Raw genomic sequence first — 144,179 nt, 5'->3', positions numbered from 1 at the left:
AGAGAGGATTCTGATTAGCTTACAGTCTAACTGAGGGATCTCCAAACTTGGCAACTATAAGACTTGTGTACTTCAACTCCCAAAATCCCCACTAGCATTATTGGCTGAGGAATTCTGGGAGTTGAAGTCCACAAGTCCTAAAAGGACCAAGTTTGAGGACTCCTGTCATAGAAGCTCATGACAGCCGTGAGCTGAAGGCTTAGCTCAGAGGTATATGCCACAGAATTGCAGAATCAAGAACTGGTAGACACCCTAAAGGTCATCTAGTCCAACCCCGTGCTCGGTTTAGGATACGCTAAAGCATTTGGTCAGATGGATCTCCAGCCTGGGTTTGAAGACCTCTGATGAAGTGGAACACACCCCTTCAGAAATCAACCTTTTCCACCGCTTAAACAACATTTACCATTAGAAAATTCCTCCTAATAGCTTACCTGGATTTAATTTCCTGTAGTTTCAACTCACTGAATTGGGACCCATTTTCAGCGTGAGGGAGAACCCCTTAGCTTTTTATAAAAGTGTGTTTGAAGAATGATTAAGTAGCACCTTTTAAAGGCCTTGTTAGTTTTCATTCATCTTTTCTGCTTCTGGTGTGAATCAGTTATACCTGCAAAGCTAATAAATCTCATTGAATCAACTCAATTCCCGGTGACAAAACAGACCACAAAATGCAAGTACTTTATGTTTAAATCATTTACACCACCCTTCAGTCCCAACGTTCTTCTACATTAAATTATTATATTCCAAAAGGGGCTGCTATATTCCACTCCTGATAAAAGGATCGTTTTTCCTCCTTATTTGGATGATCCAGATTTTTAAACGAAGCTTCTTTGAGGGCACTTTAAATCCATAAGATTTTAAAGTGACATATGTAGGGATCAATAAGAGTCAATACTTTAGAAAGGATTTCAGGCCAGGTAGTCCTTGATTTACAACGATTTGTTTAGTGACCGTTCAAAATCGCAACGGCACTGGAAAAAGTGAATTATGTGACCTGTTTTCACACTTACAGCCATTGCAGAATCCCCACTGTTATGTACTGAGCTTAAACTAGGAACAGGTGCAAGGAAACCATTAGCAGACCATGTGGCCTGCTAGCCACATTTACTGTCTGGATAATCATTAGTATGCATTTAAGCGGGAGAATACGTTGCATTCATTGGCTGACAGCGCCCTAAGCTGAATGTATAAAAAGGGGTGGAGCCACTTTGTTCTGAGTTCTGTTTAGCTCAGTGGTTCTCAACCTGTGGGTTGGGACCCCATTTGGGGTCGAACGACCATTTCACGGGGGTCGCCAAACAACGCAGTCCGCCATTTTTTTCCCCTTTTCCTTAGCTGTGCTACTCCCTTTTATTCTATTGGCTTTTGAAAGCCAATAGAATAGACTCTCTTGAATAGAGTCTAATTCTATTGGCTTTCAAAAGCCAATAGGAATTGTCCAGGCTGTCTCTGCCCTGCTGAGCCCGCCAAAAGTCCCATTCTGCAAACGGTGCTGCACCAGTTGAGTAGTCCTCGACTTACGACCGGTTGGAGGTTGCGGCATTAAAAAGGTTGAGAACCACTGGTTTAGCTGCAAATAAAGAAGTACCTGTTTGTGAGTCCTGCCTCTTCAATGCCTACCAAGGCAAGAAACAGAACACCCACGCTTGACAACTGACTCCAGGGATCGTGTGAATCCCCTTTTGTGACCTTTTGACAAGCAAAGTCCATGGGGAAGCCGGATTCACTTAACAACTGTGTGACTAGCAGCGATTCGCTTAACAGCTATGGCAAGAAAGATGGTATAATGGAGCAAAACTCACTTAACAACTGCCTCACTTAGCAATAGAAATTTTCGGCTCAATTGTGGTCATAAGTCAAGGACTACCTCTCCGTTTATTGTTTTAATCCAGGTGGGGCAGCCCTTTTTTCCTGCAATTTCTCTCTCTAGTGAAATGCTGGCCTTTTTTTCATTCTTTCATTCTTTTTCCAAGCATTGCAATGATATTGGTTAATATTAATATTAATAATAATAATAACAACAACAATAATAATATTGGTACTACCTTGGCAAAGGCAAGCAAGGGTAGTACCAATAGTAATAGGCGCCTTGGGTGCAATCCCAAAACAACTGGAGCACCACTTGAACACCATTAGCATTGACAAATTCGCTATTAGTCAATTGCAAAAGGCGGCCTTACTAGGAACAGCTTCCATCCTGCGACGATATCTGTAACACTGTCAAACATCCACATCTGCCTATCCCAGGTCCTGGGTAAGGACTCAATAGGTAGACAAAAATGTCAAATCCAGTCTGAACATCTGGCTGACTGTGCAATGATCCTTAACAACAACAACAACAACAACAACAATAATAGAGTTGGAAGGGACCTTGGAGGTCTTGTAGTCCAACACCCTGTTCAGGCAGGAAATCCTATACCATTTCGGACAAATGGCTGTCCAGTCTCTTCTTAAAAACTTCCAGTGTTGGAGCATTCACAACTTCTTGAGACAGGTTGTTCCACTGATTAATTGTTCCAACTATCAGGAAATTTCTCCTTAGTTCTAGGTTGCTTCTCTCCTTGATTAGTTTCCATCCATTGCTTCTTCTTCTGCCTTTAGATGCTTTGGAAAATAGCTTGACTCTCTCTTCTTTGTGGCAGCCCCTGAGATATTGGAAGACTGCTATCATGTCCCCCCTCATCCTTCTCTTTATTAAACTAGATATACCCAATTCCAGCAATTGTTCCTTATATGTTTTAGCCCCCAGTTCCCTGATCATCTTTGTTGCTCTTCTCTGCACTCTTTCCAGAGTCTCAACATCTTTTTTACATCGTGGTGACCAAAACTGGATGCAGTATTCCAAATGTGGCCTTTCCAAGGCATTGTAAAGTTGTATTAACACTTCACATGATCTTGGCAGCTTTTATGTCAGTTTAGCCAAGGATCAGTGCCAACTGCCAAGATTTTGGTCTGAGTGGCCTTCAGAGGAAGAGAAGGACCTTAATACTGTTTTTTGCAATCTGCATTTTATCTATTGGCAGAAGCCTCAAGCCTTTTTCACATACCATCAGATAAGCCAATGTAGGAGTTCTGCATTTAAATGTCTTTATTTAAATAATACCTAACCCATCCCTCAAGGTGCATAACTCCCCTTTCGAGCTGAAATGGCACTTTGCAATAAAGTGCATACCACAATTATAGCAGGACCGTATATTAAAGTTAGGTACAACAGGACGGGACAGTATATTAAACAGGACAGTATGTTAAAGTTAGTGAAAAGCAGTAGATATTTTTCAAGACCAAATGGCTGTAATTTGAGGACTACCTCTATAGGCAGTCCTCGACTTACAACAGTTCATTTAGTGACCGTTGAAAAACAGCATATTATTATGAGGTTAAAGTTTAGAGGGAGTTAAGGGTTAAGTATGAATTTGATTATTGTATAATTTTTTTGTTTTAAAAGTTATAGATTGTGTTTGTTTAGTTTACAATAACCCTGTATTCTGCTCCGGGAAGTGGGGGGGGGGTAGGGGGGTGGGGATGGATGGGATTAGGTGGGTTAGATAAATAGAAATGTTAATGTATAAAATAGGTAGAGGAATTTAGAGAGAGATGCCACTCGGGTATCTCCCCTGAACTGTATCCGAAGAGGGATGAGAGGGGAGGAGGAAGGGATGGAAGGAAGTAGGATGGGAGGAAGGGATGAGGGGAGAGAGGTGAAGAGAGGAGAGAGGGAGGAGGGAAGTAAGGAAGGAAGGTAGAGAGGGCAGATACAGTTGGGGGGGGGAGAGATGGACGAGCGACACTTAAGGTTTTATGTATGAATTTATTTCAAAGGTATTTTTTTATAATGTATTGAATGTATCAAATGTATTGAAAAATGAAAAATAAAATAATTTTAAAAAACAGCACTGAAAAAAGGTGACTTATGATCGTTTTTCACACTTACAACCATTGCAGGCGTCTGATCAAAATTCAGACGCCTGACAACCGACTCATGGTTATGATGTCCGGGGGTCATGTGAACCTCCTTTTATGACCTTCTGACAAGCAAAGCCAATGGGGAAGCAGGATTCACTTAACAACTACTGCAAGGAAGGTCCTAAAACGGGACTAAAACCCGAGAACCAGCCTAGATTGGGAAATAAATAATTCCCACCCTAGATTGGGAAATAAATATTGTTTGGAACGGAGAGAATTTCTTGGAAGACTGGTGAAAAAAAACCTGGACGGTACAATAGATTTTCCCTCTCTGCATTCCAGTTCTTCAACCTTGCAGATCACGTACCTGGCTAAACATTTCCATTTTGAATGAGTTTTAACTCTGCTGCCTCTTGCTGGCAAATTGTCTCTGCAGCAATGCAGCCCTACTTTGAAAACCAAGTAATATACTGTATGTGCCACATACAAATTGTGTTTGAAAGGCAGTGATGTGTGTTGATGGGGTGGTCCTTGTATTCTAGCCGACAAAGTCCCATTCATCATCTTCAGGCTGGTGTTTTCGGCTTCGTGCTTCTAGGAGCAATGTGTGATTGTAGCTGTTTCTTCCTTTTAACATACACACACAGATTTTAATGCTTATTACGCTGGAATTCACCAGGACGGAGTTATGCTTTGAGAGCAAAACCGATCGGAAAATCTTTGCTAGAATAATACAGTTGTGCAAGGTTTCACTGGTGTGGTTTGGCTTTTAAGGGGCACCCAAATATTCATGCATTGTGTTTCACAAGCAATGGCACCCTCATTTGATCATGCTTTCAATCCACACGTGACACCCATGCAAATTCTGCCATGGACTGCCATCAGCTAAAGCAGGGGTCTTCAACCTTGGCCCTTTTATGACTTGTGGACTTCAACTCCCAGAATTCCTCAGCCAGCGTGCCTAGCTGAGAAATTCTGGGAGTTGAAGTCCACAAGTTATAAAAGGGCCAAGTTTGAAGACCCCTGAGCTAAAGAATCCAGAAGTCATGGCTGAAGAGGTTGTGAGGACAAAAATGGAAAATTTGCAGCTCTAGAGATAAGCTCGGATCGAATGGATGACAGGTAGTCGTCAATTTATAACCACAATGGGGGACCACAACTTCCATTGCTAGATGAGTTGTGGCTAATTGTATGAGTTTTCTTGCCACGGCTATTGTGTGAATCAGTGTTGTGAAGTGAATCACACGGTTCTTTAGCCAACCCAGTTTCCCCACTGACTTTATTTGTGAGAAGCCAGCTGGGAAGGTCGCAAACAGTGATCATGTGACACTGCAAACATCATAAATGCATGCTAAGTAGCCGAGTGCCTAAATTTTGATCACATTTTGATCACAGGACCGTGGGGATGCTTCAACGGTTATAAATGCAAGGACTTGGCCATAAATCACTTTTTCAGGGCTGTTGTAAATTCAAACAGGCTGCTAAATAAAAGGTTGTAAATTGAAGACCCGTTATACTGTCAAGAATTCCTTGGAGAAAAAGTGGATTTTTTCTGCACAAAGTCTGTAAAGGGTTCCTGCATACTGCTCCCTATTAAGAGTTAAGTAAACCGTGCTTTAATCTCTGGGATTGAGGGCAACTACCCTAATTTAGAATAAATTTCTGGCTTGGTGAACTTAAGGTGTTGCTTCTAAACCATGGTTTATGATTTAATAGAGGGGTGTCCAACCATGGCAACTTTAAGACTTGTGGACTTCAACTCGCAGAATTCCCCAGCCAGCCATGCTGGCTGAGGAATTCTGGGAGTTGAAGTCCACAGGTCTTAAAGCTGCTAAGGTTTGGCTAACACTGATTTAGTACGTTGTGGGAGTGGGTTATGTTTAATAAGCAAAGTATGGTTTCTATGAATCCAGCTGAGGGACTTATTTCTACATAAAACATGCCCATCAAACTCCTTGATGCACACTCAGCTGGAAATACGTTTTAATTAAATGAGTAGAGTTCTAGAATGCCTGCATTTGAGATCCAGTTAATGTGTAACTTCTTTCTAAATGTTTACTCATGGGAATCTTCCATTTCCTCACCTCTCTCTCCGACTGCCTTACATTTTCCAAGTTTCCTGCTATTTAGGAATAATTGAAGAAAAATATGCAAATCCTCTCCTTGCAATCCCAAAGCTGCTTTTTCAGGAGGCAACTGGACTTTCTTGGTTTTCTTTGAAGATATTTCACTTCTCATCCAAGACAGCTGGTCATTTGCATTCTTTTAGAGCAGTGGTTCTCAACCCTTTTAATGCCGCGACCCCAACCGGTCGTAAGTCGAGGACTACCCAACCAGTTGTAAGTCGAGGACTACCCAACCGGTCGTAAGTCGAGGACTTTCCCTACCCGTGAGCGCCGCGCATCCGTGGTGCTGCCCCCTGCACCAGCCAAGGCGTAGCTGGCAAGGGGCAGCGACGGCGCAGGGCGACCACCGGCTGGGCCACCAGCTGGTCCAGCCCAAGGGAGATAAGGCACCCGCCGGGCCCCACGCACGCCAGCAACCCTTCCTGCGCCAGCCGGCCTCCCATCTCCCAACCCTGGCCCTCTTTTACTTTCATTTTTAGTAGTTGCTCAGCAGGGAGGAGTGGAAACTTCCAGACAGCTCGCCTTCGCTGCAGACAACTTGCAGCACCGTTTGCAGAATGGGACTTTTGGCGGGCTCAGCAGGGCAGAGACAGCCTGGACAATTCCTATTGGCTTTTGAAAGCCAATAGAATTAGACTCTATTCAAGAGAGTCTATTCTATTGGCTTTCAAAAGCCAATAGAATAAAAGGGAGTAGCACAGCTAAGGAAAAGGGGGAAAAAGTGGCGGACTGCGTTGTTTGGCAGCCCCTGTGAAATGGTCGTTCGACCCCAAATGGGGTCCCGACCCACAGGTTGAGTACCACTGCCTTAGAGAGTCCTTGAGGCTGCTTGGAGGTTTACCTGTGACCTCTCTAAAAGAATGCAAATGACCAGCTGTCTGCAAGGAGTATAAATCCTTCCATTCCCCACCATCCAGTCAGAGCTGAAGAAGCTTCTTGGATGAGAAGCGAAATGTCTTCAAAGAAAAACAAGGAAATCCACTTGCCTCTTGAAAAAAGCATCTTTGGGATAACTATGACCTGGATGACTGAGAATCTCCATAGACACCATCTCCTTGCAACTTAAAATGGTACAGAAAGGACAGTTTTATAAATTTCTTTCCCCAAACACATTTGAGGAAGACACAAAGAGATCTCAGAACCACTGAACTATATTTTTCAACGATCCTGGAGCACTGGAGAACTACCAGAGGACTGGAAAAGAGCTGATGTAGTTCCCATCCTCAAAAAAGGAAAAAAAAATGGATCCAGGAAATTACAGACCTATCAGCCTGACCTCAATACCTGGGAAGATTCTGGAAAAGATAATCAAACAACAAATCAGCAAACACCTAGAGGCAAACAAAGTCATTACTAAAAGCCAACATGGGTTTGTCAAAAACAGATCATGCCAGACAAATCTTATTGCATTCTTTGACCAAGTGACAACATTAGTGGACCAGAGGACCAGAGGAATGCTGTGGATATAATTTACTTGGACTTCAGTAAGGCATTTGATAAGGTAGATCACAACCTACTACTTGATAAGATAGAAAAATGCGGGTTAGACAGCATCACCACCAGATGGATTCGTAGCTGGCTGACCGGCCGTACTCAGCATGTGGTCCTCAGTGGAACCACATCTACATGGAGGGAAGTGTGTAGTGGGGTGTCCCAGGGCTCTGTTCTGGGCCCAGTGCTCTTCAACATCTTCATCAATGATTTGGACGAAGAGATAGATGGGGAACTCATCAAATTTGCAGACGACACCAAGCTGGCAGAAATAGCCAATACTCCAGAAGACAGGCTTAAGATACAGGAGGATCTGGACAGACTTGAACACTGGGCACTATCTAACAAAATGAAATTCAATGCTGAAAAAAGTAAGGTTGTACATTTAGGCAAGAAAAACCAAATGCACACAGGTATAGTAAAGGTGGTACCTTGCTCAATATAATAACTGTGAGAGGGATCTCAGAGTCCTAGTGGACAATCACTTATATATGAACCAGCAGTGTGTGGAAGCTGCCAAAAAAGCCAACACAGTGCTAGGCTGCATTAACAGAGGGATAGAATCAAGATCACACAAAGTGTTAGTACTGCTTTATAATGCCTTGGTAAGGCCACACTTGGAATACTGCATCCAGTTTTGGTCACCACGATGTAAAAAAGATGCTGAGACTCTAGAAAGAGTGCAGAGAAGAGCAACAAAGATGATCAGGGGACTGGAGGCTAAAACATATAAGAAATGGTTGCTGGAATTGGGTATGTCTAGTTTAACGAAGAGAAGGACGAGGGGGGACATGATAGCAGCGTTCCAATATCTCAGGGGCTGCCCCAAAGAAGAGGGAGTCAAGCTATTCTCCAAAGCAGCTGAAAGCAGGACAAGAAGCAACGGATGGAAACTCATCAAGGAGAGAAGCAACCTAAAACTAAGGAGAAACTTCCTGACAGTGAGAACAACTAACCAGTGGAACAACCTGCCTCCAGAAGCGGTGAATGCTCCAACACTGGAAGTTTTTAAGAAGAGACTGGACAGCCATTTGTCTGAAATGGTATAGGGTTTCCTGCCTGAGCAGGCGATTGGACTAGATGACCTCCAAGGTTCCTTCCAATATCATCATCATCATCATCATCATCATCAACTCCTGATAACGAAAGTCAATGAGGAAGCCAGATTCACTTAACAGCCACGTTACTAATTTAACAACTGCAGTGATTCACATAACAACTGTGACAAGAAAGGTTGTAAAATTTACTTAACCAATGTCTCGCTTAGCAACGGACACTTTGGGCTCCCTTGTGGTCGTAAGTCGAGGACTTAGTAACCATGTTCCTAACTTAACCGTTGCAGTGATTCACTTAACCATTCTGGCAAGAGAGGTCGTAAAAGGGGGCAAAACTCATTTAACAACTGTCTTGCTTAGCACTGGAAATCTTGGTGTCAATTTCCTGACAGTGAGAACAATTAACCAGTGGAACTATTTGCCACCAGAAGTTGTGAATGCTCCAACACTGGAAGTTATTAAGAAGAGATTGGACAGCTGTTTGTCTGAAATGGTATAGGTCAGGGTTTCTTACCTGAGCAGGGGGTTGGACTAGATGACCTCCAAGGTCCGGTCCAACTCTGTTGTTATTGTTGTTATTACGTCGCTAAACCCATAATGAGAACACACAGCTTTAAGAAGAGATACTAGTCAGTCCTCTGTCTGAAATGGCATAGGTTCTCCTGCTTGAGCAGGGGGTTGGACTAGAAGACCTCCAAGGTCCCTTCCAGCTCTGTTTTTTTTATTTTTTTATTTTTTTTAATTAAAAAAGTTTTTATTTTCCATTTATTCATACAAAATACAATTAAATTCCTAACCATTGGTACCGCCTGCCCATTCCCCCCAGGCTGCGTCCACCCTCTCTAATCCTTCGCCACTTCCCTCCTCTTTCTCTCCTCCCCTCCTACTCTCTTCCCCTCCCCTTCTCCTCTAACCATCCTACTTCCTCCCTACTCCTTCCTCCCCTCTCATCCCTCTCACACACATGAAAGCAGCATAGGGGAAATGCCCAAGCGTTTACCATGTCTATATTATCATTACCCACCCACTCACCCACCCACCCACCCTCAACCCTCCCCCCCTCGCTTCCCAGAGCAGAATACAGGGTTTTTATTAAGAAAGTTAACAATAATGAAAAAGAAAAAAGAAAAAAAAAAGAAAATAAAAGAGAAAAAAAAACATCATACTTAACCTTTAGCTCCCCTTAAATTAAGTCATATGAACAAATCTCTACAACAGTTACTATAAAATTTACTCATAAAATAAATGAAACTTATAAATGAAAAGTTTCTTATAAATGAAAAGTTTCAGCTCTGTTATTCTATTCTACTTTAATTGTGGTCGGAAGCAGAGGACTACCTGTAAAACTGAAAAGGTGTGGGTTTTGCTTTTGTTTTTTTAATTTCCCGGAAGGCAAGGCACCAACCTTCTCTCTTTGAACTCTGCCCAGCCTCGCCCACAGTTTGACCTCACTTTGGGAACATCTGTAAAAACAGGTCAGGGAGATTGAATTTTAAAAAAAAAAGAAGAAGAAAAAAAAGTTTCTCTTCTCGGGGAAGTCGGAGCGGAGGCGGAGCCGAGCGCGGGAGGGGCGGGGCGCCGAGGTGGGAAAGTGGGCGGAGCCACGGAGAGCAGGTGAAACCTACGCCGGGCAGGAGTTGGCTCAGAAGGCGCTGCAGGCGCTGGGCTGGGCGGCTGGTTTCTGTTTTGGGACGGGGCGGGGCGGGGGCGGCCAGCCCGCGTGTCCGGCGGCGGCGCCCGGGGCGGGCGGGCTGGCTCGGAGGAGGCGAGCCGGCGGAGGGGAGCCATGGCGCGGGAGCTGAGCCAAGCCGAGGTGCTGGACTTCCTCTGCCAGGCCGGGGGGCGGGTGGCCAACGCCGCCTTGCTGGGCCACTTCAAGCGCTTCTTGCGCGACCCGCAGGCGCCCCCTGCCCAGCTCCAGCACCGCCGCCACCTCTTCAAAGGCTTCGTCAACTCCGTGGCCACCGTCAGCCAGGACGGGCCCGGCGCCGCCACCACCTACGTGGTGCTCAGGAAGCGCTACCGGGACCTGGTCGGGGAGGAGCCGCGACCGACGCCCCACGACGGTCCGTTCGCTGAGCCGCCGCCGCCACCGCAGGATCGACCCGGCCGATCGCCGCCGCCGCTCCAGCAGGCCAGGTGGGAGCGCGCGGGGAAGTCTTGGGGAGCCGCTTCTCCCCGGAAAATTCCCGGGCCGGATGGCAGCGGCCGACTCTCGGATGGCCAACTGGCGGCGGGCCGCCGGGCCGCCAGGTGCCCGTCCGGCACACCTGGAGCCGGATCGCGGCCTCCGCTGCCCGCCAGCCCCGCCCTGGGCTGCCTGGGCAGAGAGAAGAAGCGTCACCGGCCGCCCCTCGCGGAGCCCGCCGCCCCGGACCCGCCGCCACTCCTGCAGGAAAGGGCGCAGCCGTCCAACGGCCTCGGTTTACCCGTCGGAGAAATGGGCGCGCTTCCGAGTGCTGGCAGTGCCCAGCAAAGGATTCGGGATTGGATCGTTACTCATCATTCGGCTGCCGCCGAGCCTTCCCCTCCCCTCACAGAAGAGGGGGAAGCCTGGCGGGTCAGAGCTGGGTCTCGAAGCTCAGAGCTGAGCGCCTGCCGCCCGTGGGGGTCCCTGGATTTCGGTCCGAGGTCTGAGTCCTCTGAGGGATGGCGGGAGCCCCCTGTGCCTGTCTTCCGCAGCATCCGATGCCAGCTTTCCTTGCAGGACTTGGAGGACCATCTGGAGCAGGAGAGCTCGGCCAGTGAAGAGGGCAGCAGCAGCGCCAGCCGGGAGAGTAGCTCCCATCCAGGGGAAGGGGAAACGGGCAAGACGAACAACAGGTGCATCCAAAACTCAGCTGGGCGCCAGGGACCCGGGGGCACCCCTCACAGCAATGGCCTGGGGGAGATGCCCCTTGCCCAGGCCAGCCAAGACTCCACGAATGGCAAGTCCCCTCCGCACGCTGCTTTGCTGCACCGGATTATTGGGAGAGCTGCCACTCTGGGCAAAGCAGAAGGCAGGGATCTGTTGAAGCCAAAGCCGTGGAAGATGGACAGACCGGCATCCCCAACTCTGGATACCCCCTTAAGTCCCTGTTTGGCACCCAGACAAAGACCTGTGGCAAATGCCCTGTTTGTGGAGAGGCTGGCCCTTAACCCAGATGGGCCTGCTGAGCACAGGTCTTCCTTGGTACCCCTGGACGGTCGAGAACACAGCTGGCTGGTGAAAATAGCCACGGGGTCCTGGATGCAGGTCCGGGCACTGCTCCAGGAAGACCCTCAGCTGGTGCTCCACAGGGACTTCATCTCGGGCTTCACGGTGCTTCACTGGCTGGCTAAACACGGGAATGCCCAGGTGCTGCAGGACTTTGTCACCGGTGCACAGGAGGCAGGGATTGCACTGGATGTCAATGTCAGGTCCGGTTGTGGCTACACCCCGCTGCATATGGCAGCCATCCACAACCACCCCCTGATCATGAAGATCCTGGTGCAGAAGCTGCAGTGCCGGACGCAAGTCCGGGACAGTAGCGGCAAGAAACCTTGGCAGTATTTGAGCACCAGCGCTTCTGGAGAAATATGGCAGCTTTTGGGGGGCCCACGAGGCAGGACCATCTTCCCAACTCATCCAATCATCAGACCATCCACGGTCTCTTCTTCATCATCAGTGTCCCTAGCGAGGAAAGTGAGCCGAAAGCCCTCCTTGGCAAACTACTTGAAACCTCAACATATGAAATGGAAAGTGGGGTACAAGTGCCCCATCTTACAGGAGACTGAGGAATACAGTGATTAACAACTGCTGCTGTGGCCTTGGGCCAAGACAAAGTGGGGGTTTTGATGATCCGGCTCTCCAAAGATGTTAAGGGCTCGGGCTATTTTTGAGCTCATTAGTTATGTTTAGGGCAGTGTTTCTCAACCTTGGCCACTTGAAGAGGTATGGACTTCAACTCCCAGAATTCCTCAGCCAGCAGAGCTGGCTGGGGAATTCTGGGAGTTGAAGTCCATACCTCTTCAAGTTGCCAAGATTGAGAAACATTGGTTTAGGGAAAAACTGGAGGAAAAAAAAAATGGCACTTTATTCCTGAACATGTTTGGACATTAATTTTAACTGGGATGGGGAGAATCGCTTTACACGACCCGTGCAGAAACTTGGGTCTGGAGTCCGTCCTGCAAAATGCTCGGGGAGAATTCTCTGGGCAATCTCGAATAAGCCTTTCAGGTCTGTTGCCGAGAATCTGCACTTTAGCTTTTTTTTTTTTTTTCTTGCAAAAAGCAACTGTTGGGTGAGAAGAACAGTAGTCTCCCTGGAAGGGTGGGTGGGAGAATGAGGATCGAATTTTAAATCCATGTTGGCTTTGAAGTACTGGAAGGTCTTCATGCAAAGACCTTTGAGTTGGGTGTTTGGAGAAGTGGGGGGGGGGAAGGCAGGTTGTCCATGAAACTACAATGTCAGTATTGCCAAATGCCATGTATGGACCCAAAGAGAAGGGTGTCATTTGCACTCTTCCCTCACCAGCTGGGATGAATTCTTACCGTTTGCCTTTGGGGACATGTTAAAAAGACGGGCGGGCTGGAATGTCTTAATTAGGTGGGTTAACCTCATTGCAAAGAGTTTGAAGCCTTCAAAGAAAAATGCCCAGAGGTTAAAAGAGACAATGAGCTTCAACCCACTTGGGAGCTAAAAAGAGACCAACAGAAACTTGATTTTATTTTATGGCTTTGTAAGGCCTGTTAATAAATCTTATTGCTGCTTACACATATATTTTTGCATCTTCTTGTCTTATCTTAGAGGTACTTTCTTGTGTGGCACTGCTACTTAAAGTTAGCCTGAAATGGAGAGTTTGCATATGCTTCTAAGGATAGATGTCTATGGGGATTCTCAGTCATCCACATCATGGTTGTCCCAAAGATGCTTTTTAACAAGACAACTGGACTTTCTTGTTTTTCTCTGAAGACATTTCACTTCTTCAGCTCTGACTGGATGGCGGGGAATGGAAGGGTTTATATTCCTGGCACATGGCTGGTCATTTGCATTCTTTTAGAGAGTTGTTGAGGCCACTTGGAGGTTTATGTGTCCACAGGGTCACCTGAGTGGTGCAAATGGGTGTGGAGCCTTCCTGGAGCTGCTGAAAATCCTTCCATTCCCCACCATCCAGTCAGAGCTGAAGAAGTTTCTTGGATGAGAAGCGAAATGTCTTCAAAGAAGAAACAAGAAACTCCAGTTGCCTCATGAAAAAGCACCTTTGGGAGTCTAAGGATAGAGTAGACTCTAGAAAGAAGATCAGTAGCTGTCCCCATGGCTTCCCAGCACTGAAAGCATCCCTCTGTAGCAGGGGTCTTCAGACTTGGCCCTTTTATGACTTGTGGACTTCAACTCCCAGAATTCCTCAGCCAGACACGCTCGCTGGCTGAGGAATTCTGGGAGTTGAAGTCCACAAGTCATAAAAGGGCCAAGTTTGAAGACCCCTGCTTTATAGAATCGACATGTGGAAGGTGTGTTTGCAATGGCACCTTGTGAGTGCTGGAGAGTAGCTGCCCCACAGATTGATTGTCTCCCTGGAGAACATTTAGTGAAGCGACTGGAGCTTAACTCAAATTATAGGATTTGCAGATGAAGGTTCTGCTTTGAGCCTAGCTAGGATCTTGGCTTAGCATATGTGAATTCAGCCATTATAGTTTGCATGTAATGGTTTAGGGCAGGGGTAGGCAACCTCGGCTCTTTTATGACTCATGGACTTCAACTCCCTGGTTTTAAGGTTTAATCAGCGCTCAAGAAACCATAGTCAAGGCGATTTGTGATCTGATAGAGGATGGACCTAACAACAGTAGTACAGGTGGCCCTCAACAACAGTTTGTATAATGACCAACGGCACTGAAAAAAAGTGTTTTAAGACCATTTTTCACATGACTATTGTAACATCCCCATGGTCACATGATCAGAATTTCGACATTTGGCAACTGACTCGTATTCATGACAGTTGCAGAGTCCCGGAGCCGTGGGATCACCTTTTGCAGTGTTCTGAGAAGCAACGTTAATGGGGAAGCCAGATTCACTTAACATAGCCGTGTTAGTAATTTAACAACTGCAGTGATTTACTTCACAAACATGGCAAGGAAAGTCGTGAAATGGGGCAAAACTCACTTAACAAATGTCTCACTTAGCAACATAAATTCTGGGCTTAATTGTCGTAAGTCGAGGACTACCTGTAGTTCAATCCTGTGTGTGCCTGGCTGAGGAATTCTGGGAGCTGAAGTCCACAAGTCATAAATGGGTCAAGTTTGAAGACCCCTGGATTAGAGTTGCTTTGGTTTTCGTAGCACGCTCAGCAAAATTCAGCCACCTTACTAGGTTACGAACTGGCATGTGGTATGCCTTAACCCAGTGGTTCTCAACCTTTTTAATGCCGCGACCCCCAACCGGTCGTAAGTCAAGGACTACTCAACCAGTGGTAAGTCAAGGACTACTCAACTGGTGCAGCACCGTTTGCAGAATGGGACTTTTGGCGGGCTCAGCAGGGCAGAGACAGCCTGGAAAATTCCTATTGGCTATTGAAAGCCAATAGAATTAGACTCTATTCAAGAGAGTCTATTCTATTGGCTTTCAAAAGCCAATAGAATAAAAGGGAGTAGCACAGCTAAGGAAAAGGGGGGAAAAAATGGCAGACTGCGTTTTTTGGCGACCCCCGTGAAATGGTCGTTCGACCCCAAATGGGGTCCCAACCCACAGATTGAGAACCACTGCCTTAACCCAACTGGAATTGGTTCAAAATAATTTTTTGATTAAACAAACAATGCCTGAGGACAATGTGAAAACCTTATCATTAAAACCACCTGAAAGGGAGCATGGATGCTGGCTTAATGGAGAACAAGGAAGGGAATAAAACGACAGGTGCTCGAATCTATCCTTGTAAAAGACATCCCAAATTAATAGTGACATACTTCTTTGCAAGCAAAGACAGATCAGCTTATGAGTGCTAATTAAAAGCTTCTTGGTTCATATAATATGTTTTAAACTCAACTATTTCTTGAATGTTGTTACCATTTGCTTTCACTAGTATGTGCATATGTTTGTATCTCTTTCCTGCCCCCGCCTCCCATATTTGGGACCCCCTCCTTCACTCTTGTGGATTCAAAGCATCCAGGGATGATGGACACAACTGGAAAGAATTTTAGGAATTTTAAGATTTCAGAACTTGCCTGCAGAGATAGCATAATTCAGCCCAAGAGTTTAAAAGATTCCGTTCTTGGTGCAACTAGGAAAAAAAAAATTACAATTTCTGTGAGTTTATGGTGAAAATCTGGAAAAAGGCAGTTGCCCACCACTTCCTTAATGTTACCAATGTGACGGCATGGCCATGAATTCATCCTGAGTCAAGCTTGACCTCAAGGAGACATTTCCATTTTATATGACCATGCAGTCAGAGGAAATGCATAAATCACTGTCATGCTACACAACGCTTGTGCTGCCCCTTCCCCCAGCGCAATCAAAGGTAAACCTAACTCCGTCTGCTGCATGGCACTTTAAACGTGTTTGCTTGGGCTGCTGATTAGTTTTCCCTTACTGATGTTTACATTTCTTGCTATAGAAGCATTTTCTGATGTCAGGTTTTATTGCTTAGTTATTTGGCCGCTGCAGTTCTAATGAAAGGAGCGGAGAAGGTCAGGAGGGAGAACCGGAATTAAAACATAAACTATCTCTGGCACCTGTAATTAACTGCAATACAGGCAAGCAGGTATGTAGTTCAAGACCGTTTAATGAACCTATTAATTACCTTTCTGAGCCCAGGAACCAATGGGAGAAGAGTAATATGTCTGGAGATTATGTGAGCTTTCTGAATCTTTGGTCACGTTTGATGAGTCTGCCGGATCAGGAAGAACTGAAATCCTTGACTCCTGCCCTTGTTATCGTCCAGATAGACAACTGCAGTTCAGTTTGTGTAGGGCTGTCCTTGACAATGGCTCAGAAACTGCAGCTGATCTCTGTTAACAGAATGTGGTTGCCGGTTGAGTTTGTCAATGCAGTAGACAACATTTGATTGTTGTCTACTGCATTGTCTAATTGTCTAATTGTCTAATTGTCTAATTGCTGGTAGCCAACAACAACATGACTACAAAACAGTTGTCAGGTACTGTAGAATCTGCTCGCCCCACACAGCTACAGTGAGAGTATCACCCCAAAAGAGTATATAAACAAGGTTAAATCATGGCAACTGGACCAAAGTTTATTAAACCGAGACCTTTCGTTACTCATGCAAGTAACTTCTTTGGTCAAAATGAAATGTTTTGGTTAGGCAGAGAGTCGTTGGGATGAACTAATTCTTCCAGAGGTTTCTCCCCAAAATGAAATGCAATTTGTAAATGTAGACTCAATCGTCCATGTACAAATCTGACTCTATGCTTAACCAAAATTTTTCGTTTTGTCTAAAGAAGTTACTTGGATGAGTAACAAAACGTTTCAGTTTCATAAACTTTGATCCAGTTGCTATGCTTTTACCTTTTTACATGCTTTTGGCCTGGATGGTTGAGATTAAAAAGATTAGCCAGTATCAATAGCATTTAGGCTTGTATATCGCCCCATTGTACTTCATAGCACTTAACTGGGTGGTTTACAATGTAAGCATTATTTGCATATTGCCCCCAGCAATATGTCTTCAAAAGGAAGAGGCGTGTGTCAGGAAAATAGAGATCCTGAAACAGTGATATAAAATAAGACTTGGGAATCAAGCTTCTGTAGGCAAATTACTAACCCTAACTCCAACCTCACACCTGACTTTCTGAATCTGTGCTGCTTCCGATTCCTTGATTGACTTTTGGCATAGCATAATTAGCTCTGATTTTTTTTGGATCTTGAGATTTGTCTGCACAGAACTTTGGCTTCTGAGTAAGCTTGTTTGCTTTTCCCAAGTCCTTACATTCCTGTGCTCTAGCAGGATTTATAACTGCCATAAAGACAGATCTAAGTCTAACCTCTCGCCTTCCTTATTTCTAGTAGAGGACGGAAGCAAACTTCCAATTTCTGGAATCATCTAAGTCCATACGAACGCATAGGTCCTCTTAATAAATGAAAGCTCCAGTACTTAGAAATGTGGTCACTTGCCAAGAAAAACAAAATGGAGAAGTAGAGTGGGGCTGGAAATAGCCCAAATCAATTTCATGTTTGCCTTCTGATAAATATTTTATGACCATATATCCATCACCCTTGGTGGGAACCGTGGTGGCTCAGGGGTTAGAATGCAGTATCGTAGGCTAATTCTGCCACCTGCCAGCGGTTCGATCCTGACCAGCTTAAGGTTGATTCAGCTTTCCATCCTTCCAAGGTCAATAAAATAAGGATCCAAATGGCTGGGGGCAATATGCAAATAATGCTTACATTGTAAACCACCCAGAGAGTGTGCTGTAAAGTGCTATGGGGCAATATACTAGGCTAAATGCTATTCATATGGCTAATTTCTCTCTCTTTTTAATCTCAATCCTCTAGGCCAGGGGTAGGCAACTTTGGCTCTTTTATGACTCGTGGACTTCAACTCCCAGAATTCCTGAGCCAGCATGGCTCAGCTTGGAAACCTCTCCCTTTCTCCTCAGCATGGCTGGCTCAGGAATTCTAGGAGTTGAAGTCCATGAGTCATAAAAGAGCCAAGGTTGCCTACCTCTGACCTAGGCCTAGGCCACTTTATGACTTGTGGACTTCAACTCCCAGAATTCCTGAGCCAGTATGGTTCAGCTTGGAAACTTCTCCCTTTCCCCTCAGCATGGCTGGCTCAGGAATTCTGGGAGTTGAAGTCCACGAGTCATAAAAGAGCCGAGGTTGCCTACCCCTGCTCTAGGCCAAAAGCATGTAAAAAGGCTAAATCATGGCATCTGGACCAAAGTTTATTAAACTGAAATGTTTCGTTACTCATCCAAGTAACTTCTTCAGTCAAAATGAAAATTTTGGGGTTAAGCATAGAGTTATATTTTTACATGTATGATTGAGTCTACATTTACAAATTGCACTTCATTTTGGGGGAGAAACCCCTGGAAGAGTTAGTTCATTCCAACCATTTTCTAACTCTCTGCCTAACCAAAAATTTTCATTTTGGCTGAAGAAGTTCCGAAGTCAGTAAAATGAGGACCCAGACCAGAGGTTGGCAACTTTGGCTCTTTTATGACTCGTGGACTTCAATTCCCAGAATTCCTGAGCCAGCCATGCTGAGGGGAAAGGGAGAGTTTCCAAGCTGAGCCATGCTGGCTCAGGAATTCTGGGAGTTGAAGTCCACAAGTCATAAAAGAGCCAAGGTCGCCTACCCCTGACCCAGACTGTTGGGGGCAATATGCTAATTCTGTAAACCACTTAGAGAGGGCTGTAAAGCACTGTGAAGTGGTATGTAAGTCTAAATACTATTGCTATCTCCATGATTTCCTCTCAAACTTCCAAATTGCCTGCTCTTCGACATTCAGCACTTTTAGTGGAAACTGAACAAAATTAAGGTTCAGTGGGATGGATGAAGCCATAATGAGCCATAATGAGTCTAGTGGTTAAAGCACTAGGCTGGAAACCAAGAGACTGTGAGTGTGAGTTCTGCTTTTAGCATGAAAGCTGGCTTGGATGACTTTGGGCCAATCACCATGGCACAGTGGAACAACCTGCCTCCAGAAGCTGTGAATGCTCCAACACCGGAAGTTTTTAAGAAGAGACTGGACAGGCTTTTGTCTGAAATGGTCTAGGGTTTCCTTCCTGAGCAGGGGGTTGGACTAGATGACCCCTAAGATCCCTTCCAACTTTATTATTATTATTATTATTATTATTATTATTATTATTATTATTATTATTAACCATGAGACAGTAAGTTCTATCCCACCTCAGACATGAAAGCTGGCTGGCTGAGTTTGGACCAATCACCACGAGACGGTGAGTTCTGGTCCCACTTTAGGCATGAAAGCTGGCTGGCTGAATTTGGACCAATCACCACAAAGACGGTGAGTTCTATTCCCACCTCAGGCATGAAAGCTGGCTGGCTGAGTTTGGGCCAATCACCACATGACAGGGATTTCTGATCCCACCTTAGGGATGAAAGCTGGGTGGCCGAGTTTGGACCAATCACCAAGAGACTGAGTTCTAGTCTCACCTGAGGCCTGGAAGATGATTGGGTGAGTTGGGAACAGTCGCTCTCTATCATCCCAGCCCACCTCACAGGGTTGTTGTGAGGAAAATAGGAGGAGGAAAGAGTATTAGGTATGTTGCCTTGATTTATAAAAATAATAATGGCAGGATATAAATAAAGTTTTGCAAAGGATAACTGTAGCTTAAAGGTTGGAATGGATGCTCAAGCTCTTGGTGACCACCTTTTTGCCCGGCTGAGCTGGTCTCCCTGCTTATCCATCCTTTCAAAAGTTGTTTATAAGTGGATTGGAAACTCAAGGGAGCGATGACTTTGCCACTGAACTTTGTCAACACTTTAGTCAATAAACTTGCTATGTGATACTTAATTCCTCTCTCACCACAGGAAAAAGGATGAGGATAAACATACACTAACCTGAACTTAGCAGAGGAAGGGTGGAAACAAACAATTGACATACTTAGATGAGTAAAGCATAAACCTACACTTAATTTGCATGTTAAACATTTCAGATTGACTTTTGCACCTTTTCGGACTGAGATAAAGAGCTGGGAAACAGGTAATCCTTGACTTACCACCACAACTGAGCCCAAAGTATCTGTTGCTAAACAAGACATTAAGTAAGATTTGGTTCATTTTACAACCTTTCTTGCCGCAGTTGTTATGTGAATCACTGCAGCTGTTAAATTAGTAACATGGTGGTTAAGTGAATTTAGGGCTGATTCCAGATAATTTACAAATATGATAAATGCCAGCAATCAGCCCTAAAATGTAGAATGTGAAATCCATCTTTCCCAGCAGATAAATATAATGCTTGTAATGGAAGCTTGTGGGATACCCTTGCTAAAAAAAAAAATATTCTGTTATTCTGTTCTGTTCCTTTTGATATTTCACCTGACGATGGCCATCCTGAATTGTAAAGGAGTTTAGTATCTGGAACCAGGTCTGGCTGGTATTTTATTTAACAGTGCAATTTGCCCTGTTCGATACTCTTAAAAGATATCCAGGTTGCCAAACACAGGAAAACAGGCTGGATGATTTTGTACCCTTTGGAGGGAAATACAAATAGATGCCTTTCATCCAGCAGCACATATTCCTATCTGGATGACATCTCTTCCTCCAACCAGACCATCTGCTTTCAGATAGTGCTGAATGCATAATTAATTCAGCTCCCCCCCCCTTTTACTAAGAGGACAAATCTGGGACTGTTGAACTAGAAAGAAGGATTTGGTTTCCTGGTTTCTCAAAATAAAAATAAAAATAAAAAAAAATAGCCTGGTGTGCATTTGACTGATAGAACTAAGGTGTGATGTGTACCTATGTAGCTCTGGTTTTCATATCTGAAAAAAAAAATACAGGTAGTACTCAAATTAGGACCACAATTGAGCCCAACATTTATGTTGCTAACATAAAACATTGGTTTAAGTGAGTGTTGCCCCATTTCGCAACCTTTCTTGCCACAGTTGTTAAGTGAATCACTCCAGTGATTAAGTTAGTGACACGGTCGTTAAGTGAATCTGGCTCCCCCATTGACTTTGCTTGTTAGAAGGTCACAAAAGGTGTGTCAACGCTGATAACATCAGATGTTTTTGCTTTGACAACAGATGGAGATGCAACCATTTTCTTCTTATGTTTAACTCTTAGAGTTAGAGTTAGAGCTAGAGTAGATGATGCTGGGGGGAGGAATGTGCATGAGAGTTCAGCTAGACATAACAATACTGGACCTAGTGTGTGAACCAAGGTTATTGAAATAAGAGATGATAAGAATTGGTGGGCTGGAGAACTGGAGGGGAAGCCTGCACTTCAAACTAATTGGAGAATATGATTTATGACTGTTAATTGGGGGAGGGAATTGTGCTTTGATACTATGTGCTCAGGGGAGGGGAACTTAGTTTTTGGCTTTGATTATGTTAATGCCAATGCTATGCTCCTCAAATAAAGATTCTTTAACTCTTTGAAGAGTTTTATCTGTGGAACCATGACAAGGGACACTGCAACGGTCATAAATAGGGACCAGTCGCCAAGTATCTGAATTTTGATCACGTGACCATGGGGATGTGTGAAAAATGATCATAAGTCATTTTTTTTCAGGGCTGTTGTAACTTTGAACCGTTGCTAAACAAACTGTTGTAAGTTGAGGGCTACCTGTGCTGAGAAGATACTTTGAGATGGGAAGAACTCTGGACACAAGTAATTTTTTGACACATAATTCTCCATCAAGATCTACAGATGACTCCCCGCACTATTTAAACTTGACGTGCTTTGCTAAATTTCCTGAGAGTTAGAATAATTAATCAGTGGAACAACTTGCCTCCAGAAGTTGTGAATGCTCCAACACAGGAAGTTTTAAGAAGAGATTGGACAACCATTTGCCTGAAATGGTATAGGGTTTCCTGCCTGAGCAGGGGGTTGGACTAGATGACCTCCAAGGTCCCTTCCAACTTCTTCTTCTTCTTCTTCTTCTTCTTCTTCTTCTTCTTCTTCTTCTTCTTCTTCTTCTTCTTCTTCTTCTTCTTCTTCTTCTTTTCTTCTTCTTCTTCTTTGCACTACGAGCAACATTTGAGATGTTAACCATTGAGCCAGGTGGCAGTTGCTAATATATACTCAGACACGTTCAAGAACATTCTGTAAGCATTTGCAATCTGCTTTATGATGCAAAAATTCCAAAGGGGCTTAAAAACATTTTAAAAACAGCAGTATTTAAAAGAAGATTAGCTCCTATAAAATATATCCAAGGCTGTCTGGAGGGGGGGAATGCATCACAGGGCTATAAGAATGCAAGGAAGGCCACAAACAATCTTTCTACAACTTGTACTCTACATAAAACTATATTTCCTGCTTTTTAAAATCTGATATATTTGGGGATAGTGCCTCTTAATTTTTTTTAACGGTGCATTGAATTTGTAGATTATCTTTTGACTTTATTGATACAGGCAATTGTAAAGAAATGGTGTGGAAACATTAATCCAGGAAGGATCTAATAATAGATCGTGTAAAGGTGAATAAGATACAAGCTGCTACCTTTTCTTGGTGTATTTGTAAGCATTTTGCAAATATATGTGTGTAGTATCAAAGGCCAAGAGATAAGCATGCAATTTGCAAAGAAATGGAGGGGAAAGGTTGAAAAAGTCAGATCTCCATCTGAGAAATGGCTGCAACTAGCAAGCTTTTTATTTGAGAGAAAAAGAAGTGAAAAAAAAGAACTGAACTCAATTGATCAAAGTTATGGAGGATTTGAAAGCAAGGCTACAATCTTAGCATCCTTACTGGAGAGTAATTCCTGTTAATCTAGGGTTTTCTCCTGAGTAAATACAGATAGTCCTTGACTTATGACTACAATTGAGCCCAAATTTCTGTTGCTAAGTGAGACATTTGTTAAGTGAAGTTTGCCCCATTTTACAACCTTTCCTTCCACAATTGTTAAGTGAATCCCTGCAGTTGTTAAGCTGGTAACACGGCTGTTAAGTGAATCTGGCTTCCCCATTAACTTTGCTTGTCAGAAGGTCGCACAAGGGGATCACATGATCCCCCAGACACACTGCAACCGTTATAAGTATGAGTCAATTGGCAAGTGTCTGAATTTTGAATTTTGATCATGGGATCAAATTTGGGATGCTGCAATGGTCATAAATGTGAAAAAAAAATCACTTTTTTTTCAGTGCTGTTGTAACTTTGAATGGTCACTAAATGAACTGTTGTAAGTCCAGGACTATCTGTATGCTTTGAAGTAACATTGTTTGCCTCTGCCAACTTTTCAACAGCTGGAAAGAAGAAGAAAAAAGGAGGGTGAATTTTATTCTTTGTTTTAGTTGGTTTACATCAAGGAGGGCCATTTTGCCTGGTAGCCTTCTGAGGTAATTCACATAAGAAACACTCCAGAAATACTAGCTTTAACTTCATTATAAGGTTACATTAACAGAATTTTAATTTCATGACCAAACTAGGTAACAACATCAGTGCTAGTTATTTTTTATTTCTCCTGCATGTTTTACATTTTGCATAGCAGATTCAGGCTTTACAACATCTCGTACTATTTTAGTGTTGCTGTGACCACATTAGTGTCTATTATATTAACTTTATGCTCTAATATAATAAAAAAGCCACTTCTCTTTTGAGATTCTGCTGTTTCCCCTGACAGAATCTTCCATTTCTTCCTTAAATGGGTGTGTGCTAGCCTCTTATTCACTGAATTTTGTTCCCTTTCAATGCAACCTGGTACCAAATTGACACTTCACACTAAGCCGAATATCCCATTATTTGCACAAACATAGCTGCACTCAATTCAGGTGGAAAGATCTGGCTAAATGTAACAGTGACAATGCAAGGAAGTGTGATGTGTAGATTGACATAAAGCACTAGGGAAATAGTATGCTGTTATACAGGTAGTCCTCTATTTAGTGATGTTTCGCCAAGTTACAACGGCATTGAAATAAGTGACTTGTGACTGTTTTTCACACGACTGTTTCAGCATCCCCATGGTCACGTGATCAAAATTTGGACTCAAAATTGCCTCACTTAGAAATGTTGGGCTCAATTGTGATCGTAAATTGAGAACTAGCCCCTTCATACGTGTATGCACATTTTATGCTGGTGACTTTTGCTCCGTTTTCTCCCGCTTTTTTCCTCTTACCTCCATCTGCTTGTTCCAAGTGCGCCATCTGCTGACTGCAAGAAGTTATCAATTTATACTAACCACCCAGAGCAATTCATCAGAATATTCTCTTGATTCTGCAGATACACTGTGCCTAAACTTCAAATCTGTCCTCACTGTTAGGAAGTTTCTCCTTAATTCCAGGTCGCTTCTCTCCTTGATTAGTTACCATTCGTCGTTTCTTGACTTGTCTTCTGGTGCTTTGGAAAATAGGTGGACCCCCTCCTCTTTGTGGCAACCCCTCAAATACTGGAATACTGCTATCACGTCCCCCTTAGTCCTTCTTTTCTCTAGATTGTTGTTGTTGTCAGTTGCGAAGTCGTGTCCGATCCATCGCGACCCCATGGACATCATTCCTCCAGGCCTTCCTGTCCTCTGCCATCTTCTGGAGTCCATTTAAGCTCACGCCTACTGCTTCAGTGACTCCATCCAGCCACCTCATTCTCTGTCGTCCCCTTCTTCTATTGCCCTCCATCTTTCCCAGCATTAGGTCCTTCTCCAGTGAGTCCTTCCTTCTCATTAGGTGGCCAAAGTACTTGAGTTTCAACTTCAGGATCTGGCCTTCTAAAGAGCAATCAGGGTTGATCTCTTCTAGGACTGACCGGTTTGATCGCCTTGCACTCCAGGGGACTCGCAGGAGTCTTCTCCAGCACCCTAGTTCTCTAGATTAGACATACCCAAATCCTGCAACCGTTCTTTATATGCTTCAGTCTCCAGGCCTTTCATCATTGTTAATTGCTCTTTTTTGCTCTTTTTCCAAAGACTAACTTTAACTGGATTACAGCAAACTGTTAGTGCTTTTGTTCCCATCTACTTTGCCTAGTTTTTTTGTGGTCTGATTATATGTGTAGACTTTGGCTGGGTTGCATGTGGGAATGATGGTGATGGTGATGAGGATGAGCATGTTATCCATTCAGTCATGTCCGACTCTTGGTGATTCTACGGGCCAGGTGTCCCCCATCTTCCAGTTTTGTACTGCTTCTCTGAGTTTTTCTATGCTGGTGTCAGCTTTGGCAGGAGTAGGCAACCTTGGCTCTTTTATGACTCGTGGACCTCAACTCCCAGAATTCCTGAGCCAGCATGGCTCAGCTTGGAAACTCTCCCTTTCCCCTCAGAATGGCTGTCTCAGGAATTCTGGGAGTTGAAGTCCACGGGTCATAAAGCAGCCTAGGCCTAGGCCAGAGGTAGGCAACCTTGGCTCTTTTATGGCTCGTGGACTTCAACTCCCAGAATTCCTGAGCCAACATGGCTCAGCTTGGAAACCTCTCCCTTTCCCCTCAGCATGGCTGGCTCAGGAATTCTGGGAGTTGAAGTCCACCAATCATAAAAGAGCCAAGGTTGCCTACTCCTGGCTTGGACGGTGTCCAGCCACCCTGTTCTTTGATGGCCTGGTTTCTTTTTACTGCTAACTCTTGCCAACAGACAGGTAGTTCTCAACTTACGACCACAATTGAGGCCGAAATTTTTGATACGGAGACATTTCTGAGACCCTGGTTAATTGAGCTTTGATCCATTTTGCGGCCTTCCCTGCAAAAGACATTAAGGGAAACACTGTGGTTGTTAAGTTACTCACATGGTTGTTAAGTGAACCTGGCTTCCCCCATTGACTTTGCTTCTTAGAAGGTCGAAAAAGGGGATCACATGACCCAGGGGACACCGCAACCATCGTAAACATGAGTCAGTGGCCAAAGCGTCTGAATTTTGATCACGTGACCATGGGGATGCCGCAATGGTCGTAAGCATGAAAAACAGTTGTAAGTCACTTTTTTCAGTATCGTTGTAACTTCGGTCACTAAATGAACTGTGGGTAAGTCAAGGACTTCCTGGGATTGCTTTCTCCAGTGAATCCCCCCACATGACAAGGTCAAAGGGAAAGGCAGTTTCGTGAGGTTGCTGATTTCAGGAAATATCTTTCCAGATGGACAAAGGATCAACAAATAAATAATTTATCCCTGGGAAAGGCATGAGGGAGAAATTAGATCAGTGTTTCCCAAACTTGACAATTTTAAGGCATGAGGACTTCAACTCCCAGAATTCCACAGCCAGCAACGCTGGCTGTGGAATTCTGGGAGTTGAAGTCCACATGCCTTAAAATTGTCAAGTTTGGGAAACACTGGATTATACCATAGTTTATATCTCTAGGAGTATGTGCCCAAGCAATCCGCACGATTTATTAGGGAATTAACTAAATTGGGAGAATTACAAATTCTCAGAAGGCTTGGAGAAGTTGCTCAGATGTTCTTGCTTGTATGCCTGCGATGAGTAAGCAGCTATTCCTGCAAACATTCCTGTTATATTGGGGTTTGAGAATTTTACAATAAATATCCACTGTGTTACATTGACTTTCGGATAGTGAAATGATGCATTTGATTTATGCTTTTCGTTGAGTTTCAGAAATTTTATGCATGTAAATTAGGAGGAGGAGGAGGAGGAAAAAAAGGAAGAGGCAGTGGCTATATTTTTGCTTTATAAGATAAATGGCAGCTTTTCTAAGAGATATAAATGAAATTGATCTGTGTCCTGTAACTGTGAAGCTTGTGGCTTGGCTAAAACAGAGTTACATTAAAAAATATATATTTTTCAAACAAAAATAGCCTTCCAGCTTTTCTTTTCTGCTTTGATCAAACACGGGAGAATATATTACGTGTGTTCTCTTTTTTATTATTTGCTTTTATAGGAAACAAATCTTGTCCGTTCAAAGTCTTGACTCTGAAAAAAAACATGATGTCAAAGGTGGGGAGAAGAATCTAGGATGAATATTTGTTTTAATTAATGCTACACTGACGGCAACTGGAGAAAAATTGATTTAGCCCAGTCTTTGCTATCTACCTCTGTTTTAAGAGGAATATATGATTCATGCTGTCTGCACCGGTTACAGATGGATTCAAGCTTCCAAGGTGTAGTGTGAAAACTGCTCTGGCATTTATTTAGACTGGAGGGAAATGTATCCCAATACAGCCTTTGAATATTAGGGATATAGTAATTTCATCTTTGGTCATCTTAATAATTAAAATATGTGTCTCCTCCATCTTTGGTTGAATTTGTAACCTGTTTCCAGTCTGGATTGTTTAATAAAATATTCCAAAGCAGAAAAATGGACACAGAAAGATACAAAAATATCCATCAGGGAGTACTCAAAGATTTGTGTTATTTAATTGGTTGATAGATCCTGTGGCCTACAGTTGTAGTATCAGTAGTCTTCTTCTTCTTCTTCTTCTTCTTCTTCTTCTTCTTCTTCTTCTTCTTCTTCTTCTTCTTCTTCTTCTTCTTCTTCTTCTTCTTCTTCTTCTTCTTCTTCTTCTTCTTCTTCTTCTCCTTCTCCTTCTCCTTCTCCCTTCTCCTTCTCCCTTCTTCCTTCTTCTTCCTTCTTCTTCCTTCTTCTCCTCCTCCTCCTCCTTTTCCTCTTCCCCTTCTCCTTCTCCTTCTTCTTCCTCCTCCCCCTCCCTTCCCCTTCCTTCTTTTCTCCTCCCCCTCCCCTCCTCCTCTCTCTGCTAAATTTATACGCATACCATTTCTGAAACTCTTACGATTATGTCCCTCCAGCATTAATACCAACATTAAGAATAACAGTTTCTGTCAGCTTCCAAAATCTAGTCCAGGGAACAATAAAGAAATCCATTTAATGAATGCTCGCCAAGGGGCCGCTAATATTCACTGCCCCACCCTCTCAAAAACCCCACACCATTAGATACGGGCGCAGCAGCTGCTTTAGTTCATCACTCTCAGCTTCCCACCTCATCACCTGCTTCCATTTCTGGTTATCTGACCGTACGGTTCATTCATTCTTTTTGTCAGGTGATGCTCTTTCCCTCCGCTATTTAAAGCACAACGGGAACTTGATTTAAGTCACAGAGCTGAGATTGGACTTAAGTACTGTACCAAGTTGTGGCTGGACAAGGCGGCATCATGAATAAATGTGTAAGTCTTGTTTTTGAACCAAAATTCCCAGCACAAGCTTGCAAGATGTAGATTGTTTTCTTGGAGAGGAATTGGTTGGTTGTTGATTGACAGCCACACGTGTGGTTTTTGCCTCTTTCTGGGTGTTGTTGCTTATTTGCGCTGAGAGGGACAGACACCTTAAATCATTTGCAGCAAAAAGTGACCGAGTTAGATTTTAAAAATTGCCTCCTTTATTTTGGCATTGGGTTTGGGGATCAGAGTCCCACTTCCTTAAGATGTTTTGATGCTTCTCTTAATTGTTTCTGCTGTGTTTTTTTTTTTGTATAAAAACCTCATACTTTGTGCTTATTAATTAGACCGCCTTCTATTATTAATATAGAGTTTTATCAATACGCAAGCTATTTTTCAACCCAAAAACATCTTGCGCACATTTATATGGGAATAAATGGATGCTTAATATGTGCAGATTTATTTTTGTGGGTCCGCATTCTAGCCGAAGATCGAAGTTAATTATTTTAAAGGTTTTTCTACAAACTTTGGCTTGGAAACAGAATGTTTCTAATCTCATCCTTTAACCTGGATTATATGGATGGCGCTATTTATTTAAATATTCACCATATTTATCAGCCATTCTGGGCTCTAGTCCCGAACATTGGCACCATCCAAGTTCTCCAGCCACCCTGATTCAGTTTGATGAAAGAGAATGTGCTTCCAAAAATTTCCTGAGAAATTGTCCTGCGTGGCGTGAAGGATTTGCATTTCTTTTGTTATGCAGGGATCAAGGGGGGGTACAGTTGGGGGTGAATGAATGCCATATTCTTCATTATATAGCATTCTTCCCCCCCCCCCAACTTTTGGCTTTCCAGATTTTCATTCAATTCAATTTCATTCATTCAGTTACAAAGAAAGAGAGATGCCTCTGATGCCACTTCCTTGCCTGGTGGTATCTCATTCCTGGGAAATTGTTGGAGAAATCTTTTCCTTCCTTGCAAAAAAAAAAATAAAAAAATCAGCAAGATTGTCCACCCAGTTTCTCTGTCTCCAAATCCAGTGAAGAACATGGAGGCCCCCCAAAAGTGGAGCTTTATCAGAGTGTGGTGGTGGTGGTGCCTGAAGGAGTAGAGATAAGATCCCTATCCCTGTGTTGCCTGCCCTCTTGGTTTTTAGCTTCTTATTTAATCCTCTTCATTTTAATGGCTTTTGCGATATCTTGTTTCCCTTTTTTGTCATTTTTATAAGCTGTCCAGCATCACTGCAACATATGAGATGGGCAGCCTATGATGATGATGATGATGATGATGATAACAAGCACCTGCAACATAACACCCCAGACTTAACAATTGTCGATAAGAAAGACAAAAAAGTCTGGATAGTGGACGTGGCAGTGCCTGGAGACAGCAGAATAGAAGAGAAAGAACTGGAGAAGATAACAAAATACAAAGACCTACAAATAGAAATAGAAAGACTGTGGCAAAAGCAAGCAAGGGGAGTACCAATAGTCATAGGCTCCTTGGGCGCAATCCCAAAACAACTGGAGCACCACTTGAACACCATTGGCATTGACAAATTTGCTATTAGTCAATTGCAAAAGGCGGCCTTATTAGGAACTGCTTCCATTCTGCGACGATACCTGTAATACCATCAAACATCCACATGTGCCTATCCCAGGTCCTGGGTAAGGACTCGATAGGTAGACAAAATGCCAAATCCAGTCTGAACATCTGGCTGACTGTGCGATGATCCATAATAATAATAATAATAATAATAATAATAATAATAATAATAATGATAATGATGATGATGATGATGATGATGATGATGTTGGAAGGGACCTTGGAGATCATCAAGTCCAACCCCCCTGCTCAGGCAGGAACCCTACACCATTTCAGACAAACAGCTGTCCAGTCTCTTCTTAAAAACTTCCAGTGTTGGAGCATTCACCGCTTCTGGAGGCAGGTTGTTCCACTGGTTAATTGTTCTAACTGTCAGGAAGTTTCTCCTTAGTTCTAAGTTGCTTCTCTCCTTGATCAGTTTCCATCCGTTGCTTCTTGTCTATAATAAACATCCACAGAACACCCAGACTTAACAAGTGTCGAAAAGAACAACAAAAAAGTCTGGATAGTGTGTGTGGCAGTACCTGGAGATAGCAGAACAGAAGAGAAAGAACTGGAGAAGACAACAGAATACAAAGGCCTGAAAATAGATATAGAACCACTGTCCCAAAAGAAATAGCAATAGCACTTAGACTTATAGAACCGCTTCACAGTGCTTTACAGCCCTCTCTAAGCGATTTACAGAATCAGCATATTGCCCCCCAACAATCTGGGTCCTCATTTTACTGACCTCGGAAGGATGGAAGGCTGAGTCAACCTTGAACTGGTCAGCATCGAACTGCCGAATCCCTGGCAGTCAGCAGAAGTAGCCTGCAGTTCTGCATTCTAACCACTGCGCCATCACAGCTCAGAAAGCCAAGACGGTACAAATAGTCATCGGTGCCTTGGGTGCCATCTTAAAGCAACTGAAGCACCCACTTGAACACCATCGACATCGATGAATCAGGGCAGCTTTACTCAGGGCAGCTGACATCCTGCGGTGATACTTTTAACACCATCAAACATCAACAAATCCCTTCAGTGGGGTGTGTGTGTGAGATTTAATACCAGCAAGGTTTTCATCCACATATTGTCAGGTGCAAGGAATCAGAATGATGCTGTGAGCTGATCAGAGAAGGCTTTTTTTTATTGCTACTCACCTCTTTACAAGAATCTCACCAGATTAACTTCACTCTCTTGAGAAAAACCAGATAAACTATCCAAGGATTTGGGGGGGGGGTTAGGTCTCCCTGGCTTCGTCTCCTGCAGGGATTCCAGGCTACACAATCTCTTAACTCTTCCCCCCCTCACTGCAGCTGCAGATTCCATTACACTTATGGACTGGCGGATAGTCCTTAATATATCTAGGAGGGAGACCCAGTCCACACAGCTTCCAGGTGTGGCTGCAAAGAGACCTCAATCCCTGTTTGCTACTTCCCTCTCTTCATCAGCCCACTGCTAAGGTAGCCAGAAGATGGCTTAAGAGTTCTTGTGCAGAAGTGGTGCTTTCCACATTAAGCCGGGATACTAGGTTCTCTGTGGACAATGTAGAGCATATGGGAAAAGGCAACTTGAGATGATGTCACAGAGTTGTACAATTCCTTGATTCCAGATCATCAATGAGTTCATTGTGGGACCACGTCTTTTGATGTTGTTATTGTTATTTTGATCACATTCCAGATTTGACTGGGAAGGAGACCAGCCTACACCTAACTTCTGCCTGTCCACTTGTCTGTCTGTCAGTCAGTTGGTCTGTCTGTCTGTCTCTCCTAAAACAAGATGGCTGATCAACCTGAAATTGTCTCTCTCTTCTAAAACAGGCCGATGGATTAGCCTAAAATTGGCTGCTACCTCAAATGAATAGAATAGAATAGAATAGAATAGAATAGAATAGAATAGAATAGAATAGAGCTGGAAGGGACCTTGGAGGTCTTCTAGTCCAGCCCCCTGCTCAAGAAGGAGAACCTACACCATCTCAGACAAGTGATTGTCTAGTCTCTTCTTAAAAATCTCCAGTGATGGAGCGCCCACGATTTCTGGTGGCAAGCTGTTCCACTGGTTGATTGTCCTCACTGTCAGGAAGTTTCTCCTTAATTCCAGGTTGCTTCTCTCCTTGATCAGCTTGAAATGAGAAATCCTGTAAACCCAAATGCTTGAATGGCTTGATGGAGGAGCCCACACCCTTATCAGTCATTTAAAAATGTCCATTCCCCTCCCCCCTTTTCCTAGGGAGTGACCGCTACACACTTTCAGCTTCGTCCTGGAGAATCGCTCATAGTGAAGGGGACAATTTTACCAGACTGCAAAGGGTAAGAGAAGGAATTGGAGCAAGGTTTCATGGAATGGCGTGTGGGGGGGGGCGGGGGAGGAAGGGCTGTTTGGCCTTCTCTTCAAGTCCCAGAAGTAAAAAGGGGTCACCATAAACATTACAGTTAAATATAATTTCAGTTAAGCGTGTTGCAGCTGAGGTGATTTATCCGGTAACCCTTTTTCCAAATGACAAATTTTTATTAACAGGCATAAACTTTTGCGAGCTGCAACTCAAAAATGTTTATTCCTGTTAATAAAATCTGGAGTTAGAGAAGGAACTATCGGTCTCCTGTTTTTTAAAAAACCCCTGTACCAGGGGTAACCTTGGCTCTTTTATGACTCGTGGACTTCAACTCCCAGAATTCCTGAGCCAGCCATGCTGAGGGGAAAGGGAGAGTTTCCAAGCTGAGCCATGCTGGCTCAGGAATTCTGGGAGTTGAAGTCCACAAGTCATAAAAGAGCCAAGATGGCCTACCCCTGCCCTAGACTAATGTTTTTCAACCTTGGCAACTTTAAAACAGGTGAACTTCAAGTCCCAGAATTCCCTAGCCAGCATATGCTGGCTGGGGAATTCTGGGAGTTGAAGTCCACACATTTTAAAGCTACCAAGGTCGAAAAGCACTGCCATGGACTAACATGTCTCTCCTAACACTTGCTGAGGATTTCCTATATTTGTTAATTAAGCATTACGGCTGCATGGGAATAAATTTTGGAGGGAATCCTGCAGCCGGTCAAACTTTAAAAGAGGAGCCAGCAGCCTTAAGGCGGTACTGTATGGCTTGCCCTCATTTTGTTTAAAAATTCCCCAGCAAATTTCCTTGCCCCTCATCAGAGAGCAGCTATGCCCACCCACCCACATGTCCTAAGAAGTTTTCCAGATGCTCTCCAGACATTCCTGGCAGGCCTCTGTCCTGTGCAGAAACTTACAGCCTATCAATCTTCTTGGTATCCCTTTTTAGCTTGGGAAGATTAGGATTTGGTATCCTTTACCAAAATAGCTTTTGGATCCCCTCTCCCTGAAACTCCCGGATGTGTGATGGATGTGTTCTGGCATGGATGTGTTCTGGCATCTCTGACGTTTGCAATTCCACCCTCAGATTCGAGATAAACCTGGGCAAAGACTGCAACAACCTGGTGCTCCACTTCAACGCACGCTTTGACTGCAAGGGGGATGTGAACACTCTGGTGTGTAACTCCAGGCGAGCTAGTGAATGGGAGGAGGAGCAGAGACCACCTGACTTCCCTTTTCATCACAGTTGTGAGACTGAGGTGAGGACTTAGTACCCGTGTTTCCCTGAAAATAAGGCCTAGCTTGATTTTTAAGCGTGCACCTAATATAAACTCTAATCCAGTGATGGCGAAACCCAGCCCCACCCCGCCCTCCACCCGCCTCCACCCCGCCTGCCCACAGGGCCACCCACCGCAGATTGCCCAGGCAGCCCAGAAGCACCATGGCAGCCACTCCTTCCACCCATGCCCCGCAGCATCATCTGCGCGCGACGGGGAGCGAGTGCAGTGTCTTGTCCCCGCTGCTCGGCTGCCATGTCCTTGGCTGCGCTGCTTGGGGGTGATTCTCCTCTGGGGGGGCTGCTGGTGAGGGGGCCACGGGGGAGGCGGGGCTGGGGTGATGGCGTGCGTGCCTACAGAGAGGGCTCTGAGTGCCACCTCTGGCACGCATGCCATAGGTTCTCCACCACTGCTCTAACCCCCCAAAATAAGCCCTAGTTTTGGGGCGAGGCGCATGCATAAAAATCAAGCTAGGGCAGGGATGAAGGGGTGGACCCGCCCTATGCGACCTGCACCCACTTACCTTAGGCCCGCTGCAATGAGGTCTCCTATGCCGCAGCATCTGTCCCGCTGCAGCCCGGGTTCTTCTGTAGCCGCTTGCAGCCGCATGGCACATGGCACATTATGTTGCTGCTGCCGTTCATGGCAGGAGGCCGTGGGGCTCATCATCCAATCGCGCCGCTCGTAGCCGAAGTTGGTTGCACCAGTTGTGCTGCTGCCGCCGCACACAGCACAAGGCTGGTTGTGGTGTGATCAGCACGATAAGGTTCGCGCTGCAAGTGGTGGCAGCAGTGTGTTTGACATGATCAGTGTAACAAGCCATGTGGCCTCCTGCCGTGAGTGGCGGCAGTGGCATGATGTGCCACGTGGCATGCAGCTGCAAGTGGCTGCAGAACGTAGGCAGCAGTGCAATAGGTGCTGGGGCGTGGGAAGCCTGGCTGCGGCAGTCCTAAGGTAAGCGGGTAAGACATCTCCCGAAAATAAGACCTGGTGCCTCTTTTGGAGGAAAAAAAAATATAAGACTGGGTCTTATTTTCAGGGGAAAACAGTAGCAGGACATCAGATGCAAAGGGGGGGGGGGCAGGGGGTCACTAGAGCAGCAGCTGTCTGTGATGCACACCAGGGAGGAACTGTGTAACTACAACTCCCAAAGTCCCCTAGCTACTGTGGCCATTGCTAAGAATTCTGGGAACTAATTCCATACTTCTACAGGCACTAGGTTGGTGAGGGTGAGCTTCATGCCTTTATTGGAGACTGCCTATAAAAGAGATTTTTAGATAATTGTCCCAATTATCTTTCTATTTTATCATAAAAATAATCTAGGCAGTACTGTTTAAGATCTTATACTTCTTTACATACAAATATCTAGGCAAAGGAGTATGTAAATATGTAAAGAGGGAGCAATTACTGTACAGTCTTCTTTAAAACTCAACTCCAATCAGGCTATAATTCAGTGTAACTTAAGAGTTGTGGACTTCAATTAAAGTTGAAGTCCACACGTTTTTACAGTGCCAAGGTTGAGAAACACTGCTGTAACTATTAGTCCATACTGAGGAAGCATCTGTGAATCACTTGATTCATCAACATTACACTATCTCTAAGAAAATGTGTCTCATAATCCATATTTCAGGATAGAACTTTAGAACAGGGATCCCCAACCTGTGGGCCACAGCCTATTGGCCACCAGGCTCCCTGAATGGCTGGTCTGTGCGCACACATGCACCCACGTGCACAGCCCCACTCGTCGCCAGAGTCGCCGCAGATGTTTATGGCCCCGCTTGCGTGAGCGTTGTCGCAGGTGTTAGTGACCCTATTCTCACAAGTGTCATCGCGGGTGTTTGTGGCCCCACTCGTGCATGCATCGCCGCACTGTTGCGGGCATTTGCAGCCCCACTCACGCAAGCATGTGAGCATTTGCAGCCCCACTTGTGCAAGCGTTGCCGTCCCACTCACGCGAGCAACAGGTGCTTGTGCATGCATATTTTACTCTTCTCACAGAAAGCATCCCTTCTTTCCTCCTTCACCCGGCTCCATGCAGTCAACTGTGATTTTGGGGAACCCTGATTTAGAAGGAACTTTCTTTAAGTGCACTATGTAAGCAGTGGTGGGATTCAAATATGTGAATAACAGGTTCTCTGTGTGGATGCTGCTTCCAGAAGTCCATTCTGGGGCTGCGCAACAAAAATTAGCTACCGGTTCTGCTGAACTGGTGCGAACCGGCTGAATCCCACCACTGCATGTAAGATCTACTCTAATCTAATGTGATTCCTTCGTAGTGCAAAACCTGGCTGTGATAAGCCATGGCTGTGATAAGCACCAAAGCGACTTTGATAGGCACAATTAGTCTTGATTTTCCTTTGTTTCGATGTCTTCCAGATCACCTTCAGTTTGACAGAGCATGATATCCGCATCAAAATGGAAGGGAGTGAAGAAATTGTCTTCCCCAACCGGATGGGCCTTAATCTCATTGATTATCTTGAGGTGGAAGGAGACTTCAGAATCAAGTCTGTGACATTTCCCTGAGGATAGATTGTCTCCCCTGTGGTCTCGTTCTGTAGTCAAATAGAATCGGTTGTTCCCAAACATGTTGACACGATGTTCTGGAATTTGTGCATTCCTTTCACCTTTGTTTTTGTCAAAGCAGGCACATGGACTCCTTGAATTTTCGCCATCTTTCTTGCCGATCTCTCCTCACGATCCGTTTCTTGGCTGTGCTGTGTTGTGACTGAGCTCATTTTCCAAGAAATAAAGACCTATTAAAGATACAGTTGTGGTTCGTTTTGTGGAAAATCAGGCTTTCCTCTACATCAGAAGTCCCCAACCTTTGGGGCATCAGGGACCGCTTCTGTGGAGAGAGGTTTTTCTGTGGACCGGAGGGTGCGTGGTTTTGTGTGCTCTCTGCATCTTGCAGATGGGACTTTGCTTGTTTGTGTGGACCGGTTGCTGGGATGCTGTGGACCGGTACTAGTACATGGCCCGGGGATTGGGGATCCCTGCTCTACATGTTGCCTGTTGCAGGTAGAATCTGGGTCTTCTAAAGCGTCACAACACTTTGGAGATCTTTGCTAAACTTAAATTAAAAAAAAACAATCACAACATGTTTCATGAGATCAATAGAACTGCTGAGATAGATTATGTACAGACAGTCCTCAACTTACAACAGTTTGTTTAATGACCGTTTGAAGTTACAACAGCACTGAAAAAAGTGACTTATGACCATTTTTCACACTTACAATCATTGCAGCATCCCCATGGTCACGTGATCAAAAGTCAGACGCTTGGCAACTGACTTATATTTATGACGGTTGCAGTGTACCGGGGTCATGTGATCCCCTTTTGCGACCTTCTGATAAGCAAAGTTAATGGAAAAGCCAGATTCACATAATAACTGCGTTATTAACTTAAGAACTGCAGTGATTCACTTAACAACGGTGGCAAGAAAGGACGTACAATGGGGCAAAACTCACTAAACGAACATCTCAGCCACAGAAATTTGGGGGCTCGGCTGTGGTTGTAAGTCGAGAACTATCTATAGTTGCACCATTTATGGTATGAGAGGACAATGCCCCATATTTCTAAAACAGTCTTATTATCGAATCTGCCAACATATATAGTAATAATAATAATAATAATAATAATAATAATAATAATAATAATAAAGTTGGAAGGGACCTTGGAGGTCATCTAGTCCAACCCCCTGCCTAGGCTGTGCAGTCTCTTCTTAAAAACTTCCAGTGTTGCAGCATTCACCACTTCTGGAGGCAGGTTGTTCCACTGGTTAATTGTTCTCACTGTTAGGAAGTTTCTCCTTAGTTCCAGGTTGCTTCTCTCTTTGGTTAGTGTCCATCCGTTGCTTCTTGTCCTGCCTTCAGGCGCTTTGGAGAATAGCTTGACTCCCTCTTCTTTGGGGCAGCCCCTGAGATATTGGAACACTGCTATCATGTCCCCCCCCCAGTCCTTCTCTTCCTTAAACTAGACGTACCCAATTCCAGCAACCGTTCCTTATATGTTTTAGCCTCCAGTCCCCTGATCATCTTTGTTGCTCTTCTCTGTGCTCTTTCTAGAATCTCAACATCTTTTTTACAGCGCGGTGACCAAAACTGGATGCAATATTCCAAGTGTGGCCTTACCAAGGCATTGTAAAGTGGTATTAATACTTCACATGATCTTGATTCTATCCCTCTGTTAATGTAGCCTAGCACTACGTTGGCTTTTTTGGCAGCTGCAGCTCATATTTAAGTGATATATTTCTGAAATATCTTTTCTCAGTAGGGAAGGCCTCATAACTGATGGCATTACTAATCAGTAGGCACTCAGGCAGCTCAGCCATCAACTGGCTCATAGAGGTAGACAATAGCTATAACACAATAACATAAAAAGCTCTATGTCGTGAAAGTCAGCTACACAGTGGAACGGTGGAAGTGCAACAAGGCAGTCTAACAACTGTTCCTTTTACTCACCCTGCCTTCTGGAACTGGCATGTGTGCCAAATGCTTGGCTGGTTGAGAGGATGGGGGTGGGCAAACGAAAGAGGTCTGCAGCTGTCCAAGTGCTCAAACAGGGAAATGGCCTTAGCCACAAAAGCATTTGCTGCCTCTTGGCTGAATCCACTCAGTGGAAACAGCTGGGATCTTTCTTCCGCCACTCCAGTAATCCCAACATACTTTCACACTGAGAACAGGGACAAAAATCCATCCTCCTGCATTTGCTTCTGTGCTGCAATGGCTGTGCCCTGCCAGTGAGATGTAATTCTGGCTTTTCAGGTAACTGATCTGAGGTAGAAGTGGGCTGTAAAGTCAGGCTATGTGGAAATACTTGGTACAGGAGTAAATCTGCCCCCCAGAACTTACAACATTCCAGCAGACACTGAATTTTAAATATTGAATATTTCAATACAATGTTAGAAGGGTTAGACTTGGTGGCTAATATTACAGAGTTCCTAGTTATTGCTTTGTCTTTTGTGGCAATTCTCTAGAACAGTGGTGGGATTCAAATAGGTGAAGAACCGGTTCTCTGTGTGGATGCCACTACTGGAAGTCCATTCTGGATCTGGGCAACAAAAAATTAGCTACCGGTTCTGCCGAAGCGGTGCGAACTGGCTGAATCCCACCACTGCTCTAGAAGCATCTATTTTAGGGATATTTAGGGATCCAGTGGTTAAGGCACCAAGCTAGAAACCAGGAGACTGTGAGTTCTAGTCCTGCCTTAAGTATGAAAGCCGGCTGGGTGACTTTTAACCCTTTACCAGGAGACGGTGAGTTCTAGTCCCACCTCAGGCATGGAAACCAGCTGGGTGGCTTTGGGCCAGTCATTCTTTTTCAGCTGTTCTCCTCACAAGTTTGTTGTGGGGAAAATAGGAGGGAGGGAGGTGTGTTGGATTTGTTTGCAGCCTTGAATTATTTGTAAAGATGGGATATGCATAAATAATATGCAATATGCATTTTGCATCAGTTAATTTAAAATTTGTGTATTGTAGTCCATCTAGAGCAGGGTTAGGCAACTTTCAACTCCCAGAATTCCTGAGCCAGCATGGCTCAGCTTGGAAACCTCTCCCTTTCCCCTCAGCATGGCTGGCTCAGGAATTCTGGGAGTTGAACTCCACGACTCATAAAGCAGTCTAGGCCTAGGCCAGAGGTAGGCAACCTTGGCTCTTTTATGACTCATGGACTTCAACTCCCAGAATTCCTGAGCCAGCATACCCCTGAGCTTTCTACAGTGAAATATGGTTGATAATAACAGGTGGATTTTCTTAAAGTAGCTTCGTCTTGCTATAAGCTTTCCTTACATGTTTTAGCCTCCAGTCCCCTGATCATCTTTGTTGCTCTTCTCTGCATTCTTTCTAGAGCCTCAATATCTTTTTTACATCGCGGTGACCAAAACTGGATGCAGTGTCCCAAGTGTGGCCTTACCAAGGCCTTGTAAAGTGGTATTAACACTTGACCTGATCTTGATTCTATTCCTCCATTAATGTAGCCTAGGACTGTGTTGGCTCTTTTGGCAGTTGCTGCACACGGTTGGCTCATATTCAAGTGTTTGCCCACTAGGACTCCAAGATCCCTCTCGCAGTTGCTACTGTTGAACCAGGTACCACTTATTCTATATACCTGTACATCACTGCAGTGTCCATTCCGGAAGTGAATCTTGCATGAAACGAATATAAGTTACACTTGCACCATGAACAATTGAAGAGAACATTTAATCTTTAATGGTTTCCAAGAAGACATTACCATTCCATTGCCAATGGTCATTCCTAACATAACTCTGCCCACCCCAACAATCATGCCAATGAACAGCACAACCCTCCCAAACAATCACATTCTTCCTTTAGCCAGGCAAACAATCCATGTACAAGACTAAAACTGTATTTCACACTCCTCCCTCCCATAGCACTCCATCCAGTGAGATCAACAGGCACAATTTTTAAAGGGTGGCTCAAGCTTAACATTTGCCGATTGTTCGTCAACAGTCGTTCTTGCCCACTGGCCTTGGACTATCCCAAATCATCTCTGGCGGACAATTTCAGAAACAGTTATAAATAGGATAAGGCATTGGTGTTATTCCTGCACCATTTTGAGTCCCCCTATGTTGCCTAAGGGTGTGGTTGTCGAGTCCCCCCCCCCTTCCTCCTTACCAGGAAATTGGACGGGTGGAAAAATACAGGAGAAAGGTGGAAGTCACTTGGAACAATCCATAAGTGAGGCACAATAATGTCACAGCACCCTCATGTGAAAGCAGGCAAATGGGGTGATGGTATCCTTTTTGATGGGCTAGTCCAGGGGTAGGCAACCTTGGCTCTTTTATGACTCGTGGACTTCAACTCCCAGAATTCCTGAGCCAGCCATGCTGAGGAAAAAGGGAGAGGTTTCCAAGCTGAGCCATGCTGGCTCAGGAATTCTGGGAGTTGAAGTCCACGAGTCATAAAAGAGCCAAGGTTACCTACCTCTGGGATAGTCGCAATTGCATGGGAGATACAGGTAGCCCTTGACTTACAACCTACTGACCATCCGAAGTGACAACAGCACCGAAAAGAGTGACTTACAACCGGTCTCCCCAGTTACAACCAAACACAGCAATCCCCAGGATCGTGCGGTCAACATTTGAACATTCAGCAACCAGCCTATATTTACGATGGTTGCTGTGTCCTGGGGCCTTGCGATTGCCTTTTGCAACCAGCTGGCTTCCAACACGTAAAGTCACAGATGCATTTAACAACCACAATTCACTTAACAACGGTAAGAATAACTGTGGCCAAAGGTTCGTAAAATAGGACACAACTCATTTAACGACTGCCTTGCTTGGCAAATCTGATTCCTTTGCTACAGAACAATGGCCCTCACTCAAGTTTGTGCACAAACGTATTTAAAAAAAAAGAGAGACACCATCATTCCAGAACAGATGTTCTGTACCAACAAGGGAGATTAATGGTAATGAAGACACAGAAATTTCATGCAAGCTTATTTTAGACTGTCACATGCATCACCCGGGGGATAATTCTGAACTAGCAGCAAACATCTCAGTTGAAATGGGTTTATGGAGGCTCTGAAATTTGAAGGCTTTCAACCTTGCAAGGATAAGGGGGGTTCATGGTTTCATAATGAACAACTTTCAATGCCTGCGGAAATGTTTTGTGTAAAAGCGGTTGATTTTCCTCTTTGGAAAGAGTTGATTTCTGAGAAGCCTAGAGAGTTCACAAAAACGTGGTGATTTGTAGCATGGAGAGCTTTTACAAAATAATATGAGTTTCCTTGGGTATATGGTGCCATTCACCTTGTTGCCCATGAACGTCAGTGAGTTGAATATTAAATTGCTTTAAGGACTATGGCTCTATTTTTTTTTCCAAGTGAGGTGTATGCCAAAGGCTGACTCAGACTCTAATTAAGATCTAAGACACAGTTCCTCAAATTTTGGAAAACCACAATCTCCTAAAGCAGTGGTTCTTTTTAATGCCGGACCCCCCAATCGGTCGTAAGTCGAGGACTACTCAACTGGTGCAGCACCGTTTGCAGAATGGGACTTTTGGCGGGCTCAGCAGAGCAGAGACAGCCTGGACAATTCCTATTGGCTTTTGAAAGCCAATAGAATTAGACTCTATTCAAGAGAGTCTATTCTATTGGCTTTCAAAAGCCAATAGAATAAAAGGGAGTAGCACAGCTAAGGAAAAGGGGAAAAAAATGGCGGACTGCGTTGTTTGGCAACCCCCATGAAATGGTCGTTTGACCCCAAATGGGATCCCGACCCACAGGTTGAGAACCACTGTCCTAAAGTGAATGGACTTGGTGCGACCTCCCACACATAAACCAAGCACGTTCCTCAAAATGTCATGCTCAACTACTATGCCTGAGGTAACATTTTAAAAGGCTTGGCCTCCCTTTAAAGTTGGTGAAGACACATCCCACCTCCGATGGGTCCCAACTCATGTCCTGCTACCTTAGGACTCAGGAAAATTGGAGTTTAGCAACTAAACCAGGGGTCTTCAAACTTGGCCCTTTTATGACTTGTGGACTTCAACTCTCAGAATTCCTCAGCCAGCATGCCTGGCTGAGGAATTCTGGGAGTTGAAGTCCACAAGTCATAAAAGGGCCAAGTTTGAAGAAGCCTGAAGTAAACCTTCAGTCCAGCTGCTGTTCCAGAAGAAATGCAGAAATACAGTTTTCCAGGGTAAGCTCTAGGACAGGGGTGTCCAATCTTGGCAACTTTTAAGATCTGTGGACTTCAACTTCCAGAATTCCCCAGCCACCTATGCTGGCTACAGAATTCTGGGAATTGAAGTCCAAAAGTCTCAAAGTTGCCAAGGTTGGACACCCATGCTTTAGGATGGATAGTTTTCTGTTAGGCTACCTGTCTTATTGCATCTCCTCAGGTGTGAAGATACCAAAAGCCCAACCTACATTTCTCAATGGTTTCTCAATGCTGTGAGGGGCAGTTTTTCTCTTTTCTCCAAAACATGACTGTTCCCTCACCAAATACCATTCTCAAGACACGATGGCACAATAATGCTGGTGAATTTGGGGGAAACCAAAGCTCCTAGCTTTAAGAACAGGGGTATCCAAACTTTGCCTCTTTAAACGGACTTCAACTCCCAGAATTCAGCAGCCAACATGGCTGGCTGAGGAATTCTGGGAGTTGAAGTCCATAAGTCTTAAAAGTTGTCCAGTTTGGAGACCCTTGTTTTAGAAGACTTCTCTAACCTCCATGCCTCCGAACTTCAACTCCCAGAATTCCCCAGCCAGCATAACCCTTGCTAAAAATTCTGGAAATTGAACTTCACACATCTGAAAGGTGCCTCAGGCAGTGCAATCTGCTCAACTCCAATGTTCTCCCATAGCTTCATGGGTGCTATTTTATTTAATGAAACCAGCCAGAGCCTTTGTGGTTTCCAAGGAACACAACCCACCTCATAAGGGACAACTGGCTAAGCTACAAAAATGTGCAGAGTGTTATTTTAAGCTATGCTCAGGATAAGATCTTCCTTCTTCCTCTACAAAAGCACCTTTCTTCACAAATCATTCTGATCCCATAAAAGTTGTTAAGTATCTGTTCCTCAGCAAGGTATAAAGATGCTGAGACTGTGTGGTTGCTAAAAATGAGCCATCAAAGCTCTCAATTTATCTCCTTCTGCAGGAAAACTTGTAAACTTAGCAGAAGTTCAGTGAGGGATTTTACCAGCCAAGAGCTAAACGTGGCTAGAGTGAACCTGAGTAAATTCCTAAATCAAGATTAGACATCCAATCCAAGCCATGTGTCACGTTGTTTAAATGACACTTCTCAGCCTTGAGAACTTTAATGCTTTGGACTTCAACTTCCAGAATTCCTCAGCCACTATGCTGGCTGAGGAATTCTGGGAGCTGAAGTCCACACCCCTTAAAGTTCTCAAGGTAGGGAAGCACTTGTTTAAATGATGCAAATTACACAATTTGGGCCATGCCCTACTACAGACACCCATGCTGCCTATGTGGTGGATTTATTTATTCCCGGCGTCTCCGAACTTGGTAACTTTAAGACTTGTGGACATGCTGGCTGAAGAATTCTGGGAGTTGAAGTCCACAAGTCTGCCAAGTTTGGAGAGCCCTAGTTTATTCCTTGGTCGTAGCTAATTTGCAATTGTTCAGTCTTGCCTGATAGTGATAAAATAGAACTAAGAATTATCTATCATAGGTCCATGTCCAACAACTGGCTGAGAATTCAGAATTGCGGGGAAAAGGCTAATCCTGTGAAGGACTGATTGGGTTACACAGTGCTAAACTATAATCCTGGTTGGCTTGATTTTGGCTTAATGGATCTGTTAACCTAGCCCCTGATTTGTAAACCAGGTTTTGAGCTTTGGTTTGTAGCATGAGCTTAGCCAGTTGTGGCTTGCATTACAAAGAATGATTGAATAAGCAAGGCATTTCATGATTGATGAATCAGATGACCGATGAAGCAATGGAATAACCTTTCATAAAATGGTTAAGAGCAGCCACATCAAACCTGGACATGAAGTGGACATGAAGCTAGTACCAAATGGAAGCATTTTATCACTTGAGTTGTGCGGTCCAATTTTTTAAAAAGAAGCTGACAGGTGCGAATCTAGTTTCTCCCTCTTCAGTTGCAGCTTTTGGTGAGCTACAGGTATAAAATAAAATCAGACCTTTTGGCCACCATGATAGGGATGGAGGACACGTGCATAACATCCCTATACACTAGAGAACTTACCAATTATGGGTGTGTGTGTAGGGACATGCCAATGACGTCAGATGTATCATGTCATCATGCCAAAGAAGCACAGTCTGTGTCATCACTAATGACATAATTATAGTTTCTACTGAACGCCTGCATTTCCATTGGTATCTCTGCACTGATAACAAAGTATTTGTATTTCAAGGTTGAACTGTAGGGTCCTTGGTGCTCTCTGAGCTTGGCTGTTTTCCTGCAGACATTTCATTACCCAACTAGGTAACATCATCAGTGCTAGAAAGAGTCTCTGTTTATATACAGATATATAACACTGTTGGTACCAACATTGATAGGGGAAGCCACTGCATATAAACTGAGAGCACACCCCATTCTTTACCAGCACTGATGATGTTACCTAGCTGGGTAATGAGACGTCTAGAGGAAAACAGCCAAGCACAGAGAGCATCAAAGACCCCACAGTGATATCTCTGTATTTAGCCAAATGTTGAACTTGCATATCTTTAGCAACCATAACATGATTCTTTTGAGTCAACAGGCTTCATTAAAAACAAAAAAAGGGAAATACATCAACCAGGCTCACACATTATAGTATTCCTTAATGTAATGTTATTGGCTTAGGTAAGTATTGCATAAATTTAACCCCTGTGGTTTATAAACCATAGCTGATAACACTGTTATGCATGGACCATGTCGTTATGGTTTAGCAAACCACCCAGAGTTAAATAAACCATAGTTTAATGCAGTGTGCAAACCTAAACAAGGGGATCTGTTTTTTTTGTTTTTTAAGAAAAAAATGAGAGACTAACTGCTTTATAACATTGAGACTCTTCTTACACAGGCGTTACAAAAATAAAAATATCCAGAATGAACGCTCTTAAAATATATTCCATTTTTTTTTTAAGTAATTTTACTTTAGTGAAACTACACATTCTGAAACAGGGACAGGGCTCCTGTTTCCTGCTCATAGACCTCTTTTTCTTTCTTATCCCTACCTTTCCCTTGCTATTTTAAAAGTTTTTCCTTCAGCTGGCCATTTTTGAGGCCTAGAGGACCTAAAAGGGCAAGCAGAAGGAATAAGTAAGTTGAGGTTGGGTGAAGAAGAGGTAAACCTTGGCTAACCCTCTGCAGATCATTTACTAGGAATATCTGATTTATCATCATCTTCATCACATTTGTATTACAGTCATAGCCCAGCGTAAAGCTTTAAGAAACAGGTGCTGCTTTAGAGATTATCACTTACATTCTTGCCCCTTGAATTCATCTATAGTGGGAGTCTCCAGACTTGCAGTTTTAAGCCTTTTGGACTTCATCTCCCAGAATTCCTCAGGCATCATGGCTGGCTGGGGAATTATGGGAAATGAAACCCCACAAGTCTTAAAGTTCCCAAGTTTGGAGACATCCCCCCCCCCGATCTAATGCAAAGGTTTCCCAACTTCGGCAACTTTCAGAAGCATGGACTTCAGCCCGTGTTGGCTGAGGAATTCTGGGAGTTGAAGTCCACGCGTCTTAAAAGTCACCAAGGTTGGGAAGCCTGGATCTAAAGCAAGGTAGAGTTGTGTAAAGCAGGGGTTCTCAACCTTGGCAACTTTAAGACTTGTGGACTTCAACTCCCAGTATTCCTCAGCCAGCTTTGCTGGCTGAGGAATTCTGGGAGTTGAAGTCCACAAGTCTTAAAGTTGCCAAGGTTGAGAACCCCTGGTGTAGAGTGACAGCTTCGAGTGCATACACAATATAGAAATAGGAAACGACTTCCCTGCTGTAATAAGTTAGGAAGAAATCCTTAGGATCGAACAAAGAAGGAAAAAAACCCTTTTTTGATTGAAACAAGAGGCTGTGTTGTGTGACGTGTCAGTTCAGTCCGCCTTGTGCTACGTTATCTTAGTTCTGGATCGCTTTTACAGAAAGTCCAAGCCAAAGAGGTTAGCAAAAACGAAGAACCACAGTGTTTAGAAACAACCAAGAATTTTGTTTGTTCTTTTTTTAAAAAAAAAATAAAAAAATCTATAAATAAAGATTGGGGGGGGAACACCTCGAAAAAAACTCTCCGACCCTTTGCAGGCGGCGTGTGTTCCAACTTTTATTGTTTTCAAACAGTCCCGCAGGAAAATATAGGAAGAAGCTTCTGTGTCGTGCTGACTCCTGAGTTGTATTGTTCGCGCAAGTGCTGTGTTGGGTTGGGTCTCACATCGCAGTCTTGGAAGACAGTATTTTCCTGTGCAAAAACATTCTCGAGTCCCTTCAGCAGAGGTTCAAATGGAGAGGTCCTCCCGCCCCACCCATCGCCTGCCTGGTGCATTGTGGGTAGAGAGACGTTCTATGCCTACGCATCTCGCTCATCAACCTGGCGGGATCCTGCTGAGCATAAAAAAAGAAAAAGAAAAATTGGGCAGAGAGGTCTCCCCTGCGTACAACGCTTGCAGAAGAGCACGAATCGACCTGCAATACCTGGAAAGGCAGGCAATTCTCATGGATTTGTAAGCGTGCAACTCCTTAAAATGGGGGATTTCCCCATCCCATAAAACTGAGAACTTCCTACTTCCTGCCTTCTGCCAATGTGAATCTGGATTTGCGTCCCGTTTTCGAGTCGACAAGCACAAATTTAACTCACTGCATGTCGATATTTGCGTGCGCGAGGAATCCCTGACTCGGAGCTTGGCGCCTTTTTCGGTTGTGTCCTTTAGCATCATCCACACAGCCGCTCCAAACTATGGTGTGCTGCCATTAGGTTGTTTGTCTCTCCCCTTTTGTGTGTGGGGGGGAAAAGATGCTTCTTTTTGTTGTGGTTGTTGTTGTTGTTAAGCACATACACACACACACACAAACCCCAAAATGAAAACCCTACCCCAGCCTCCCCGCATCGTTGTAGTAGAATCAAACAACCAGTTCGTTTATGTACAAAAATCTTTACAGAATTCTGTCTCGTAGCTTTTAAAAAATATAAATATTGTTCAAGACACAGCAGAGAACTCAGCAATGTTTTAATTAAGGCTTCATTATTGTAGATCCTTCATCATTTAATTTGGAGCTCCCTTAATGGGCACGACTTGAACTCAGAACGGTTGGAAGTGAATGTCCTCCCCAGGACACAAGGCATTCCTTCCTGGGTTACTTTGAGCCACTAGAACAGAGTCCTCCCTCATGTGCTCCAGACAGTTTTGCTGTGATTGCAGATAGAAGGGGTGGGGGGGAAATGTAAGTGTCTACGGAGCTTCTCAATCATCCAGATCCAAAGGTGTTTTTTCAAAAGGCCACTGCACTTTGTTTTTCCTTAAAAGACGTTTCACTTCTAAACCAAGAAGTCAACTTCGGAACTGAAGAAGCTTCTTGGATCAGAAGCGAAACAGCTTTTAAGGAAAAACAAAGTCCGGTGGCCTTTTGAAAAAGCCCTTTGGGGGGGGGGGAAGAAATAAAAACAATACATAAAGCCTTCATGGCTGTTTGAGTTCCCTAGGTTAATTAGAAAAAGAAAAATGAATCCCCCTTCAATTTCAAAAGTTAAAACTCTGTGTCTGATTAAATAAATGCAAGACGTTTTTTGTTTGTTTAAATGTGAGCTTCGACTGGAGAAGGTCAGAGGAAAGACGGGGTAGATCTGTTCTCAGAGTTGATCCCCGGGGTGGCTGGAGGTTCTGTGGCTGTTTTGCTGTCGAGGAAGTATCCTGTGGGGAGGCTGTCTAAGAGGCACTTGAGTTGTTCCTGCCCGAGTTTGATCTTGTCATCCAGTTCCCGCTGTTCTATAAGCAGCCCCGATTTCATCTTGACAAAATGTTGGTAGTCCTGGAGCTGTTCTTCGGAGAGGTAACTGCACAGGATGTCCAAGACCACACGTTCTCGGCGGTCCAGGTTCTCCTTCAGCTCACGGGCATCTTCGTGCTGGCCTGCTAACATCTTCCGCTTTTCGTTCAGAGAAGCCTGGGAGAGAAAAATGGAGGGGGCGGGAGGAAAGAGACAAATGAAAGGTTTATCACTGCGGCTCTGGTATGATGTGGATTCCTGTGGTAACCTGAAATTTCTAGAACGAAAGCTCTATGCACAGGCATATAATAATAATAATAATAACAACAACAACAACAACAACAACCCCCAGTGAGGCACTACCTTGACGTGGTTGTGGGGCTTGTGTACTCTGAGGAAGATGAGAGCTATGCCAGAGATTCTACCATACTGGACAGGTCTCATCAGAGGAGTCAGACAAAGAGTGTCTCTCCCATAAAAAATATGGTGAGACGTAAACTGCAGAATGCCATACCGGCTCGGACGTTGCCCGGGTTAACAAGGTCCGCGCTAGATATTGGAGTTCCTGGATATCTGAAGCTGAAGAACAAGAAGACCAAAGAATACCTAAACAAAAAATACCACTTAGAAACAAGGAAGATCAAGGAAGCACTGGAAATAATAAAACAACAAATAACAGCTATAGCCAGGAAAATCAGTAGATATGAAGCTCGAATTGCAAACTATAGGCAGAACCTCCAATTTCAATCCAATCAGAAATGTTTCTACCAATCCATCAATGGAGAAACTGCAAGAAATCAGTCAGTACCTGACAAGGAAGAAACAGTGCAGTTCTGGAAGCAGATATGGGATAACCCAAAGAAATACAACAAGGGTGCGGCTTGGTTAAAAGAGTGGATGCAAATAAAACAGAAGTTGAAATGAAAGAACTAGTAATAACAACAAAAATGGTAGAAAAAAGAGCAAAGAAAATCAAAAATTGGTCAGCACCAGATGAAGATGAACTGCATGGGTTTTGGTTGAAACATCTAACTGTTATACACCCACTCATTTCCAAGCAGTTCAACAATATACTACAAGGAGGAGAAATTGAAAAGTGGCTAACAACTGGGAAAACCTACCTAATAATAAAAAATCCAGCAAAAGGGGCAACACCAAGCAATTACAGGCCAATTACCTGTTTACCAACAACTTTCAATTTACTAACTGGTGTGGTAGCTGATGCAGTACAACAGCATCTAGTTGAAAACAATCTCTTTCCACCTGAGCAGAAAGGAAACCGCCCCAATAGCAGAGGAACAAAAGATCAACTCCTAATAGACAAAATGATCTTGGAAAACTGCAAGAGAAGGAAGACCAACCTGAATGTGGCATGGATTGACTACAAAAAGGCATTTGACTCTCTGCCACATGATTGGATAATCAAGTGCCTAGAAATAACAGGAGTCAGTAGAAAAATCAGAAAATTTGTACAAAGATCGATGGCACAATGGAAGACACAGTTGCAAATCAATGGTGAGAAGCTGGGAGAGGTTAATATCAAGAGAGGAACATTTCAAGGAGATTCATTATCACCATTACTATTTGTTATTGCACTGTTTCCTCTGTCAACAATACTGAATAACTCAGGACATGGCTATCAAACATCAAAAACATCTGCCAGACTATCCCACCTCCTTTATATGGATGATCTGAAGCTGTATGGAAAAAACATCATCTGAAATAGAATCGCTGCTCAACACTGTCCGTATATATAGCCAAGATATTGTAATGGAGTTTGGCTTGGACAAATGTGCCACACTTACTATCAAACAAGGAAAAATAATGAAAACTGAAGGAATCAAGATGCCCAACGAAAATAACATTAAGAGTCTGGATGAGGAAGAGTACTACAAATACTTGGGTATCCTTCAAGCTGACAACATCAAGCACACTGAAGTCAAAAAAAGATTAGAGGTGAATACATCAAGAGAGTGAAGAAGATCTTAAAATCCAAACTCAATGGAGGAAATACCATAAAGGCAATCAACACCTGGGCAATCCCAGTCATTAGGTACACAGCTGTAATAGTGGACTGGACTCAAGCAGAACTAAAAGCAATGGATAGGCAGACCAGAAAAATAATGACAATGAATCATGCCCTTCATCCACGCAGTGACATTGATAGACTTTATCTACCAAGGCAAATAGGTGGGCGTGGAATGCTACAAGTACACCAGATGGTTGAAGAAAAAAAAATGGCTTTGGAAGAATATCTGAAAAACAATGATGAAGATGCACTGAAATTAGTATATCAGGAAGGATTACTAACTACTGGAGAGACCAAACTGGCCTACAAGAAAGACCAAATGAAGAACAGAATAGAGGCATGGGAAGACAAAGCACTACATGGCCAATACGTGAAAAAAATAGCTGGGAAAGCAGATAATAATAAAACCTGGCAATGGCTAAGAGTAGGAAAATTGAAGAAAGAGACCGAGGGACTAATTCTGGCTGCACAAGACCAAGCCTTAAGGACAAATGCATACAAAGTCAAAATTGAGAAGATAGCAAAAGACAGTAAGTGCCGCCTAAGCAAAGAAGCTGAAGAAACAGTGGACCACTTGGTAAGCTGTTGCAAGAAGATTGCACAGACTGATTACAAGCAGCGGCATGACAAAGTAGCAACAATGGTGCAGTGGAAGATCTGCAAAAAATATCATTTGCCTGTAAGCAAAAACTGGTGTGATCATAAAATAGAGAAAGTCATAGAAAATGATAAAATTAAACTGCTCTGGGACTTCAGAATTCAAACAGACAAGCACCTGCAACATAACACCCCAGACTTAACAATTATCGATAAGAAAGACAAAAAAAGTCTGGATAGTGGACATGGCAGTGCCTGGAGACAGCAGAATAGACGAGAAAGAACTGGAGAAGATAACAAAATACAAAGACCTACACATAGAAATAGAAAGACTGTGGCAAAAGCAAGCAAGGGTAGTACCAATAGTAATAGGCTCCTTGGGTGCAATCCCAAAACAACTGGAGCACCACTTGAACACCATTGGCATTGACAAATTCGCTATTAGTCAATTGCAAAAAGCGGCCTTACTAGGAACTGCTTCCATCCTGCGACGATATCTGTAATACCATAAAACATCCACATCTGCCTATCCCAGGTCCTGGGTAAGGACTCGATAGGTAGACAAAATGCCAAATCCAGTCTGAACATCTGGCTGACTGTGCGATGATCCATAATAATAATAACATCTGGCTACCTGTGCGATGATCCATAATAATAATAATAATAATAATAATAATAATAATAATAATAATAATAATAATAAAAAATACAAAGACCTATAAATAGAAAGAGAAAGACTGTGGCAAAGGCAAGCAAGGGCAGTACCAAGAGTAATAGGCGCCTTGGGTGCAATCCCAAAACAACTGGAGCACCACTTGAACACCATCATCGGCATTGACAAATTCGCTATTAGTCAATTGCAAAAGGCAGCCTTACTAGGAACAGCTTCCATCCTGCGACGATATCTGTAATACCATCAAACATCCACATCTGCCTACCCCATTGGTTTGAAAGAGGGGTAAAAGAGGTCATTTATGTCAGAGGTCCCCCAACCTTTTGGGCACCAGGGACCAATTCCGTGGAGAGAGATTTTTCCACGGTCCGGAGGGGGCGTGGTTTTGTGTGTTGCCTGCATCTCACGGATGGGGCTTTCCTTGTTTGTGCGGACCGGTTGCTGGCATGTCATGGCCCGGTACTGGTCCACAGACCGGAGGTTGGGGACCCCTGGGCTAGACTACAGAAGAAGGAGAGATGAATTTCCTCATAAGGCATCAGGAATGAGATGCTTGAACCTCTATAGTGCCTGCCACCAATTGTAAATGTTTCATCGTGTCATTCTCCTCCCATAATTTCAGTGAGCCAATGACATGAGAATGACAGCTTCATAGCCAGGAACTTCTCATCTCCTGTTAACCACGCTGATTTTTTTTTTTCAGCAAACCAACACATCCATAGAAGTGATCCTCGATTTACGACCACAATTGAGCCCAAAACCTCTGTGGTTAAGTGAGACGTGTGCTAAGTGAGATTTGCCTCATTTTATGACCTTCCTTGCCTCCACTGTTAAATGAATCACTGCGGTGGTTAAGTTGCTAACGCCATTGCTAAGGGAATCTGCCTTCCCCATTGACTTTGCTTCAGTCGCAAAAGGGGATGTTGTGACCCCGGGACACTGCAACCGTCATAAATGTGAGTCAGTTGCCAAGCGTCTGAATTCTGATTACGTGACCCTGGGGATGCTACAAAGGTCACAAGTGTGAAAAACTGTCATCAGTCACTTTGAACTTTGAACAGCCACTAAATGAACTGTTGTAAGTTGAGGACTATCTGTGTAGGCTGAAAATTAGAACTGGGGAAATTCTATCGTATATTTTTTTTTTCTTCTTCTCTGCAATGAACAGGGACAAGAAAATACGTTTGTGTGCAAGCGCGTTTGCCCAGGCTGCAGGGGACACGACTAAATACTATTTCCTGCATTTTTATTCTTTGTCAGATGGACGGGACGCTGAAAAACCGACGGTGATCATAGCACGTTCTTTGACTCTCAAGGCTGGCAAGAGCGAGACAATTGCATTCTGCTTTCCAACGGTTCCTGGAGGACAGAAAATTAAGATTCTAGGAATGATTTTAGTAATTTGAAACTGATTAAATTCTCCTCTTTCAGAATTTAAGTGCAATGAATGCCCTATACCAGGGGTAGGCAACCTTGGCTCTTTTATGACTCGTGGACTTCAACTCCCAGAATTCCTGAGCCAGCCATGCTGAGGGGAAAGGGAGAGGTTTCCAAGCTGAGCCATGCTGGCTCAGGAATTCTGGGAGTTGAAGTCCACCAGTCATAAAGCGGCCTAGGCCTAGGCCAGAGGTAGGCCACCTTGGCTCTTTTATGACTGATGGACTTCAACTCCCAGAATTCCTGAGCCAGCCATGCTGAGGGGAAAGGGAGAGGTTTCCAAGCTGAGCCATACTGGCTCAGGAATTCTGGGAGTTGAAGTCCACGAGTCATAAAGCAGCCTAGGCCTAGGCCAGAGATAGGTAACCTTGGCTCTTTTATGACTTGTGAACTTCAACTCCCAGAATTCCTGAGCCAGCCATGCTGAGGGGAAAGGGAGAGATTTCCAAGCTGACCAATGCTGGCTCAGGAATTCTGGGAGTTGAAGTCCACGAGTCATAAAAGAGCCAAGGTCGCCTACCCCCGACCTATATAAATAGTCCTCAATTTACAAGTTTTGTTTAGTGACAATGGCACCGAAAAAACTGATATATGACCGTTTTTCAGACTTACAATCTTTTTAGCCTCCCCGTGGTCATGTGATCCAAATTCGGACCCTTGGCAACTAACCTGTATTTTTGACCACTGCAGTGTCCCAGGGTCATGTGATCACTTGTTGGGACCTCCTGACAACCAAAGTCAAGATTCACTTAACAACCGCGTTGCTAACTTAACAATTGCAGCGACTCACTTAACAACGGTGGCGAGAAAGGTCATAAAATGGGGCAAAACTCATGTAACGACCGTCTTGCTTAGCCGTGGAAACTTTGGGCTCAGAGGTGGTCGTACGTTGAGGACTACCTGCGTTCGGGTTCAGACGTCGGAAAATTGCCGTACCCATTCTTGTTTATCCGCATCTTCGCCGAGGCTGCTGAGAACGTTCTCCACCCGAGCCAGGCGTCCTGAGAGGGAAAGCAAGAGGCTGACCACCTTATCCAGGTCTCCAATGAACATTCGGTACTTGTCAAATTCGTTGGGCTTGCAGAGGCCACTGATCAGCGCTTCCACTTCCTCTCCCAAGGTGTTGTTGAGCCTGACGTCGGTTAGCAGGCTCTCCTTGGCTTCCTTCAGAGTCTCCAGTTTGTGGGTCAAGCTCTGAATGAGTTCAGCCTGGTTGATAAGAAGCAAACAGAAATCAATCACCACTGGGAGGCAAACTAACAACCTATGAGTGATCTCTCTCTCTCTATCTATATATATTATCTATCTATCTATCTTTCTTGCCTGAGCACAGGGTTGGACTAGATGACCTCCAAGGTCCCTTCCAACTTTACTACTACTACTATTATCTATCATCCATCCATCATCTATCTACCGTATCTACCGTACCTACCGTATGTATGTATGTATGTATGTATGTATGTATGTATGTATGTATGTATCTATCTATCTATCTATCTGCTATCTATCTATCTATCTATCTATCTATCTATCTACCATCCATCCATCCATCCATCCATCCATCCATCCATGTATCTAGATCTATCTTATCTATCTATCTATCTATCTATCTATCTATCTATCTATCTATCTATCTATCTACCTGCTATCTATCTATCTATCTATCTCCATCCATCCATCCATCCATCCATCCATCTATGTATCTAGATCTATCTATCTATCTATCTATCTATCTATCTATCTATCTATCTATCTATCTAATGTATCTAGATCTATCTATCTATCTATCTATCTATCTATCTATCTATCTATCTATCTATCTATCTATCTATCTATCTCTATCCATCCCCCCCCCTTCTTATCATTGCAGGGTAAGTCAAATGACAGTAGCATTTCATCAGTGCAGTATAGGCCCCGCCCCTTTTGTGCATGCACTGTGAAAAGGTGGAGCTGACATCCCAACAGTGGCATGCTGCTTTTGTCATTTTGATGTAAATCTCTGATTGCATGGATGTCTTCGGATTCACACAGCTCTGCTTAGGAGTATGCCAGTCCCTTCTGCACGGGGCATGCTCAAAACTCACCTTCTTCTCATTGATGTCCACCTGTTCATCATCCCCGCTTGCTTCTTCAGGCAAATTCTTGATTTTATTCAAAAGTTCAGCTTTGGGTATCGACACACTGTAATACGTCGGGCAGGTGACCGCCATTATAGCAGCTTCCTTCTTATCATTCCTAAACACAGTTCAGAGCAAATATATAAATGGGAATGTAGAGGAATATTTCTGGCCTTCCTGTGCCAATTAAAATACGTTGCAAGAAATGAGTTTTTCTTTCTGGTTGTGAGTTGCTTTGAGAATTAAATCTCAGCTTATATCAATTGGTCAACCTCCCAGTTAAGCACCTAAACTTTCAGAGGTCTCAAAGGTGATCATGGCAAGGTGGAAATTACAGACACTGAAGATGTCCAGATGGGGGCATGAATGCTGATTGACATCAATTTAAAAGTGATGTGAAGTATTACTACCATTTTATGCCTTGGTAAGACCCTATTTGGAATATTGCATCCAGTCTGAGTTGCTACAATATGAAAAAAAGATGCTGGGACTCTAGAAAGAGTGCAGAGAAGAGCAACAAGGATGATTAAGGGGCTAGAGGCTAAAACATATGAAGAACGGTTGCAGGAATTGGGTATGTCTACTTTAATGAAAAGAACTACAGGTGACATACTAGGAGTCTTCCAATATCTCAGGGGTTGCCACAAGAAGAAGGGGTCAAGCTAGTCTCCAAAGCACCTGAAGGCAGGACTAGAAGCAACAGGTGGAAACTAATCAAGGAGAGAAGCAACCTAGAAATAAGGAGAAATCTCTGGACATTTAGAACAATTAACCAGTGGAACAATTAGCCTCCAGAAGTTGTGGGTGCTCCAACACTGAAAGTTTTTAAGAAGAGATTGGACAACTATTTGTCTGAAATGGCATAGGGTCTCCTGCTTAAGCAGGGGGTTAAACTAGATCAGGGGTAGGCAACCTTGGCTCTTTTATGACTTCAACTCCCAGAATTCCCGAGTCAGCATGGCTCAGCTTGGAAACATCTCCCTTTCCCCTCAGCATGGCTGGCTCAGGAATTCTGGGAGTTGAATTCCACAAGTCATAAAAGAGCCAAGGTTGCCTACCCCTGCACTAGATAGAATTATTCTATTATCATGGACATGTTCTTCAAGGACCTTGATGGTAACACCAGACCACCACTGGAGGGTGCAAGCCAACTATCTTTTTTTTTTTTTTTACTTCCAAGGATCTCCCCAGTCATTAATCTCTTAAAGCAGTGGTTCTCAACTTGTGGGTCGGGACCCCATTTGGGGTCGAACGACCATTTCACGGGGGTCGCCAAACAAGGCTGTCTGCCATTTTTTTCCCCTTGTCTTTGGCCACGCCCCTGGCACCCGGTGATGTATAAGTGGTTGGGGGTCACAACAACATGGGGAACTGTATTATGGGGTCGCGGCATTAGAAAGGTTGAGAACCACTGTCTTAAAGAATCGCATATTTCTGCACAAACTTGATTCTCAGGTTTAATTTCAAGTGAACGAAGAACTTGCACAGAGGTATCATAAAGCATTTAATCCTCCTTTCTGAGCACAGGAATCCAAATTAAAACTTTAAAAGGCTTCCCTAGCCCTCTTATTCAAATTGCACACTGCAGAAGGAAATCATGGGCAAGCATGTCTCAGAGCAGAGGGTTGGACTAGATGACCTCCAAGGTCCCTTCAACCACCACCACCACCACTACCATCATCATCGTTATTAAATTTCCTGCAGTAGCCCTTGATCACCGTTAAACACATTTTCTCTTTGAGTACAAGTAGACCTTGACTTAACAACCATTCATTTAGTGACTGTTTACAACAGCACTGAAAAAAGCGATTAAAGACCATTTTTCACATTTATGACTGTTGCAGCATTCCCAAAGTCACGTGATCAAAATTTGGATGCTTGCCAACTGGTTCACACTTAGGACGGTTGCAGTGCCCCGGGTTCATGTGATCTCATCTTTTGCGGCTTTCTGACAAACCCAGTCCATGGGGAAGCCAGTTTCACTTAACAAGAGCGTTACTAACTTCACAACCGCAGTGATTCACTTCACCACTATGGCCAGAGAGGTCGTAAAATGAGGCAAAACTCACTTAAGAACTGTCTCGCTTAACAGCAGAAATTTTGAGGTCAACTGTGGTCATAAGTCAAGGATGACCTGTTATTTCCTTTTTTAAACTCTATTCATTCCACTTAAACAGCAGAATGCACAAGTTTTTTAAAAAAATCTTTGGCAGATAACATTTAAGCAAAAAGTGCCATTTGCTACATAGATAATAGGGGGAACAAAACAAAACTTGTAGCATATAGATGTAAAATGATGGGCTGGGTGTGAGGCTATTCCTGCAAAAACAAAACAAAACAAAACAATCTAAGAGGCCAGCCTTTTAAGGATTCCTCAAAAGCTTATTTTCCTAAGAATCTGACTATAAAATATTTAGGTCCATCTTCAGAAACATCAGATAGGCCAGGGGTCTTCAAACTTGGCCCTTTTATGACTGGTGGACTTCAACTCCCAGAATTCCTCAACCAGGCTGAGGAATTCTGGGAGTTGAAGTCCACCGGTCATAAAAGGGCCAAGTTTGAAGACCCCTGAGATAGGCTGTGATGGCTTTTCTTTGTGTTTATCCTGCAGAGCTGCAGAGAGTCTGCTTGGCCTAATTCTTCCAGTGAAGCTATCAGTCAACGCCTGAGGCAAACAAGGGATTAATGAGGTGGCTTGTTCCAGACCCTCACTGCTGATTAGGGCTGAGGGGGAGTGACTGGGGAGGACAAGAGCTTGGGTCTTCTCACAATCCAGCACCTTTGACAACCACACAGTGACATCCTATTTCAGAAGGCTAAATATAAACGGCAAAAGACAAGCGGATGAGCCAACCAATATAGACAGTCCTATATAGTCAAATATAGATAGTCCTATCCGGGAAAAAGATCGCTCTTGCCACAATCTCCCTTCTGCTGGCCAGTGGGAAGCCTGGTGGCATGGTTTGGCATGGCTACACCAGGAAACTCCAGCCCCCCAGACTTGCAAGTGAGTTTCGGCGCTTCCCAGGTGGTGGCGGCAGGGTGATCTGTGCGGATGGTGGTGGTGGGAAATGGCGGTGGCGGCAATGGCGATGCATGCGGCAGGTGGGTGGAAACCTGTCTCACTTGTTCCACGGGCGCATTGGGCGCAATACGCGAGACGGCAAACAGCTACACCATGACGAAACCGGCCATTTGCCGCCTCGCGCGTGGCGGCAAATGGACCAGTTTCGGCGTAGTGCAGCTGTTTGCCTCTGGCTGGGGGCTGGCTGAGGAATTCTGGGAGTTGAAGTCCACAAGTCTTAATGTTGCCAAGTTTGAAGACTCCTGACTTCTAACCACAGTTGGAACCAGAATTTAAGCAAGGCAATTGTTATACAACAGTGGTGGCGAACCTATGGCATGCGTGCCAGAGGAGGCACTCAGAGCCCTCTCTGTGGGCACATGCGCTGTCGCCCCAGCCCCGCCTCCCCCTGGGGCCCCCTCCTCACCAGCAGCCCCCCGGAGAGTCGCCCCCGGGCGCGGTCCACGCGGAACAGCGTAGCCAAGGACATGGCAGCTGGGCAACAGGGAGAATACTCTGCCCCATCGCACGTAGATGATGCTGCGGGGCGCAGGTGGAGGGTGTGGCCACTATGGTGCTGCAGGGCTGCCTGGGCAATCTGCGGTGGCCCATGGAGGCGGTGGGTGGTCCTGTGGGTGGATGGGGCAGAGCGGGGGGTGGAGTAGGGGGCGGGGCAGGGCGGTTTTTGGGCACTCGGTCTCTAAACGGTTCGCCATCACTGTTATATAAGTTGTGCTCAATTTTATGACCTTTCTGACAATGGGTGTTAAGTGAATCACTGCAGTCATTAAGTGGATCATGTCATTAAGCAAATCTGGCTTTCCCCCTTGACGCTGTTTGTCAGATATCAGCTGGAAAGGTCACAATTGGCGATCATATGACCTCAGGACGTGTTACCCGCCGTAAATACATACTGGTTACCAAGTGCCTGAATTTTGATCATGGGACCGTGGAGACAATGCAACAGTTGTAAGTATGAGGACTAGTGGCAAGTCAGTGGCGTTGTAACTCTCAAACATTCGCTAAAAGAAAAGTTGTAAGTCAAGGACCACCAATATCCCAACAACTCCCTGAATAAATTACAAAAGGACACATGGAGTAAAAACTTAAAGAAGCTTACTTTGGGACTAAAAAGTTCCATTTATTTTATGAATAAATTTTAGAATATTATTATTATTATTATTATTATTAGTTTAGTATAGTGGAATTTTTATTATATTGTATTGTTTATGAATTAGGATTTTAATTTGTTTATATGATTAAGTTTATTTGCAAATTGTTTATTCTGTGTTAAAAGGGAGTGAAAGCACATTATATTTGTTTATCTACATAATTGGTTAATGTTAGTTAGATTATGATTATGATATTTTTTACCCTGTATTCAGCTCTGGGAAGTGGGGGAGAGGGGGAAGGGTGGGTGGGTTTGGGGTTTATTTTGTAATTTTTGTAAAACTTTTTAATAATAATAAAAAAAGAAGCTTACTTGTTGCCAGCTGGAGCGAAATTACTGGCAGAATCGTTTATCCTTTTCTGCATTATTCTCTTCTTTGCACTTTCTTTCAGCACCCTGGATCCTCTGGGAAAAATCCCCTCCATGAGATCCATCGTAGTTTTCATCTTCAAATCGGGATCCAGGATGCTACACAGCGTCTTGTCCTTGTGCACAATTTCCTTCGCTAAGGACTCCTCCTTCAGATCTTCCCGCGTTTTCTCTTTCCTTTTAGTCTTCTTCAGACGGAGCTCCTTGTTTTCAGATTCCCCGTTTGCCGTTGCAGCTTCCTTCTCAACCGCTCCTTCAATGGCGGCATGGCGGTCTGGGGCGTCCGGAGAAGGGGTGGGTCCAAGAGCTTTGGGTTCGGAAGACCCAACGGATGGAGAAATGTTGGTCCTGAGGAAATCCAGCCCTGGTTTCTCCCTCACACTGAAGTCCCTGGAGAAAGCTTTGAGGTTCCTGTTGATAACGAGCAGGAAAGATAACACAACTTTAGGCAGCCTAGTTATCACAGTACTGTCTTATGTCTAAGGATATTTACCCATGTGGTATGGCTATATTTCTTTTTTTTTCACATATATTTTTATTATTTTTTTTACAGTCACAAATGCTTAATATTTTATCAGCAACATAATGTCTGGGTTCCAACATTTAACTTACTAATACCTGTTAAATTCCTTTCTCTCTGCCTCGTTTTTCTAGCCATTGGTAAAAGGTATCCCATGTTCTAAAGTATACTGAATCTTCTTTCTCCTTCATTTTCAATGTCAATCTATCCATTTCTGCACAATCTAAAATTTTTTTTAGTTAACTCTTCCTCCGTTGGTAAATCTTCATTTTTCCAGTGTTGAGTGAATACAATTCTCGCTGCGGTTAATACATGTAAAATTAGTTATATACACTCTTTCCCATAATTTCCTACAATTATGCCTGACAAAAATAATTCTGGCTTAAAATATATATGTTTTTTTAGTAATTTTCTGGTATGGCTATATTTCTTATGTCTAAGGATACTTACCCATGTGGTATGGCTGCATTATTATTATCTTTTCACTACCTTCTTCTATTAGTATCATATGAGTATATTATCTTGTTGTTTGTATGTACATGTTGTTTGTACATTTGTATGTACACCGACTATATTACATTGTTGTTTGTAGGTATACTGAGAGCTTATGCACCAGAGACAAATTCCTTGTGTGTCCAATCACTCTTGGCCAATAATTCTATTCTATTCTATTCTATTCTATTCTATTCTATTCTATTTTCTATTCTACATTCCATTCTATATTCTATATTCTATTCTATTCTATTAATTCTATTCTATTCTATTCTATTTTCTATTCTACATTCCATTCCATTCCATATTCTATATTCTATATTCTATATTCTATATTCTATTCTATTCTATTCTATTCTAATTCTACTCTATTCTAATTCTATTCTACTCTATATTCTATTCTACATTCCATTCATTTCTATATTCTATTCTATTCTATTCTATTCTATTCCATTCTATTCTTATTCTATTCTATTTTCTCTTCTCTTCTATTCTATTCTATTAATTCTATTCTATTCTACATTCTATTTTATTCTATTCTATTCCATTCCATTCCATTCCATATTCTGTTCTGTTCTGTTCTAGTCTACATTCCATTCCGTTCTACTCTACATTCTATCCCATTCCATTCTATTCCATATTCTATTCCATTCCACTCCACTCCACTCCATTACATTCTTTTCTATTCTATTCCTGTCAGTTACCCAGCATCCAAATTCTGATCATGTGACCACGGGAACGCTGCCACGTAAATGTGAAAATTGGTCATGTCACTTATCCTAGATGGATAACGGAATGCCTGCAAGAAAACAACCCAACTCAGAAAGCCCTAAGGACCCCACATCCTATACAAAGAACCGAAAGAGCTGGAAAAGTCACTGCAGTGACTTTAACAGTCATTTAAAAGCCACCGCCATACCTCGTGGTTATCTTCTCCTCTCTGTCTGATGCCGGGGTATCCTCTTCTAATACCACACTTGGGGGCGGAGATGGAAATTCTTCTAGGCTGTCACTGGGACTCTGCGGAGGGGGTGGATATTCTGAGATAGCACCCCCAGGATGAGTCTGTGCTTCTTGGATAAAAACGTCATCGTTGTCCTCTTCTTGACAGAACGGCGGCGGGGACATCTGGAGGTAGGTTTCGGAGATGCGAAGGGAGAGCCTTCCTTGACTGGAGAGAGATTCTGGCTCAGAGAAGGAGCTATTCTTAGAGGGGATCCCATGCCACTGTTGGAAAACCTTCTGTCCAGATGTCTGAACAGAAATGGAGCTCTTTGGATGGCTGTCCTCCCTAGCCCATTTGATTTTAGGTGGGGGTTGTCGCTGAGGCAGAGTAGACTTCGATCTCCAAGCTGTCTCTTCGGCTGGCTCCTTGCCTGGGTAACTGACACCGTCCAGGACCTGGGCCTCAGCTTTGTTACTGTCTTCTTTGTCAGTCCTTGGCGGCCATCTTGTGAGCGTGTTGTCTCCAGCAGCTGAAAAGTCTGAAAGAGCCGGGGTGGAGGAGGCCGAACTGCGGGAAGAATAGCTAGGTTTGGAAGGGGTGACCCGTCTGAAGCCCGGCTTGGCATCAGAGTGCTTCTCCTTCGTATCTGGGCGAGGGGAGACGAAGGCCGAAGTGCGGCTGTGATGTCTGAGAATATCAGGGACCTTCTGCTTCTCTGCGGCTGGCCCTGAGCTCCCCACATTCTCACTGCTGTGATGAGGACGGTATTGCGTGAAGGCCGATTTTTCTAGGTGGCCTCTTTTGCTACTGCCAAATGACCTAGGAGAGAGAGAGAGTGCAAGAAAACAGAGTTTTCTCAAAGTGAAATAAAACGGGGGGGGGGGGGAAAGAGGAGGGGAAACGTTTAACACAATCAAAGGTCCCAGTTATACCCTCACTCCATGAGGGAGCATGACACCAAATACCGTTAGGTTCATATAAGACAGTGGTTCTCAACCTTTCTAATGCCGCGACCCCATAATACAGTTCCCCATGTTGTGGTGACCCCCAACCACTTATACATCACCGGGTGCCAGGGGCATGGCCAAAGAAAATGGGGGAAAAAATGGCGGACAGCCTTGTTTGGCGACCCCCGTGAAATGGTCGTTCGACCCCAAATGGGGTCCCGACCCACAGGTTGAGAACCACTGATATACGACATTCTGAAACAGTTCTCACATGATTCCCCTGCCATTCTGGAGCAGTAATTATGTGGGATATGCAAAGCATCTGAAGGGAGTCCTTTCCCAAAGCATGTTGTTGCAAGCCACCTGCCCTCCCTTCTGAATGTTGAGGCAGCTGTGAAGTCTGCAAGGCTTAGCACAGGCTAAGTTTAGGGGTTGCTGGAAGTCATCGTAAGTCTCACAGTGAGGCTGCGAAGGAAGTAAAGCATTTGAGGGTGTTTGTAGCAGTGGAGGTGACTGGGAAGTTTTGGAAGAAATCCTATCAACTCTTCTGGCAGAGCCAGCATTTCACTCAAAGCTGATGCAATGTGAGGAGCATCTCTTTGAATGCTCTCTAAGCTCTAATTATCCTTCCTTCCTTCTCTTTCTTTTTCCTCCTTCCTTTCTTCCCTCTTTCCTTCCTTCCCTTTTTTCTTTCTTTCTTTTTCTTTCTTCCTTCCTTCTTTTCCTTTCTTTTTCTCCCTTCCTTCTTTCTCTCTTTCTTTGTCCTTCCTTCCTTCCCTCTTTCTTTCTTTCTCTTCCTTTCCTCTTTTCTTTCTCCTTCCTTCCTTCTTTTTTTCTTCCTTTCTTTCTTCCCTTTCCTTCCTCTTTTTTCTTTCTTTCTTTTTCTCCCTTCCTTCTTTCCTTCCTTCCTTCTTTCTTTTTCTTCCTTTCTTCTTTTTTCTTTTTCTCCCTTTCTTCCTCCCTCCCTCCCTTCTCTCTCCTTCCTTCCTTCCTTCCTTCCTTCCTTCCTTCCTTCCTTCCTTCCTTCCTTCCTTCCTTCTCTTCCTTCTTTTCTTTCTCCTTCCTTCCTTCCCCCTCTCTTGTCTTTTCTTTCTCTGCATTGTTAGGCTGTAGTTTCGGGCTTCACTCCTGTCTTGAGCTGACGCAAAGCCCATCACATTTGGGTAAGCAATTAATGAGAAATGAAAACTAGCCCAATTTGGCTGATGAGCCTTTGGAATTACACGGAGCTCTTTGACTGAAGAAAAGGGCGCCCTCCATCACCAACAAAGCCAGCTTACTGACTTTTACAGCTGTAGATTTTAGAAATAATATTTCTACGCATTTAGCATGCCTGCAAACACACACACACACACACACACAAACACACTTACCTGCTTGTAGCACCCAGTACATAGAAAGGATCTTTCATAAAATGAGAGATTTGATTACTATCTTCCACCTGGAAATCCTTTAAGGAGAAGAGTGGGGAAGTTAAAAGCAAATTAAAAAAGCCACGTATTTTATAAAAAGAGAACTACAGCAAATAGGATCTAGGTGCCCACACTAATACAACGACTGCTTTATGGACAGTCCCCAAACTTACAACCACTCGTTTAACAACCATTTGAAGTTACATCAGAAGTGAAATCAGTGACTTACAACCAGTCCTTGCACTTTTGATCATTTGCAGCATCAAGGTCACGTGATCAAAATTTGGGCACTTTTGATAACTGGCATGTTTACAAAGGTTCAAATGTCGGGAGGGGGGTCATGTGATTGTCATTTGCTACTTTCCCAGCCAGTTGCCGGGGAATTTTGAACAGGTGACATGGACATTTTGGGCTCAATGGCGGTCATAAATCGAGGAATTACTTGTACTCAAGTGGACAGAAGGAAGAGGAAGACAAACCTTTTGGAAGGGACAGATTAACTGAATTGCCTTTATGCTCCCAGACAGAAAAAGACCAGCCTCCGCCTCTGTTTCTGTCTCACATGCTTGCTGATTATCCAATTTTATTTTATTTTTTGCAGCGGATGTGGGTGCTACTAGTGTTCCTCTATCAATGCATCTGCATATCAGTGAATCTTGCCCGTCTCACTTCTGCCTGCCATGTAAAATACTAAAAGCCTGAAACTTCTGCTGGAAAAACTGGAAACACAAATACACTTCCAGCAAAATTTGCTCGTCCCTGTTTCTTGGGACTCCTACGACTTTTCTTAGGCTGGCAAAAGAGGAACAATCTTTTCTTTGCCTGTTTTTGAGAACGATAAAGGGCAAGGAAGCTAGCTGAAATATTTAGAATCCAGGTGAGATTAAGATTTGGTCTTCATGTGGTGCAATTGCTTGATTGTGGCTTAAGAAAAAGCCTGTGGATTTGAGCGAGCCTCGCAAACGTAACCTGTACAGACCTGAGAATGCAAGGAATAAAGTTGTTGGATAGCATGAGAAACCCCTGGGGGTTAAATTCTCCTAACTATTTTAAGAGCAAAATAAGATGGTTTAATTGGGATATTATTGGGAATGTCAGACCCAAAGGACTGTTTGGCAGACAAGGAGAATGGATATTAGATTGCATAGAGATATAAATTACAGCTTGAGGTTATGACCTCACTGGAATATGACTGTGCAATGACCACTGAGCAACACACAGCTGCATTTACAGGTAGTCCTCAACTTATGACCACAACTGAGCAAAAAAAAAAAATGTCTGTGGCTAAGCAAGGCAGCTGTTGGGTGGGTTTTGTCCCATTTTTGCAACCTTTCTTGCCACCGTTGTTAAGTGAATCACTGTGGTGATTAAGTTAGTAACACGGTTGCTAAGTGAATCTGCCTTTCCCATTGACTTTGTTTCCGTTGCAAAAGGGGATCACGTGACCCCGGGATGCTGCAACCGTCATAAGCGTGAGTCAGTTGCCGAGCATCTGAATTCTGATCACGTGACCCTGGGGAAGCTGCAATGGTCCTAAGTGTGAAAAAATGGCCGTAAGTCACTTCTTTCAGTACTGTTGTAACTTGGAACCGTCACTAAATGAGATTGTAAGTCTGTTGCTTAGCAATGTAAATTTTTGGCTAAATTGTGGTTGTTCAGTGGTTGTAGTTGTAAGTTGAGAAGTAGCTGTCATGCCTTCTTTTCCTGTGCCAGCTGAAGCGTCCTGTGTCTGGCCGACTGTTTAAGGGTTTAGTGCAGGGGTAGGCAACCTTGACTCTTTTATGACTCGTGGACTTCAACTCCCAGAATTCCTCAGCCAGTATGGGGAACTGTGGCCCCTTTATGACTCGTGGACTTCAACTCCCAGAATTCCTCAGCCAGTATGGGGAACTGTGGCCCCTTTATGACTCGTGGACTTCAACTCCCAGAATTCCTGAGCCAGCATGGCTCAGCTTGGAAACCTCTCCCTTTCCCCTCAGCATGGCTAGCTCAGGAATTCTGGGAGTTGAAGTCCACGAGTCATAAAAGAGCCAAGGTTGCCTACCCCTGGTTTAATGTAAAGATTTGGGTCTATTACAGAAAGTCCTCACCTTACCACCGCAATTGAGCCCAAGATCTCCGTTGCTAAGTGAGATGTTTGTTAAGTGAGTTTTGCCCCATTTTAAGATCTTCCTTGCCACCGTTCTTAAGTGAATCACTGCATATTGTTAAGTTAGTAGCACGGTTGTTAAGCGAATCGGGTTCCCTCACCGACTTTGCTTGTCAGAATGTTGCAAAAGGGGCCCTGGGACTCTGCAAGCGTCATAAATATGAGTCAGTTGCCAGTGTCTGAACTTTGATCACATGACCGTGGGGGAATGCCACAAGGGTTGTAACTGTGAACAAGGGTTGTTAATTCACTTTTTTCAGTGCCGTCGCAACTTTGGACAGTCACTAAATGAACTGTTATAAGTCAAGGACTATCTGTATTCCAAAACAGCATGGGGATATATTTTCCAATGGTATAATTGCTTGCCCAATTGTAATCGTAGGGAGACTCTTTAACATACGTTGCTAATAAAACCGCATCGTGTGCCCAAAAGAAAACAGGAGTTTTAGCTGATAAATAAGTAGTTACTCTTTATCCCATATATGTATATTGTGGTGCCGTTTGGCTCGATGCAAATAAAAGCTGTGAAGAGCTGCCAAGAAACAGGCATGCCTTAGATGGGATATCCACTAAATGATTACTTAGAAAGCTGCCTTACAAGAAACAAGATAATTTCCTTAATCTATTTCAATCTTCTTTGAATACTCTCGCTTGCTATCTGGTCTTCAGAATAAAAATGGTGATCTGGGTTAGATCTGGATTTCTCCGGCCTGGATGACGGTTGAGCCCTAATAAAAAAAAATCTGGTATTCTCCTTCTTCTTCTCTCTCTCTCTGCTATGAAACACAAAGCATCCCAATTAACACAATGATGGAAAATGATGGGTGGATTCACATACAGATAATCTTTGATTTACAACAGTTCATGCAGTGACCATTCGAACTTACAACGGTACTGGAAAAAACGACTTACGACTGTTTTTCCCACTTACGACTATTGCTGCCACCTCCACGTTCACGTGATCGAAATTCGGCTGCTTGGCAACTGGTTCATATTTATGACCGTTGCAGTGTCCCAGGGTCAGGTTATCCCCTTTTGCGACCTTCTGACAAGCAAAGTCAATGGGGGACGCCAGATTCACTTAACGACCGTGTGACTAACTTAACAACTGCAGCGATTCACTTAAGAACAGTGGCGAGAAAGGTTGTAAAATGGGTCCAAATTCACTTTAAGAACTGTCTCACTTAGCAACAGAAATTTGGGGCTCAACTGTGGTCGTAAGTCGAGGACTTCCTGTACAGTCACCAAGAGTCAGACACAACTAAATGGTTAAAAATAACCACAATGCTCCCTCTTGGGCTTCTTAATGGCCCTTATTTTCTTTGGAATCCAGCCATATTTCTTTTTTTTTTTAAGAGAGGAGAAAGAGGGGAAGGCCCAGCATGGCTACGGATAAAACAAAGTTTATCTGAGTTTTGATAATTTCTGGAAGACTTTATTTCAGTTGCAGTTTATTTCACACTGGCCCCAGCTTGGACTGCAATATATATATATATTGCAGGCTCGCCTTAGGGAATATAATGTTCCGTGCAGCCTGGCTATAAATTATGCAACCGTGTCACCAAAGGAATTTGTTTAAAGAACAGAGAAAATTGATAGCTGTGCAATCTCGCCAGCCGATCTGTCTTCAGCCCTGCATTCCTTCTCTTTCGCAGCAGCTTCTCTTTTAGCCTGTCTCAGCCTGCATGCCTGATGGATCTCCGGGGCGTATAAATTTGGGTGAGCAGTGAAAGGTCCCCTCCCTCACCAGCTGCTGCCTTCCCCACCTATAACAGAGAAAGGCAATCAACAGCCAAAATAATCTTTGGGCCTAGTAAATTATGACCGGCTGGGATCCCGTCTCCTCAAAATATGTGATCTTTAGCATCTGGAGAAAAGCCTTTTTTTTTTTTTTTGGTGTTTTCCCAAGCTCTTTTTTTTTCTTCCTTCCGGTCTCCGAATTTTTCATACTTGGAAACCCTGGCTCTGGCCAGGGTGATAATTCAAATGCACAGAAAGATCATATAATTATATCTCATTGACTGGGAACCCCCGTCATATTAGATTTTGGATTAATGCAGGGTGATGGGGGGGAGGGGAAACAGGAAGGCCTGGAGGAACGTTGTCCATGGGGTCGTGATGGGTCGGACACTTCGCAACTAACAACAACAAAGGTGACCCTGCTTATTGTCTCTTGTGAGCCACAGATTATGGCTTTGTATGAGATCTATCCTGCTAATTGTGAATTATTCAGCCAACTGTGATTAAAATAAACTAAGGGCTAGGACAGTACAGATAGTCCTCGACTTATGACCACAATTTTGAGCCCAAAATTTCTGTTGCTAAGTGAGACATTTGTTTAAGTGACTTTTTTGCTCCATTTTACGACCTTTCTTGCCACAGTTGTTAAGTGAATCACTGAAGTTGTTAAGTTAGGAACATGGTGGTTAAGTGAATCCGGCTTCCCCATTGACTTTGCTTGTCAGAATTGTCGTAAAAGAGGATCACCTGACCCCGGGATGCTGCAACCGTCGTAAGTATGAGTCAGTTGCCAAGCGGCTGAATTTTAATCATGTGACCGTGGCGATGCTGCAATGGTTGTTAAGTGTGAAAAAAATGGTCATGAGTCACTTTTTGGGCTCAGTTGTGATTGTGAGTTGAGAACTACCTTTATATTATACCCATGATCAAACTTCTGGGCCCCCGTAATACCTTGCCACCCAAATTACGGAAATATGACTGCAGAAAATGGGCTGCTAATTAGTCTACAAAAAAGAAAAAAATGTCTTAAAATTCTACTAGAAATCAGGGGTAGGCAACCTTGGCTCTTTTATGACTTGTGGACGTCAACTCCCAGAATTCCTGAGCCAGCCATGCTGAGGGGAAAGGGAGAAGTTTCCAAGCTGAGCCATGCTGGCTCAGGAATTCTGGGAGTTGAAGTCCACGAGTCATAAAGCGGCCTAGGCCTAGGCCAGCGGTAGGTAACCTTGGCTCTTTTATGACTCGTGGACTTCAATTCCCAGAATTCCTGAGCTAGCCACGCTGAGGGGAAAGGGAGAGGTTTTCAAGCTGAGCCATGCTGGCTCAGGAATTCTGGGAGGTGAAGTCCACGAGTCATAAAAAGAGCCACGGTTGCCTTATACCCCTGTACTAGATCTACTGGAGCTTCAGAAAACACACCTTTGCAAATAAAAAAGGAAGTTACAAGATTAACGAACAATGAGGAACTTGTAAAATGTGTTCTGTATCTGTACGTACCTGGCACATTTTATCTGCTGAGGGAGATGACCTGGATCGGACGTGCATGGTCATAGGCTGGTTTTCTGTCCTATCCAGCAGGTCTTCTGCAGAAGCTGATTTCCCAGGCTTCTTGATGAGCCGTGTTTTTTTCTCCAGGATCTGGTGGACGGGGTGTGCTTGGGTGCAAAGGTCAAGATCCGTCTGAGTACTTTTCGTAAGCTCGGGATTAACTCGATGATCTGGGCGGCCATCTGCTTTCAGCCAAGTGGGGGTGGAGCTCTTGCTGCTACTGTGATTCGGGTGGCCCGCCATCTTGCTCTCAAATTCAATGGGATTAAAGCAACCATGAAGCCCGGGCAGAGGAGAATAAACGTGCCCCATTCTAGAGGCCCATTCTAGAGACTCCCTAGTATGAAAGAGACTCTGGTCTTGAAGTGAATTCATGCTAGAAGCCGGTGACAAGGACTGACTATCTTGGCCACTGCTTTGCCGGCATGGGGTCTGCGATCCTTCCCTTTCTTGGGAAGCCGAAGAGGGGCGTTTCCCAATTTTGCGCTTAATGTAATCTGCCAGGGCGTTTTGCTGCAGCTGCTTCAGCTCCGGCCTGGAAAGGTTGATGGTGGAACAAGTTTTGTTCTCCTTCTCAAAGATCTTGCGCCGGTCAGCCACGGTGCTCTCTGCAAAGATAAACTGGAGCATCTTCTTCTGAAGCGAGGACGGCGAGAGGTCATTATCCGACACACCTATTTCATTCATCTTCTCCGGTTCAGAATAAGACCTCTTTTTCTGTTCAGCAGTTAGCCGCTTCCTTCCCCCGATACGGTGCACGTGCAGAGGCCCTGGAAGACCTTCTTTATTGGTAGGATCCATCTTTATCTCTGTCGGCGTGATGCTATGCCTCTCCTTTGGGGTATGTGGCGAGGCTGTTGTGCTCCTCATCCCTGTGTGGGCTGAAGCTGGTCTTGGAGTACTTCTCTGAACCTCCTTCCCCAAGGCAGGACTAATGTTTAGGTCTTTGCGCCTGAATGAGGTGGCCTTCAAAACTTTTGACTGAGCATCCTTAATGCTATTCCTGTAAGTCCTGTTAAGGGGGGCATCCCGCTGTGAGCTGTGCGGTTCCTTGGCACTGACTTTCTGTAAGATTTCTCTTTCGGGTTCATCCAACAACTGGAATGTACTTCTGCTCCTCTGCAGTTGCCCAGATTTTTTGTGTGACTCCTTGCCAGAGCACCCTTGGTGGTAGGTGCTCTGCTGATCTGGCGGTGCTACCAAAGCCGCTGCTGTTACCCTCTGTTGCTCAGCTGAATACCGGTTGACCTTTTCTGGTTTGCTGGTACTTCTTTCGTTTGGGTAGAGCACATTTGGGTACAGGTCTGAGTTGTTTGTGCTGGCCGGCCTGCCATGTTCATCCAGAAACTGACCATACTCTTGAGAGTTATGTCTACGTCGGCTATCTTCAACGCTGGACTTCTTTGATCCAGAATTTTGGCTCAAGCTATTTGCACTCTGTGGCCGCTGATGACCTTGTTCCCGTCGCTCTATCTTGCTGACCTTCTCCAGCACAGAACATCGGTTCTTCCTAGACTCCTTTTTCCCAGACCAGGGGGGCTGAAAGCTGTTGTTGCTGCAAGATCGGAACTGGTCAGCTCTGAAATCGGAGGCCTTTGGGAGCAACGGAGAGGAAGGCTCCTCATAATTTGGTTCCTTGCCATGGTTGTAATCAGCATTTGAAATTGCATCTCGGTGATCTTCTGTGGCACGCCATTCTCTGTCCTGCCAATATTCCGGCACCTGCTCTTTACCATTCTTTTCTTCCTGGTTGGCATAGTTAACCAAATGCCACTTGGCACCCGGGCAACTCCTACATGCTTGCACCTCCTTCAAATCCATGGGGTTTTGAAGCTGAGTACTCTCTGGGATATTTTGCAAGGAAGAGAATAGGTACTGCTTCGCCTTATTGGGATTCCACTGATTTTGTGCGGTGGGATCGCAATCATTTCTCGGCAGGTTCGCATTCCGATCCTCTTGCTGGTCTTCTGGACAGTATGCCTTTGATGGGCAGCTGGCTTTGCTCTCAGCCATTGCATCTCGTAGGTGGAATGACCAAGGCTGAAAAGCATGGTTCAAGTATTGGGCATCATTTGCACTTTCTTGGATGCTGGGTTGTGCTATGTAGGTGGGCTCTGCTTCCTCCTCCTGTCTCGGAGAGATTGGGTAGGCTTGAGGATGGGTCCTATATAAGATGACTTTCGAAGTCTCATTGTCCATCTTTTTTTTTCCTGCTCCGGATGGTCCACATTCGGGATGGTAGAAGACGGTTGCCTTGCTTGGAATGCTTTGGTTTCCATTCTCATCCATGACAGGAAGTGGCTTGCAGGGAACAGCCTTTTCATAGGAAGCTGAAAAAGAAGCAGGAGGCGGAGCATGGCCACTCTCTTTGGCAAGTGCTGGATACACCAACCCGCTGTTGTTCGCAGAAGGGTGAGGAACCTGGGCAAAATGTGGTTCGGGAGAAGGAACGGGGTAAACCCCAGTAGGTAGCAGTGGCTGTCCTGGTTGAGCAGCTTGAGGGTAACCTTGTTTTGGCTTCATGGTAGGGCTGCCCTCTGGACTCCTCTCCATCACAGTGTGGAGTTGTCCTTCTAGGAATGCCGGTTTTGAGAGCTGACCCGGAGGAGGCGTGCCCTGGCCTAGGAGAAGCCAAGCATTTTTGGGATGGGTCCTCAAGGCCTTTCTTTGCTCATGACTAGACCAAGAGCTAGGCCTGTCATGGTGCCTGATTGCTGTGTAGCTGTCACTTCGGGCAGGTGGCATGGGAGGCCCTTTTGCGTACTGGTTCTCGTTGTCCAACGAATTCCGTGTCTGTGGGCTTTTGTGATGGCCATGTGGCCTGCTGGCGCTGTAACCTTTAGGGTGGGCCTCACCACTGGGTACGAGAGCAGAAGACTTCACTTCATATTCCTCTGAAACTCCTCTCTGGGCATTGTAGACCGTCTTAATGTACCTGATGTCTGCCTGCCTCATGCCGCCTTCTTGCAGCCTGGCCCGAGAATGCACGTTCTCCATAGAATAGGACCTCTCCTTGCAGAAGGGAGGGAGTTGATATTCGGGGGTGCTGGAGCTCGTGGAGAAAGAGCTGTAAGCAGAATCCCTCTTGTTGTGAAGGTGAGCAAGCTGGTCAATGCTACTGGTGGACTTGGCCGGCGAAAGATGGCAGGAAGGATGGGTGTATCCCGCAGGCAGATGATCCAAACTCTCCATGCTTCCCCTGGAACTGTACTGGTCGGGACTTCTTCTTAAAAAGCCATGGTCGAAGTTGGAGAGATCGTTGGTGGAGGAACTGAAGACAGGAGCCAGTGAGAAAGACAGACGTACAAACACAGAAGGGAACACTGGTTAGCGTGGATATGCAAGCGAGAGAGAGAGAGAGAGAGAGTTGAATGGATTTATAAAGGGACAGAGGGATATGTTTAGTTTACAGAGGAGGGATGAAAAACCCATATTTGGGCTTTGTGCTGTTCTTAGTGTGCAGTCATCCTGGTTTCTTAGAAAGAATGATTTTCACATTGCAACACATGTCTCTTATTTATCACTGTAAAGGGAGGGGAAAAAATAGATGGAGAAATTCTCCAGATGAGGAGGAAGAAGACTTTGCAAGGAAATGCATGTGAGTCAGCTACACCCATGAAATTCATCACAAGCATCCTAAACATCACCAAAATATTCAGCCATCATTAGAAGAAAGGAAGATCGGGAGAAGAGGAGGATGGGGGAGAGAGAAATCTGTCCTTCTTTTCTAAGTCTTTCTCCTCCCCTCCTGCTGACAGCCTTCAGGAAACTCCAAGTATACTGGAGATTTTTCTGTGCTTTGTGAAATTAAACAGGCATCATGGGAAAGAAGGCAACAAGGAATGGATGCGGAAACAGAAGCAAAAAGTTGGCCAACGTCAATAATTTCAGGAAGTCATCAACCAAGGTTGTCCCAGAGGACACCCAGTCAAAAAGGTAGCGAACAGAATTACAACATCTCTTCTCAAGAAGGCTAGGGTAGTCCCTCATCAAATCCACACAAACTATTGTCATTGCTACTGTGAACAGACCTGGATTTGTCAATCCAGCCACCCACAAAAAGGTGTTCTTTTCAAATGTGTTGGCCTGGGAATTCTTGGCACTGAAGTCCAAGATGAGGGCTTTAAGTTAAGAAGACTGCTATGGTAGCCCTCAACTTACGACAATTCATTTAGTGACAGTTCGAAATTACAATGGCACTGAAAAAAGTGACTTATGACTGTTTTTCACACTTACAACTGTTGTGGCATCCCCGTGGTCATGGATCAAATTAGTTTAGCAATTGATTCATATTTACGACAGTTGCAGGGTCCCGGGGTCCCTGCAACTGTGACTTTTGTGCCTTTCTGATAAGCAAAGTCAATAGGGAAGCCAGATTCACCTAACAACCGTGTTCCTAATTTAACAACTGATTCACTTAACTCTAACTCTACTTTAAACTGGTAAAGCGAAAAAGGGCCATTTTTGTGCTAATTGGTTCAATGATAAATATAGATTTAGGAAAACCTGGGTTTAAGTATCTGCATCATGTGACACACTACTTAAAAACCACTGGAGGTTTTTAAGACGAGATTGGACAACCATTTGTCTGCAATGGTATGGAGTTTCCTGCCTGAGCAGAGGGTTGGACTAGATGACCTCCAAGGTCCCTTCCAACTCTGTTATTCTGTTCTTCCATTACTAATAGATTAAATCATTACTGGAAACATCATGACACATGAGTATGTAATAAGGACCTTTTCTGGCAAACTTCAAGAAATTTTGCACTGCTTTGTTAAGGACTGCAGAAAGATGAAATTAGACTGGTCTAAGTTGGACTAAAGTAGACTAACACAAACTTTTCTGAACTGGACTGAAGTGCTATCCGTAATCTTAAATTCTTGCCTAGTCTGATCTCAGTAAATTCTAGAGGCAGGAGAGAATCAACTCAGTGCCTTATTTTCAATTTCATTCCCCCCCCCACCCTTATCTACCATATTCAGAAGATCCTCTCTCGTTCCGGAAGAAGACTATTATATGGGAATTAGTATTACTACTTTCAAAGAATTGTCATGAATACAAAACATGAAAAATGTTCTAGAGCGCTAATTCCTAAGCTACAAACAGGGCCCATTTAATCTGATAAGCTGTCAAGGAAAAAAAAATGAATGCATTATTAAAAATCACACAAAAAGGTTCTGTTCAGTGTTTACTAAGGAGTTGAAGACAGTTATGGAGATGACCTTGACAAATGAATCCAGAAATTGTTAGGGAAGCACCAGGTGCTGAATAAATAATGTGAATATTTTAAATCTAGGGAAATAGGAGATTACTACAAAGTGGCCCCACCCCCACCCCACTCCTGGATTTTAAGAGCATTAGAAGAGAAGACACCAACAGACCTGAACAATTCTGCTACTGTAGCCTATCTCAGTAAAATATAATTCCAGTCTCTCTGTGAACTCTTGTTTCCTGACCTGGTCTACCTTGAAGGGCTGGCATCAATAGCATAATAAAGAGTCAAAAATCAACAAGAGAAGAGAGAAGACTGCAGGTTTAATCCCAACCTCCAGGTATGGTTGAAAAAAAAATGCCAATAACAACAAAATGCTTATACAGGTCAGTTATAGGAGAAGGATAGGCAGAGCCTAGAGGTGGAGTCAAGAGAGGAATCAACCTGGAGTCATTACATTCCCATAAAATGTCTAATCCCAATCCCTATTAAATCCTGTTAATTCTTATTTAGAATCAATTTAGTGTTGACTGTTTGTGGACTAGATTTTTGCATATATGCGCAGGACTAATATGCCTGGAACTTAATGTACGGTCTCCATTCTGAGCTGTCAACAAGAGGCTGGAAGGACTAATGGCCCAAGTTTTATCATAGTTCCAAGCTGCAATTGAACGTAACTTTGATTTGATCTTTCAAGGCTTCCTAATGAGACATAGCAAAATATTCCAGCCTCAGAGGAATTGCTCTGAGTGGTGTTAAGCCGTCTTCTAATTTGCAGTGACAAAGCCTAAAACACGTAAGAACTGCATATAACTATATATAACAGTTATCATGGAAAAAATTATAAACAGTAGAGGCAAACCATACCTAGCTTTTAGAAATTGAGGAGACATCGCTTACAAAAGAACAAGAAATACAGTGCAAAAGGCAAGAAAATATTAAAGACAGGCAATTTGAACATGAAGGTAATGTATTACCCTTCAGGTTAGTAACTGTTCATATAAAAATAGACTAACAAATTCAAAGCAGGTTGAATTTATAATATACTTTTTATGAATGTCTCCGGCTCCCTATGCTCTCTAAATATTTTGTTCTCAAATCTTTGAAACCTCCTTTGTTGATTTTTATAATGTGGGATATGGGGATCTTAATAGTATGAAGCAGGAACTCTTGGCTTCAGACTGTGGCCTGTTTTTGTTAAGTTATTTAATTTAATAGCTGGAACAGTAAAGTGTATCACACAGTTGTAGCTGATTGGTTGGAGAGTGCAGGCTTTCTACAGAGTGAGGCAATCTACATTATGATTGGTTGCTGGGTAAGAAGGAGTTTCCTTTTTCCCCTCCTTTTTCTTCTGAGGGCTCTGTAGGCTGTTCTGTGATTTACTTCATGATTTACCTCATGATATACTGATGGGCCTGACTATCTTGTTTGCTGTAAATCAATCATTCCTGTACACTCCCTTATTCCCTCCTTCAGTATATTGCATCCATATACATGTTTCCCATACTTGCATGAGATTTCTTTGGTTCAGAAGCCGATTACAAAAAGCAAGAAAGCAACAGTTAGACTAAACAATTTCCATTTGTTCCAGAACCTTTCAATATAAAACTACAAGTTCATGTCAGCTGTCTCTGACTCCAGTTGGACACCGGCTGCACAATTCCCTGACAGTTTTGACGAATCACTTAGGACTGTGGTACTCAAGATAATCAGACTCTTTAGTTAAAAGATGTCTGAATTGGCGGACAAATGGAGATTTCTGAATAGCCAAAGCCTAGCACAAATACTGAAAGCCTGTTTGGTACAGTGGTTAAAGCACTGTCTGTCGGAACCATGACACCAGGCCAGAAACCAGAAGTCTATGAGATCTTCTCTTGCCTTAACCACAAAACCAGTGGGTGAACCTGGATCATTAAGTGTAATTCACGGTCAAAAATGTTGCCATGAAAACTGCTGGGATTGGTTTGGACAATTGCCAGGGTCAAGACTGATCTGAAGGCACCCACCTTCACCTTGTAAGAATAAATAATGTCGAACATTCAGGCTACAAGCCAAACATCTTTCTTCAAATAATGTCTATGATGCATCGAAAGACCGCTTAACTCAAGAGCAGGACAGGATGTGTAACATGTAGTTCTCTCTCTTTTGCTTTCCCTCAGGATCTGCTGCTTCACTCTGTCGAATGCTACCATTACCTTCTGCTTAATCCAACTAAATTTAAGTCTTTATTCAAAATAAATCTCTTAAGGGTGACTTTTGGTTTCAGTCCTAACAACTGACTTTCAGGAAATGTTAGATCCAAATTAATATATGATTGTTATCTCTGGGTTATCCACCTCTCCAGCTTTGAAGGGAGCAGTTGCCATTTCAAAAATGAAGTCTTTTCTCTAGCAACTCTTTCCATGGGTGGGTTCTGAGCTAATGTTGATTTTTTTCCATCATCAGTTACAGGGAAGAAAAAAGCTTGGATACAAAGGAAAACAGGAAGAAATGGAACAACTTATTTAACCAGGGACCAAAAGGGAGAAATGCGGTGAGCCATAAAGAAACCAAGATGATAAAAGAGAGATTGAAGAGAATTGTTTTGTGGGAACTAGCCATTCTTTTGTTTAAGGGCCACTTTCTCCACTGTTTTTTTCATCTGTTGACATTTTAAACAGATGGGGAACCTCAACTGGGTGACTCTTGGCTAATGACTCTCTCTCAGCCTGACCCTATTTCACAGGGTTATTATTGTGGGGAAAATAGGAAAAGGAAGATGTGCTAGATATGTTTGCTACCTTGAGTAATAATAATTAAGGTGGGATACAGATAGATAGATAGATAGACAGACAGACAGGATGCCATTGAATTTTGGTGTCGGAGAAGACTCCCGAGAACACTGAGAACATCCAAGAAAAGAAACAAATGGATCATTGAACAAATCATCCCAAAGTTCTCATCCAAGGCACAAATGATGGACAAAGTTCTAATGCTGGAAAAGTTGGAAAGAAAGAGAAGAAGAGGACAACCAGAAGCAGGATGGATGGACTCAATTACAGTGATAAAGAGTGCACCACTAAGAGATTTGAAAGAACAGGTGGTGGACAGATTGTCATGGAGAAAAATTATCCATGTGGCTGCTAGAAGTAAAAAAAAAACAAAACAATATCTGAAGGGCAGTAAAGATTTACTGAAGCTTGCATACCAGGAAGGTTTATTGATTACTGGAGAGACCAAAGTGGCCTACAAAAAAGCAATAGCAATAGCACTTAGACTTATATACCGCTCCAGTGTGCTTTACAGCACTCTCTAAGCGATTTACAGAGTCAGCATATTGTCCCCAACAATCTAGGTCCTCATTTTACCGACCTCGGAAGGATGGAAGGCTGAGTCAACCTAGAGCCTGTTAGGATTGAACTGCAGGCTGTGGGCAGACTTAGCCTGCAATGCTGCATTCTAACCACTGCGCCACCACGAAAGACCAAAGGAAGAACAGAAAAAAGACATGGGAAGACAAAGTATTACATGGGCAATACATACACACACACACACACAGAGGCAGGGAAAATACATAATAACAAGACCTGGCAATGGCTAAGAGCAGGAAAGCTGAAGAAAGTGACCAAGGGGCTAATTGACATATCACTCCATTTAGGGGCTGATCTGTGATCAAGATGTTGCAGGATTTACCTTGGATGGTAGGCTTGGTGCCAAGGACTGCTTATCGTCCCCTGAGATACTTGCATCATACTGAGATCGGCTGGGGTGTCTGAGAACTTGGCTGATTGCCAGGAGTGTGATCTGCCCACCGGATCACTTTGCCTGCAAAGAGACAGAATGGCTAACATTATTAGAGTTGTCTATTTGCTCAGATACCCTACTATGTATAGCACAATCGCAATTGTTATTCAGCATTTACCTTGTGCCAAAATGTGACACTGTCCAGAATTTAAACATGCTACAATCTCTGTTCTCTGATTTTTTAAATTGCATTCTATTCTTCTACATGTCAAGAATGAAAAGATCACCTTCCTGGAAAACCAATTATTTGTTTAACTGCGGCTGGATGTTCTAATTGTGAAGATCTGAATACTAAGCAAACACAATACTGTATATGCTGTTCATTTCATCTTCCATTTTGGCAGCTGCAATTTATCAATGTTAAGAGCAATGAGACCAATTCAAATTCAAAAATAAGTCCGGCTGTTACCTGTGAACGGCTAAGAGTGCTATAAATTAAGCAGTTCATAGAAGATCCAGAGTACAGAACAACAGAGGTATTGCAGTGAAACTTATACAATCTAATTTTTGTCTCCATGCTAGGTTAATTAGATAATTTCAATTAGAAGCAAATCCATGAAAAATGTAGCAGATGATTTCTGCAGAATTCATGTAATTTATGGATAGGTCCATGTCTTGCTGGGCCTACCAATAGTAGACTAACAATAACAGAGGTGGAAGGGATCTTGGAGGTCTTCTAGTCCAACCCCCTGCCCAGGCAGGAAACCCTAAACCATTCCAGACAAATGGCTGTCCAGTCTCTTCTTAAAAACTTGCAGTGTTGGAGCACCCACAATTTATGAAGGCAAGTCAATCTCTTCTTAAAAACTTCCAGTTATAGAGAACCTTGGTAGCCTGTTCTGCTTATATAAAAATCTTATCGGAAAGTTTTTTTCCCCTTTTATTTCTAGGTAGGTGCAACTTATATAGGCAATCCTTGACTTACAACCATTCATTTAGTGACCGTTTGAAGTTATAACGGCATTGAAAAAGTGACATGATTTTTTTTTCACACGACTGTTGCAGCATCCCCATGGTCACATGATCAAAATTGGGGCGCTTGAGAAGTGACGTGTATTTATGACGGTTGCAGTGTCCCAGGGTTACGTGATCCCCTATTGCAGCCTTCTGACAAGCAAAGTCAATGGGGAAGCCAGATTCACTTAACAACTGTGTTCCTAATTTAACAACAGCAGTGGTTCACTTAACAACTGTGACAAGAAAAGTTGTAAAATGGGACAAAATTCACTTAACTGTCTTGCTTAGGCTCAACTGTGCTTCCAAGCTGAGGACTAGCTGTATTCATTATTTCTGATTTGCATATTACCAGATGCCAAAGACATTGGCGGATTTCCTACAGTGATGCGATCCGCCAAATCTACTGTGACACAGCTGGGTGAATAATTCAAGAATTCCACAAGCGTCTGTCTAAAAATATTTCCCATCATCAAAAATAGATACACTCTCCTCTTTGGAGAAGCTGAATATGTACAACATAAATGTGGAAAATTGCATGAAGTCATGGATACATTCGAGAAAGATTCATGCAAAAATGACTAGTGGAGAAAAGTTATTTATAACCACTGCAACATTGCTTATGTATATTTTTGGAGGGGGATGGAGGGGGGGAACCTGATGGAATAGATTAATACTTGATTGCATACCCTCCTGACCCCAGATTGGATTTAAATGGAGCTGCCCATCACTATTACAATACACGCAAGAAAATGAACCGATAAGTAATACTTCATAATCTCTGTGCTGGTAGTTGTAGCTTATGTCATGCTGGTAAGATAAATGCTACCTATCCATATTCTCTCATCTTTAGATAAATTAAAGACATAAGCACTCTTGTTTGGCTCTGCATCCGATCATCCTTGCCAGAGGAGAAAAATGAGCATACGGGTTTACAAAAATAGAACAGCTCCCAGTTTTAGAAGAGGATTTTCTCCACGTTCGATTAATAGAAAGGACATACAGGTGTAGCCCTTGACTTACAACTCTTCATTTAGTGACTGTCCGAAGTTAGAGAGGCCACTGAATAAAGTTGAAATCCACAAGTCATCAAGGTTAGACACATCTGTTCTGGCTGGCTAGGGCAGTAGTGGCGAACCTATGGCACGTGTGCCAGAGGGGGCACTCAGAGCCCTCTCTGCGCGCCTTGCTCTTTGGCTAAGTTTTTGCAGGAAAAAGCCATTTCTCAAGCCCCTTCCTAGCCAAAACAAGCCTCTGGAGCAAGTGCACTGTTTTCAGCTTTGAATTATATCAAACCTGACACCAGAAACAGACTAACAGATGACCTGAGTGCTGCATGTGTTGCTCTCAAACTTACAAAGTATAAGCCAAGGTTAGACAAATTATCAGCATGCATACAACAGCAAAAATCACATTAATTGTTCAAAAGCATGCCAAATGCAAACTTTTACCTTTCAGTAAAAAGTTGTTTGTTATCACTGAAAGCTTTATCATTATATTTTTCTTTTAAGACAAAAGATGTTTTAATCTATGAGTTGTTTTTTCTAAACTAACACCTCAGTATTCAGACTAAATTGCCATGTTGGCACTTTGCGATACATAAGTGGGTTTTGGGTTGCAGTTTGGGCACTCAGTCTCTAAAAGGTTTGCCATCACTGGGCTAGGGAATTGTGAGAGTTGAAGTCCACAGGCTTAAAGTCACCAAGTTTGGCTATATCTGCTCTGGCTGGCTGGCTGGAGAATTCTGGGAGTTGAAGTCAACAGAACTTAAAAGTGCCAAGGTTGGACACCCCCGCTCTAGAAAGCCAAAAAAGAAGCAAACCTCCCAGATGTACATAAACATCCAACTTTCTTCAGGGCCAAAAGAATTTGATTCTTCCTTTACACCCGGCAATTTTTTCCCATTTGGCATTTCATCATTTTCACAGGCAGTCCTCATCTTAGAACAGTTTGTTTAACAGTTTGTTTAACCATTTTTCACACTATTGCAGCGTCCTCATGGTCATTCGGATGCTTTGCAACTGGTTCATTTTATGATGGTTGCAGTGTTCTAAGGTCATGTGATACGGTGAGTTCTACTCCCGCCTTAGGCATGAAAGCCAGATGGGTGACTTTGGGCCAATCACCAGGAGACAGGGAGCTCTACTCCCGCCTTAGGCATGAAAGCCAGATGGGTGACTTTGGGCCAATCACCAGGAGACGGGGAGCTCTACTCCCGCCTTAGGCATGAAAGCCAGATGAGTGACTTTGGGCCAATCATCGAGAGATGGTGAGTTCTACTCCTGCCTTAGCATGAAAGCCAGATGGGTGACTCTGGGCCAGTTCCTTTCTCTCAGCTCAACACATCTTTACAGGATTGTTCTGGGGTAAATAGGAGGAGGAAGGAGTATTAAACATGCTCGCTGCCTTGTTACTTATAAAATAATATAGTTCGAATGAAAATCTAATAAATAAAATCAGTTTACCTGTTTGGGAATCCCTTAACCCATTTGTCCTCAAAATAAAATAAAATAAAATAAATAAATTAAATAAAATAATAAAATAAATAAAATAAAATAAATAATAAAATAAAATAATAAATAAAATAATAAAATAAGATAAAATAAAATAAATAAAATAAAAATAATAAAAAATAATAAAATAAAATAATAACTAAAAATAATAAAATAAAATAAAGTAAAGTAAAGTAAAGTAAAGTAATATAATATAATATAATATAATATAATGCAACCTTGACAACTTAACTGGCTGAGGAATTCTGGGAGCTGAAGTCCACAAGTCTTAAAGTTGTCAAGGTTGCAGACCCCTGGAGTATAGTATAGTATAGTATAGTATAGTATAGTATAGTATAGTATAGTATAGTATAGTATAGTATAGTATAGCATAGCACAGCACAGCATAACACAACACAACATAACATAAGGAGCTTGGGTTCTAATACAGGAAGGACTGCAGTCTCTTTTCATTTTTATTTTCTGTGGCTGGCTTGGCATTATGGGGTGTGTTATGAAACTAGCAGGCAAATTGGGAGTACAGTTTGGCCTTGAAATAGTAGCTACCAGGAGGGATTTGTGAAACCTGCAACTTGACTGTTGTGGGGAAAGAAGGATAAGGATGAAGCTGAGGCTCATTTTTTCCGGTTGCAACTGAAGCAAAGCAGCAAAGACAGGAGACTCTCCAATCTGGAGGTCCTGCTTTTTTAATGACAGGTCAGTTGCCAGTAGGATTTAATTCTGGCTGAAAGCCCTGGCCTGACAGACATCATGGATTGTAATTTTGATTCTGAATTTAATTCAGATCTTATAGCCCTATTTTTGACCTGCTTCCATGTTCCAGAGCTAGTTAGTACAGGTAGTCTTCAACTTATAGCCATTTGTTGAGTGATCCTTCGAAGTTACAGTGGCACTGGAAAAAGTGACATGATCAGGTTTTACACTTACAACAGTTGTAAGCATTCCCACGGTCATGTGATCAAAATTCGGGTGCTTGGTAACTGGCATGTTTTTATAACGGTTGCTCTGTCCCAGGGTCATGTGATTCCCATTTGCAACCTTCCCAGCTGGCTTCTGACAAGCAAAGACAATGGGGGAAGCCCAGATTCGCTTAAGGACTGTATGATTCACTTAACAACTGCAGTGGTTTGCTTAACAACTATGGTAAAAAGGTCGCAAAATGGGGCAAAACTCAGAAATATTGGACTCAACTGTGGTCGTAAGTCGAGGACTATCTGTATATTGCTATGGATTCTGGAGCAAGATCACTTAAATCAGGGGTTCTCAACCTTGGCAACTTTAAGACTTGTGGACTTCAATTCCCAGAATTCCTCAGCCAGCTTTGCTTTGCTGGGGAATTCTGGGAGTTGAAGTCCACAAGTCTTAAAGTTGCCAAGGTTGAGAACCCCTGACTTAAATCATCATTTTCCCTCTGGTTATGAGGATAATTTCTGACTCGCCACCCAAAAAGTCTATATTGTGTCATTTAATATGTTCACAATGAATGCTACTTCCCCCAAAGCAAAACATAAGAAATATTTTCAATTTCCTCTTATTTTTCTATCTAATGCTTCAGCAATGCTTTGGAAATTTAATCAAAAGCATCAGTTTCTGGAAGAGTTTTCTACTGGATTCTAAGGTACAGTTGTTGGACCTGAGGTAAAAATGTGACACTTTCAGTACTGGCCCTGTGTTTAATAGTCTTATGACCTTCAATCACAACGGAAAGAAAAATCCACAAATACTTCTAATTCCTACCTTTCATTTCTTGCATTCTTTTCAGAATTATCTTTTGGATAATAATAGTTAAAACATCAAAGGGATTTAAAAGTGTTATAAATACATGTGTAGGAATACTGTGCAAATGAAATAGAGAGAGGGAGACAGAGAGAGAGAGAAAGAAGGGGGGGAGAGATTGAGAGAGAGGGAGAAAAAAGGTAAGATGGAGAGGGAGAGAGAGAAGGAGAGAAAAAGAGAGGGAGAGAAGAAGAGAGAGGGGGAAAGAAAGAAGACGGGGAGAGAGAGAGAGGGAGAAGGAAAGGGAGCATATTGTTTCTAAGGAAAAACAGAACCAAAAGGAAGTTTCCTTCAATCATTATTAAAATGAAACTCTATCCCCCAGGCTACATCTACACAAAAGGCAGCAAATTTCTCTTTGACAGAAAACTCACACAGTAATATAGAATATTGCTATATTAGATATTTGTTCTACTTGAATATTCTAAAATGCCTATTGCCCCGTGTGAACCTTAAAATAATCAAGAAATGGCCACAAGTAAAACTCAAACTCTCAGTTGGGTAGTTATTTTTGTCTTTTCTAATGTCAATTGCAAATTAAACTGTGTCTGCAAAAAACCCCACAATCCAGTATTTGACAGGTCAGAGTTCCCCAATGTTTCCGGCTCTGCAGACTGGCAGAGGGAGGGAGAAGGGATGGCTCTGCGCAAGTGGCCGGCAAGTGTGCACAGCTCCTTTTGTGCGAGCAGCGTGCACGCACGCCTGTTCACTTAAATGGAGCCCTCGCATACGTACACACCCACTGCTCATGCAAGTGACGATGTGCATGTGCGCACATGCTCGTCAGCTGTTTCCGTGACCTAGTTGCAAACCTCTCACAGCCCAGTAGTGAGCTGTAGCCCACAGGTTGGGGACCCCCATGATAGATTACCTATGATTACCTAGGTTTTTCAATCTTTCTTTCTTTCTTTCTTTCTTTCTTTCTTTCTTTCTTTCTTTCTTTCTTTCTTTCTTTCTTTCTTTCTGAGACTTATATACTGTTTTAAGTGCAAGCACTCTCTAAGCGGTGTATACCAGTAAGCAATGTATATATATATATATATTTACATTGGCCCCCAAAATCTGGGTCCTCATTTTACCTACCCCGGAAGGATGGAAGGCTGAGTCAACCTTGAGCCGGTGAGATTTGAACCGCTGACCTGCTGAACACAGTCAGCTAAAGTGGCCTGCAGTACTGCACTCTAACTGCTGCGCCACCTTGGCTCTTTTCACCCATTGTACCACTTTTAGGATATGGCAATATCCGAGTACCACCAGTCACCTAGCAAGGTGTCAAAAACTTGATGACCAAAAAAAAAAAGAAAAAAAGTGATGAAGTACAGGTAATCCTCGACTTACAATAGTTCGCTTAGTGAGTGTTCGAAGTTACAGTGGCACTGAAAAAAATGCCCCCCAAGCCACATCCAAGCAAGACACCTGCCTGCCCGCCTGGCAGCGCTCTTCCTCCTGTCCGAGGTTTTCATTGTTGTGAGCATTTCTGTTGAGGATTGGCAGCGGGGGTGGGGTAGGGGTGTTTGGTTTTTATTCCCCCCATCTGCTGGGTGGTTGCAGCAGGTTTTGGTCACTTCACATGACCCTGGGACACTGACCGTCATAAATATGAATCAGTTGCCAAACATCTGAATCTTAATCACAAAACCCTGGAGATGCTGCAACATTCCAGCTGATCGGCGCTTCTTCTGGGCTCAGAAGCGCCAGGATCAGCGCCGAGCTCCAGCTGGAGCCTGGTGCTGATCCTGATGCTTCTGCTGAGCCCTGACAGCCCTGCAGCTCCAGTCATCTCTCTCTCAGGCTTGTGTGGTGCTGCCACCGGTTCAGCTCATTCCCCTCCCCGTTACCACTTTTCTAGGATGGTCGCGTACCACCTGCCAGGTGCCAATGTACCACAGGTAGTTAAAAAGCCTTGACCTATGACACTCAAGGCGAGCACAGAAAAAGAAAGGTTGTAAAATGGGGCAAAACTTACTTAACAACTGCCTTGCTTAGCAATGGAAATTTGGGGCTATCCACATTCCCTTTCCTGTTTCAGGGATCAGTTCTGGTACGGTGTTTGGAAAATCTGCTTTTGAGCTCTTCTAATGCTCGTGAAGTAAAAGCAAGGGAAGAGGAAAAAATAACTTCTGAACACCTTGTGACAGGAAAGAACTCCAATCGCAGAGACTGGATGTTCTGGTCGCACCTGCCAACAGGTTAAGACACGGGAAAGAAAAATGCAGGAGAATCAGAGAAAGAAAACAAAAGCCAGACCAGGATATCCTGCACTGGATAGGAGGCCTAGAAATCAGGAATGCCATGTGCTATTTACCTTTTGACTTTAAAACTCTCCCTTAGCAAAAAAAAAAAAAAAAAAAGCCCCAGCAACTATTTAAAATAAAGATATCTGCTTGATGTACCAAACGTTAAGCCCATGTCGGGTGTTTTTGTCACTGAGGTGATTTTGAAGCTTTCTTTCCAGTACATTCCATCCAAGACACAGCCTACAATGCAGTTTGAAAAGCCCAGGCCTCTTTAGGAGTTAAGTGACAGGAATCTTTGGAAGCGAGTTCAGACCCCTTTCAAATAATGTACATCTTTGAATTAAGGCATCAGAACTGGATTATTATTTCATAGCTCCCAGATTAAAGTCAACTATTGTTTCTTTGAAAGGGTGAGGGGGGAAGGGAAGACAGAAAAAGGGGAAAGAAGGAAATGAAAAGCAGAAAGAAGAATTAAGAGAAGGGAATGCGGGAAAGGAAGGGAAGGGAAGGAAACTGGAGCAAAGGGAAGGAAAAAGAAAAAAGAAGGGAAGGGAAATAGAAAAAAGGAATGGAAAAGGAAAAAGGGAAAAGAGAACGAATGAAAGGAAAGGAAGGGAGAAAGGAAAGGAAAGGAAAGGAAAAGGAAACATAGGGGGAAAAAAAAGAACCAGGTGGTTCTTTTTTAATGATTTGATCTTTGTTAGGAACATTAGTCACTGCATCTCTCTGAGTTTCTTTCTACCTGTCCTTTCACCAAGAGAAGCACCATCTATGACCAGCATGTTCTCTGGTTCCATGTTTGCTCCTTCTCTCTCCGGCACTCAGCACAGCGGAGAAAGATCTTACAGGAATTACCGGTGCAAGACCAACATTTTGCTAATTACATCCTCCTCTTTCTGAGTAGATGGATCTCGATAGCACGGTGTCATCTGAGGTCAACAGGACAGGAAAGATTAATATAATCTCCTTCCTAATCAGATTGAGCTAGTCCACAGGTACAATAGCACAGATCGGGGCTTGGCTTCCTTTCCAAGAGGCTTAGAGTCTGGACGTTTCTCATTAATTTCTGGTTTAAATTAATTTCTTTTGCCTCTGGGTCTGGCTCCATTGGTTTTTAGAAACCGTTTTCAGTCAACCTGGCTAACGAGAGCTGACAGCACATTCTAGACCAGGGGTCTTCAAACTTGGCCCTTTTATGACTTGTGGACTTCAACTCCCAGAATTCCTCAGCCAGCATGCCTGGCTGAGGAATTCTGGGAGTTGGAAGTCCACAAGTCATAAAAGGGCCAAGTTTGAAGACCCCTGGTCTAGACTTTAGGTCTCCCTTTGATCCATTAGAGTTTGAAAAAGCCAGGAATCATCTTGAGCCGAGTATTTGGGTTACAGATTTCCAAATCAGTTTCAATCCAGCCTCCAAATCCATGTGGTTTTTTTTTTTTTTCATTTTTCAAATGGGCAAGTGTCTCCATCCCCTCTTTGTTAGCCTTCACCTTGGCCAGGTTGAACATGCTACTCTTTCCAGCCTGTAGGGCCTTATAAAAATATCCTTCCTCAGCAGCATACATGAGGCCCATGTGGAGATGGTTTTGCGGTGTCCCTCAGCCTTTGGCACCTTTGTGACTCTCTTGGTGGTTGGCTCAAAGTCATCCAGTCATTTTACATGCCTAAGGCAGGTCTAGAACTCACAGTCTCCTGGTGGTTGGCCCAAAATCACCCAGCTGGTTTTGATGTTTAAGGCAGGACTAGAACTCACCATCTCTAGGTGGATGGCTCAAAGTCACCCTGCCATTTTACATGCCTAAGGCAGGACTAGAACTCACAGTCACCTGGTGGTTGGCCCAAGGTCACCCAGCTGGTTTTTATGCCTAAGGCAGGACTAGAACTCACCATCTCTTGGTGATTGGCCCAAAGTCATCCAGATGTTTTTCATGCCTAAGACGCGACTAGAATTCCCAGTCTCCTGGTGGCTGGCCCAAAGTCACCCTGTTGGTTTTCATGCCAAAGGTGAGACTAGAATACATTGTCTCCTGGTTTCTAGAGGAGAACCTTTACCACTAGGCCAGGGGTAGGCAACCTTGGCTCTTTTATGACTCGTGGACTTCAACTCCCAGAATTCCTGAGCCAGCCATGCTGAGGAGAAAGGGAGAGGTTTCCAAGCTGAGCCATGCTGGCTCAGGAATTCTGGGAGTTGAAGTCCACGAGTCATAAAAGAGCCAAGGTTGCCTACCCCTGCACTAGACCAAAAAAACTCAACAATTCTCTCGCTTAGTAACAGAAACTTTGGGCTCAGTTGTGGTTGTAAGTCAAGGACAACCTGTAAATAAACATCCTACAAAACTATATACCACCCAGAAGTCACCTTGAGAGTGTGATGAATAATACCTAAATCTGACAAACAAACAAACAAACAAATCTGTCCTGCCAATTGGAGGCTTTCTAATCTGAATCTTTCTTTCTTTCAGATCCAAATTTTGTGAAAACTGTGTCCAGCAAAGACAGAAAGGAAACAAGAGACCCCCCCCCCCTTTGTCTTCTGGCATAACAGGGTCTTTATTCTGCAGAATTAACTTTGTGCTCACCTGTTCTTCAAACGCAGCTTAACTTCATTCAACCACGATGTTTTGCCAGACTGCGAGTCGGACTTGAGACCCTCTGGATTGGGAGGCTGGGCGGTGTTGGTGGCCGAATGGCCCTCTGCTGCCAAGGTATCTCTGCAGGCCCAAAAGCAAAGTGAAGGTTTGAGACCCTGCTCCTACGGCGATCGAGATAAAACACCTCTTTGGAGTCCAACACATTAGCGTAGTTCCAGTACTTGGCTACTAAAGCTTTTCCGTTCCGTGTTTCAGCCTGACATTCTCTTGGACTGGCTGACAGTCCATGTTGGTACCCATCTAGGATATTGAGACTGAAACTGCTTGAATTGGTAGCCAGTAGGACTTAAGTTAGAGGAACTGTATCTCGATATATTTGAAAGTTAAGAGATTAAAAAATGCCATCACAACACAATTATAAATAATGTGTATTTTAAAAAATTACTTTAGTAAGAATATGGATGGATGGATGGATGGATATCCTCTCTCTCTCTCTCTCTCTCTCTCTCTCTCTCTCTCTCTCATACACAGAGATTTATCACAAGATATAAAATTATCTAAAACCAACTTGATCCATGGGATTCAGAATAAAATTCAAGTTTTTATTCCCAAACAAATGTACTTTAAAGCAGAGTTGTGCTTTCTTTCTTTTTTTCTTTCTTTCTTTCTTTCTTTCTTTCTTTCTTTCTTTCTTTTTCTTTCTTTCTCTCTCTTTCTTTCTCTTTCTTTTTCTCTTCCTTCTTTTCCTTGTTCCTCTCTTTCTCTTTCTCTCTCTCTCTGACTCTCCACTTAGTCCATTACTATCTGCTATAACAAACAGTTTACAAACAGAAATTGCAAACTAACTCAACGTTTATATATTATTATAAAAATAACAAGTTTTACCTGCCTTTTGCCTATGTTACACTGAAAACTGTAAATTAAATTCTACATAAGTATTACACATCACAGCTATTATAGCTGTTGGAGAGATGGTGGGATGTTTCTCTAACGCACTTCATATGAATTTAAAATAAAAGTCTCTGATGCTTGCATTATTTGTTCAGTTAATAATTTCTCCATCGTATCACCTGTATTTACAAGCAGATTATCAGAATTTATCACATGTTTTTCTCCCAATTGCATGCATGTGGTTGGCGCAATTAAGTCTTCATTAAATATGCCGTGAGAAAGGAGACATCTGAATTCCAATGTCAATGTTATTATTTTATTTTTGCTTTCTTCAATCTGAAAGATCAATAAATCAAAGAACGACTGAAAATCTGTTCGGTTTATGGAGAGCCAGAAAGCCACAACTACGTACACAACCAAAACAAGATTGCAAGAGAAGGTGTTTTTTTTTTAAGTGATCCGTTGTAGAATCAAATCAAGGAAGTCAGTATTATTAAAGCTGAAATTAAGACTAACTATTATTTATCACTTATATTTTCCTTCAAAACAACTCCATTTTCCATACTTGGAATACTGCATCCAATTTTGGTTGCCACAATATAAAAAAACATGTTGAGACTCTGGAAAGAGTGCAGAGAAGAGCAACAAAGAGGATCAGGGGACTGTAGGCTAAAACATATGAAGAACGGTGGCAGGAATTGGGTATGTCTAGTTTAATGAAGAAAAGGACAAGGGGTGACATGATAGCTGTCTTCCAGTATCTCAGGGGCTGCCACAAAAAAGAGGAGGCTCAACTTATTCTCCAAAGGACTTGAAGGCAGGACAAAAAACAATGGATGGAAACTCATCAAGGAGAGAACCAACCTAGAATTAAGGAGAAATTTCCTGACAGTGAGAACAATTAATCAGTGGAAGGGCTTTGCCTCCAGAAGTTGTGGAAAGTCCATCACTGGAAGTTTTCAAGAAGAAACTGGATTGCCTGGATAGCTGAATTGGACATTCAGTTATGAGGCAACGGACATTCCCCCATAGACGTTTTGTATATAATTATGTGGATTGCATGTATATGTTTACTTGTCTTCTGTCATGTTCTCATCATACGCTAAATAAATAATAAGAGCCATTCCCAGACCCAATCTGAACTTCCTTCATTCCATATTAGTGAGACTAATTCTTTGCCCATAGACCAGACATGTCAAACACAAGGCCTGGGGGCTGGATGCGGCCCGCAAAGTGGTTTCATGTGGCCCGCGAAGCCATCCTGGAAACAGTGAGGGAACGGCCCCTGCTGCCTTGGCCCTGGCAATTTTGTGGTGGCCATCTTGGCATTGCCCCGGTGGACCATGCCTTGGCACTTGCCCGGTCCCACCCCCTTCTGCCAGAGACCCTCAGATCTGTCCCACTCCTGCCCAGGCCCCCACAGGCACCCTTGACGCGAACGATGTAGAACTGACCATGCCCACCCAGTAGGCCACACCCACTCCATCCACACCCACCCAGTAGGCTGCACCCACCCTGGCCACACCCAGCCCCCCCCAGGGCAACCGCAATGCTGATGTGGCCCTCAGTGAAATTGAGTTTGACACCCCTGCCATAGACGATCCTCTTAAGAATCCAACTTTCTGATCTTGGAGAAAGAAGAAATCAAATACTGTGAGAAAAGAAAATGTTCTAAGCTTCTCCTGCTGTCAAGTCTGGATCGGGCAGAAAAAAGAGCATGTCGTATATTTGGTAGGTTGGGAGCTTAAGATGGTTTGGATGGCTGAGATTCCATTGCCATGAAGGACACCTCTGCTCTGAGTGTTCACCACCCCCTTTGTCGTCCCCCCCTCGCTGCAAGAATGTTAAGCCCCAGCATTGCTTACCCCCGAAGCCTTACAAGAATACTTTCACCTTCAATTTCGGCATCTGAACAATATTCTGGCACTCCAGATCTTCTGTCACCTGCTTACCCCGTCCATTAAATCCCACCCCGCTTTTCGCTCCATACTTGGCCATACTCTACCAGCTGTTCTTGGATCTACATGGTGCAAAGAAGGAATGTTTCTTCTTAGCTACCAAGGAGGCAATGAACGTAAGCAGAAAAGTTAAGACGCATTTCCTCAAGAAGAGAATATTTGTAGCTGTGGGGTCCTTGGTGTTGTCTAAGCTTGGAGATCCCAAAGGTGCTTTTTTCATGAGGCAACTGGATTTTCTTGGTTTTCCTTGAAGACATTTCACTTCTCGTCCAAGAAGCTTCTTCAGCTCTAACTGGAGGGTGGGGAAATGGAAGGATTTATACCCCTTGCTGACAGCTGGTCATTTGCATTCTTTTACAGAGTCGATAAGACCACACGGAGGTTTATCGGTGTCCTCAGGGTTACCTGAGTAGTGCAAATGGGTGTGGAGCCTTCTTGGAACTGTTGAACTACTAAGGGGACAACACAGATAAGCCTCCACGGGCATCAACAACTCGGTAAAAGAATGCAAATAAACATCTGTCTGCCAGGAATATAAATCCTTCCATTCCCCATCATCCAGTCAGATCTGAAGAAGCTTCTTGGATGAGAAGCGAAACGTTTTCAGAGAAAAACAAGAAAGTCCAGTTGCTTCTTGAAAAAGCACCTTTGGGACAACCATGACCTGGATAACTGAGAATCTCCACAGACATGAGGTTTTCTCGCAGACATTTCATACCAAACTATATAACATAATAGGTGCTAGAAGCCACCTAACACTGATGATGTTACCTAGTATGGTAATAAAACATCTGCAAGAAAACTCATCAAGCTCAGAGAACACCTAGGACCCTACACATTTCCTCAACCTAGCACTTCCACGTGTGTTGGCTACCTTGGGTCAAGTCTAGTCCAGTGCATTAGGGGCTTGGAGAAGCCTGGATGAGGTCAAAGAGTTGGCTATGACCTGGGAATCTCCACTTCCAATCTTAGTCAACACCATGAAATCATGAGAACTTAGCTTGGACCACAAGAGAATGGCATTCCATTTTTCTGCTCAGCTTTAAAATGAAAACGAACACCTTTCAGCAAATATAAGCCTAATCTACTTACTTCACAAGGCATTGAGAGGATAGAAAAGGATAATCTCCTACAACCCATGAAGAAAGGGCGAGATGTCCACATATGAGCACGCATCAGTATTTCCCAACTCCATGCAGGAATTTTGCACGGATTAGTGTGATATAATGTTAATATGAGGCAGGGCTCTATCCCAAAGACTAAAGCTGTACCAGTCCTTCAAATGAGGTGCTTTATGACAGGGCTCTCCAACCTTGGCAACATTGAAGACTTGTGGACTTCAACTCCCAGAATTCCTCAGCCAGACATGTTGACTGAGGAATTCTGGGGGGTTGAAGTCCGCAAGTCTTTAAAAGTTACCAGGCGGGAGACCTTTGCTTTACGAGACATGGCGGAGCAACCAAGTACCTCTTCTTGAAGCATTTCAGCAGGATGATTCTCAATCATCCAGGTTAGTGGTTCTCAACCTGTGGGTCAGGACCCCATTTGGGGTCGAACGATCATTTTACGGGGGTCGCCAAACAATGCAGTCCGCCATTTTTCCCCCCTTTTCCTGAGCTGTGCTACTCCCTTTTATTCTATTGGCTTTCGAAAGCCAATAGAATAGACTCTCTTGAATAGAGTCTAATTCTATTGGCTTTCAAAAGCCAATAGGAATTGTCCAGGCTGTCTATGCCCTGCTGAGCCTGCCAAAAGTCCCATTCTGCAAACGGTGCTGCACCAGTTGAGTAGTCCTCGACTTACGACCGGTTGAGTAGTCCTCGACTTACGACCGGTTGGGGGTCGCGGCATTAAAAAGGTTGAGAACCACTGATCCAGGTCATGACTGTCCCAAAGATGTTTTCTCCAAAAGGCAACAGGACTTTCTTGGTGTTTTCTTTGAAAACGTTTCTCTTCTCGTTCAAGAGCTTTCCTCAGTTCTCTTCAGAACTCAAGATACCTGAACTGAAGAAGCTTCTTGGATCAGGGGCGAAACCTTTTCAAAGAAAACATGAAGAAAGTCCAGTTGCCTTTTTTTGGGGGGGGGAGCATCTTTGGGACATTTCAGCAGCTGCAATTTTTCCAGGCTCATAGTAGGCCTGCTTTGGCAGCCATCATGCAGAGTAAGCCAAGATCAATCACTTCCTGAACCAGCCACACAAGCTTGGGAAATTGGTGGCTGGTTTACAAATTTGGAAAGCGCTTGGTAGAGACTTTTTCTGAAGGATTCACCCTTTGCAATGATAGAGACCCTCTCTTCATTATCAGCTCTTGTTTTAGCATATTTTAGAGCAGGGGTCTTCAAACTTGGTCCTTTTACGACTTGTGGACTTCAACTCCCAGAATTCCTCAGCCAGTGTGCCTGGCTGAGGAATTCTGGGAGTTGAAGTCCACAAGTCATAAAAAGGCCAGGTTTGAAGATCCCTGTTTTAGAGTTCCGGCTATCTTTAAGGAAGACTTGTTGTAACTCTTTGTCTGTCAACGAGACAACATTATTTGCTAGCGTCGGAGGGCAGGGTTGAGTAAAGTCCTGAATTATACAATTTTATTGATGCTTTGAAGTCAGCGGAATCTAAATAACCAATGATGAGGTATCATGACATATAAAACTTTGTAACTTTGCACACAGGATGTGCGTTAGGACTTGCCATCGTGACACTGAATGTAGGCATGTAAGTCACATATTTTGCATATTTGGGCTTGCACCCATGCTTTCCTGAAGACCGTGTGCTTATACAGTAATCCTTGACTTACGATCGCAACTGAGGCCAACATTTCTGTTGTTAAGTGAATTTTGCCCCATTTTATGACCTTTCTTTCCACATTTGTTAAGTGACTCACTGCAGCGATTAAATTAGTAACACGGTTGTTAAGTTAGTCTGGCTTCTCCTTGGACTTTGTTTGTCAGAAGATCCCAAAAGGCGAACACATGACCCCCGGGACACTGCAACTGTCATAAATACGAGTCAGTTGCCAAGCATTTGAATTTTGATCACATGACCATGGGGGATGCTGCAACAATTGTGTGGAAAATGGCCATAAGTCACTTTTTTTTCAGTGCCATTGTAACTTCGAAAAGTCACTAAATGAACTCTTGTAAGTCAAGGATTATCTGTAACACAGAGAAATTTCCAAGGAGCGGACGTTGGTTTCTCTAAGTCTGTTTCTGCACAAAATTAACTTAGCTTAAGCTGGAAGAGTGAAGTAGCAACTCGAAATTACCGGAAGGGGAATTTTTATTTTACTCGCACGTACAATTATTCTGTTTACTTAACAGACCTGAGGGATCGTGATTTAGTTCTTGAGAAAGTCTGCTGAAGTTCCGGAATGAGCAAAAACGGGAAAAAGAGACCTATTTTTCATTGTTAAATGCCATTTATTTAAATGCCGCTCTTGTTTTCTGTCTGACTTAAGAATTGGCTGGAATGTTGAACAATAGATATTCTTCAGGCCAGGGCTATGAGTAATTAGACTAATGCAAGGAGTAATTAGAAGATGGGTAATTAAAACTTGCATGCTTAACAGAAATTCACCAAAAGATGTGGAAAGAATCCTTTCAAGCAAAAACATCAAGAGAACTTTGGCATCTACCATCTAGGCTTTCAAAAAGTAAACTTGAAAAATTATAACTCAATTCATTGGGCCAAATGACCCAGTTTTGCAAAAATCTTACAAAAAAACAAACAAACTCTAGAGAGCCAAAACAGGTCAACTATGTTTCTGTAATCTGTGTTTTTCTATAAGATTTGAAGTATATTACAGTATAAAATATTTAGAAAAATGCTTCTTTCATAAAAAAAAAACCCAAGAAAGATGCCCTGAGCATGGTGTCTGAACATTATTTTAATATGTTTTCTAGACAAACTCTTAGTGGTCTTTGGTTCTAAAAACAGTTCTTAGTTCTCCTTTGCTCTAGTCCAGGGATAGGCAACCTTGGCTCTTTTATGACTCGTGGACTTCAACTCCCAGAATTCCTGAGCCAGCCATGCTGAGGGGAAAGGGTGAGTTTCCAAGCTGAGCCATGCTGGCTCAGGAATTCTGGGAATTGAAGTCCACGAGTCATAAAAGAGCCAAGGCTGCCTACCCCTGGACTAGGACTAGGCCGCTTTATGACTCATGGACTTTAACTCCCAGAATTCCTGAGCCAGCATGGCTCAGCTTGGAAACCTCTCCCTTTCCCCTCAGCATGGCTGGCTCAGGAATTCTGGGAGTTGAAGTCCACGAGTCATAAAAGAGCCAAGGCTGCCTACCCCTGCTCTAGTCTAAAAAAATCTGTTTTTTTTTTTAAGATGGAGGAGTGATTGAATGACTGACGCCAATATTAATTCTAATTATCATTGTAATTTTGTTATTAATGTAAATTTGAAATATTCATAATAATTGTTGGTAAGCGCCTAAGGTTTAGTAAGAACCGAAGCAGAAATAAATTCCATAGACAATCATTCTGGAATCTAGAATTATTATTTTTTCCTTAACTGGTATTTAATATTTACAAGAGAAGTTAAGAGTTAAAGGAAATTGTCATCTCTGCCTTTTCAAACAAAAGGTAGTGACTAAAAAATCTAAATCTAATCTTCAAAGTGGTACTTGAGTTCCATTTTCATTAACTTAAGTTCTATATTGATTCCCCCCCCCCTCATGGTCAATACTCATGAATGTATTCCAGTCCATCTGAAAATTCATTTTGTAGATTTATTGGAATTGTGTCTTTTAATGGTTGAATTGAGATGGAGGGAGCCCATTAGTGTCTAATGGACACGAAAATACAGGTGATGGGGAACACGTCACTGTGCATGTGCACCTTCTACACTTTTTTGTCTTCCCTACTGACAATTATTATTAATCAAATTTAAGATTTATTTTGCAATGTTTTCAAATATTTAAAATGCTGCACATATCTCAATAATCCTTACAAGAGGATTATAAAATAAATTAGTATGGTAGCATGCAAATAACTATGGGAGATAGTTATTTGGGAAGCCATTGAGAAGAGACAGGATAATATACTATTAAACGTTCACTTGGAGAAAAAGTCAAATCTTTTTTTCCAAAATGCAGAGCGACCTGTTCCCCATCTCCTGTAGTGATTTGTCCAGTTGTGTGCGAAAAGGTTGCAAAATGGAGCACAACTCACTGAACAACTATCTTACATAGCAACAGAAATTTTGCACCGTGGTTTTAAGCCAAGGAGTACCTGCATTGCCAAAGACAGAACAAACGAACAAATCAATGCATTCAGTTAGGGTTTCTTAGAATCGCTACTTCTGCCAAACATCTGAACTAAATTTTACTTAGACCCTATGAAATTTTTTTTATATAAAAATAATCGGATTCCTAACTTTGCATCACAGCACATGAACAAGTGACACATGGACACATTGTCCTATTCATGGTGAAGACAAGTGTTCGAGCCTTGAAAAGGACAGGCCTTTCGTCCATCTTTGTAAGATGCAAAAAAAGAACGAGATTTTTTCTCCAGTCTGGGTTATATCCTACGGAAAAATTCACTTCTGCAATGTTTGAAATGCTTTGTCTCTTTACAGAAATAATTTCTAGCTGCTTGCTGTTATTTATACTGCCGTTCCCCCCCCCCTCCGGGCCTCTGGAATTTCATGCCAAACACGTTTACCCCATTACTGTACAATTGCATTCTGCAGATGTTCTCTTGGGCTTAATGATATCCTATAGGCCAGGGCCACTCGAGGCAATTTAATCAAAAGTCTACAAGTGGTCCTCTATTTATGACCATAACTGAGTCCCAATTTTTTGTTTGGGCTCAATTGTGGTCGTAAAACGAACTGCTTTTTGCTAAGTAAGACAGGTGTTAAGTGAGTTTTGCCCCATTTGACGACCTGTCTTGCCACAGTTGTTAACTGTGTGTCACTGCAGGTGCTAAGTTAGTAACACAGTTGTTAAGTGAATCTGGCTTCCAAGTCTTGTCAGAAGGTCCCCAAAAGTGACCAATTGACCCCTGGGATGCTATATCTGTCATAAATAACGTGCCATTTGCCAAACGGCCAAATTTTTATCACGTGACCACTGGATCCCCTGTAAGGCACCTGCAACTTCCTATGTTCCCATAGCTCTGGAAACAAATTTCTGAACAAGAATAGCAGAATGACAGAGTTGGAAGGGACCTTGGAGGTCTTCTAGTCCAGCCCCCTGTTCAAGCAGGAGACCCTATACCAGGGGGAGGCAAACTTGGCTCTTTTATGACTCATGGACTTCAGCTCCCAGAATTCCTAAGCCAGCCATGCTGAGGGGAAAGGGAGAGTTTCCAAGCTGAGCCATGCTGGCTCAGGAATTCTGGGAGTTGAAGTCCACGAGTCATAAAGCGGCCTAGGCCTAGGCCAGGGGTAGGCAACCTTGGCTCTTTTATGACTCGTGGACTTCAGCTCCCAGAATTCCTGAGTCAGCCATGCTGAGGGGAAAGGGAGAGTTTCTAAGCTGAGCCATGCTGGCTCAGGGATTCTGGGAGTTGAAGTCCACAAGTCATAAAAGAGCTGAGGTTGCTTACCCCTGACCTATACCATTTCAGACAAATGATGGTCCAATCTTTTCTTAAAAACCTCCAGTGATGGAGCACCCGCAACCTCTGAAGGCAAGTCATCTCACTGTCAGGAAATTTCTCCTTAGTTCTAAATTGGTTCTCTCCCTGATTAGTTTCCATCCATAACAACCCCTTGATCCTGCAAGCAACTTTTGCATTATGGGGTGCTGTCTGAATTGGTGGCTTTCTTTCAGTGCTGATGTCACCTACTTTGGTAATGAAACGTCTGCAAGAAAACCACCAAGCTTTGTGGGCACCAAGGACCCGACAGTTCAACCTTGAGGTTCAAATATTCTTTTCTATAGGTAACTTTTGCCTTCTTACATACTGCATTCCGCTATATTTATTAAAGTCCCTCGCTTAACCAAAATCTAAACATCCTTTCCTGCTTAGGCATATACACGCCTTGAACTCCAGCCAGGAGGTCCCGTGATCTATGGAAACTGAGAAGTTGCACCTGCTCTTCATCCACCCGTCTCTGCAGCTGAAAGTCATGGAAAACTCTAGAAGGCTTGCAAAGGGGCCACATGTACACCTGGCCTCTGCATTGAAGAAGAGATTTTGGTTGTAAAGAGAAACAAAAAAATGCACCACAATAGGAAAGGTGGGAATAAAAAGTCCCAGGTTGCAGTCTTTCATTCTGCGCTACGGCCGAATTGGAGGTGAGACAAAGGATAAGCAGACAAATACGTATTCAGGTGTGGTTTTTAGATCACCCCAGGAAAATATACAAGAGGAAAAAAAAGCTGAGTGGGTGCTCCATAAATCCTAGTTTCCTCCAATTTAAAAAACTGCCATAAGGTTCTGGGCAGAAGAGACAACGGAGAAAATTAACAGCCAAGGTTACTGCAGATTCAATACGTCTAGGGGCCAATAAGGCTTCGATACTTGCAGCTGTTTGTTAGTGCTACACCTGATCATGATCAGACTTGGAAGAGAGGACCCAAATTCTCTTGTCCCATTTCTGAGCAGAGAAACGGGTTCAGAAATGAATCCACGCAATCCAAATCAGTTCGAACAGATTTTTTTTTTTTTTTTTGCATACTGTGGTTTGACCGGGTGATTTCTTGAGCCATTAATCTGTTCAATCGGAGCTTCGTTCTGTTGCTTAATTTTTATTCTTGATGCAAATATGCATCCAGGAATACATATATTTGCAAAAACACACAAATGTGAGTAGATTAATAGGCACCACTTCAGTGGGAAGGTAACAGCATTCCAAGCACTATCTATATCTATCTATCTATCTTTTTTTTTGCAAACAAACTTTATTTTTAATAAAGCTACATAATATCATTTTCCTTTATACAGTACATATTCAGCAGACTGTGTCATTTTTATATACTTTGGATCAACATTCTGTACAATATATACACTATGTACATTTGATATCTAACCCACCATAGCCTTATGTATATTTCCAATTTTTGTTTCTACTGTTCTATCCAAATATACTATTTTTCCCAAACTGCGTAAAATTCCGAATCATCTTTTCCTTTTAATTCTAAAGTGAGTTTGTCCATTTCGGCACATTCATATATTTTCTGAATAATCAGTCCCTCTGCTGGTATACTGCATTCCTTCCAGTATTGCGCGAACACAATTTTTGCCGCAGTTAAAATATGTAAAATCAGATATCTTATTTTCTTATCAAATTTCTTTTTAAGTATTCCCAGGAGAAATGTTTCCGGGTTTAATTCGATTTGACATTTTGTAGCCACCCTTGTATCCATATATCAGTCTGTCTATCTATGTATATCTATCATCTATCTCTCTCTCTCTCTATCTCTCTCTCTATCTCTCTATCTCTATCTATCTATCTATCTATCTCTATCTATCTATCTATCTATCTATCTATCTACACACACACACACACATATATATGTACATATATACATATATAACATACATGCATATATACATATCTACATATCTATATCTATATAGATATATATAGATATATAGATATAAACAGTATATACCAACAATCTAATTTTAAACAGAAGGACTGAGTTCCCCAGGGAATAATGGCCTAATATATATGCATTGAATTTGCACATCTTTTATTGAGATGTATTTTGTTCAAGAGATTCTTATGCCCAACTACACCTGTATGCTGGGAATACTTATATCTGTATCTATAAACTATCTACTTACCTCCCTATTAAGGTTGCGGGCAGACTGGAAGTTAACAGCTAAAGATGACAAATGATTATAATAAAGCACCCTGAGAAAATTCCTGTGGGCATCCAGATGTAATCTCAGTATCTGATTTCTCACAGCCCGTGCAGGGGCTTCCTTTTCTGCACCAATGGCTTGCAATAATTTATATTTGGACTCTAATGCTGGGAGAGGTAGAAGGAAAGACAAGAAGAGCGGACGGACTCAGCTACAGCAAGGATGAATGTGCAGTTGGAAGAATGGCAAGACCGGTGACAGACCACCATGGAGAAGATCTCTCTAGGTGGTTGCTGAGTCAACAATCACTCGGTGGCACATAATCAATCAAACCTTCCTTACTAGATACTACCAGCATCTGAGATACAAGGAAGAGGGGAGTCACTTTGTTCACCGAAGCACCAAAGGACGAGAAACAATGCTTGGAAACTGACCAAAGAAAGAAGCAACCTGGAACTAAGGAGAAACTTCCTGACAATAAGGACAATCAACCAGTGGAATAGCTTGCCTCTGGAAATCGTGGGCGCTCCATCGCTGGAGATTTTAAAGAAGAGTCTAGACAGTCACTTGTCTGAGACGGTATAGGTTCTCCTGCTTAAGCAGGGGGCTGGACTAGAAGACCTCCAAGATTCCTTCCAGATTCTATTCTATTCTATTCTATTTTATTCTATTCTATTCTGTTCTGTTCCTTTTTATCATCTATGGTGGACATGTGATAAGGCCAAGAAATATTGGAGTAGGATTCATATATTAACAGACAAAACTTTTAAAGTGAACATAAAGATTAAACCAGAAGCTTTCCTTCTGAGCCTAATGGAAAGAGAACTGGAAAAAAAATTAAAACTCTGATTTTATATATAGTGGCTGGTGGCTGGTGGCAGGAGGGCTCAATTCCCACCATGGACGAAGGGTTACGAAAGCTGATGGAATTAGCAGAGATGGCCAAATTGATTGTGCTGATAAAAGAAAAGAACATTAAGTGCTTTTGTTTCTACTTGGAAACTGCTTCTGGACTTTGTGCTTGAGGTGGAAAAAAATGATATCATAATTTTGGGTTTCACCGATTAGACTGATTTGCCGATACAAAAATGGCTAGTGGACACTACTATAGAAATGTAAAAAGTTGAGATCTGATTTTAATGTCTGATTTTACTGCAACAGAGAGAGTTGGAAGTCAATGCCTTTTGTTTCTTCCCCTCCCTTTCTTCACAACTTTTTTTGTTTTCTTCGGTATTTTCACATTTTATGTTATAAATGAATAAAACTAAATTAAAAAAGAAAAAGAAAAAAAAATCAAATCTTCCTTACTATGGATTACTTTGACTCTTCATCGGAATGGATATATCAGTACAGATGGTCCTCAACTTATGATCACAATGGAGCCCAGAATTTCTGTTGCTAAGCGAGATAGTTAAGTGAATTTTGCCCCATTTTATGACGTTTCTTGCCAAAGTGGTTAAGTGCTGGTTTCCAGCAAAAAGAAAACGAAAAAAAAGCCCATTTGGAAGAATGAATTTGTTTAACAACCTCATGATTTGCTTAGGACCGCATGATCTACTTCAGGAATCCCCAACCTGTGGGCTGCGGCCTGGTAGTGGGCCGTGGCCTACTGGCCACTGGGCCATGGGACAGGATGGCCAGTGTGTGCACATGTGCATGCACACCCCCTAATTTGTGATACTGCTGTGGCCGCGGGGCACAAAAACAAGACGCTGCACCACAGGGTGCAAAAAAGGGCCACCGCTGTGCTGTGGGGCGCAAAAACGGGCCGCTGCCGCATTGCAGGGCACAAAAATGGGCCGCTGCCACATTGCATGGCACAAAAATGGCTGCTGCCACACGGAAACAGGCCACCACCACACTGCAGGGTGCAAAAATGGGGCACTGCAACACTGCAAGGTGCAAAAACGGCTGCTGCTGCGCCATAGGGCACAGAAACAAGGTGCTGCGCCATGCATCAACGGGGCAGAGCTAGTGAGTATCACGCAGGCACTAGCCCCACCCTGTTTGCGTCACGTGCATGTGTGTGACCCCGTGCGTACGTGTACACATATAAAATGCTTCCCCTTCCCTTTTCCTCTGGCCCGCAAACTGACAAAGGTTGGTGACCTCTGATCTACTTCACAATTATGGTGGCTCGCTTTATGACAATCATAAAAACGGTCATAAAATTGAGTCCATCGTGTGGTGCCTTGACTTACAACTTGCAACAATCAAAATTTTGGGCCCCACTGTAGTCATAAGGACTACCTGTAAACTATTATAAACCATCCTTGAAGATTCTTTATTCATATTCTGCAAGAGTGTGAGAACAGGACTTTGATCTACAAAACTACACATTCTTACTTTTTACTAAAAGAGCTCTGATAAAGCAGGTCACCTTGAGCTGACTGAATCCCATGGATGAACAAACACGTAAATGACATCTGTAGAGGGGAAAACCCACTCATTTTTCCAGCCAATCCTATAATTATTAAAATCTACAGCAAAAACAATAGTTAGCTCACAATGGTTCTGCTGATACCACACATTCTATATGGAGGCAGGGATCAAGAAAGATATGCACACAAGTCATACAGGTGTAGGTCTCAATTTAGCCTGGTTAATGAAGCTCATAAAGCATTATTTAAATTCATGTTTTCTGAAATGACATTTCTATGGAAAATATGGGAATTGGTTCCAGTTTGACGGAAATCAGCAACAAACAATGCTAAACTTAAGTTTTTTATATGAATATTATTTAAGTATCACAGTAAAGGATAAAAAATATACTTATTATTTCAATTCATTGTGAAGAAAGACACAGCATTAAGCTTGTATTTTTTTTTCTGATGGAATCTTCTTTCTTTCTTTCTTTCTTTCTTTCTTTCTTTTTCTTTCTTTCTTCTTCTTGCCTTATTTATTTTTCTAAATAACTCAAAGTGGCAAGCATATCTAATATTCCTTCCTTTTCCCCACAAAAACAACCTTGTAAAATGAGCTGGACTGAGAGAGAGAGAGAGAGAGAGAGAGAGAGAGAGAGAGAGAGAGAGAGAGAGAGAGAGAGAGAGAGAGAGAGAGACTAGACTTAACCACTAAGTCAGTGGTGGTGAACCTATGGCACTCGTGCCAGAGGGGGAATTCAAAACCCGCTCTGTGGGCATGTGCGTCATTGCCCCGGCCCTGCCTTCCCCCGTGGCCGTCTCCTCACCAGCAGCCCCCCCCCAGAGGAGAGTTGGACCTGGGTGCGGCCTGCGCGAAGCAGTGCAGCCAAAGACATGGCAGCCGGGCAGCGGGGACAAGACTCTGCCCTCGTGCCCCGTCACTCGCAGATGATGGTGCGGGGTGCGGGCCAAGGACACAGCCACCCTGGCACTACTGGGCCGCCTGGGCAATCTGCTGCGGCAGCCCGTGAAGGTGGTGGGTGGTCCTGAGGCTGAGCAGGGCAGGGCGGGGGGCAGAGTAGGGGCAATTTTGGGGCACTTGGTCTCTAAAAGGTTCACCATCAGTGCATTACGCTAAACTAGGCTCTATGTTGCATGCCGAAATATTAGCAGCATCTAAGACTCCCACTGCAGCTGTGCATGCACAAGCCTCAATTGTATGCACATCAGCTCCGTGTTAAGTGAATTATAGGTTGCAATAAGTGCAACCTGGTAGCAATTTACAATTTGCACTTAATGGAATTATTTGAATTCACACTCCTCATGACCTTCCTGTACATTGAGTGTGCTTGGGTAAGGCATTCAGTATAATTAGGGAGATAAAAGGTTCTGGAAAAAAAAAACACCACATGCGCTCTGGATTTAGCTTGATTAAATTCAGAAAGGCGAGGGCTCTCCTCCATAAATAATGCTTTTAAGAATTCTCCATAATCATTTCTTATTACGATGGCTTCGAATTCAGCCCTTAGAAAGATGAGATGCTTTCAGAGCTGTCCAAAAGCACTATAAACGAGGGACTGAATTCAACAACGCAACTCTGGAATAAATGCCAATTTCTTGAGGTTGTTACAACTGGAAATAGAGCCAATTGGTTGGGCGACAACATGCTAAAATGTAATTTATTTCTTTATCTCAGCTGAAGATGTTGAGCTTGTCAGCTGGGTTTGAGACCCGAGTGCCGTGTGACAGGGTGAGCTCCCGTTCTTTGCCTCAGCTCCTGCCCACCTAGTATGTGAATGCAAGTAGATAAATAGGTACCACTTCGATGGGAAGGTAACAGCATTCCGTGTGCCTTGGCATATAGTCATGCTGGCCACATGACCACAAAAGTGTCTTTGGACAATATTGACTTCCTCGGCTAGCACTGCCACCTAGATAAGGGGAACCTTTACCTTTAAGGTGAACTATAAAACTTTGATGGACATGAGCAACACCCAATGAATCTTAAATTCAGGATGGAGAAAACTTTATATCTGGGAAGTGGACTAGGCTATGTTAGTATACCCCGTTTCCCTGAAAGTAAGGCCTACCCTGAAAATAAGCCCTAGCTTGATTTTGGGGGTGGGCCTAATATAACCCCTATCCCCAAAACAAGCCTTCGTTTTGGGGCGAGGCACACACCTAAAAATCAAGCTAGGGTGGGGGTGGGGGTGGGGGTGTGGAGCTGCCCCACGCGCCCCACACCCACTCATCTTGCAGCCAGGTCTCTCCTCGCTAGCCCACTTGTTCTACGGCATCTTCTGCAGCCAGGCCTGCATTTCTCAGTCACAGGCCTTTCTGGAAGGTCACTGCAGCCAAGAACTGAGCTATGGATTGAATCCATAGCTCGCTACTCGGCTACAAAGATCTTCTGGAAAGGCCTGACTGCAAAATGCAGGCCGGAATGCAGCTGCAGAATGAATCTGCTCCTTCGGCTGCCGAAGAAGTGGGCCGGCTGGGCAGGGCTGTCAGTGCCAGAGTTGAGTATAAAAGACACCCCCTGAAAATAAGACCTGGTGCCTCTTTTTGGAGGCAAAAAAATAAAATAAAAATAAGACCTGGTCTTATTTTCGGGAAACATTGCCAGGAGTTGACACTGACTTGAAGGCATGCAGACATGCATACTGTCCCAAAAACAAACTGAAAAAGGGGAAACATTAAAAAATGTATTTACATTATCTACAGAGAAGACAATTTGGCCCAATTTTTGAAGACTTCATTAAATGTTGACCTCGACAAAGTAGTATTGATCAGCTTTCCTGTTACATCAATAGATAGTTCATAACTGGAAAGTAAACACACACCAACTCTGTCTGCTCATGTCTTTAGAGCATTGGAGAATAATCTATTTTGCTGTGCCCAGTGCTCAATAAATAGTTCTGTATATACTGATAAATAAATCCTTTATATATAATTCAAAATAGATTCACATCTTCACACTATATTAAAAATGTACTACTATTATACCTCAAATGGGACAAGAAAGAGACAATCCTGTATGATCTAAGTATCTAATTTTATACCCCACGTTACAATTTGGGTACACAATGACAAGTATCTAGTTGTATACTTCATATTACAATTCTAGTATGACAAGCAGCCCTTTTAAAACTTTCTTTGGGACAGTTTCTCAACTGTGACTTTAGAATAGAATAGAATAGAATAGAATAGAATAGAATAGAATAGAATAGAATAGAATAGAATAGAATAGAATAGAAAATATAGAATAGAATAGAAAATATAGAATAGAATAGAATAGAATAGAATAGAATAGAAAATATAGAATAGAAAATTTAGAATAGAATAGAATAGAATAGAATAGAATAGAATAGAATAGAATAGAACAGAGCTGGAAGGGATCTTGGAGATCTTCTAGTCCAGCCCCCTGCTCGAGCAGGAGAACCTATACTATTTCAGACAAGTGACTTCAACTTCAACTCCCAGAATTCCCCAACCAGCTAAGAGCTGAAATCCACCCATCTTCAAGTTGTCCAAGCTTGAGAAACATTGCTCTATGATGTCTAATAAACATAAAAATAATATTTTATTGATTTAGTTTCATTTAGTTTGTCAGTGACACTGACTAACCATTAGGCATTGAAGATAACAAACATAATATTCTGTAAGGCACTTGACAAAGAATTAGTTAATATGGGTTATGCCAACTCTTCATTGTAAAGTTCTTGCAACTACAGCTAGTCCTCAATTTACGACTACAATTGAGCCCAACATTTCTGTTGCTAAGTGAGACATTTGTTAAGTGAGTTTCCCCCCATTTTACAACCTCTCTTGCCACAGTTGTTAAGTGCAGTTGTTAAATTACTACCTGTAACCTATCTTAGAGATACACCTTTATCACTAAAGGTCATCCAAATCACATTTCAGTATGATAGTCATTCTGGCATTTAGACGTGACTATAAAGAAATGTTTTAACTTGATTTGGTTATTGATGTAGTTGGTTAATGTTAGTTAGATTATGATTATTATAATTGTAACCCTGTATTCAGCTCTGGGAAGTGGGGGAGGGAGGGGGAGGGTTTAAGGTGGGTTGGTTTTGGGGTTTATATTGTAACTTTTATAAAACTCTTCAATAAAAAAAATAAAGAAATGTTTTAACTGAGCCAGACTTTTCAGAGCTTCAGGCAATTTAAATTCCTCTGGCATAAACCCAAATGGTTTAAAACCTTGATTGGCAATAAGCTGATTTATGGTATGGTATGAATATTCTGACTTGCCCGTGACATCCCCTAAAAAAATGTACGTTTTGAAAATAGGATTGTCTCCCAAGTATACATTTGTCTTGTGAACGAGGAGCAAAATGACACCTTTGCCCCAACTTGTTCCAAACAGGCTTGGAAACTTTTAATGCAAGAAATATAACTAGCACTATTGCTTAAAACAGAGCTGAGTTTTTGCACCATCATAAGGTCGCCTCATATTTATTACTAATGCTACGGCTAATGAACTTTCCAATCCTCACCCTGGTGGTTTTGTATCACCCAAAATATACAGAAGATGCTGCTTATTTTGAGGGGGTGTGATGACTCATCAAGTTAAAGATGCTGAGCTTGTCAGCTGGAAAGCACCTTGTGATGGTGCAGGAACTTGGCTGGAAAGCTGACAGCCCACTTTGAGACCCGAGCGTTGTGCGATGAGATGAGCTCCCGTTTCTTGCCTCAGCTCCTGCCCACCTAGCAGTTCCAAAGCACGCAAATGCGAGTAGATAAATAGGCACCACTTTGATGGGAAGGAAAGAGCGTTCCGTGTGCTTTGGCCTATAGTCAGGCTGGCCACATGACCACGGAAGGCTCCCTCGGCCAAGAAACGGCCGTGAGCCCTGCCCCCTAAAGCCGGACACGGCTGAACAGGGGGAAATTTTATCTTTAAAATGAACTATACAACCTTGTTGGGCATCAGCAACAAAATATGAATCTTAAGTTCAGAATCAAGTAAACTTTAGATCTGGGAAGTAGACTAGGCCAGGGGTCCCCAACCTATGGTCTGCAGCTCACTGCCGGGCCGTGGCCTACTCACCACCGGACCGCAGGACAGGCTGCCCAGTGCATGCACGTGTGTGTGCACTCATCCCCCCTCATACTAAAGCCCGCAGACCCGTTTGCGCATGCGCGCGGGGCCAGTAGCGGTGGCTAGTGCCTGCGCGCATGCACAAACGGGGTCGCTAGCACCGTGCGGGTTGTGTGGCCTGTTCACACATGCATGCAGGGCTAGCAGCAGCAGCTAGCACCTGCGCAAATGGAGCTGCTAGCCCCATATGGGTGCGCATGGCCCCATTCGCGCGTGCGTATGTGCACGCGCAAATTTCACAGCTGCTCCCTTTGCCTCCGGGCTGCCAGCATGAAAAGGTTGGTGACCTCTGGACTAGGCTATGCTAGTAATGTTATTTCCTTGTACCTCTGCTGATAGTTGCTGCCCAGCTCCCTACTCCCTACTCTTGCATCACACAGAAATGCCTCATTTTGTGCCATATAGCTAGTCCCGTGTTTCTCACACACATCTTTGCAGGCCAGATGTAGCCTGGATCCCAAATATCCAGGCTTGTGGAAGACATAGGGCAAAGAGTGGGATGGGGGGGGGGAGGGAAAGTGCAGTGGGTCTCCTGGAACTGCAGATCTCAAGGCAGCTGCTTCCCTTGGCTTCACTATATAGGTAGTCTTCGACTTATGACCGCAAAGGAGAGCAGCGTTTCCCTTGCTAAGCCAGGCAGTTAATAAGTGAGCCGTGCCCGATTCTACGACCTGTTTTGCCACCGTTGTCAAACGAATCAATGTGGTTGTTAAGTGAATCTTGCAGCCTTTCAGCGAATCTACCTTCCCCCGTTGATTTTGCTTGTAGGAAGTCAGCTGGGAGAGTTGCAAAAGGTGATCACATGAAGCTGGGATATTACAGCCATCAAAAATACACACTGGCTGCTAAGTGCCAGAATTTTGATCACATGACCATGGGGATGTTGTGACGGCCGTATGTGTGAGGCACTTTTTTCAGTGCCTCTATAACTCTGAACAGTCCCTAAACTAAACCGAGGACGACTCGTACAATCCACAGACATCATACAAATCTGGAAAACATCTGTCAGATCAGCTTTCGACCTTAGTGTGTAAATAGAAGGATTTGTTTTAATTTGTATTTTCTCCAAGCACCAGGCAAATTCTTAAGAAAAGTGGGCAACAGATGGTAAAGCTTTGCTTTCTTCCTTTCTTGAGGCTACCTTTTGAGAATAATTTGTGCCACAACAGACAATTGTGTGACAAATTCTTTCCTGAAGGGAGAATCTTAGCATATGACCTGGATTATATCTGTAACAGAACAGACTTCAAGATGCAGTTCCAGCCTTTTAATTCCAGAATTGATTGCTATTCCATTTTAACTTAGGGTGTAATCATTTATGGAATTTTATCGGCTTTGTTTTGTGGTGCTGTTTAAAACAGATTGCCCACGGACTACAGGGAGTCCTTGACTTACAACAGTTCATTTAGTGACCGTTCACATTTACAACAGAAATGCTGATATCCTGGGATGGCGATTCCCAAACTAAACGCCGAATTCAGTTCCTGGCAAGAACTTCTCTGGAGCTGAGGTTAAGAATTGGTTTGAGTATTTCAACCAAGGCAGCCTTTTCCTTTTTAAATTATAAATGAGAACTTCTGCTACCGTTGGATCAAACATTAAAGCAGAAAGATCCCCTCTTCTCTTAGGGATAATCCTGGATGAGTATAATTTTGTAAGAGTGTGAATATTTTAGGCATGCTCTAATTGCTTAGATTCTCTCTCTCTCTCTCTCTCTTTCTCTGTCTCTTAGACACAAACACACGCAGATGCACACAACCTGTGCAGATAGTCCTCGACTTACGATCACGACTGACCCCAACATTTCTTGCTGCAAAGTGAGACATTTGTTAAGTGAGTTTGGCCCCAATTTACGACCTTTCTTGCCACACTTGAATTACTCTAGCTGATAAGTTGGCAACCCGGTTGTTAAGTGAATCCGGTTTCCCCATTGACTTTGCTTGTCAGAAGGTCGCAAAAGGGGATCACGTGACTCCCCGGGACGCTGCAACCGTCATAAATAGGAACCAGTTGCCAAGCATCTGAATTTTGATCATGTGACCATGGGGATGCTGAAATGATTGTTAAGTGTGAAAAACGGTCATAAGTCACAGTTTTCGATGCCGTTCTAACTTTGAATAGTCACCAAACAAACTGTTGTAAATCGAGGATTGCCTGTACATTTTTAGCTTGTGCTAAGCATCTTTCACCTAGGAGCCCCAATCTTCATTCTGACTTTTAGTCAAGAGTGAAAAGACCAGTGGTCCCCAACCTTAGTAATAGTAATAGTAGTAAAGTTGGAAGGGACCTTGGAGGTCATCTAGTCCAACCCCCTGCTCAGGCAGGAAACCCTACACCATTTTGGACAAATGGCTGTCCAGGCTCTTCTTAAAAACTTCCAGTGTTGGAGCATTCACTGCTTCTGGAGGCAGGCTGTTCCACTGATTAATTGTTCTCACTGTCAGGAAGTTTCTCCTTAGTTCTAGGTTGCTTCTCTCCTTGATTAGTTTCCACCCGTTGCTTCTCGTCCAGCCTTCAGGTGCTTTGGAAAATAGCTTGATTCCCTCTTCTTTATGGCCGCCTCTGAGATATTGGAATACTGCTATCATGTCCCCCTTTGTCCTTCTCTTCGTTAAACTTAGCGGCTTAGTGGCTGGGCGGCGGGGGAGAGGGGAACCAGGCCGTGTGAGGGGCGGGCCAACACACACATACCTTCACTTGTGAGAGTGGTGGGCTAGCGCGAATGTATGTGTGTGCCAGCCCACCACTCATGCAGCCCAGTTCCGAATAGGCCACAGCCCAGTAATGGCATTGGGGACCCCTGGAATAGATATTCTAAGCCATTTAAATTTAACCACAGACTTTCTACCCCAAACTTTTAACCTTCTGGGGTTAAAGTATTAGCAGAAACCCAAAAAACAGGGGTCAGTTACCACACTGATGGGCAGGCACAGTCAAGACAGAGAGAAAGAGAGAGACAGAGTACTATTATGGAATATATACAAATTATATAATTTATATTTAAATATAAAAAACTAAATACAACGAAAGCTCAGTTTTAATAAATTTTTAGTCTTGGTGATCCAGTATTTTCTAGTTTTATCAAAAAATTAAATCTATATAAATATATTAAAGATATTGATAAAGGAGAATGTTTCTAGGTCAAGGTTGAAATGAGGGGTCTTGGTGCTCTCTGAGCTTTCTTGCAGTCCTTTCATTACCCAACTAGCTAACACCGTCAGTGCGGTATTAAAGATATTAATTACAATATGTCATAATTACACAAATGTATAAATATCAAGCCTCCTAGAGTTGCCTCCAGCAGCATGTAAGTTGAATAAGTAAATAAATACATTATTATATACTGTGTGTTAGCATACATAAATATAGAATAGAAATTTACAAAGCATATATTAGAGGTTAGGTGTTGTTTCACTTGCAAATGTGGTAGGCTTTTTAAAACACCCTTCTGGTTTTTTTCTTCTGCCACTTTTCTGAGGTATGCGTAATCTGGAACTGCAGTCAAACTGGAGGTGATGATAGTTTTATTGACAGGGAGTGTTAAGTGGGAGGGAAGGAAGTAAGGTTTATCAGCAGGCTGATGTGTAATGGCCTCACCCTTCTCAAACTGGCTTGGGAGTTGACCTCCAGCCCTGCTAATTTTAATCCCATCCTTTGGAGCCAAATCCTTAAATTCTCACTCCTCAAAGAGGCACGTTTTAGATTTCGTCCTTTTTAGATTTCAAGCAGGGGTGTCCAACCACGGAAACTTTTAACATTTGTGGACTTCAACTCCCAGAATTCCCAAGCCAGCATGCATTTCCCCAATTTCCAGATTCATAAAATGCAAAAATTAGAACCTCAAAAGAAGGGACAGAGTCAAGATCACGTGAACTTCTAGTACCGCTTTACAAAGCCATAGTAAGACCACACTTGGAATACAGTATTGCATCCAGTTCTGGTCACCACAACACAAAAAAAGATGTTGAGAGTCTGGAAAGAGTGCAGAGAAGAGCAACAAAAATGATTAGGGGGTTGGAGGCTAAAATTATGAAGAACAGTTACAGGAATTGGGTATGTCTAGTCCAGGGGTAGGCAACCTTGGCCCTTTTATGACCCGTGGACTTCAACTCCCAGAATTCCTGAGCCAGCCATGCTGAGGGGAAAGGGAGAGTTTCCAAGCTGAGCCACGCTGGCTCAGGAATTCTGGGAGTTGAAGTCCACGAGTCATAAAAGAGCCAAGGTTGCCTACCCCTGCTATAGTCTAATGAAAAGAAGGACTGGGGGGGGGGAACATAATAGCACTATTCCAATATTTAAGGAACTCCTACAAAAACATGGGGGTCAAACTATTTTGCAAAGCACCAAAACGCAAGACAAGAAATAATGATTGGAAACCAACCAAGGAGAACGAACTAAGGAGACATTTCCTAACGGTAAGAGCAATTAACCAGTGGAACACAGCTTGCCTTCAGAAGTTGTGGGTACTCCATCACTGAAGGCTTTCAAAAAGAGACTGGACAACCATTTGTCTGAAATGGTATAGGGTTTCCTGCTAGAGCAGGGGGTTGGACCAGAAGACCTTCCAACTCTATTATTCTATGTACTATGTTCTAAGAATGAGGAGGTGGAATTCCATTTCCCAAGCTGATTGGCTAAAGCAGTGGTGGCGAACCTATGGCACGCGTGCCAGAGGGGGCACTCAGAGCCCTCTCTGTGGGCATGCGTGCCATGCCCCGGAGATGGGAACTGTCCTCTTCAACCAGCCACCTGCTAACTCGCTGAGGTCCCCATGGCCGGATGCATCTCAGCACCCATGCGCTCGCTGGCCTCTGTGTGCGGGGGCCGATGGTGTCAGGCAGCAGCTGCCCCGGCCCCTGCCTCGCCTTGCGACAATGGCACCCCCACCCTGCCTTGCCTTGCCTTGCCTCACCCCGCAGGATGAGCCTCCTGCCCACCGCCCCACCAGCCAGAGACCTCCACGATCTCCCCCAACACTGCCTGGCCCCCACAGGCGTCCCTCCCCAGGAGCAACATTGAGTTGGCCACACCCACCCTGGCTATGCCCATCCATCTGCCATGACCACTGTAGCCACACCCACCCAGCGGTCCACGCCCACCCGGCGGTCCATGCCCACCTGGCACCCAGCGATACATAAGTGGGTTTTGGGTTGCAGTTTGGCACTCGGTCTCTAAAAGGTTCGCCATCACTGGGCTATAGTTTTTAAGTTCCTTCCCATTTGTACCCCATCACATCTCCAATTTCATGATTTACTAAAGGCTGCAGATATTTTATGCATGTTTTGCTCCCGCTTATGAGGCATCAGCACTTCTTACTCCAGAGCTCAGAGCAAAGAGAATAAATCTGTGTTCACTCTAAATGGATCTCTAGATTGCAAGTTGGCTGTATCTGAAAGTTAAAACACTCTGAGAATAAAAACCTAAGAAATCACTCCAGGTGCTTCTAACAACAGAACTCTTCAGCAAACTCAGCAAAAAAAAAAAACATGGTGGATTTTAACACACCAGCCATTATTTTGGGCGTGAACTACATTTAATTCAATCCTGTCCTCAGTTTTTAGCATTGTCAAGACTTCAGTCTTTCTGAATAAACGCTGCTGTTAAAATAAACTTTTCTGTTCATTCTAGATTAGGGCTGGGCATATTTTTTAAGAGGCCATGTGAGAACCTGGGACTGTTGTAGGCTGAACTTAATTCTGCTCAATATTAATGTTATTGCTTTGTAAAAAGAATGGAACACATTATTCCAGTCTCATTCATTCATACAGGGATCCTGAGTCCTTTCTAGGCTAGCTTTTAGCAGTTGTTCATTCCAGTTTTCAAAGTAAAAGTATAAAACATCTCCCCCCAAAAAACCCCAAAACCCAAGAAAAGAGATTAAGAAAAATGAGGATAAATTGCTTTGGATTTCCTCCCTATTGTGAGGATGCTTGGATTCCATAATCTGGGTATCAGCATAAAAGAATTAATTATCTACCTCATTCTGCTATTTTAGAAAGAAATGGAAAAATTACCCCCTTCTTTTCAAATAGAATTACTTAAGAGTTTAACAGTCTGGTGCAATTTAACGGTAGCAAGATGTGAATGGTCTTTTCAGATATAGATTTTGCAAGAGAACAAATAATCTTTTCCCACCATTGTAATACCTCCATTTACTACCATAATGAACCCCGCCCATCACAACTGTAAGCCGTGATGGTTGTAAAAGGGGTCAAAAAACATGACCAATCCAATTTTACCTTCTTTTTTTTTGCAGCCATGATAAAGCAGTCCCTGTGGATATAAAGCAGGGGTCTTCAAACCTGGCCCTTTTATGACTTGTGGACTTCAACTCCCAGAATTCCTCGGCCAGGCACGCTGGCTGAGGAATTCTGGGAGTTGAAGTCCTCAAGTCATAAAAGGGAAAAGTTTGAAGACTCCGATATAAAACAAGCCAGTGGTTCAATACAGGCCAGTTTTGCCGAAATCCAGAAGCAGATGCCAATTTTCCACCCCCAAAAATGTCCTAAAACATGGTCATGTGACCACAGGATGCTGCAAACAGCCGTAAAGCAGCCTGGATGTTGAGTGCTTCACATGCGGTCATGTGAGTGGGGCAGGCCTTGGGAATCAGGTCTTAAGTATCCATGGGAAGGACCGCTTTGAACAGTCACTAAGTGACCGCTTGTAAGTTAAGGACTACAATTCTTGTAACAGGAATTGACACCCACCCCCCAAAAAACAGATGTTAATTTTGAAAGAAATAAAAACAACACTAAAGGATATGGCAAGGTTTGTGCTCTTCTTTAGTGTTTTTCAAACTTGGCAACTTTAGGAGGGGTGGACTTCAACTCCCAGAATTCATGGGTAGCTGAGGAATTCTGGGAGTTACGTCCAAACCTCTTAAAGTTACCAAGTTTAAAAGAACATTGTATTAGGCCAGGGGTAGGCAACCTTGGCTCTTTCATGACTCGTGGACTTCAACTCCCAGAATTCCTGAGCCAGCCACGCTGAGGGGAAAGGGAGAGGTTGCCATGCTGAGCCATGCTGGCTCAGGAATACTGGGAGTTGAAGTCCATGAGTCATAAAAGAGCCAAGGTTGCCTACCCCAGTATAATTAGGCGAAACATTTGTTAAGTGAACTTTGCCCCATTTTATAACCTTTCTGGTCACAGTTATTACATGAAACACTGCAGTTGTTAAGTTAGTAAGTGAATCTGGCTTCCCCATTGACCTTGTTTGCCTGAAGGTTGCAAAAGGGGATCATCACACGACCCTGGGAAACAGCGACGGTCATAAATACGAATTGGTTGCCAAGCGTCTGAATTTGGATCACGTGACTATGGATATGCTGCAACGGTCATGAAGTGAGAAAAACAGTCATAAGTCTTACTTTTTTTTCAGTGTAACTTCAAATGGTCACTAAGTGGACTGTTCTAAGTCAAGGACTGCCTGTACAAGTAGGTCTCAACTTACAACAGTTCCTTTAGTGGCCATTCAAAGTGACAGTGGCAATGAAAAAATGTGACTTAAGGCCGTTTTTCACACTTAGGACCTTTGCAGCATCCCCAGAATCATGAGATCAAAATTCAGCTGCTGGGCAACTGCTTCACAGTTATGACGGTTGCAGTGTCCAGGGGAGGGTCATGTGATCCCCTTTTGCGACCTTCTGACAAGCAAAGTCAATGGGGAAGCCAGATTCACTTAACAACCAGATAGCTAATTTATCAACGACAGTGATTCACTTCACCTCTGTGACAAGGAAGGTTGGAAAATGGGGCAAAACCCACTTAACAAATGTCTTCCTTCCTTAGCAACAAAAATTGGGGGCTCGATTGTGGCCGTAAATCGAAGACCACCTGTACTGCTTTATATTGGGACTAGGAAGGAAAAACATTCACACTCCTGCAAGTTGGAACACAAGCACCCAGCTAGTAAAAAGGAGCCACCACAGAAAAGGCCCTTCCTCGGGGAAGGGCCTTTTCTGTGGTGGCTCCGACCTGGTGAAATCAACTTCCCCCTGAGGTTCGAACTACTCCCACCCTGCTGGCCTTTAAGAAAGCCGTTAAAACTCTCCTGTTCCAGCAGGCCTGGGGCTGATGTCCCCGGGGGGCCGGGATATGATCGGACTCGCGGTATGATTGTATTATTTTATTGTTTTATGATTGTTTTAACTTTGTACGCCGCCCTGAGTCCTTTGGGATTGGGCGGTATATAAATATTTGAAAATAAATAAATAAATAAAATTCACACTCATCAGAGCAACTGCAAGTCCTTAAAAGAGACTCACCCCCATTCTGATGAACCACACATATCTAGCTCAACAGATCTTCCTCTTTATGCCATTTACCCTGCTCCTCTTTCCCTTTCCCACCGTCTTCTCCCAGTGAAGCCACCCCCCTCCTCCACTCAAATCCAGATACTACATTGGCTGATAACAACCGCAAGTCCCCTTGATTGAATAACGGGGAATAAGCAGAAGTGCAAGAAAGAGGAATTCCTCCAAGTTGAAAAGCAATGGTCAAGATGGAACCATTAATCTCGTCAGCGGGGCCAGATAGCCTTTGCAAAACCTCCTGAACTGGCAGGGATTTCCATGACAAATTGGCTGAAATTTGGATCCCTGCAAATGTCACCCTCCTTTCAGCAAATTTCTCTCTGTAGCTGAGAGTACGCCTGCAATATAAATTAGCTCTCCTGGTTTCAGGGATTCAGTAAAAATGAAATATCTTCTCGCTTGACGGGCTTAATTCCAAACTTTCTTCTCTCAAGCCCTACCCTATTCTGGCTTTGCAAGCTGCCAGCCAAATCCTATTAAGCATCCATCATTGTCAATGTCTATTTCTAGCGAAAGAGCCAGGCAAAAGGAGCCAATAGAGGCAGGAGGTCTGCAAAAACACAGACCCCGGGAGATAATTCGTTAGCATCCAGCCTGTAAAACTATGACAGGTGTAATGGTTACCTTCTCATTTCCTGTTCACATCTGGGTGTTCGGGGTTAAGCAATGGGTCCATTGATCCTGCAAGCTCAACAAGAAGACATAACATCTGCACCGGATCCAGAGCAATGGGGTGATTTCAAAGCAGATGATAATCCAAATGATCACCATCATTCCAAAATGTCGAAGGGTTACACAAGCCAGCGACAGATATAAATTCAAATCAGGGGTCTTCAAACTTGGCCCTTTTATGACTTGTGGACTTCAACTCCCAGAATTCCTCAGCCAGGCATACTGGCTGAGGAATTCTGGGAGCTGAAGTTCACAAGTCATAAAAGAGCCAAGTTTGAAGACCCCTGATCCAAATCCAGGCAAACTCTGCAGTGTTTCTCAACCTTGGCCTCTTGAAGATGTGTGGACTTCAACTCCCAGAATTCCCTAGCCAGCTGGAAGTTGAAGTCCACGCATCTTCAAGAGACTAAGAAACACTGCTTCAGATGGAGAGAGGAAAGTGGAAAGACAATGTTAAATTGCTGAAAAACTTGCTATTGCTATTGCTAATTTCCTGCTTGTAAGTGTGCTGAAACACACAAACCACAAACCCTTGTGAAAGAGAATCTCTTTGCACAGCCCTTTTGGCACAAGAGTCAAAAGAACAAAGGTTGGAGAGAAAAACATAAAGGACAGTCTTTCCTTTTAACCATCTTTATCACTACTGGTTAATTAAATGGCTAATTGTCTCTTGGTTCCTTCCAATCTTTCTTCTGATATATTTAGCTTTTGACAATACCCAACTGTCTATGGATTTTATTCAACAGTTAATTGATCATCATCAGCAAAATAATCATGTTAAATAAACCATGGCATTTTTTAAAATAGCCATTGTTATGCTTTTATGGGCTACTATTGTTTCGTAGATGGTTTCATATTATTTTTTGTATTGCATTTTTCTAGTTTTATTTATACTGCAGATGGCTGAGCGGTGGTTCAATTTGGCGACCTGCGAATATAATAAATAAGAAATACATGTGTTCCGTGTGCTGGCATTTTTCTTGGATTTTAATTTAGAAGTAAACTTTAAAAAAACACGGGGTTTCCAATGCACTGCAGACAAATCTCTGCATCTGCAGACAGAGCAAGGGAAGATGGGAATTGTAGTTTATACAGTTGATGGATTGTAGAAAGCAATCTGGCTAATTTTGAGCCATCAATTAAAACCGCTTTGAGGTCTTTCAAAAGGAAAAGCTGTCACTGAATAAGGTAAGAATTAACCACCCCAAATAAAATACAGAAAAGTAACAGAGAAATAATACGATCTTTTACTATATACAAACAAATAAAATTATCTGTAAAATGTGAATTAATTTTATTTTCATGGGAATATCCTAAGGGGGTTATTGTAGCCTCACGTCACATTTGCTACTTTTGCAATGATAACAGGCCTGATTTATTCTTAAATTGACTGTTCCTTTAACCTGAATCACAAGCAGTCACTTCATAGAGATTTATAAAGAATGTGTATGGCATTTGTGGGTATGTAAATTTACTGTACAGGTAGTCCTTGACTTACGACCGTAATTGAGCATACTGTTTCAGAAGTAAATCATGACAGTTGTTATGTGGGTGATCACATGATCATGCCCAATTTTACAACCTTTATGTGGCGGTTGTTAAGAAAATCCATTGTTGGCTATGGGGCAGTTTGGCTGAACATTGTAACTCAATGCCAGGTTTTATAAAAGATGTTGTAACTCGTGGTCACATGACCATGGGCACTGCAAAGGGTAGTAAAGGTAGGCCAGTTGGCAAACACTCAAAATGTGGTCATGTGACCACAGTGTATTGTACACCAGTGTATGTCCATGAGAAATTTTAATTCGGATCCTAAGTATCTTTTTTGGAGAGATTGTTTCTTTGGATCCTTGGTGCTCTCTGCACTTGGTGGTTTTCTTGCAGATGTTGTATAACCAAACTAGGTAACACAGTGGTTCTCAACCTGTGGGTTGGGACCCCATTTGGGGTCGAACGATCATTTCACGGGGGTCGCCAAACAACGCAGTCTGCCATTTTTTCCCCCTTTTCCTTAGCTGTGCTACTCCCTCTTATTCTATTGGCTTCTGAAAGCCAATAGAATAGATTCTATTCAAGAAACGGCGATGTATACTATAAGTGGTTGGGAGTCACCACAACATGGGGAACTGTATTATGGGGTTGGGGCATTAGAAAGGTTGAGAACCACTGAGATAACATCATCAGTGCACTGATGATGTTACCTAGTTTGGTAATGAACCTTGCAAGAAAACCACCAAGCGCAGAGAGCAGCACCAAGGACCCCACAATTCAACCCTCAGCTACAAATATTCTCTATTAAGATTGTTTCTTCTTCAGTTTTTACCTCAGGGGTGTCCAACTCCTTCGTAACTTTAAGACCTGTGGACTTCAACTCCCAGAATTCCCCAGGTAACATGGCTGGTTGAGGAACTCTAGGAGTTGAAGTCCAGACACCTTGGCAACTTTAAGACTTGTGGACTTCAACTCCCAGAATTCCTCAGCCAACCATGCCTTTCTGGGAGTTGAAGTCCACAAGTTTTAAAGTTGCTGAAGTTGGACACCCCTCTTCTACTTGTTTCAGAAGCCAAACTAGCTTCATCCTCCTACAGTTCTCTATTTGGTTCCTGTCTTGATCTTATCAACACACAAACACACCCAGAGTTCATTTTAGGGATCCAGAACCTCCACTCTATCATGAGAACCAGGCCCTATTTTCACCATCTCCTCCCTTCTTCTTCTTCTTTTTTTTTTTTTTTGGCTTTTTTTTCCCCAACAGCCACAATTTGGCATATTTGCAAGCGGAGACTCGGCCAAGCCTTCATGCAACCAAAAAGACAATTCTTTCCATCCTGGCTCCTTTTAAACTCTGGAGCCAAGTGAAACATCAGAACCGGGGCAGATAGATCATGACAACTCTCGCTGTTCTGGCCAGGCGGTTGTTGTTTACGGGCGCACCAAACCCTCAAAAGAGCGAAGTGTCAGAAAAAAAACAAAAGGCAAGGTATTCAATCACATCTGGGGGGGGGGAACTGTATCTCATTAGTTACCCCTTTTAGATACAAATCCACGAGAAAGATTTTAATTAAAAGCTTAATCTTGACAGTGTTTCCCTCGCACAGCTGGTTTAAACAAACGCGCCCGACAGTTTGCTCTATATAGTTTTGTCATGCGCTCTGAATGTGCCTGCCAGAAAAAAATCATTATCTATGTTTACATGGATTCAAATTAAACTAATTTGTCAGAACTGCATTAATTTCTGCTGGGAGCCAGATATGGAATTTGGGGAGGGGGGGGACCTTCCCTCTGAGGATCAAAACACCCCCTTTGTGTGTGAGGAAGGATTCAGCCTGGATCTCCATCGTTGCTCCTTCAGTTCCAGCTTCAACTCTGCTTGAGGTCATGAAGAGATTACCGCTAATCAGAGTAATCCATTTGGGCTGTAAAGAAACCTCTTAAATGAAGATGTATCAAACAGGAGCCAGCAAAAATAGATCCCCACAGGCCGGACAATTAACGGAGGCTGCCCGAAACAGTTCCCTCTCGCAGAGGATGGTCTGAGAGTTTTCTACTTTTCTTTCTTAGCATTTTACAGCCACTCCTTTCTCCATTTCAATAAATTTGTTTTAAGGGAGAGAGGATCCTTGGAGTCATGCGTGACTCTTGGGGACTGGCGTCATCATCTATTACAGTGGTTCTCAACCTTTTTAATGCCGCGACCCCCAACCGGTCGTAAGTCGAGGACTACTCAACCGGTCGTAAGTCGAGGACTACTCAACTGGTGCAGCACCGTTTGCAGAATGGGACTTTTGGCGGGCTCAGCAGGGCAGAGACAGCCTGGACAATTCCTATTGGCTTTTGAAAGCCAATAGAATTAGACTCTATTCAAGAGAGTCTATTCTATTGGCTTTCAAAAGCCAATAGAATAAAAGGGAGTAGCACAGCTAAGGAAAAGGGGGGAAAAATGGCGGACTGCGCTGTTTGGCGATCCCTGTGAAATGGTCGTTCGACCCCAAATGGGGTCCCGACCCACAGGTTGAGAACCCCTGCTCTATTAAAAAGCCACCTTCCCAAAGGGCAGCTGAGAATAACTCCGGGAGAAGAGCTGTTTTGCATAACATAATAATAATTCCTAATAATACCAGCACTCAGATGGGGGAATGGGGTTCTCCAATATGTCTTTATTGCATGAGAACCGTCCCATCCATGAAGCTGCAGTTATTTTGTATAGTTTTTTTTTTTTTTCAAACTTGGCAACTTTAAGATGGGTGGACTTCAACTCCCAGAATTTCCCAGCCAGTCATGTCCATCCATCTTAGGAGACTGAGAGATGCTGATTTTGTTTAGCATTTCAGTAATAAAGAAGACAGATGGCTAGAGGAATGTATATATGGGGTGACTTAACACTTTCATTACGTGTGACTGATAAGATAACCTTTATTGTCATTTTTTTTTACTGTGGGTGCAATGGCACACATCAAAAAATGAAATTTAGTTGCCCGCTCTTAAAGTGAAACACATACATGACACACACCTAAACATACTACATACAATACCCCAAGGATGGTAACCCCATATACACAGGTAGTCCTTGGCTTACGAGCCCAAGTGGGACCAGAATTTCCATGCGCTAAGCAAGGCGGCTGTTAAGTCAGCCACACCCGTTTCGCAAGCTTTTTTTTTTTGCCACGGTTATTAAGAGAATCCCTGCAGTTGTTAAGTGAAACGTGCTGTCATTAAAAGAATCTAACCTCCCTGATTGACTTTGCTTGTAAGAAGGCCACAAAAATGGGGAACCGTTGTAAATGCATGCCAGTTGCCAAGCACGCAAATTCTGATCATGTGACCGTGCGGATGCTGCAATGGTCATAAGTGTGAGGACTGGTTGTAAGTTACTTTTTTCAGAGCCGCTGTGACTTCGGTCGCTTTACAAATGCTTGTCAGTCAAAGACTACCTGTATACTTACGTATGCAGCTATACATAAAAGAGGAGGAGTAAAGAGTAGAGAGTAAAGCGATAAAAAGTTGCCTCGTATGGAAGATGGGAGACATTAAAATTTAATAAATAAATGTAGTCCTCAACTTAACAACCGTTCTTTTAGTGACCATTTGAAGTTACAATGGCACTGAAAAAAAGTGACTTATGACTGTTTTTCACACTTATGACCACTGCAGCCCCTGGCCACGTGATCAAAATTCAGATGCAACGGACTCGTACTTGTGACGGTTGCAGTGTCCCGGGGGGGGTCACGTGATCCCCTTTTGTGACCTTCAGGCAAGGCAAGTCAACGGGGAAAGTCAGATCCACTGAACAACTGTGTTACTAACTCAACAACTGCAGGGATTCACTGAACAACTGTGGCAAGAACGGTCGTAAAAAGGGGGAGAAACTCCCTTAACAACTAACCCGCTTAGCAGCAGACATTTTGGGATCAGTTGTGATCGAAAGTCAAGGACTACCTATCAAGGGGTAAGATTAGCATTGAGAAGATCTAGTCCCGTGGTGGCGAACCTATGGCACGGGTGCCAGAGGCGGCACTCAGGGCCCTCTCTGTGGGCACGCGCGCCGTCGCCCCAGTCCTGGGCCTTCAGCTGGGTTTTATAAAACCTTTTCGCTTTAGGCTTCTGCCACCGTGTACAAAAAAAAAAAAAAAGGTTCAATCAGTCAATTTCAACTTCTCGCGGGGGAAAAAAAAGTTCTTGCAAAGTTGGAATTGATTGATTGAACTTTTTAGTCCCACCCAGTCTGCCGTTACCACCGCAGCCACGCCCACCCAATGGGCCACACCCAGCCAATGGGCCACACCCACCCGGCACTCGACGATGCATAAGTGGGTTTTGGGTTGCAGTTTGGGCATTCGGTCTCTAAAAGGTTCGCCATCCCTGATCTAGTCCATCTTCAGCCATGGATGTTCCTTGGGAATTCTTTGGGACAGTCGCTCCCCTTCTCTGCCCATCAGCCTGTGTGGAATAGTGGGGAAGATACTAAATTAGTCCTCCCTTTCCCACAGAAGTTCCCAGGGTGACTCTGGACCAATCTCCTGAAAAATCTCTGGAAACTAATCAAGGAGAGAAGCAACCTGGAATTCAGGAGAAACTTCCTAACAGGGAGGACAATTAACCAGTGGAACAGCTTGCCACCAGAAATCGTGGGTGCTCCATCACTGGAGGTTTTTAAGAAGAAACTGGACAGTCACTTGTCTGAGATGGTATAGGTTCTCCTGCTTGAGGAGGGGGCTGGACTAGAAGACCTCCAAGGTCCCTTCCAGCTCTATTCTGATTCTGATTCTCTTTGCCAACTAACCTCCCTGGGTTCTCCTTCTGGAGGAAGAAAACATTAGGGAGGCGTGTTACCTTGAGCTCTTGAAACAAAGCTGGAAAAACAATCAAACAATTAAAAATACCAGAAAAACATTGCATAAATCTTTTTTTTTCTTCATCATGACCGGCTCATAAGTTAGTCATCCTCCGAACAAACGTAGCCCTTGTCCAGGGCCACTTTTAAAGCTTTATTGCTGGTCAGAGATGGCGGCAATAGCCCATCTCCAAGCCCAATAGACTAGGCAATAAACAACCATGCCATATATCACCGGCAGAGAGAATGGCAGCCATGGCTGGGCTGGGCTGCTGTTCACACAATAGCCAACGCCGCGCATTGAAGTCGCATCGGAGTAGTGGAGAACATCCTGAAGAAGGAGATGCCCACACCTGAACATGCTTCCATTGTGCTAAAGTCCACGTCTGCATATCTAATCCGTTTTCTGGCACCTGCAGTAGGCATGTAGCATGACATGCCATCTGCAGCCTGGACGCATGCTACACACACATACACCCACGCATACCATCCCATGCATTTAATAGCTGGCTAACCTCTGAGAAAGGCAGATCATCCTACATATTGATAAAGCCTTAGAATCAGAGATTATGGTATAAGGATTAGAGGAATTTGGGGGTTCAGCTGGCTGAACCCCTTTGCCGGGAAAACAGGACCGTTCATACAACTCTCCTTGTAGCCTTTACATACGGGTTTTTTTTTTCTCTTCATTCTGCCATCTTTGTTACATTGGACTGCGATTTTCAAGTCATGCGAACGAATGAATGAACACAATTTTTTTTTATTCCGGCCGCTGACCAAAATTACGAACAAAAACCACATTAAAAATAAAAGTAAAAAAAAGAGAGACAAGATAAAATATTACGATTGGTGGGGCCTTCATCGGTGGGTAATAAAAGTCTTCCTAATTTATAGGCAGCATAAAACAACATTTAGCTACGCTCACCGAGACTGAATCACACCGGATCTGATAAGTACATAAAAAAAGATTTCAGAGAGGCATTTGGCAATGCCTATAACCTATTCTCACTTTAAAAAAAAAACCTGACTTTTTTCCCTTAACTATATATTTTAATACCTATTAAAATAAATAGTCACGTTTGGACTGCCCAGCGTTGCATGGAGGATATACTGAATCTGACTCCCTTCGTTAAACAGACCCAGTTTTAAAAGCTAAAGCAAGCCAGCAAGCAAAATAACAGACAGCTGGTCAACATTTTAGGGTGGGTGACAGTTTGCATGTTCCCCCCCCCTTTAAAAAAGATCCCTGATGGCACCAAAAAAGAAACCTTGCAGAAATTAAAAGGCTTCGCTTCCCGACTTTTACGAGCTCCTTTTTAATAGCAGGATTTGAAACAGAAAAAAATGTGCCATCGGACAATAAAATTGATAAGATTTTTTTCTGTACTAGAAAGAGAGAGGGGGGGGAGGGAGGGAGGAAGGGGTCTGACAGCACCTTTTCCGACTAAGGAAAATGCTTTTTAATAAGATCTATTAGGGCCAAAAGTATTAGCAGTCTTCTGATCTTTTTCCTACTCCAAGCTGGTAGGAAACCGAGCCAACGACTGGGGGGCGGGGGGTCACCGCCGCAGAGACCCCAGACCCAGGGCTGAAAAGGCAGCCTTAGAGCGAGGGAGCAGATATATACTGCATAGAGAGAGGCGGCGAAAGAGTCCCGCGGAAAAGCCCTTCCGACTTCTTTTCTGCACCCGCTGCCGTCGGGGAGGGGGGGTGCTCCGAGTTGGAGGACTGGACAAGGTCGGGCTGAGCAGAGGAGGAAGGAAGGAAGGAAGGAGGGAGAGAAGAAGGAAGGAAGGAAGATGCGTGGATGGGAAGGAGGGAAGAAAGAAGGGAGGGAGGGAGGGAGGAAGATACGTAGATGGGAGGGAAGAAAGAAAGAAAGAAAGAAAGAAAGAAAGAAAGAAAGAAAGAAAGAAAGAAAGAAAGAAAGACGGAAGGAAGGAAGGAAGATGCGTGGATGGGAGGAAGGGAGGGAAGAAAGAAAGAAGGAAGGAAGGAAGGAAGATGCGTGGATGGGAGGGAGGGAGGGAAGAAAGAAAGGAAGGAAGGTAGGAAAGAAAGAAGGAAAGAAAGAAGGAAGGAAGATGTGTGGATGGGAGGGAGGGAAAAAGGAAGGAAGGAAGGAAGGAAGGGAGGAAGGAAGGAAGGAAAGGAGAAGAAAAAGAGGCCGCAAAGTTGAAGCAGGGAGTGCACTGCAGAGGAGGAAGACAGCCAAGCCGGGCGCGCTGCTTCCCCGTCCTCCGCTCCGTCCCCGGGAAGGCAGAGCCGGTGCAACCGGGGCGACGCCACTCACCCGTCCCTCTCTCCGCAGCAGCCCAAGTTCAACACTTTCCCCGCATCCCGAGAGGCGCCAGGCCGGCGGCGGCGGCGGCTCGGCTGCACCCACGATGCTCCGCCGGCTCCAGGGGAGGCCGCCTCGCCCCACTTCGCAGCAGCCGCGGGGAGATCGCGCGGCCGGGCAGGAGCCGGGAGGAGGAAGCGGAGGGCCCCGGGCTTGGCCGCGGGGAACCGAGCGGGACGGCAGCGGCGGCGGCGGCGGCGGCAGCGCCAGGGAAGCGGGCGGGCCTCCCTCCGTCCAGGTAATCCCGCCTCGGGCGGCCGGACGGCGGATTGGCTCCAGCAGGCGGGATTTGCATCTCAATGGCCAGCGCGCCAGCCAAGTTTGCAGCGCCGGGCAGCGGGAGGAGGAGGAGGCGCGCCTTCCGCGTTGGGTTGTGGTTGCGCAGGCTTGTGGAAGTCGCCGGAGGGGGTGGGTAGGAGGAATGGCGGGGGGGGGGAGGAGGAGATTGTAGCGGTACAACTGCTGACTCTCTCTCTCTCTCTCTCTCTCTCTCTCCCCCCCCGTGTGTGTGTGTCTGTGTGTTTGCGGGTTGGGCAATGCATCCTGAACCGTTCGGAACCCCTTGAGAAAAGACGCATGCTGCGCTAGCCCGTGTGGTGTGCCTGCCGGGGCCGCAAGCAGTTGCGTGCCTTCCTTACCCAAACGGTTTCTGGGCAGTTGTGAGCATCCCTGGCACAAGCAATTTCTGGGTGGCTGTGGGCATCCCTGGCACAACTGATTTCTGGGTGGCTGTGGGCATCCCTGGCACAAGCAAATTTCTGGGTGGTTATGTGCATTCCTTACACAAACGGTTTCTGGGCAGTTGTGATCATCCCTGGCACAAGCAGTTTCCGGATGGCTGTGGGCGTTTTCGGGTGGTTGCAGACATCCCTTGCACAGTTTCTGGATAGTTGTGGGCATCCCTGGCACAAGAGGTTTCTGGGTGGTTGTGGGCATCCTTTTCAACAAGCCCACGCAACACAGGCTAACCTTGACTGCCTGATTGGGGGGGGGGGGGCACTTGAGTTCCACTTCCAGAGCTGATTCACACAGCTCACCTCTGGTCTGAGGGTCTCTTGGAGGCTTAAAAAGTCAGTGTGAACCCAACTCCCGTGCACTGCATCCCAGGAAAGGTCAGATTCGTTTAGCAAAAAAGTGGGACCCCCCAACTTGGAACTGAGTCAGAATGTGAGGCACATGGTGGGGGCTGACCGGTGGCCTAGTTAGACCCCAAGAAAGTGTTATGTGCAATTTATTTATAAGTAACCCTTATAACCGTGTTACTAATGGTTAAGTTGTTCACTTAACAATTATGACAAGAAGGGTCACAGAATGGGGCAAAATTGACTTAACAACTGTCTTGCTTGAAATTAGTGAAACGGTTAAGTGAATCTGTCTTCCCCATTGACTGCTTACTAGAAATCACAAAAGGGGATCACGTGACCCTGGGACACTACCTGCCTGCCTGCCTGTGTCTTATCAATCGTCTATCTTCTAGCTATCTAGTTATATATCTATCATCTATATAGATCAGTGGTTCTCAACCTTTCTAATGCCGCGACTCCATAATACAGTTCCCCATGTTGTGGTGACCCCCAACCACTTATACATCACCGGGTGCCAGGGGCGTGGCCAAAGAAAAGGGGGAAAAATGGCAGACAGCCTTGTTTGGCAACCCCCGTGAAATGGTCGTTCGACCCCAAATGGGGTCCCGACCCACAGGTTGAGAACCACTGATATAGATCTACCTCTTATCTATCTATCTGTCTGTCTGTCCGTCCGTCCGTCCATCCATCCATCTATCTATCATCTATTTATCTATCTATATCTGCCTGTCTGTCTGTCTGTCTATCATCTAGCTATCTAGCTATATATCATCTATATAGATCTCTCTCTCTCTCTCTCTCAATGTGTCTAGATTTATTTTATATAATATTGGAAATGAATGAATTTACTTTCCATCTGGGGTGAGAATGGAAATCTTTTATGTCTCCCTTTTATTCCAGGCACCGCCATATGAAGCACAGCAGGTCAACTACAACATTGATGATTGGAAATAAAAAGCTAACATTGCTCATAAAAGGTTATGTTGCACTAAAAGGAAAACGACTCTCTTCCCAGTTTGCTACGCTCCTGAATTCCTTTAATAGAGCAACAGAATTACAAAACTAGATCTTTGTACCCTCAAATCATTTTTCTTGTGATAACAAGCAGGAGAGTGGAATAACTTTTTATCAAAGTATGAAATAAAAGTAGAGAAAGGTGTCGTGTTTAGGCTTCTGGACAACCCATCAGAACATTAAACCCTCAACCATTAAGCAAGATTCATTAAACATTACAGGTCATCCTTGACCAGGGGTAGGCAACCTTGGCTCTTTTATGATTTGTGGACTTCAACTCCCAGAATTCCTGAGCCAGCCATGCTGAGGGGAAAGGGAGAGGTTTCTAAGCTGAGCCATGCTCGCTCAGGAATTCTGGGAGTTGAAGTCCACGAATCATAAAAGAGCCAAGGTTGCCTGCCCCTGTGACGTATGACCGTAATTAAGCCCAAAATGTCCGTTGTTAAGCCAGGCAGTTGTTAAGTCAGTTGTGCCCCATTTTACAACCTCTCTTGCCACAGTTGTTAAGTGAATCACTGCAATTAAGTTTATAATATGGTTGAGAAGTAAATCTGGCTTCCCTATTGACTTTACTTGTCAGAAGTTCACAAAAGGGGATTATGTGACTCGGGGACACTGAAACCATCATAGACATATGCCAGTTGCCAAGCGTCCGAATTTTGATCACATGACCAGGGGGATGCTGCACATGGGTGAAAAATGGTCATAAATCGCTTTTTACAGTGCTGTTGTAACTTTGAACAGTCACTAAAGAGATGTTTGTAAGTTGAAGACTTCCTGTGTAACCCCTGCCTATTAAGGAAGGGACTCAGTTTTGGCTAGTGGTTAAGGCGCCACTCTATAGAAAGCAGGAGGCTGCGAATTCTAGTCCCACCTTAGCCATGAAAATCAGCTAGGTGACTTTGGGCCAGTCCTTCTCTCTCAGCCCAACCCACATAACAGGGTTGTTGTTGTTGTGGGGAAAATAAGCGGAGAAAGGTGGTGTTGGATATGTTTGGGGCCTTGAGTTATTTGTAAATAATAATAAAGGTGGGATGCAAATGAAAAAAATTCAAAAGATATTCCAGAGAAAAATGTCTTAGTAGGCTTAGCTCTCATAGATCTAACAATTTAGCAATTCTGTGGATTGGTTTGTATGGATACTCCTTGTAAACTCCTTTGAGATATGTCCACACAGAACGTGGACAAGAAGCCTCCATCTTTGTTGTGGGTTCTACATTTCCAGAAGGCTAGTGAAAACTTGGAGAGGAACAAGGATGCCATAGGGCAGGGGTCTTCAAACTTGGTCCTTTTATGACTTGTGGACTTCAACTCCCAGAATTCCTCAGCCAGGCATGCTGGCTGAGGAATTCTGGGAGTTGAAGTCCACAAGTCATATAAGGGCCAAGTTTGAAGAGCCCTGCCATAGGGACTTCAGAACGCCTCCTGTGAGCACAGATGGAAAGGATTTGAGAGGTTCCCTATGGAGAAAAGACTGAGGGGAGACACGACAGTCATGTCCAGGTACATAAAGGGAGTTACACAAAAAATGAATTCTTTTCCATGTCTATAGGAACCAAACCCAGAGTTTAATCTCTCTAGATTTTGTTTAAATGTAAGAAAAACTTGATGGTAAAATCTCTACAAGAATGGAACTGTCTATCTAGAGAGGTGGATCTTCAACTCTGGCGGTGTTTAGCCTCTCAAGGATGATTTTATTGGTTGCCCTACGGATTGCAGAAAGTTGGAGTAGCTGATCTTTGTGGTTCCTTCCAATTGCAAAATTTTATTTCCATCCTCCTCTTCCTCCTCTTTGGTCTTCTCCATCTTTGTTAGGTCTGGATGCACAGCGAAGACCTTTATGAGTGGAGACGTATCTGGATATAGTTTCAGAAAAGGAATCTTGAAAAGCTAAAACGTATGAAGAACGGTTGTGGGAATTGGGTATGTCTGGTTTAAGAAAAAGAAGGACTAGGGAGGGCATGATAGCAGTGTTCCAGTACTTGAGAGACTGCCCCAAAGAAGATGGGGTCAACGTATTCTCCAAAGCACCTGAAGGCAGGACCAGAAGCAACGGATGGAAACTAATCAAAGAGAGAAGCAACCTAGAACTAAGGAGAAACTTCCTGATCATTAGAATAATTAATCAGTGGAACGACTTGCCTCCAGAAGCTATGAATACTCCAACACTGGAAGTTTTTAGGAAGAGATTGGACAACCATTTGTCTGAAATGATATAGGGTTTCCTCCTTGAGCAGGGGGTTGGACTAGAAGACCTCCAAGGTCCCTTCCAACTCTGTTATTCTCTTAAAAGCAGCTGTTTGGAACAATGCAGGAAAGGGAAGTGGCCAGGTCCCAGGGCAGGCCTAGGCAAATGGCTAAATTTTGTATTGGAAAATACAGCTGAGGTGTGTATTCAAATGGACCAAGCCAGACGCTAAGGCAGGCATGTCAAACTCGCGACGTCACGTGGCGTCGCACGACGTATCGGAGCTTTTTCGCCATTGCCGGCAATGGGGTGGGCGCGACTCCAGTATGATGAAACCTGCCCGCGGGCCGGCAGTTTGACACCCCTATACTAAGGACATGAATAAACCCATACATTTATGGGTTTTCCTTTGTGTTGACTAGTGTGTGTGTGGGGTGTACAAGTAAGTTTCAGGCGCTGTCCTTGGCGTTTAATCACGGGGTCCTGATCAAGCACAAAGCTAGAACAGCTCTCCGAGGTCACAAAGTTTATCCTCCATTTTTAATTCTTGTCTGGGCTGTTTCCATTTGCCGTGACAGGGTTTAATTTATAGCGCTGGCAAACGGCTGATAATATTTTCCTCTATTGATCAGCTTAAATTATCTAATTTCCCTGCAAGAGTCAGGCTCCCAAAGTACCAGACACAGGACTAGTATCTTAGTTCTCCTTCCTCTCGAGATCTTTCTGGAAAGAAAAGCCTCTTAACAGAAAGCAGAGGTGCAAAGAAATAACTCATTATAATTCAAGATCCTGAGGTATTTTTTTTTTTTAAATAAGAGGAGGGCTGGTGAATAAAATTGCCCCCTTAATCAGGAGAATTAGAATGCGCAGCTTTTGTCTCTTGGCTTGGGATCAGGCTAAAAAGCAGGATTTGATTTATATATATATTTGCAATTTAACTGCCAGCAAAAAAGAGGCTTAGAAGCAGAAGGCATTTGCAGGCCTTGGTTTAGCATGCGTCTCAGTTTTTAAACCTTAGCATTATGCAGTCCTCACCCACCCATAAACATTTAAAAGCTGGGCCTGACATGCTGCCTTGGAGCCATAAAGCAGGCTAGTAATAGATCATAGTAATACAGGTAGTCCTCGACTTACGACCAAAATTGACCCTAAAATTTCTGTTGCTAAGTGAGACAGTTGTTAAGTCAATTGTGCCCCATTTTTTGCCACAATGGTTAAGTAAATACTGCAGTTGTTAACGGTTCACGATTAACGGTTGTTAAATGAATCCAACTTCCCCATTGACTCTGCTTGTCAGAAGGTCGCAAAAGGTGATCACATGACCCAGGGACACTGCATCCGTCATAAATATGAACCATATGAATTCGATCTCGTGACCATGGGGATGCTGCCACGGTCATAAGGCTGAAAAAAAAAACACCCCCTTAAGTCACTTTTTTCAGTGCCGTTGTAACTTTGAACCGTCACCAAACGAATTGTTGAAAGTCGAGGGCTACCTGTAATTGAGATTAATTCAACATCTTTGAGTGGAATATCTTATCAGAAAAAGTAGACAAGTGTTTCTAGCCCATTTTCAATTCGAACATGTTCTAGATAACTTCCCTGTGGGGCGCCCTCCAGGGATGTGGGCCTGAAACAATTCCAAAAATTCTACATTGCGAGTTGACATCCTACCTAATCTGGTTGGAAAAGGTATAGCGATCGAAATGGCTGTGGGGATTTTTGCAAACAGAACATGCAGTTTGTCCAGGAATACAACATTTTGGAAATTTTTGGCCTTGAGCTCTGCAGTGTTGAGAAATTGGGGGAGAAAATCTCAGAAGCCCAGCGATTGGCGAAAGATCTGAGCTGATCTTGGGCCCTGGAGACCCAGATTTAATTCTCAGATTAATTTCCCAATAGTGACAGAGAAGTGCCACCACAGCTTTTAGAACAGGGGGCTCTTTCTAGAGCAGTGGTTCTCAACCTGTGGGTCGGGACCCCATTTGGGGTCGAACGACCATTTCACGGGGGTCGACAAACAAGCAATCCGCCATTTTTTCCCCCTTTTCCTTAGCTGTGCTACTCCCTTTTATTCTATTGGCTTTTGAAAGCCAATAGAATAGACTCTCTTGAATAGAGTCTAATTCTATTGGCTTTCAAAAGCCAATAGGAATTGTCCAGGCTGTCTCTGCCCTGATGAGCCCGCCAAAAGTCCCATTCTGCAAACGATGCTGCACCAGTTGAGTAGTCCTCGAGTTCTCACCGGTTGAGTAGTCCTCGACTTACGACCGGTTGGGGGTCGCAGCATTAAAAAGGTTGAGAACCACTGTTCTAGAGTCTTTTGTACAGATAGTCCTCGACTTATGACCAGAATTGAGCCCAAAACTTATGTAGCTAAGTGAGACACTTGTCAGGTGAGCTTTGCCCCATTTTACGACCTTTCTTGCCACAGTTGTTAAGTGAATCACTGCAGTTAAGTTAGTAGCACGGTTGTTAAGTGCATGTAGCTTTCCCCATTGACTTTGCCTGTCAGAAGGTCACTGCAACCGTCATAAATATGAGTCAGTTGCCAAAGGTCTGAGTTTTGATCATGTGACCAAGGGGATGCTGTAATGGACATAAGTGTGAAAAACGGTCATAAGTCACTTTTTTCAGTGCCGTTGTAGCTCTGGATGGTCACTAAAAAACTGTTGTAAGTCGAGGACTACCTATATTGCCGTGAACAAAATTGGATGCAATATTCCAAGTGGGGTGCGCAGAGCTGTTTTGTCCCCCATTTGCAGCACGCAAAGTGGTTTTCAGCCTCGGGTGTGAACCTACCTGGAACCTGAGCGAATGTTGCTGAGTCACGAGGAAAGAGCGCGCGGGCACTTTAAAAGGAGCTGCCCAGTTGAGCCAAGTAGGTTACACAGTGGAATTACTAGTAGCGGCACTGTGAAATTGGCTGATTGCCTTTCCTGCAGGCCTCAGAAATCTGTCTCTTCCAGCCCTGAAATAATATGCCTCAACGGTGAGCCAAAGCAGGAAGCCTGTTTCAAGATTTTTCTAACTCTCCTTAGCAATTGTAGAATAGAATAGAATAGAATAGAATAGAATAGAATAGAACAGAATAGAATAGAACAGAACAGAATAAGAATTGTTAGGAATGGAATGGAATGGAATGGAGTGGAGTGGATTGGAATAGAATAGAATAGAATAGAATAGAATAGAATAGAATAGAATAGAGTGGAATGGATTGGAATAGAATAGAATGGAATAGAATAGAATAGAATAGAATAGAATAGAATAGAATAGAATAAGAATTAGAATAGAATAGAATAGAACAGAACAGAATAAGAATTGTTAGGAATGGAATGGAATGGAGTGGAGTGGATTGGAATAGAATAGAATAGAATAGAATAGAATAGAATAGAATAGAACAGAACAGAACAGAACAGAATAAAATATATGGAATAGAGTGGAATGGATTGGAATAGAATAGAATAGAATGGAATAGAATAGAATAGAATAGAATAGAATAAGAATTGCTAAGAATGGAATGGAGTGGAATGGATTAGAATAGAATAATAGAATAGAATAGAATATATGGAATGGAGTGGAATAGAATAGAATAGAATAAATGGAATGGAGTGGAATGGAATGGATTGGAATAGAATAGAGTAAGAATTGTTAGGAATGGAATGGAGTCGAGTGGAATGGAATGGATTAGAATAATAGAATAGAATAGAATAGAATAGAATAGAATAAGAATTGTTAGGAATGGAATGGAGTGGAATGGAGTGGAATGGATTGGAATAGAATAGAATAGAATAGAATAGAATAGAATAGAATAGAATAGAATAGAATAGAATAGAATAACAGAGTTGGAAGGGACCTTGGAGGTCATCTAGTCCAACCCCCTGCCTAAGCAGATGACAGTCCAGTCTCTTCTTGAAAGCTTCCAGTGATGAAGCTCCCACAACATCTGAAGGCAATCTGTTCCATTGGTTGATTGTTCTCACTGTCAGGAAATTTCTCCTTATTTCCAGGTTGAATCTCTCCTTGATCAGTTTCCATCCATTGTTCCTTGTCTGGCCATCAGGTGCTTTGGAGAATAGGTTGACCCCCTCCTCTATGCGGCAGCCCCTCAAGTATTGGAACATAGAATGTAGAACATTCTATAAATATTGTAGGAAAGTTTGGATCTGTTTGGAGGGCATTTGGATAAATTGTGATGAGGTTCCAAAGGGAAATAGCTCTATCAAATCTTTGGTGCTTAAGTAAAGGTAGTTTTCGATTTACAACGGTTCATTTAGTGACAGTTCAGAGTTAACAATGGCAGCACAAAAACTGACTGATGATCATTTTTCACACTTAACAACTGTTGCAGCATCCCCATGATCACATGTTCAAAATTCAGATACTTGGCAACTGACTCACATTTATGACGGTTCCAGTGTCCCAGGGTCATATGACCGCTTTCTGCAACCTTCTGACAAGCAAAGTCAATGGGGAAGGCAGATTCACTTAACAACCATGTTACTAACTTAACAACTGCAGTGATTCACTTAACCACCGTGGCAAGAAAGGTCATAAAATGGAGCAAAACTCACTTTACAAGTGTCTCGTTTAGCAACATAAATTTTGGGCTCCGTTGTGGTAGTCAAGGACTACCCTGTAATTCGAATTCCATATTTTTCAAGCAGACTTTTGTGGGTTTGTAGAATTTCAACTGCGAAGCTTGGCAAAGTTAATCAATCAATCAATTACTCTATTTTCAGGCTTCCTCTGAGGGATATCAAGCTGCTGCCTATGATACAATCTGCCATTTTATTCTTAGCTCTGTAGCTAGCCAAGTATTCTCAAAGACTGAGCTGGGATTTAGATTTTGGCCTCTTAATTTATGTTCAATTCTCAGCCCTCCCCAAACTGAGATGAATTGGACTTCAGTACATATAGTCCTTAACTTACAACTGGTCATTTAGCGACTGTTCAAAGTTATGACAGACTCCCTGAGGCTACTTACAACCTGGATTTCAAGTTCTGATATCTGGGGGGGGGGGGCTTCTGTGGTCATGTGACTGCATTTCAGATGCTCAGCAATGGGCTACATTTAGGGTCCCTTGTGTCAGGCACAAGTAACCAGAAACAGGAGTTGAGTTCAAAGCATTAAAAGTTTATTATATTCTACCTATACATGAGAATCTGAGCTACTAACGGTCAAGCCAAATTGGCGCTAGGTAAGGTCAATGGAATTCACGGGGGACTGGACTTAGAAGGTTTGTGGCTGCGTAAGGATGCCACACTGATGATGGACTTGACTCTGCCTTTGGTCTCAGCCTGTTTATCTCTTACAGTTTGCAGTAAGTCTCATGACTGCATTTTACAACAATTTCGCTGAAAAACCTGCATTTACCACCTTGTGGTGAGATGCGTGGCAAATATATATATATACAGATAGATAGGTAGGTAGGTAGGTAGGTAGGTAGATGATAGATAGATAGATAGATAGATAGATAGATAGATAGATAGATAGATATGATATAGCTACAGCTATAGATATATATACAAATAATTACAGATACAGATGATAGATAGCTAGATAGACAGACAGACAGACAGAGATAGAGATAGAGATGATATACAGTAGCTATAGCTATAGATATACAGATAGATACAGATACAGACTGGTCGTGAGAAAGAGAGAGATGGATGGATGGATGGATGGATGGATGGACGGATGATGGATGGATAGATAGATAGATTGATTGATTGATTGATTGATTGATTGATAGATATGATATAGCTACAGCTATAGATATATATACAGATAGTTACAGATACAGATGATAGATAGCTAGATAGACAGACAGACAGAGATAGAGATGATATAGCTATAGCTATAGATATACAGATAGATACAGATACAGACTGGTCGTGTGAGAGAGAGAGATGGCTGGATGGATGGACAGATGATGGATAGATAGATAGATAGATGGATGGATGGATGGATAGATAGATAGATAGATAGATAGATAGATAGATAGATAGATAGATAGATACACACACACACACACACTTTTGGATTTTGACAAAAGCAGCCCATAGTGTATCTTTCACCATTGATTCACTTAACAACTGTAGCATTTGCTTAATGACTGCAGTGTTCGCTTTAAAACCACCACAAAAAAGGTTATAAAATCGGTTCAGTCATATGGGGGCCCGAGTTACATCTGTCATGATCTACAACCATGATGGGCAGGCTCCATTACGGTTGCATCGTGAGAACTATCTGGATGTCCAACAGATCATGAAGGATAGGAAGATTAAAGTTGTGTATTTCGCCACGTTTGGAGGTGTTTTTGCTACATCAGACTCCTGGTTTTAAGTTTAATAGGGGTTTGGTTTTGTGTTGTTTTTGGTAGCAACAAAATGCTACTTTGACTTCCAGATTTAAAGCGCGATGCCTTTTAGCCAGATGGGGGGGGGGGAGAAACCAAATCACATCCTCTTTGTAGTAATTAGTACTTTGGCTTATAAATTTCCTCCTTTGAAAATACGTTGAAAAATATGCCTTGATAGAATCTCAGAAGAGAAGATGAAGAAACTCAAGCTGCCCTTATGGCTTTTTGGTATGTTTGCTTGATGTCAACTTACAAGCTGAGTGACTTATGGGGCAGAAGTACTTATCTACGCCCTTGAAACTAGATAATGCAAAAATAATTTGCTAGAGGTGTTTGGCATAGCTGACTCATAACCTAGATTTCTACATGTTGGAAACCACTTGTGCACTCCAATTCATTTCTTGGTCAGGCTTGCTGTGCTATTAACTCAGCCTTGAGACTCTCATGACGGATCTGGACTCAGTGTGAGAAGAATGTGTGCAATGCAATGCAAAAGGTTAGCATATCTGGGTAAGGATGGGTGAGACTCACCACTCCAGGGAGGTGATCCAGAGAGAAACAATTATCTTGCACTGCTTTGGATCTACAAGCAACTTCCTTTTTTCCTGCTCCTTGTGTCTGGAAAATTATTTATTTCTTTGTCAAATTTATTGGCTGCCCATTTTACCAGAGGGTAACTATTATCTCCATTTTGTGACTTAACAACAGTTCATTTAGTGACTTTTCAAAGTTACAATGGCACTGAAAAAAAAAGGGACGTATGGCTGTTTTTCACACTTACAACCGTTTCAGCATCCCTGTGGTCTCATGGTCAAAATTCAGATATTTGGCCACTAACGGTTGTACCGTCCCGGGGTCATGTGATCACCTTTTGCAAACTTCTGACAAACAGCGGGGAAGTCAGATTCCCTTAACGACTGTGACAAGAAAGGTCATAAAATGGGGCAAAATTCGCTTAATAAATGTCTCGCTTAGCAACAGAAATTTTGGGCTCAATTGTGGTGGTAAGTCGAGGAGTGCCTGTGTGGCATTTTGGGAAAGTCTACGAAGTGCATTTAGTGTTTTGTTAGTTGACTTCTGTGTGACAGACAAAAGTGCGTGTTCTAATGCAGTGTTTCTCAATCTTTGCAACTTTAAGGTGGGTTTAACATTGTTCTAGAGCAGGGTGTCCAACTGGCGGCCCATGGGCTGGATGCGTCACATGCAGGCCACGCCCACCCTGGCTCCGCAAAGGCAAAAAAGGCTGTGGTACATCATGATACATGAGGCGATCGAGTTTGACACCTGTGTTCTAGAGGAAGTCCTTGACTTATGACCAGTCATCTAACAACTGTTTGTGCCCACAATGGCCTCGGAATGGGTGCTTTATGGCCTGTGAAGCACCTCTGGTGCCACCCTCAGGCCACATGATCACATTTCAGGTACTTGGTAACCTGTTTGCATTCATGTCTGGTTGCCAAGTACCTTGTGATCATGCGTCTTCTCTGCTGGCTTCTCCAGAAAGTCAGTGGGGAAGCCAGCAGGAAAGGTTCCAAGTGGAAGGGATTTGGATTTGAGGAACTTCCTTCCTTCCTTCCTTCCTTCCTTCCTTCCTTCCTTCCTTCCTTCCTTCCTTCCTTCCTTCCTTCCTTCCTTCTCTTCCCTCCCTCTCTCCCTCCCTTTCTCCCTCCCATCCACGCATCTCTTTCTTTTCTTTCTTTCTTCCTTCCTTTCCTTTCTTTTCTTCCATCCCTTCTTCTCTCCCTCCTATCCACACACCCTCCTTCCTTCCTTCCTTCTTTCCTTCCTTCCTTCCTTCTCTTCCCTCCCTCCCTCCCTCCCTTTCTCCCTCCCATCCACACATCTATCTATCTATCTATCTATCTATCTATCTATCTATCTATCTATCTATCTATCTATCTATCTATCTTTCTTTCTTTTCTTTCTTTCTTCCTTCCTTTCTTTCCTTTTATTCCATCCCTTCCTCTCTCCCTCCCATCCACACACCTTCCTTCTTTCTTTCCTTCTCTCCCATCACTCCCTCTCTCCCACCTATCCACATATCTTCCTTCCTTCCTTCTCTTCCATTCTTCCCTCCCTTTCTCCCTCCCATCCACACATCTTCCTTCCTTCCCTCCTTCCTTCCTTCTTTCTTTCTTTCTCTCTCTCTCTTTCTTTCTTCTTTCTTCCTTTCTTTCCTTTTCTTCCATCCCTTCCTCTCTCCCTCCCATCCACACACCTTCCTTCTTTCCTTCCCTCCCATCCCCCCCTCTCTCCCGCCCATCCACATATCTTCCTTCCTTCCTTCCTTCCTTCCTTCCTTCCTTCCTTCCTTCCTTCCTTCCTTCTTTCCTTCCTTCATTCCTCCCTCCCTCCCTTCCTTTCTTTTGTTCCCACCTCCCTCTCCTTTCCAGCCACGCATCTTCCTCCCTCCCTCCCTCCCTCCCTCCTTCCCCCTCCCTCCCCTCCTTTTTTCTTTCTTCTCAGTTTATCTATGCACACACTAGTCTGAAAGGTACATATGGTACAATGTGGAGTCAACAAACTCATGACTCATGCAAAAGGTTTATCAGTGTGAACTGCCCAATAGCACAGAACTGCCCACAGAAAGGAAGGCAGAGGCAGGAGGGGTGACATATGCACCAGCTGGGGACTGTGGTAAGTGCAGTCCAGCCAGGCCATCTTCGTGGCCAAAAGGGACGAGGAAAGAAAGGCCTGGAATCCAGTAAGGCCTTTCTTAATCTGCCTTCAGTTTCAACCAGCTTAAAGCTGCAGCGGGAAAGAGCCCCAAGGAATAAACTAGGTGTTATGCAATTAGAAGTTGTGGGAATTCAAGAAAAGTAAACAGCTATAAACAGCAATCTCAAAAGATCCACTCTAGGCTGTGAGGACAGCAAATGATAAGGAGGCCTTAGCCTTTGCCTCCCACCTTGGCCCTAAACACACAAGGGGATTTCCTGGTTTAAGCACTTAAAATCACAGTATTGCTAATTGTGTAATTGCTACATCGTATTTACTTTGGTTTGACTTCAGAGTTATGGGTTCCCTTTATTTATTTCTTCAACTGCCCAGGGTGTGTATCCCAAAGGTGCTTTTTTACGAGGCAACTGGACTTTCTTTTTTCTCTTTGAAGAGGTTTCGCTTCTCATTCAAGAAGCTTCTTCAGCTCTGACTGGATGGTGGGGAATGGAAGTCAGAGCTGAAGAAGCTTCTTGAATGAGAAGTGAAATCTCTTCAAATAAAAAAACAAGAAAGTCCAGTGGCCTCGTGAAAAAGCACCTTTGGGACAACCATGACCTGGAGGACTGAGAATCTCCATAGACCAGGGGCAGGCAACCTTGGCTCTTTTATGACTCGTGGACTTCAACTCCCAGAATTCCTGAGCCAGCCATGCTGAGGGGAAAGGGAGAGTTTCCAAACTGAGCCATGCTGGCTCAGGAATTCTGGGAGTTGAAGTCGAGTCATAAAAGAGCCAAGGTTGCCTACCCCTGCGGTCTAGCTTGTTACAGAATCCTATAAACGTTAAGTCAATAATGAGCCTCAATTTTGCCCCAAAAACATATATATATCTAGTACAGAGGCAGGCAACCTCGGCTCTTTTATGACTTGTGGACTTCAACTCCCAGAATTCCTGAGCCAGCCATGCTGAGAGGAGAGGGAGAGGTTTCTAAGCTGAGCCATGCTGGCTCAGGAATTCTGGGAGTTAAAGTCCATGAGTCATAATAGAGCCAAGGTTGCCTACCTCTGCCGTAGACGTCCAGGGTGCATCCATTACAAAATGATGGCCTAAGGATAGAATCAGTTACAGGGAGTCCTCAACTTAACAACCATTCATTTAGTGACCGTTCTAAGTAACAACAGCACTGAAAAAGAGTGACATATGACCATTTTTCACACTTACAACCATTTGCAGCATCCCCACGGTCAGGTGATCAAAATTCAGACACTTTGGCAACTGGCCCATATTTATGACGGTCGCAGTGTCCTGGCGGTCATGTGATCCCCTTTTGTGACCTTCTGACAAGCAAAGTCAGCGGGGAACGTTAGATTCACTTAACAACCGTGTTACTAAGTTGACAACTGCAATGATTCACTTAACAACTGTGGCAAGAAGTGTCGTAAAATGGGACAAATCTCATTAACAGTTATCTTGCTTAGCAGTGGAAATGTGGAGCTCAATTGTGATTGTAAGTCAAGGATTATGTTCTATATCTCATCAACCAAATCTTGGCATGCTCTATCTCTTGATCAGTTATTTGATTGTAACTATACATATAAATCTACATCTAAATTGCAATTGGAGTACTCCAACACAAAACTGTAGCCCTGGCTGAGAGGGCCACAAACACTTTTCAAAGTCAACCCACGATATCCTACTTTACAGGGAAGAAAATGAAGTTCGAGAGAGACAAAGCACAGAATATATTAATTTTGACCTACAACCTTATTTGCTATTGTTAAAAATCAATGTTTGTCAACCTTGGCAATTTGAAGATCTTAGCTCCCAGAATTCATGCTGACTGGGGAATTCTGGGGCCTGAAGTCCACATATCTTAAAATTGCCACATTTGAAAAACATTGTCTTAAAATTAATAGCAGTCCCCAGAATTTATACTGGCTGGGGAATTCTGGGAGCTGAAATCCACACCTCTTGAAAGATTCTACGTTTGAAAAACATTGTGTTAAGCAAAAAGCAGCCCACTTCAAATGATCACGAAATGCCTGTCTTATTTGTCTTCTAGTCACCTCATCCTCAGATTATGGCGTTGGGGGAGAAGGATGGACCTTGGTTAAAAACTAGTCTCTCTCCCTCCCCAATTCTGCAGTCTTCTGCTAAACTCGGTGACAAAGCTTTATCGCCAAATTAGATGAGTAAGTGCTGATTATTACAATGACATCATTTTTTATTAGCTGAATATCTTTCAACAGTAACAAACACGGCCTCTCCCGCTGTATCTCTTCTGGGTGTGAAAGAATTAAACGGTTGGATATCAGCCTATCCTATAACTGTTAAATTTGGCCAAGATAAAAGAGCCATGTTCGAAAGGAGAAACATTCCCACACTGGCTACCCCTTGCAAGCAGAAATGTTGTGCATCTGAATAAAATTAAACTGAATAAACAAAGGCAGGTTTTATTCATCCTCACACCTCAATCGTGGGAAAAATGCTTTTATATTACATAATTCTATATATGTTCTAGGCCAGGGGTAGGCAACCTTGGCTCTTTTATGACTCGTGGACTTCAACTCCCAGAATTCCTAAGCCAGCCATGCTGAGGGAAAAGGGAGAGTTTCCAAATTGAGCTATGCTGGCTCAGGAATTCTGGGAGTTGAGTCATAAAAGAGCCAAGGTTGCCTACCTCTGGCCTAGGCCTAGGCCACTTTATGACTCGTGGACTTCAACTCCCAGAATTCCTGAGCCAGCATGGCTCAGCTTGGAAACTCTCCCTTTCCCCTCAGCATGGCTGGCTCAGGAATTCTGGGAGTTGAAGTCCACGAGTCATAAAAGAGCCAAGGTTGCCTACCCCTGTTCTAGGCCAACCTTGTATCCCTATGTTGGCCTCCTCCTTTGCTCTCAAACTCTGTTTGGCTAGGTTCTTCTTGGAGAATTGCAAATAAGAGATACTATCAAAATAACAGAAATGAAAGGGACCTTGGAGATCTTCTAGTTCAACTCTCTGCTCAAACAGGAGACCCTACACCATACCGATAAGTGGCTATCCAATCTCTTCTTGAAAACCTCCAGTGATGGAGCACCCACAAATTAGAGGCAAGTTGTTCCACTGATTAATTGTTTTGACTGTCAGGAAATGGCTCCTTATTTCTAGGCTCCTTCTCTGCTTGATTAATTTCCATCCGTTGCTTTTTGTTCTGTCTTCAGGTGCTTTGGGGAATAGCTTGACTCCCTCTTCTTTGTGGGCAGCCCCTCAAATACTGAAAGGCTGCAATCATGTCACCTCCTAGTCCTTCTTTTCTTTAAATTAGACATATTCAATTCCTGGAAGGGTTCTTTATATGTTTTAGCCTCCAGGTCAACCCTACCAGGTAGACCCAGACAGGAAACACAACCGGATAAGCTAATTCTACTTTATGGTAAAGCTATATTAACGGAATCTTACCCAGGTCTGGAAGTACAGTTCTCCTAGCATCTCCTTTACAGCCCAAGAAATTAGGAAGGGTACCATCTCAGCTTCTTGCCCCTTCTGCAATCCCATCATGGCCTATTCACACACCATTCCCAGATACTTATAAGTACATTCTGTGATGAGCAAGTTAGGTTTGGAATTATACTTTGAGTAATCTTGGACAATTAGCAATGTGCCAGATGACAATTTTCTTAAAAGATGGAAGGAAAGATCTTGGAAACTCCGGCAAGATTCAGAAAAAACAAATCATAAAGAAACTGGCTTGTAAGCACCTTGATAACAAGGGCATGATTGTCAGAAGTCCCCATGGATCCGTGTAGAACGAGCCTTGCCCAACCCAGCTTTACCTCATTTTTAAATTGGTTAATTTCCTAAATGGGACCGTGGAAATGCTGTAAGCATAATGCATCTTGAATTCTGCAAAGCACTCTAAAATATTCTGATTAGCAAGCTAGTTAGGTGTGGGTGGCAGCATGTTACGATAATTAAATGAGCACATCGCTCCTTCAAAAACTAGTCTCGGAGAATGTTCAACCACAGTTCCTGCCCTAGAAGAACAGAAACCACATTGTGAACAAAAGTGATGCTTAGAAAACATAAATTAAATGCACATGCAGAAAGAATGGGAGGTATTTGGCTTGTAAACAGATCTTGGAATAATAACGAATGATTAACTGAATATGAGTTAGTAGGATGATGGGAATGAAGACCGCATTAAGGGAAGTGCAACTTCTAAAACATAAAGAAATGATTGTTCTATTTTGCATTGGTCAGGCCCCACCTTAAATATTGTATCAGTCTGGGATAAAATTGATTTCAAAAAGAGACTTGGAGGTCAATGAAAGAAAACTTTATTCAAAAGCGTTTGCAAAGGCTGGTGGACCTCCAAGTAACACAATGGAGAAGCTACACTTGATCAGAATTGGCAACGGTTTATATACCTCCTGGCCCCGATGACACGCCACACCTCTCCTACATGGACCCAGTTGATAGGCCCACTTGAGTCACATGCTTTCCAACCGCCAATCCGTTGCCAACTGGCAACATGCTTTTCTGCCCTACCACAAGTTTTCCCGCTCTTTTTGAGCTCTCATTTAAAGAATTTTTATTTAATAATTTTATTCCCTTTGTATCCAATTCTGGGGACCCCGCTTTGAGAAGAACAGATAATCCTGAATTTACAACTGTTCATTTAGTGATGGTTTGAAGTTACGATAGCACTGAAAAAAGTGACTTATTACCACTTTTCACATTTACGACCGTTGCAACATCCTCATGGTCACGTGATCAAAATTCAGACACTGGGCAACTGACTCCTATTTATGACGGTTGCACGGTCCTGGGGTCACGTGATCCCCTTTTGCGACCTTCTGACAAGCAAAGTCAATGGGGAAGCCAGATTCACTTAACAACCGTGTTGCTAATTTAACAACTGCAGTGATTCACTTAACAAATGTGGCAAGAAAAGTCATAAAATAGGATAAAACTCACTTCACAAAGTTGTCACTTAGCAACATAAATTCTGGGCTCAGTTGTGGTCGTAAGTCAAGGCCTTCCTCTGTATAATTACCTGGAAATCAGGGGTAGGCAACCTTGGCTGTTTTATGACTCGTGGACTTCAACTCCCAGAATTCCTGAGCCAGCCATGCTGAGGGGAAAGGGAGAGATTTCCAAGCTGAGCCATGCTGGCTCAGGAATTCTGGGAGTTGAAGTCCACGAGTCATAAAAGAGCCGAGGTTGCCTACCCCTGATCTAGACTGTCTGCATATGTTTGCTAGTCCTCATGTTCTCATCATTTGCTAAAGAATAATAATACAACATACTAAGAGAATACCCGGATCCTCACAACAGGTGTAAACCCAAACAAAGCAATTGTTAGGCTTGATAGCATGTTGCGTGAGACTACAGCAGTGGTTCTCAACCTGTGGGTTGGGACCCCATTTGGGGTCGAACGACCATTTCACGGGGGTCGCCAAACAACGCAGTCTGCCATTTTTTCCCCCTTTTCCTTAGCTGTGCTATTCCCTTTTATTCTATTGGCTTTTGAAAGCCAATAGAATAGACTCTCTTGAATAGAGTCTAATTCTATTGGCTTTCAAAATCCAATAGGAATTGTCCAGGCTGTCTCTGCCCTGCTGAGCCCGCCAAAAGTCCCATTCTGCAAACGGTGCTGCACCAGTTGAGTAGTCCTCGACTTACGACCGGTTGAGTAGTCCTCGACTTACGACCAGTTGGGGGTCGCGGCATTAGAAAGGTTGAGAACCACTGGACTACAGGTATTCCTGATTTTTGGGTGGGTGGGGGGAGGTGGATCCCACCCGTGGCTGCCTGGAATCCTTTTCTCTGGACATGCCACTGATTGAAAAACGGGAGACACTTAGCATGCAAAGCATGGGTGCTGCCTTGAGCTACGGGCCCCTCCCTGGCACAAGATATAAATTCCACGACATAAATCTGAAATGCCGCAGAAGGACCTGCGATTCTCCTCTCCCCACACGGACCACATGGAAATAAATCAGGAAAGCCAGGCGAATGCGGCTGGGCTGGGTGAACTGCAGCCAAAG

General features: G+C 43.5%; 3 protein-coding genes across 3 annotated transcripts; 2 read left to right on the top strand and 1 right to left on the bottom strand.

The window, feature by feature from the left end:
- Positions 1–10,261: 10,261 nt before the first annotated feature.
- SOWAHB (sosondowah ankyrin repeat domain family member B) lies at positions 10,262–12,487 on the top strand. The gene has a single exon (XM_039368126.1). The coding sequence runs from the start codon at positions 10,359–10,361 to the stop codon at positions 12,342–12,344; it is 1,986 nt and encodes a 661-aa protein (XP_039224060.1). The 5' UTR covers positions 10,262–10,358; the 3' UTR covers positions 12,345–12,487.
- Positions 12,488–28,078: 15,591 nt separating this feature from the next.
- LOC120319348 (16 kDa beta-galactoside-binding lectin-like) lies at positions 28,079–36,154 on the top strand. The gene is made up of 4 exons (XM_039368127.1): positions 28,079–28,216; positions 32,020–32,099; positions 33,198–33,369; positions 35,764–36,154. The coding sequence occupies exons 1-4, from the start codon at positions 28,205–28,207 to the stop codon at positions 35,908–35,910; spliced, it is 411 nt and encodes a 136-aa protein (XP_039224061.1). The 5' UTR covers positions 28,079–28,204; the 3' UTR covers positions 35,911–36,154.
- An 11,203-nt stretch (positions 36,155–47,357) lies between these two features.
- On the bottom strand, positions 47,358–124,914 carry SHROOM3 (shroom family member 3). The gene is made up of 10 exons (XM_039368125.1): positions 124,791–124,914; positions 88,062–88,193; positions 77,892–78,023; positions 68,957–72,278; positions 63,532–63,608; positions 61,185–62,030; positions 59,197–59,664; positions 54,617–54,767; positions 53,469–53,741; positions 47,358–47,973 (listed from the first exon to the last, which is right to left on the bottom strand). Exons 3-10 carry the CDS (start codon positions 77,948–77,950, stop codon positions 47,632–47,634), a joined length of 5,538 nt encoding a protein of 1,845 aa, XP_039224059.1. The 5' UTR covers positions 77,951–78,023; positions 88,062–88,193; positions 124,791–124,914; the 3' UTR covers positions 47,358–47,631.
- Positions 124,915–144,179: the final 19,265 nt, after the last annotated feature.

This window comes from Crotalus tigris, unplaced genomic scaffold (assembly GCF_016545835.1).
Source record: "Crotalus tigris isolate CLP2741 ecotype Arizona unplaced genomic scaffold, ASM1654583v1 scf7180000020638.432655, whole genome shotgun sequence".
NCBI classification, from domain to species: Eukaryota; Metazoa; Chordata; class Lepidosauria; order Squamata; family Viperidae; genus Crotalus; species Crotalus tigris.
This window is presented reverse-complemented; position numbering and strand designations above follow the sequence as displayed.

Excerpts from the sequence above, each read along its gene's own strand:
- SOWAHB (XM_039368126.1), top strand. The coding sequence starts at position 10,359 with ATGGCGCGGGAGCTGAGCCAAGCCGAGGTGCTGGACTTCCTCTGCCAG.
- LOC120319348 (XM_039368127.1), top strand. Across the intron at positions 32,100-33,197 it reads ATTTTACCAGACTGCAAAGG|ATTCGAGATAAACCTGGGCA; the intron begins GTAAGAGAAGGA and ends TTCCACCCTCAG. Across the intron at positions 33,370-35,763 it reads ATCACAGTTGTGAGACTGAG|ATCACCTTCAGTTTGACAGA; the intron begins GTGAGGACTTAG and ends GATGTCTTCCAG.
- SHROOM3 (XM_039368125.1), bottom strand. The coding sequence starts at position 77,950 with ATGATGCAAGTATCTCAGGGGACGATAAGCAGTCCTTGGCACCAAGCC. Across the intron at positions 54,768-59,196 it reads TTCGCTCCAGCTGGCAACAA|GAATGATAAGAAGGAAGCTG; the intron begins GTAAGCTTCTTT and ends AACTGTGTTTAG. Across the intron at positions 47,974-53,468 it reads ATGCGGATAAACAAGAATGG|GCTTCTCTGAACGAAAAGCG; the intron begins GTACGGCAATTT and ends TTTCTCTCCCAG.